General features: G+C 36.7%; 6 protein-coding genes across 8 annotated transcripts; 2 read left to right on the forward strand and 4 right to left on the reverse strand.

Annotated features, from left to right (window-relative positions):
• The first annotated feature begins 13881 nt into the window (after positions 1-13881).
• Positions 13882-25789, forward strand: LOC140158697 (polycomb complex protein BMI-1-like). Its single transcript, XM_072181881.1, has 9 exons — positions 13882-14079; positions 17463-17576; positions 18281-18380; positions 18889-18944; positions 19237-19284; positions 19976-20166; positions 20554-20652; positions 21693-21782; positions 22221-25789. Exons 2-9 carry the CDS (start codon positions 17465-17467, stop codon positions 22788-22790), a joined length of 1266 nt encoding a protein of 421 aa, XP_072037982.1. The 5' UTR covers positions 13882-14079; positions 17463-17464; the 3' UTR covers positions 22791-25789.
• A 4176-nt stretch (positions 25790-29965) lies between these two features.
• Positions 29966-36115, forward strand: LOC140158698 (COMM domain-containing protein 3-like). The gene is made up of 5 exons (XM_072181882.1): positions 29966-30173; positions 32314-32425; positions 33005-33164; positions 33694-33810; positions 34560-36115. Exons 1-5 carry the CDS (start codon positions 30035-30037, stop codon positions 34620-34622), a joined length of 591 nt encoding a protein of 196 aa, XP_072037983.1. The 5' UTR covers positions 29966-30034; the 3' UTR covers positions 34623-36115.
• Positions 36116-48922: 12807 nt separating this feature from the next.
• On the reverse strand, positions 48923-66126 carry LOC140158700 (low-density lipoprotein receptor-related protein 6-like). Its single transcript, XM_072181884.1, has 13 exons — positions 65532-66126; positions 62472-62720; positions 61658-61808; positions 60711-60854; positions 59833-59950; positions 58842-59031; positions 58175-58297; positions 57368-57616; positions 56930-57092; positions 55221-55348; positions 54409-54684; positions 50761-50941; positions 48923-49902 (listed from the first exon to the last, which is right to left on the reverse strand). Exons 1-13 carry the CDS (start codon positions 65626-65628, stop codon positions 49176-49178), a joined length of 2796 nt encoding a protein of 931 aa, XP_072037985.1. The 5' UTR covers positions 65629-66126; the 3' UTR covers positions 48923-49175.
• A 2080-nt stretch (positions 66127-68206) lies between these two features.
• Positions 68207-108235, reverse strand: LOC140158702 (uncharacterized). 3 transcript variants are annotated; one of them, XM_072181886.1, is made up of 8 exons: positions 108158-108235; positions 107643-107934; positions 106883-106939; positions 103361-103510; positions 101121-101249; positions 99409-99466; positions 72502-72564; positions 68207-69673 (listed from the first exon to the last, which is right to left on the reverse strand). In XM_072181886.1, the coding sequence occupies exons 2-8, from the start codon at positions 107880-107882 to the stop codon at positions 69606-69608; spliced, it is 765 nt and encodes a 254-aa protein (XP_072037987.1). In that variant the 5' UTR covers positions 107883-107934; positions 108158-108235; the 3' UTR covers positions 68207-69605. The 3 variants fall into 3 exon arrangements, with proteins under 3 accessions (XP_072037987.1, XP_072037989.1, XP_072037988.1); XM_072181888.1 differs by lacking the exons at positions 68207-69673; positions 72502-72564 and adding exons at positions 96738-96791; positions 98185-98226; XM_072181887.1 differs by lacking the exons at positions 68207-69673; positions 72502-72564 and adding exons at positions 96738-96791; positions 98167-98226.
• On the reverse strand, positions 79163-91709 carry LOC140158703 (uncharacterized). Its single transcript, XM_072181889.1, has 4 exons — positions 91460-91709; positions 84373-84663; positions 84078-84134; positions 79163-79433 (listed from the first exon to the last, which is right to left on the reverse strand). Exons 2-4 carry the CDS (start codon positions 84661-84663, stop codon positions 79242-79244), a joined length of 540 nt encoding a protein of 179 aa, XP_072037990.1. The 5' UTR covers positions 91460-91709; the 3' UTR covers positions 79163-79241.
• Positions 108236-121951: 13716 nt separating the features above from the next.
• LOC140158701 (membrane-spanning 4-domains subfamily A member 4A-like) lies at positions 121952-131241 on the reverse strand. Its single transcript, XM_072181885.1, has 7 exons — positions 131113-131241; positions 127091-127369; positions 126565-126621; positions 125500-125637; positions 124041-124169; positions 123585-123705; positions 121952-122877 (listed from the first exon to the last, which is right to left on the reverse strand). Exons 2-7 carry the CDS (start codon positions 127367-127369, stop codon positions 122798-122800), a joined length of 804 nt encoding a protein of 267 aa, XP_072037986.1. The 5' UTR covers positions 131113-131241; the 3' UTR covers positions 121952-122797.
• Between the last annotated feature and the right edge of the window lie 12938 nt (positions 131242-144179).

Raw genomic sequence — 144179 nt, forward strand, 5'->3', positions numbered from 1 at the left:
TTTTTTGAAATTCGCAATGTAATACACATTTTATGGCAAATGATTAAAAATTGATATTTTTGATATTTAACAGTAGAAAACTCGAAGTAAATTTTATAAATCTGATGATTTATATTTAAGGTGTATGTAGGTGGGATGAAAAACTGATGATCAATTGAAAATTTTGACCTTTCGTATTAAAGATATGGATTTTTTCCCAAAACACCAAAAAAATTAGGTCTTTTTGGGAAAAAAATCCATATCTTCAATATGAAAGGTCAAAATGTTCAATTGATCGTCGGCTTTTCCTCCCAGCTACATACACTTTAAGAATATGTCATTAGATTTATAAAATTTACTTCGAGGACTGTTATATATCAAAAATGTGAACAATATCAAATTTTAATAATTTGTCATAAAATTTGTATTATATCGTGAATTTCAAAAAATGAAAATTATTTGATACCAGAAAGACATTCTTCGTATTCAGAATGCAATTCGATATGTCTGATGTGCTCTCGTGTCCCACAAAAAATACTGTCGAAACGCTCAAAACGCTCATTCCAGATCCCTTAATCATGCATGAAAATGTCAAGAGAGCTCATGCATCATGCAAACAATTTTATTATTCTATTCAGAACGCCGTTTTGCAAGCTAATATCCGCAATAAAAAACTACTGATCTTACATTACAAATTAACAAACAAACAAAGCAGCATGAAACACGAGGGAAAAATTAGTCTGGGAATAAATGAGTTTTTGTTTGGCTCTTGAAAGAAGCAACTGTGGTCATGGTGGTATAGAGTTTCTAATAACAACTGATAAAGTGTTCCATATCATTGGGGCAGCATTTGTGAAGGCACGATCCCTTGAGCAGTGAAGGTTCGGTTGACGAGACGAGGTGGATCGTGTCCGGAACGCAGGTTGACAGACGGAATGTAAATTATGAAGGTGTTCAGTAAGGTAAGTGGGGCTAAATTGTTCTGGCACTTGTAAACAAACAGGATGATCTTAAACATGATTCGCTGTTTGACCGGCAAACAGTGCAACTCTTGAGTGTTCTCACGTCTGCTTGCCCGGAAGATGAGACGTTTTGAACGCATGTCTTTGGCTGTGATGTTAACAACGCCATGCAGTTTAAAACTGAAACAGGATTTCGCATCCATGTAATTCCCCGCGGAATTATTTTTGGAGTAAATTGCATTCTGAAAATCACTGTGACAATCATGATTGATTTTACGAAGTCGATGTACAACTAATTTTTGAATACAGCAGGCAAATGGTATAATAGAACTTTCATATTATTTACCCAAACAATGTGATAATGTTGTATTTCAGTTACTTGCATTATCGCTATGGGGTTTTCCCATCCCATGCCTAACCTATTGATTTATTATGTTTATTGTCACTCTTATAAATGGTGAGTTGTTACCATAGTGATAGTCTTTCACTGTCGTCTTCTTTTCCTCTCCTTTGTTCTCTGTTTTTATTCCAATTGGTATTCTGGCTCTACTTCCCCTTTCTTGTCGTCTTTCTTCTTCTTCACGGTATTCTTCTACCTTTGTTCTTGTCAGGCCCGTCGGAACCGCTACGGCCGGTACGGCCATGGCCGTACCACTTTTCAGCCTAAAAAAAGAAAATTAAATTTTTTCGGCTTTTTCAAACTAAAATTTTACACAATAATAGCGACAAAATGGTCCACCAAATGCCTTCAATTAGGTCTTCATTTTGCAAAAGTTTCTCACTTCCCCCCCTTTATAATTAATAATAAAAGTCAAAACCTGTCCACGAATGGCTTCAACTGGGCCGTTTTTGGCAAATTTTAGGCTTTTCCAAACTAAAATTATACACAATACTGGTGACCATGGTGACAAAATGGTCCACCAAATGGCTTCAGTTGGGTCTTCATTTTCCAAAAGTTTATAACTTCTAAGGGGGCACATCACCCCTCAGACACCCCCTGCGAGACGCAACTTTATAGTTATTATAAAGCAATAATTAATAGCCTACAATAAAAGTCAAAACCTGTCTACGAATGGCTTCAACTGGGCTGTTTTTTTCGCAAATTTTTACACAATAATAGTGACAAAATGGTCCACCATATGGCTTCAATTGGGTCTTTTATTTCCAAAAGTTTCTAACTTCAACCCCTGCGTCGCGCAAGCAAGCACGACAGAATGGCCGCTATTTTTTTTCTTTTTATATTTTTCTAAAATTGCCCCCCCCCCCCTTCTGACTGCTCTGGATCCGCTACTGGTTTTATGGTTGATCATTTATTTTGAATGTCTAGTTTTGAAGTTTAATCATATTAACTTACCGTTGAAATTGTACTTTTCATTTTCAAAAGTGCTTGGGCTTCCAGGGGGCTTCGCCCCCTTGAACCCCCATGAGGGGCTCTTCCCCTTCAAACCCCGCCAGACCCCCAATGTAGGCCGTACCACTTTTAATTTGCTTCCGACGGGCCTGGTTCTTGTACACTATGTCTCACTTTAACAAGTTGTGAACTTGACTTTCACAGGGGTACTTGCAGAGGGTACATAGATTATTTCATGAAAAGGACATTTACATTTGTTAACATTAACTTAGATTATTTTCAAAAAATCTACATGTAACCTTTTTTTTGGGGGGGGGGCACCTGGTATTATTGTATGTGCAATTCTATGTTGTCTCTATATTTTAATTTTAATGTGCTTGTTTTAAAAGAATTTTGATGACCCCTGGGCACCCCAGAGAAACAGTGCTAGCACTGATGGAGTTTCCCCGGCCAAAATAAGGACTATAAAGAATACAATAAAAATAAAAATAATGCATAAATGTTCAGGGTACTTTTATTTTGCATGTTTTGCCTTGAAACTTGGTCAAAGTGTTTCTCACGATGTTCTAATGTATTATATTGTCTAGCCGCTCTCTTATTTGAATAATTGGTATGATTCATGAGCGAATAACGGGCTAATTAAGTACAAATTAGGTAATATATTACTAACATAAAAACACCTTGACCCAGTTTGAAGACAAAATTATACAAAATAAAAGTACCTTGAATATTTATGCATGAGTTTTTAGCAATATTTTGGTAAAAAAAAGACATATTAATGAGCTTTTCCAGTCATTTGAGCTCATTAACTATCTTGATTATTGATAAAAACAATGAGATACAAAGAAAATGTAAATTGATACATTTTGAAATTATGATTTCTTGATATTGCATGTTTTGATAAATTATTTAGTACGTGTACACAAATTAGTGTAGTTAGATTGTAGAAATCTCCATTATGCGTAACACTAACATAATCTTAACAAAGACATAATGTGTGATTTCGTATAATAATAATACAAACATGTTAAACTGGAAAGGAAAAGAATCTGTCGGCGTAATAGAATCGGTTCAGTCTTTTCTTTTCCTTTCCAGTTTAACATGTTTATATTATTATTATACGAAATCCATGACAAAAGAACACAGAGATATGAAATGAAATTCATTTTTGAAGCACCCATTTACACAAGCTGGAGGTGCACCATTACTAAACTCATCAGTGAGGAGGAAACGATAGGAAGTTAACAGAAAATTGCTGCTTGAGTTTATAGGGTCACTTTAAAAAAATACAGCGTAAAACACCCGAGGTAGGTGGGTTTCAATATGGACTTTATTTCAAGCACATATCCATTGTTTCAAGATGATGCGATTCCAGATTCCTCATACAGGTGACGACATCAAAGATACTATATCTTTGGTACTGGTGAGATGAGATAAGGTTCCGAGATTTATAACACAAAGATGAGCAGCGCATAATTGATCAACATGATTTGCCAAGTACGATTATGTATCACATCATGCAGGCAGGTAGATTAATAATAGATAGCATTTCATTAGGATGAGTTATGGCATTTTCATATTTTGTAATAAGTAAATGAGTATAATAGTCCAGTAAAATTTAGAGGGGTCGAACATATTTTGTTCCGGTTTTTCTGATATTTCAGCCTATTTAAGCCCAAAATGAAGGCTCGATTTGCTATTCATGGGTCAGTGCGCAAGACACATGTCTAAAGGTGTTTTTTAAACTTTGTGTAGCGTATGAAAGATTTTTAACAATAGTGTGAAAGATTAATCATTAGAGCGCTTATATTCTCGATGCAAGCATTACATGGTTTATGATTTGGAAATATAAATAGGCAGGAAATGTACAAGTACATTATGATAAAGGATAATGCCGAACTGAGTGCAATGCATTAGTCAAGATAATCGCACGCGCCGTGGAGTTATTGCATTTAGCTCGAGAGCCGATAGGCTCGAGAGCTAAATGCAATAACTCCACCTTCGAAAAGTCGCTATAATCACCTTCGAAAAGTCGCTATAATCACCTTCGAAAAGTCGCTATAATCACGGTCTCTGCTATATTGAAAATTTTAATAAATTCCATTGTATTTAGTTCTAACTTCTACATAATACATTATAGCTTTTGCCACCTCTTCCACTTTATCGGAGATTACTCATTATCCTTTGTCATAGATGTCATGGATGTGTAAAATAGTAAGTTTAATAACGATTTGCATCGAGTTTGTAGAAAGGGTACGAGAAACTACATTCAATAGTATTGAAATAATTTCTTATGGCGGCAGACACCTTGTAATAAGCTTGTAGTTCGACCATATCTTTTAAACCTTCATATAATTTGCTCTAAGACTACATTATTAGTATTATTTTGAGGACAGCTATACATGAAAGACATACCGCAAACAATTTGCTGCGGAAGATGGGGTACATGTGTACTCCTGTTGAATTGCGTACTTTTGCGTTCAAGAATCGAATCTTCAAATGAAGATTATATAGCCGTATTTTTCGACGCATTTTCAAGTGCCAGGAGGTTTTGATAATCTATGGTTCAATCCTGAAAAGTTAAGATGCAAAAGCGATGTATCAAATTTTTTGATTTGAGATATAGGCAAATAGAACCCGTCAAATATAACATAAATCCCTTCACATTAAGGGGGTAGTGTAATACCATGATTTTCATCAGTACCCCTGTTCATTTTTTTCTTGCAAATTTATGAAGTACATAAATATGTTCATCACCTCATGTCCTGAACTTATAAAATACCCCTACCAACAAAGTGTTTTAAAACCGTTTTAGTATATCATTTTTGCCCTATATCATGATGCGTCTACTCTGGTTGTACACATGTTTCTGTTTTATCTGTGCGGTATCGCAATGAGCTGGTATTATAGTTTCAGTTGGGTAACCGATTATAAAAGAAACGCAAGGTAACATTGGTATGTGGGCCTTTGTTCACGAAATGAGACAATACTCTGCTTATTGTTAACCAGCATTCTTGAAAATGAGCAACATAATGATTGTTGACTTAACACGGTTTGGAAATAATTTCTTCATATTTTTTGGTGTTATCTGTCGTTTACATATCCTTCCTAAAACACAAAAGTGCGAATACTTCCAAACACCTAGTTTGGCATCCTTCAGAAGTGAGCGGTCCGTTACCAATATTTTCGGTCAAACCTCCATTCAATTAACACGGGGAGTTGGCTAGCTATGCCTTGCCCTCACTCATATTTTACCAAAGTGCGACTATTTCTGAACATCTAACCTAGCTGTAATTTTAGGTCATGTTAGAGAAATATATTTGCTAGAAGTTTGGAGAATACTTTAAATATTGGCCGGTTATTTTTCACACAGTGATGTTAACTAGGCAAATGCCTATACTTCTAACATACACTATAATGGTAAAGGTCGCGCGTCAATGGTGAGAGCACTGTGTATTGTGTATAGGAAAACGGTCAGTAACTGCAGTATGTACTTTTTTGTTTACCTGTTACCATGGGATTATAGTAACTCAGATGTGTGCCTCATATTCATAACAAAACATAATTTATTCTATTTTTTAATAGGGATGTAAGGGGGATGTGTAGTTTTTCTAATTATTCTCCTTTATCATGTTTATGTAATTTTACTTCAGTAGGCTTACATGTGTAGAACTATGTAATTTTGTTGCTTTGTGTGTGAACGCACCGCCGGGTAGGCGTGTGCCGCTGATTTAAAAGCGTAGGCCTATGTTGGAATAAATAAATAAAATAAAATATTCAAGGAGAGTATTTGAATAGAATAAATTATATCTTTTGTTACCGGTATACCATCTTCAGACTGTGCTCAACCAGGCATGCTAAAATATTTCTTCCACAATGATAGCAAATTAAATACTATGTAGCCTCTATCATGTGTTGTTTGGAAAAGAGATTTCTATAAGGCTATAGGTCATCATAGGTCAGGTTATAGGTCACCTGGTTGAGGTCAAATTTAGGCATCCATTTTGAACAACATGTGCATGTGATATATCAACATAGCATTAATGAAGCATCAATTTTGATATTTTATCTAGTTTGTCTTTTACTGGATATATAATGCTATATATGATGGATAGAATAACATTTCTTGGGAATGGATGGTGAGTACAATTTAGATTGTCTAGTTGAAATGGATTGGACAAACAAAAGTAAAAGTGGTACCAAAAAAAAAAAAGCTTATGAAAAACTACCTAATCTGATGGTATGAAAGAGAAATGTAATTTTTTTCAACATAACTGTAGTTTGGTTGTGGAAACATTTTTCCTATGGCTTAATTAGGTTTCAGTGAAATAATGTCGCTAGTTAAAAATACAAAATATAGCTCAACTCAATTGAAAATAGAAGCATTTTAACCAGTTCGTTTGTTGATCACCAAGTTCATGAAGTCATCAAGAACCATGCACTTATTCCCATTTTACATATCAACATTATTTCTCTAATGCCGTCCCAGCAAACACAAAAACGTTTTTTAAAACGTTTTAAATAAGTTATATTTTGGGTTTTGGTTTAGGTAAAAACGTTTTAATAACATCAAAATGTCGGGTTATATAAAGGTCATGAAATCGTTAAACGTTTTGTATGAAAACACACTACAACAATATTTTTAAAATGTTTTCGAAATGTCATTGTAAACTATTTTTGCAAACATTTTTGGCCAAATATTTTGTCAACACTTAAATAACATTATGTTAAAATAATTTGCACCCAGCAAACACAGAAATGTTCTTAAAATATTTTTTACAAAACATTTTAATAACATTTAAATGTCGGGTTATATAAAGGTCGTGAAAACATTTTTAAAACGTTATTGTAAATATTTTGGGAAAACATTTTTCGCAAAATATTTTTTCAACCCCAAAATAACATTCTGTTTAGAATGAATTGTACAAAGTTTTCAAAAATGTTTTTGGAATGTTATTAAAACGTTTTACCCGACATTTAAATGTTTTCTGTAAAACATTTGTGTTGGCTGTGCAGTAAATTACCAACAAATGTTATTTAATGTTATGAAAACGTTTTATACCATTAATATACCCTTTATATAACCCGACATTTAAACGTTTTCTGACAACCTTTTATAACCTTTTGCGAATGATGTCGAAAACGTTTTGTGTTTGCTGGGGTTAGCAACACATTATGTTAACGAAATCCGTTGATAGAAAAGATTTTCAAAATGAAGTGAATTTAAAACATAAGTGATGTACCACCTTTTGGCTTCTACCTTTAACATGTTTAAAAGTATGTAAGCTACATTGATACCGATGCCATCAATAGAACGAGAAGATTTGACCCTTCATTTTTTTTTTCTCATTTCTTCACAAAATGCAAAAAAACCCCACAAAACCCAAAACACACACACAAACAATGCAATGGGTGTATAGTACCCCCTAAGGTTAGCAACTATTTCAAACTGTTGCGATTTGGTCGTTTACAGCATCTTGCGAATGGTAGTGAGCTTTGGCAAAATTGCATTGATCATTTCATAGCAATTAGTGTTGTGAAGTGTAGAATTCAAATTATCAATACAATATAATACAATACAATACAATACAATAAACGGAATTTATATAGCGCCTTAGCATAAGTATGAACAAAGCGCTTTACAATGATCTTAAAAGTACAACTTACACTACATCTTAGGCTACAGTAAAATGTACAACTTAATTAAAAATAAAAAAACTTAGTTTGGAAACAAATAGATTGTCAGATTAGATTTAAAAGTGGCCAGACTATGTGAAGTTATGCAGTGGGCGGGCAGTGGTGTCATGTTCACTCACACAGCTGTGCTAACTGCAAGACTTGCTGGGAAGTGCTTAAATCATCCTCTGGTGAAGTACGAAGTTTTACAGGTAATTTGTTCCATAGAGCTGGCACAGAATTGCAGAAGGCATTATTCCCATATGTTGTGTGAGTTCTTTTCCATTCAAGCAGACTGCCATCAGCATGTGATCGTAGGAACATACCATCAGAAAATGTGTGAGATTTTAGGAGATTTTGTATGTACAGTGGTGTTGTTTCATGTCTACTTTTATAAGCGAATGTGAGTAGTTTGTAGGTAATACGCTCATTTACTGGAAGCCAGTGAAGCTCTTTCAGCAGAGGAGTGGTGTGTTCCATACGGTTTGCCTTGAAAAGAAGTCTGGCAGCTCTGTTTTGTATCTTTTGTAGTTTTTGTGGTTTTTTTTACAGTTGTTCCATATAATAAAGAGTTACAATAATCAATTCGAGAAATAACAAGTGAGCGGACAGCATGGTTGCAAGTATCTTTATCAATATAACAGCGAATGCGTCCTATATTACGAAGATGATAATTTAAAGAGCGAGAGACAGCAGATATTTGAGATGACATAGACATGGTTGAATCAAAAAGAACTCCAAGGTTGCGTACAGAATCAGATGGTTTGATAATTGCTCCACACACGTTAAGAGTTGGTTCATATATATATTTCAAATTATATGCAGAGCTAGCAACAAAGAATTCGGTTTTATCTTCATTCAGTTTAAGCTTATTTAAAATTCATCCAATTCTTGATTTCAGCAATACATGATTCCAATTTGAAAAGAGCAGTTACACTATCTCACAGATATACCACAGATATACTTTTGTATATCACAGATTTACTTTTGTAGGTCCGGTTAGTTCTTGAGTTAAATGTTGTAAAGAGGGCTGAAACAACATCACCTTTGTGAAACGTACATAACTCATTAACAACAATAACTCAAGCAAGTTTTCAAAGTATATAATTTGTAGAATGAACTTCTGCAAAACACCAATGTGTTATAATGATTTAGATTTTTGGCTGCTTCGACCAACAATACCTTGTTAACCCTAAAGTGTCATTATTGTTAGTCAATCAATGTGATATTTCTGTTAATCCCTTACACCCAAATAATGCGCGGTATAGTAAATAATGGGTGAGGCGCTTTTTCTGTGGACCGGCATATATTGAATGTTGAAATTTAAATCTTTTATGATCAAAATTATGTATGATATGGCTCGAGAGTTCATGCATCCTGTTAACAAATTTTTATATGCCTACTTTCTAGAACGCCGTTTTGCAAGCTAATACGTGATGTAGTAAAAATATCTTACTAACATGTATCATACTGACCGTCTTTTCTGCATTATCATGATTATATTGTCCATCTCACCTTGGTCAAGTGAATGCCATCCTGAGTTGAATAATAACTCAATTATACACTTGCTTAATAACGTCTTTCATTTATTTTTACATTATCACTGATTAAAATGATCAACGTTCCTGTTTTCTGTATTCAGTTGTTGAGAAAACATTATATCTGACGCGAGACAGATAGTATTTGTCTTTCAATGACATCTCATATATCATGCATTGCAAACATTACTCTGCTACATCTTTTCTCTTAGTTGAATAATGCTGATTTATTGTAAATAATTAATTGAAATATCGGTATTAAATTGTTATCATTGATTTCTTTTGGTCTTTCAAGCTGACATAATCGAGATTATCAGATAATTATTTTGCATTCAATATTTTATAATCCTCGTTGAATTGCTTAAATGAAGAGCGCCTCGCTCTATTTTTAAACCTTATATTACAACTACGAGGTTGTTTAGTATAATATCTTTATAAAATTGGTGAAGTCTTTTGCCATGATTATTACACTTAACATGCTTAACCATGCGCGAGTCATTTAATTGTCTATTTATGGTTTTAAAAAACTTGAAAGATATTTCTTGATATACCCCTATTGTATTAAATGTGAATGGCTTTTAATAACTTGTAAATTTGAGATATAGGCTATAAGGTATAAAAACAAAGGAAGATGAAGAAGAAGAAAGAAGAAAGGAAAGGAGAAAGTGAAAGAAGAAGTAAATGAAGAATATCAATTAGAATATACACAAAGGAGAGGAAAAGAAGATGACAGTGAAAGAGTAACAATTCACCATATAAAAGTGACAATAAACATAATAAATCAAACATTCAAGATATAGGTTTATATAAGGGGGTACTACACCCCTGTGGTAAATTTGTGACTATTTTTGCATTTTTCTCAAAAAATAATAACACACTGGTAATAAAAATTATGTACATTATTGGGGCAAGGAATCCAATTACTACACTGAAATTTCATTGACTCAAGACAAGCGGTTCAGTATATATGATGGGAAACGAGGTACATGCTAGCGGTATACCTTATCTGTTATCATAAATAATAAACCACTTGTCTTGGGTCACTGAAATTCCAGTGTAGTAATTGGATTCCTTGCCCATACATAACTTTTGTTACCATTGTGTTATTGGTTTTTGAGAAAAATGCAAAAATAGACACACATTTATCGAGGGGTGTACACTCTCAGAACATTGGATAAAAAATGAATGGGCAGAAAACAGTTGGTTAAAAAATGCCCAACAATGGTTAAGATTCTTGAAGTTGGTCAAAATACAGTTTAATACATGGTTGGTCAAACCTGTCAATATGGTATTTACACAATGTTGGTTAAAAGTTAACCAACCTTGGTAAAAAACATCCTTTTCCCGCCAATAAAGTTGGGCAAAGTATGGTTTTGCCCAACCATGGTCACATGGTGTTCCTTTGCGAACTGTGATTGGTCATTGTGTTGGGCAAAAATGCATTTCAGAAAACAAGATGGCCGATATGAGTGGCTTGCTGCAAAGCTGTGGATCGGGGTCTTCAAGATCTGTTGGAGACATTTGAAGGTAGGAAATTATATTATAAAGTATATCATTTCATCGGGTATAACACTTAGTTTAAGTGTGTGCGAGGCCGAGACTGTGAGTAAGACTTACGATGCTTTATCGACGACAACTACCACAACAACCGGTAAGCTTAAGCTTACCGGTTGTGGTGGTAGCTGTCGTTGATAAAGCATCGTAAGTCTTGCTCACAGTCTGGCCTCGCACACACTTAAACTAAGTGTTATACCCGATAAAATGTTTATAATATAATTTTCTACCTTCAAATGTCTCCAATTGGTTAAAATATGAACAATGAAATGAACTTCCCATGCATAGTGTTTAACCAACTATTGGTTATATTTTGCCCAACATGCTTTGCCCAACTGGTTGGTTACCGTAATGTTAACCAGTAGTTGGTCAATGTTTTTAACCAACCTGTGGTTATATTGTTAACCAACCCAGGTTGGTTAACAATATAACCAACTGTTGGGCTGTTCACCTGTAAATACATGGTTGGTTAAAATTTTAACCAAGTTGGTTAAAATTTTTAACCAATGTTCTGAGAGTGTAGTACCCCTTAAGGGCTGGGGTATGAACGTTTGGACAGTATTTATTTTGGGACATCAGAGCACATCAGACATATCGAATTGCATTCTGAATACGAAGAATGTCATTCTGATATCAAATAATTTTGATTTTTGAAATTCGCAATTTAATACACATTTTATGGCAAATCATTAAAAATTGATATTTTTGATATTTAACAGTACTTGAAGTAAACTTGATAAATCTGATGATTTATACTTAAAGTGTATGTAGGTGGGATGAAAAGCCGACGATCAATTGAAAATTTTGACCTTTCGTATTGAAGATATGGATTTTTTTTCCCCAAAACACCAAAAAAAATTAGGTCTTTTGGGGAAAAACATCTATATCTTCAATATGAAAGGTCAAAATGTTCAATTGACCGTCGGCTTTTCCTCCTGCTACATACACTTTAAGAATATATCATTAGATTTATATAATTTACTTCGAGGACTGTTATATATCAAAAATTTGAAAAATATCAAATTTTTATATTTGTATTATATTGTGATTTTCAAAAATGAAAATTATTTGATATCAGAAAGACATGCTTCGTATTCAGAATGCAATTCGATAGGTCCGAGGTGCTCTCATGTCCCACAAAAAATACTGTCGAAACACAATAAACGCTCATTTTAGATCCCTTAAAGCAAAGGAAAAACCCATAGCGATATAATGCCGCTATTCCCAATTGTAAAATAGGCCTACAACATTATCACGTTTATGTATTATTGTTTGGGTAAATATATAAAAGTTCTAATATATCTGCTGTATCTGCTGTATTCAAAAATAAATTGCACATCGACTTCGGAAAATCAATACCATGAAATTTATTCCGAAAATAAGTCCGCTTGGAATTACAGGGATCGAGAAATTATATAAAGCAACACTGAGTAGCTTGTTGATGATGTAGCATAAACGGTATCAACATGATTTCGCATGTTCTATGTTTAAAATGTGCAACACTTTTTCCCTCATACTACCGTATAATATAGGCCCTCAAAGCTTATTGCCAACCTAAATTTCATTTGAAAACAGCTTAACTACATATAGTCGTATCCTTTGTTTCTGTAAATATATAGGCCTACTCTTGATACTGACTTCCCAGAATTGTCTGTCTTTCTTTTCTTCTTTCTTTCTTTACTTCTTTCTTTCTTTCTTTCTCACTACTGAATAACTAGTATTAGGCCAAAAAAAAAAAAAAGGTTTTGTCTCAAAGCTCACGCGATCACGAGTGGTTTGAAAACAAATGCGAAATGCGATATTTTTTCATTCCCGACTCGGTATTTTTATGGTATTTTGAGAAAACAAATCTGATTTTCGTCAAATTTTCCGGAAAAAAACTAAACTAAAAAAAAAAGTTTTTCAAATCGCACGATTTTACAAATGCGGGCGCAAGCTTTGAGGCAAACCTTTTTTTTTTTTTGGCCTTAATTTCATTTTTTCGAAGCCCGTAGTATTTTAGGCCTGGTATCTACATGATGACCAATAATTTTATTTTACTTCCATTGTACTTATTGGCCATGACAAATAGGTCTCATGAACAGCGTGACTTTTACTATGACTGGAAAGTGTGACTTTTATTATGACATTTTTACTATCAAATTAGGCCTATATAGCCTAACTCTCTTCTTTTCTGCTCCTTTCCCCTGCCAAACATAAACTCATCTTTTTGTACAGGCCCCGCACTAACAAACGATACGCCATTTCCATGCATCACTTAGCATGCTTAGTGAAATATGACAGAACCAAATCAATGAAATCATCAGATATTTAGGGCCTAAAGGTGGTCAGGTTTATCAAATTCAATATCAAATTTGAGGTAAATGGCACTAGACGTTTTGCTTTCTTCTGATGCTAAAATTTCCCGGAATAAAGTGGGGGGGGATGATGCTGTCGATCAGGTCACCCATCTTTAATTTTTTTTTCTTCAGATTTTCCTCGCTAGTGACAGTCTTTAGCTCTTTAGGCCTATATTTTTTTAATGTATACCTGCTATAGTTATTTTCTTTTTCCCTATTCTACCAAAAAAGATCATTTCTCTTTAGGCCTAATAAAAAAAACCATAGGCCTAGTTAAGAAAATTTGAATCGCTGTAAACAAAAAAGGAGCGATACCACCAGGAGTCCAGGATCTACCACATATTCACATCAGAACATCACAAAGCTGGCCTATAAAACTGTGAGCTATCATGCATTGTCATCCTGTCAACTCCACAACCCGGACTCCAAACAACGGGAAAGCCCATCACGTGACCTATATAAGCCATACGCCATCATCGCCCGCCACATCAACAACCCCACAACAACAACACACGTACACATTTAGCACACACACAACGGGCAGACACGGCTGCATTGAATGCACATGCTACGCTGATATAAACGCTATACGTAACCCGACATTAACTTATGTCGAGTAAAAGTGGCTCCGTTTTTCGCTCCTGTGTTGAAATTAAACCAATTTCGTGCCTTATAAACAGGTAAATTCGAATCTTTATATATTCTAGTGCTTGATTTCGTAAGATTGTAGTGGCAGTAAGCTTGAAAATATCGAAATTTACGGTGATTTTTGTGGTGTCATGATCTTGAATATGGCATGTTGTTTCAAAATGGCTACGTGCAGTTCTTGCATAGTTGCTGGGCAGAACGGTCGTAAAAGTGCTCCAGGTTTCTCGATTTTCTCGTTATTTTCAGAGCTTTCGTCAAAGAAACTTGTACTGAAACAAGTTATGGATTTTAAACTTTGCTTCTATTACGTTCAATTTGCTTAAGAAGCAAAGATAATTTGTGTTTTTCGTGTGACTTGGAAAAATGAGTTTCTAAAATAAAGGTGATCTATCTTGTGTTGTGTTCTGTTGGCCTGGGTTGGCCTATAGGGGAAATGCTATGAAATGTAGTAATGTCGCAAAATTCGTACCCCGCAATTTCGGTACAAGGCTAAAATTCGGGGTTTTTCTCGTTATTTTCCCCAAACACCGTGATCTGTGTTTTGTTTAGTGTGTTGTGATCTTTGGTGTGAATAGGTAAAGGGGCATATAATAGTTCTAAATTCAATTATTTATTGAAGGTTTCCAGTTTTGACCCCCGTTCTGCATGCCCTTGATAAAAAATCAGGGCAGCCATCGAGGTGGTCAAAAGTTCGCGATGAAATAGGCCTATAGTACGTTTATCAAATTATTGGCAGTGGTTTTTTTTGGTAATATCGAACATTATCCCTGTTGAATATAGGCCTACCTAAAACATAGAATCCGAACTTAGTCTTGCTCGGCCAGTCGGCTTCCAGGACTTTCTGCGCTAAGTCAAGTGCTGTTTTAGAATTGGATAATTTTTCGACGGATATGCCTACCCATTTCTACTGAAGGGTAATTTTACCAAAAATATCATGTATAGGACTCTATACGAAACTTCATAATAAAAACAATGAATTTATGATTATATTTTTTTATATGCCCAAAGAAGTTGGGCGAAATAAAAAGTCAATTCGTTTCGCTGGGATTAGTCCATATATTTTTATTTGTCAATTTTCATATTTTGAAATAGGCCGTAGTTTTTAAAATGTTAAAAATGTTAATGCTGATAAACAAGTTTAGTCAGCGTAAATCACTTGCAAGTGATTTTGTGGGACTGAGGTAATCTAACCCTGCCCTCATAATTGTAACCCCCTGAGCACTACCTGCCGATCTAATATTGCCTCTGATTGGTCAATTACGTGATATCTTCACTTTAATCACCAATCAGAATGGAGCTTCTCAAATAATTCACCCCATTTTATTTGCGTGGTGAAATTATTCTGACAATGTTGCTGATTGGTCCAATTGATAATGAAAACTTCTTTTTGACGAATAGGCAGGTAGTTCTCATAGGGATGAAAAAGGGCTTCATTGTTTTCCTGGCGGATGCTGAAAAGTTCTGTCAATTGTCTTGCTATATTTTGTCAATTTAGCAACAAAAAAAACAAACAAAAATTAAACCTCCCTCCTTCCTCACTTTTCCAAACAAGTGGTGACGTGAAACGAATTTTTAATTTACTTTTAATACGCACATCGGTACACAGCAAACAACATAATTTGTGTATAAAGATGTACAAGTATAGGATATCGATTTAGGCCTACTTACCATCCTTCAATAATGTGAACCTAGAGGTACAGGCCTACGTGTATAGCCTACAAGATTTTTCCATCTGATCTACCAAAGGAAGTGCCTAGATTCTCTATAGATCCGTTCGAATTTGTTTACCTCCTCACTACAAGCATGGCAAGCGGACAATCGTACAGCTGGATTCTTTTTTATAGGCCTACTCATCATCATACATGGCAGCTTGTTTGATCCTTAGTCATGTTCATGCCTCGGCATTCAAAGTATAGTATCGTAAAGACGTGTCCACTCAGGTCAACCTAAACGAGCGAAAATATGATATACAGGGTGTATCAAAATGATTGGTACCGGGCTATGTGACATTTTCAAAAATATATCAAAAATATAAAATTGCTAATTAATATAGTTTTTGTACTATAAATAGAAAGGGGCATATGTTAACTTATTGATCTAATAATCTGGAGATGATAGGTTGATGCATCTGGGAGCTATTGTCATTTAAACGAAGATTGACGTAATTATGGTTTTACTTACACAACACAAGATGAATCGGTTCACTGTTTGAACTATTTATTGCATACATGCTCTTCAATATCTCACCTCAGTCTACATAACAAAAATTGCTTTACACATGCTTTTAGAAAGAAAGATCCCGAAGTCCCTGCCTTACCACCCTGGCAGTGTGAGGTGAAGCCCTATTTTAAATGAACTTAACACCTGGGATGAATCCGTTCTGCAACGGGCCATATCAAATTGTGAAACAATAGTTATAGCATGTTTCCATGAGATACTCCTTGCGCTTGGAAACTGTCTTCAAAATCTTCTCTGCACTTCTCCATAGCTTCGCGTTAACCAGCGATTCTTTACTATGAATGCATGCTGAAGTGTGGAATACTGTGGAATACTTTTACCAGGTCTAACCTAACCTACACTGCCAACAGTCTGTAGCCATTCTGCCACACCATCTACTTAATAGTAATCTCAATACTACAATATAAATTACCGCACTGGAAGGTGTTGATACACAAACCTATTCCACCCCACCTAAATTATTCAAGTCAATAATATTACTCTCAACCAATAAATATTGATTAGAACATTTATATCATTATGAATGAAGAAATAGGCAAGGAAAAATTAAACATTTCCATGATTTTCAACATATCATTCTCACAAGGTATTTGTAGTAAAATAGAGCTTTGAAAACGTTGCGCTACTGATCCAGCGTTACGATGAAAAGTGTAAAACACCTACTTTCCTTTAGAATCATGTAACTTCTGAACAGAAAATGCTATCTTTATGATCTAAAATTTTTAGAGAAGATAAAACTACTATAATTACAAATATGTAAATGATTTACCCCAAACTGGTACAAAAAATAGTAAAAGAAATCGGTAAAAAATGAAAAGTCGTCGGTACCAATCATTTTGATACACCCTGTAGTTCCTGCACTGTGTTCGGGTTCCTGCAATAGTTCACGGCAAACGTCAGGGAAACTTGTTAAATAAAGGTTTACATGGAAGGTGATGATATAGGTATGCCATTCAATTTCAGGCCTCATGTATAGTGAGGAATAGCATATCTGCATGCTAAATCCTGTCACCTATGCCTTCATATTATTCACATGAACAATCTGTACGAATTTCCTCAAGTAAGCAATATTGTATCGTATAAGTACACTTCTCATCAGCATGATCAGTGCAAGTTACATAGTTGTCCGAATCGGCCGCTTGAAATTAACCAATGGTTTTAATGTTTTTCCCGACAGCAATGCATCGAGCTACACGATTGAAACTGACGGAGTTAAATCCGCATTTAACATGTGGCCTCTGCAGCGGTTATCTGGTCGAAGCGTCTACACTCATGGAATGCCTTCACTCATGTAAGAACTTCCAAAAGTATTGTAAAGCCAATTAAATTAACTCCAGAATTAAAGCTCTCAGTGTTATAAAAATTCTCGATAAAACAAATGTATTCAAAATATGTAATAATTGTTTACTTTTCAAATTTAGTCATCGATTTTGTTCATATATAAAGCAAAGCAAATATGTGACGTGTCATGTCAAAAGGAGACACTTTTGGGCATGTTATTAATTTTAGGTTTTTACATATCTTAGAGATACTTTGCTCCACAACGCCGTTTTTCCCAATGAAATATTGGACATTCCTAAGCGAAGATATTGAGTTCGTAAGTTATGGTATTATAAAATTGGAAATTGAGAAATATTATTGACAATGTTGAGAGTAGGAATTACCTTGAAAAATGTCTCAAAAATGCAAGATGCCACATGCCAGTTATATTCCGGTCTGAAACTATCAGACAATATTTTTAACATTAATAACATCACAAATTCGCAACAAACCCAAATTGTGAAAAAATCACCCGGGACAGATTTTTGGCTATTTCTCCATTTACGATCCTGCCCAAAAGTGTCTCCTTATGACATGACACGTCACATATGTTACTGGTTTACACCCCCCAGTTTTGTTTGAAGTAGCGGGGTAACGTTTATATTTTATTATTACTGCTGTTGCTTATTTGAAAAATGTTGTAATTGGTGTTGTAACTGTTGTTGTTTTCCACAGTTTGCCGAACGTGCATCCTTCGTTACGTGGAGCAGAGAAACCAAAAATGCCCTGTGTGTGATATACCGATTCACAAAACCAAGCCATTGAACAATATCAGGTAATATTAATTACATATGTTTTAATCAACGTGTCACTTGATTTTAAGTAAAATCATAAAGTAAGGAAAACAAAAAGTGTATAGAAAGTGTATCATATCGGTGCTCGGCAAAAAAATGATACGTATTAAGTAATTTAAGTTACTCATATATAGGAGGGAAATGTAGGTGTTATTAAGAATGTTTTAAGAATAATTTTCTGAAAATTAGCCTTCCAAATGTTTTAATGCAAAAATTAACTGTATAATATGCATGCCACATGTAATGTATTATGTATGGTGCTTATTATTTTGTTCATGTATGTTATTACATGTAGGACATAAGTGGATCGTTATACTTCTCAATGTTTCAGTGAAAACTTCGAAATCATACATGTATTGCACCATTCCGAGGTGTTTTCTTTCATATTTTCATCTGACAATAGTTGATGAATGCAAAGTTGTATTTTAGCGCTAATAAGATTCCAATGTCTATTATATCATTTATGTATGTGTTCTTATTTTTTTTCAGACCGGACAAAACCAAGCAAAACCTCGTATATAAGTTGGTTCCCAACCTTTTTAAAGGTAAATGATCGAATATGGGGTTCTTTATTGAATATGAACATATCGGAAAACAAAAATGACGAAATCGAACAAAAAAGTGATTTTCATAAATTTTCACTGTTTAAAATCTCTGTTTATCATGATTTTCATAAAATTTACATAATGGCAGTTGTAAAAACTAGTTATTTCCATTATATGCGTTCATAATTACCTATTAATTCTGTACGGTACCGTGTAGCGACGTAGTCTGAATAGCTGATTATGTTTTTAATTCATTAAATCTAGTTTAACTACGTTATTATTTTCAATTCAGATGAAATGAAACGAAGGAGAGACTTTTATGCAAAATACCCAGAAGAAGGTAAGATCACCGAGATGTTTAATTGCTAATAGTTGTTTAGTTGTGACATAATAGTCCGGCCATAATAGGTATATCGTGATTAGGTATACACGCGAGAGGCAACTCCTAGATGTGTCCTTATGTTTTTACTATTACGCAAGCATAAAACATATTCAGTTGCATTTCCAATGTATACTTATCACAATTGTTTGAGATTTGTAAGTATAGGACAGAGAAGATAACCATGATTTAAACGTAAATGAAACCGATCCTATATTTGCATGATTTGCGATCTGTGCATTTGCGATCTGTGCACTAGGGTATTAAGGAAGAAAGAAGAAAGCTTGTGGAAGATACAAACGCACTTACCTGAAAACTGATCTTTCATTGTCCATGGTAATGAAGAATCTGTGATGCGAACAAAATACTGATTCACTAAATATGGTATAAAATGAAACGTAATAGTGAATGTTACAATGAAATATGAATTGAAGTACGTGTGAAAATTAGGCAACGTAAATGGTTTTATTTTACAATTGTAGTGCAGCAATATCAGAAAACACTGAAAAGAAACTTATAATGATGTAAACGCAATAAACTCGCATTCATATCGAATAAAGTTGCTATCAATGAAAGGAAATGCGAATTCGTAGTGTGTTCTTCAAAAGTATACTGGTAAGCGAACGTGTGAATTTCATTATTCTATTTTCAGGTAAAAATTTAACTGGACCAAACGCCAATGAAATGCGCGGGGAAGTCGGTGATCTTCCAATCCTGAGTAACGATGAACACATCAGTCTATCGCTAGAGTACTACTTACCTGTAGAGGACATTGATCAACCGAGCACAAGTAGTGAGGATGCTTCCAAGAAAAGATTGAATGGCGGAACGATACCGGCGGAGGTGAGAGATGGTTTGCTTATAGAGCTAGAAAAAGGCAGATATGGAAGCGATTTAAATTGATAATTCGAGCTAGGTTTGATGGAGGCTCATTGATTTCTTTGATCATTTAATGATCATCAGATACTGATTCATCATCATCATCATCATCATCATCATCATCATCATCATCATCATCATCATCATCATCATCATCATCATCTTCTTCTTTTCTATTTCTCTTCTACTACTTCTTCTTCATCATTATTTTAACCACAAGAGTTGTATGCTAAGCAGTGCTTCAACAATACGATGTGTGTATGAAGAAAGTGTTTTTCATGTTTAGAGTAAATGTCGAATACGAATAATGTGTGATGTTAAATTTGTTGTTTTTAATATTTAATTTACAAGATAATTGACAGAAGATACTTGCGTTGTCCTGCGGCAGTGTGCATCGTCCACATCAAGAAGTTCATCAGATACAAGTTTGGTCTTCCAACAACATACAGGGTATGAGAATCCATTTTCATAGTATGCCTCGGTATATTTAAAACACATACATGTGTACAAACCATAATTTTGTTTTTCAATTCTACTGACTTTCCAGCAAACACAATAAAAACAATATAAGCGTGTTATAAACTTGATTTTGGTTCAAACGTTTTATGTTTAATGCAGTGCGGCGTATCTGTAGACCCAGGCTTTCCAAACTTCGTTTGGCGGGGACCCGGGCGGGGACAACACTTATAGTTTTTAATGTCACATGCAGTGGGGTGTATATCTATGAACGATCAAAATTAACTTATATTTTTGTATCAAAATGATCGTATGTAATGATTGTCAGTGATATACTTACTGGTGTTTCATACTTACGACTAGTAGTAGTACAATGGCATTAAACACTGACAGTTTTGTCCTTTGACGAGATACAATTAAAGAGTTGTAGAAACAAGAACATAAATGAAGAAATCATTATCAATAAACACACTACAACTTACAAAAAACACAATAATAGGTAAATCAAATTGTCTCAATTGAATATAGTCGCATGAATGATTAACGTAACATAAACACATATTTTACATGTGCTTTCATTCATACATATTACAGTGAAATTAACGTGAAAGGCACTGACATTGGCAAATCATAAGTGCTGACTTTTTTCAAGCAATCGGCTATATGGACGAAAATGTTAAACTTGGGTTCAATTTTTAACAGGTAAATTCGGGTGTCCCCTAGGGTATACGTGTATTACACCTAAGTTGACTCGCTACTAAAGTGCACATGTTCAGAGTGACGAAATATCATGGAGAGTCCTTACAGAAAATTCATTGATCTGTGCGTGTGAAAGCTAACATACCCACCTCGTAGTCAGGTACTGGCCATTGACCGGTCATCACGACCAAAGGCATCTTGCGGATCGAAATGCACAAGTTTTGAAAGCGCAAGTTTTAGATGTTATGAAATGAATGTTAACAGCTAGGCGTAACACATCATTGATAGCAGTATAAGTTGTGACTAATGTGAAGGCATCGTTAATGTTTCTGCAGATAGAGGTGATGCACAGAGATGACGAGGAAGAGGCGTTGTATGACCATTACTCACTCATGGATGTAGCCTACATATTTAACTGGAGAAGGGTACGTGTGTAGCTTTGTTTTCTTTGTAACTGCAATTTATTTTAAATCAAGCAAATTTTGCGGTATGAGATGTCTGAGGAAGGAGACGAGATAATTAAAACGACTGTTTACGTGTGCTGGTGGTACAGTACATGTAGCATTGTTTATGAAATAAAATACATACAAGGAAAAACAAAATTACTTGTAACTTGTACTTCGCATATGGTATGGTACACTTTCTTCAGTGATAATGAGTTGATCTCTCATATCGATCTTCCGGTCATTTTCCGTTGAAGAGTTTCCTTGGTAGTAAGTAAAAGTAAATTTCTTGGAATTGTGAGTAGGCTTCTTACAAAGATTAACAAGGAGATTTGTGTAAAATTCTACTGTAAAGGTGGCATTTTTTAGTGAAAATGTTCATACTTATCACTTTATATGTATTTTAAAAATATTTTTCAGAGGAAACCACTTCCACTGACATACAGAGTGTACGAACCAAACAAAAAGCAGAAGGTAGAAGGTACAAAAGCTGCAGCTATTGCAGACTCGAAACCTGGACCATCTGGAGATGTTTATAAACCAAAGTCACCCGAACAATGTGTGAAAACAAATGGTCATGATCACCAGTTAAAGAAAGGGTTAGGTCTAATTAATGGACCATCAAATGGGATTGGTATCAATGGTCAGTCCAAGGAATTGGTTGCAACAAATAGACCACTGAAAGAAAATAGAGTAAATGCCCCCTCTAAGGAACGTGTGTCTACTGCATCACCTAACAAGATGGCTTCAAATGGACGTGGGAAGAAATTGTCAAAAGGACCCTCTAACAAATTGTCGAATGGATCATCAAAGAAGATTGTTAGTAATGGAGCATCAAAGAAGGTATTTACAAACGGATTGTCCAAAGACTATAACGGAGAATCTAACGGGACTGCTTCATCAAACGGCACATCGAAGGACATAGTAACCAAACCTGTGGTTTTGACAAACGGAAGTTCACCCACAGCAACAGATATTGCGAAAACTTAATTTTGTCCTCGACATCGAAAGCTTTAGTTGTTTTTTTTGTTTTGTTTCATATGTTACAACAAAATGTTGTAAAAACTAATCCTGCCCGTGCCAAATGTTTCTAAGATGGCCAAAAGTATTTTGTATAAAACCATGGATAGCCAGTGATGTATATTTTGCAGTACATGTGCGTAGTGCATGCCTTGTTGTGTTGGTGAAAATGTTGCTACTGTATATGCACAGTGGTTTGTGTACGTGATGTATAAATAATTGTTGCAGTATCAGTCAGAAGCCTGGCTGAAGAGTGGAACTTGAGTGATCAGTTCGGTCTGGTGTCTATGTCTGCGTGTGCTCTCTGTTCGTGATCTGATAATGTCTATACATGTATGATACCTTGAGACGTTTGGCTTCCATAAAAATGAACATTCCATTTTGAACAAATTTAGAAGATCTATCAATATGATCAAGATCAACCGTTCTATGCTTCAACATTATGTGTTTGGTCAATTATAGTTCGCGTAGCTTTTCAGATATAGATTTGATGCTCGGAGGTTATGTTATCTTCCTTCTTTGACTTGGTAACATGTCACTGAAAGCCTTCAATATATATATGACGCTGCTGCATATCAATATATAGTGTCTTATTAAATGTATCACATGTTCGACGTTCGTGATACATTGTATGCCTATAACAATGGATTTGCATCCTCCATAAAACAAGCAATATACTGCCAAACTAAATTTTATACCATAATTTGTATAGACTATAAATTTTGTTTCAATCAACAGGTGAAATCAATTATGTGGCAACTTACAATAATTTCGTCATTGCAAATTTGATATGTTACGGATAATCGGATTTGTTGCAGAAGTCACAATCCAAAAATAGGTTACCGTACATCTTGTCGTAAATAATCTCGTATTCTCTAAAGGCCTCTTTAAAATTGTGTTGAATCAATATTAACGGCATGCATGTAACTCACTTTAAAAAAAATTGTTTGTACCATTTGTGCAACATTAACATGCAATGTTTTAACAAAATCAATTTTTGATACATGCACCGACAAACTTTAGAATTGACTGTCGTGGCAATAATTGAGTCTTCCAATTGTGTATGTGTACTAACTATCAATGATCAAGGAAATTATGCAGGATTGGCTTAGATTCCGATTAACTTTCGTATTTTTTTCTACAACTGATATTTTTTACCAATTTGCAAATAATGTTTCACATAAACTTTATATTTGAAATCACAGAGGCCTACCTCTGTAATGTATACATTTCAAGACTTGGAATAAATCCCGCAAAAGAGTGGTTAGTGAACAATTCAATATTGGATTTAAACTTTAATATAAAAATTGTTAATCTTTAATCTTCAAATATTTGAAATGAAATCTTTTTTCGCAATCCTTTATAGGCTGTAGGCCTATAGTTGAAATGAGTTACAGAATCATTCTGACAAGAAAATAACAAGATTTCATCTACTAGTATTCTATGAAAGTATTTTTAAATAACAAGTATGCTAAAACAACCGAGTTCCTTTTCCATTTGAACACGAAAGTCGGTTCTGCTCCCGATTCCAGAAAATAAATACGGCACTAATTTTGTATGTTTTTTGATTAAAGGTATCTTGTTTTGTCAAATATATAGCTTAATACTAATCCTTTGTAAGTGGCAATGAAACCCAATTTTTTTAACTGTTGGAAATCATAAGAGCCAACAACCATGGCAACATGCGCTTTTCGTATGATGTAACAATCAAGCCTAAAGACATGTACAAAGACTAATTTCAGGTTATGCATTCTAATTTTTGGAAAGCACATTTTCAAATCTCGTTTACACTCAATTATAATTTTGAACAAATTCTTTGCCCATTGTCCTACTCAAGCTTTTGAGTGCTTAGACTTGCAAGTTTTGAATTCCGAGAATGCAGTTGTAAGAAAACATGCACAATTGCATGTTTTTGGCCCACTTCCCCTCAAAAAGACTTTTATTGCCAGTTAGTGCCAACTAAAGGATTAGATTGAACTATATTTCATTTGGCAAAACAAAATGATATTTTTTCAATCAAAAAAAAAAGTGCGGAACAGTATTTTCCTTGAATGGGGAGTAGTTAAGCATATCTATTGTAATACAGACTAGTAAATAATATATGCATGCATACACATGGTATACATGCCGTCCATTATACGAAAAAATATAATGTATTGTATTTTTTGTAGGCTTATTTACCAATGTATTTCTTAACCACCGTATAATTATTAGTTCGAAATTGAAAGTATAGTCGTTTCCAGCTTCGTATAATACCAAATAATGACATATGTATAAGATATTCTTACTATTCTTTTTTTATATTTTATGTGGACTGTAATGATCATGATGAGCTATTGATGCTACATCTTATTATTGTCATGGAAAATCCATACGCATATGGGTCTTAAGGGGGGTACTACACCCCTGGCCAATTTTGTGCCTATTTTTGCATTTTTCTCAAAAATTATAGCGCATTGGTGACAAGTAAGATATTTATATTATAGGGGCAAGGACTACAACTACTGCACTGAAAATTTAGCAACTCAAGGCAAGTAGTTATTGATTTATTGATCAAATATTGGTTTTCCCATATTTTTGACTGTAACTCCACAACTGTTGTCTGTGCTAAAATACATTTCCAGTGCAGTAGTTGTAGTCCTTGCCCCTATAATATACATATCTTACTTGTCACCAATACGCTATAATTTTTGAGAAAAATGCAAAAATAGGCACAAAATTGGGCAGGGGTGTAGTACCCCCTTAAAAGGACCCACACAATCATATATTGGGTCAACTGATATGATGTGCATGCATGACCGAACATTTTAAAGGGATATTTTGACCCTTGTCAAGCACCATCTTCTCTGGTCATCAGGTTCGATTCATGACATCATATTGGCCAAGTTGTGTATCGTTTGGTATCAAAATGGACCCTTAGGCTGCGATCACATAGAAATATACGAAATACGCTCATTCGATCAAGCTGAGTTCACACAGGGTATACTATGTGAACTCAGCCTGATCGAATGAGCGTATTCATATAGCGTATACCGTATACTTCTATGTGATCGCAGCCTTATGAATAAGTCATGATCGCGGCATAGAGTCCAATAGAACCCGGGTATAAACCTTTCACTGCTAAAAATTCATAACGTCCCTCTCTGTTGGCAGAATTAAAGAGAATGAAAGCTTTATCGCTACTCGCGGTAAATGTGTTAAATAGGGACGGTTTATAGCCAACTGTTATTCGGCAGTGTTCATAATAGTGAATTAGAAATTGAAACTCTAACATTATAATGTATATTGCCAAAGTCAATAATAGTGAATTACAAGTTCAAAGATTATAATATGATAATCATAATGTATTACCACTTTTGACTCTTGATATTAAGAGTGATATATCTTCAAACATGTTATAATTCATGCTATTTTTCGACAAAATTGATCTTTTATAATATTAGTTATATCTTAAATATATTTGATAATTTTTTACAACGCATGATACCAAATTTCAAGTGTATTGTTTTTGATGTTCTAATATACAAAATTGCTATGAACAATAATTGTTTTCAATCGAGGTGTTTTTGTAACTTTCATATTAATTCTATAAGTCTTCCGTGACAAGTATTTTCAACAAACCTTGACATTTTCATCGACTGTTTTGTAATTATACACAAAACCGACTTTCATATTTTTCATTTTATGATATAAAAGCTGTTACGCTTTTACATTGTTCATAACCTTACACGTGTACTGTGTGTTTAATTTTGTGTGAAAACAATCGAAATATTTTGATTAAATATCTGTAATATCCTTCCCTCAAGTCCCACCCAACATTAAAAATACTAAGGGACCTAGGGTAATTTGCGCTGAATTTCATTAAATAGTCCCGTGGAAATTAAATATTTGACAATGACAAAAGTATAGTACATGTCCCTTGTATATTGGGTATTTGGAGCCATGCTCTCATACCTCACTTTACACACGTGACTGGACTTACCCCATCACATACAGGGCGCCTGATCACATCCATCATACATCAATATCAGCCACTATGAATAATTTTTTTGAAAGAAATGATCCAGCAAAATCATCAAGAAATCGAAAAACAATTGAAAAATCATTCAGTAAAACAAAACCGCATCCTAGACGGGAGCTAACCTTTGCACCCTTAAACCAGCACACAATTAGCAACTTTTGAGGTTCCTTAGATGATCCTAAAACACATTCAAGTTACTAAGTCCCAAAGTTAAAAAGTGGCCGTATACTGTATAGATCAACACAGGCGTGAAATTTTAAACTTGCTCAAATGCAGGTTTGATAACGTTAATGATATGCCTACCAAGTATTCCTCTCACCTCAACGATTTATAAAAAGTATAGTTTGACCTATCTGCGACATGCCGTTTTTGAGTTACTAAGCGATGTTTTTTTTCACACAAGCATGACAGAGCAGGGGTCCGAAAACTAAAATTGCTCTGATTGCAATGAAATCGGGCTCAAAATGTTTGTCAAAAAACCCACAACAACAACAAAAGGTAACATACAACGACAAACAAATACAAAACGAAACAACAACAAAACTGCTTATAACTCAAGAGAGTAATCATGCGCAGATAGGTCAAACTATACCTTTTCTTCGCCTTGAGTCTTCCAGACCATAAGAATTTCGGTTGTATGTGTGTCTCTGTTAAGATCTTTAATTACAGGGGCAGCTCCCTTAGGCTAATGAAGTTGCTCTCATTTGAAAGCTTGTTCCTTCATATTTTGCATTACTGTATATGGACAGGACACGACACCCTGCAGATCAAAAAAGCGAACACATGGTCATCGTGGAATGTGTTCCCATATCCTTTGGGGAACTAAGATTTTCGGAGCTGTATCACGCTTGAACTCCTATGGAAACACGGCCTAAAATCGGTTTATTTTTTTATTTTTACATCTATTGCCACCAAAACGTAATTTGTAGTGATATAACTTACATACGCTAGGTAAATGGAGCGAATACTGTGATCTTTTAATATTTACAAAAATAAATATCCTCCGAGCTATAAGATTATACTTAATCACTGGAATTAATAAGTCCGTCATCAGTAAAACACATGGATCTCCTACCCCTAAGAATATTTGTCACTCGGTCACCCTATAGTGCAAGGTCTTCACCACTGTTTTCTGAGATTTAAGGATAGTCTTGAATAAGAGCAGAGCATTTGCCAAATGAAAGTATATACAATAATAATATAGGCATAATATCATACTCAATTTTGATAGCAAAATTGAGGAAAACCACCTAGTGAAGAAGGTTGGTGGCAGGAGTGGGACTGTTATGTCCTGCATGCTCAGTTTGTCAAGCTGCCATAACATAATTATTGTGGTCCAGGTAGGCTCCAGTTAGTGTGAAACCTGTTTTAGAATTTAAAGTCCTACCTTCATTAGTGAGTCTTCACCGAAGAGTGGTCGACGAGCACCGAGGACGAGCAATGGTACTAGCTAATACTTCCATTTTGTTGAGGTTTTTTGGGTTTTATTGAGACAGGTGCATACTTATGCAGTGATATCAGGCTAGAACTCTTGAGAATTTGGCTGGTACGGTATGCTGCCTAGGCTACTCAAGCCATAATGTATCTTTGAATGAATGAAAAGTTAAACCAGATTCATATCCCTGGTGAAACTAATTTCTCACGACTACTGTTTCTAGCTGTGGTGGCCTATACGGCCGACATCCGTCGACCTTCGGTGCCAATTGATGTTACTGGGATGTTGGAGGGTCACGCGTCACGTGTATCAATGTATCTTGTTCTACATTGCGGACGGTGCCCCTCGTATTGTTGCCCCTAGTTGTGACTCCCATATACCAATAAAACTTAAAAAGTATTATTGCAAAATTGAAAATTCAGTACTTGATTATGAGGTCCATTTTGGCTACATCGCCGTTTCGGGGACCATTAATACTAAAATTGATACTTTCTAGTAATTTATCTTTAAGGGAACGTTCATAAATAGTTGGGGGGGAGGCTGGAAAATTTTGATTTCATGTCAACATTTTTGACCCCCCCTGTCTGTTTGTTAAACTTTTAGAATTCCCCTCTTTATGGACTCAAAAACTTTTTGACCCCCCCTTCGTATACACCCAAACTTTTTGCCCCCCCGCACATATTATTTTACTAGTGGATTAAACTTATTTACAAGGCTGCAGTTTCAACCTTGTTACAAATTCAAAAAACTCCCATTCTGCAATATACACTTATGACATCATAGAATATATTGGCCTACACTGTTCCCATACAATGACACATGTGGAATTTCAATATAAAGCAGTTTTAGCTTGCATTTTACATTATACATAATAAGATTGTGATTTATCATACAAAATATAATTATTATTGGCAAAGGATGAAATGAGAAATCTACATCCTGCTTCTTACTGACACTATAGGCCTATACCAAGTCCTTCCAATGATTGAAATCTATGGCACACAGATAGGCCAACTGAAATGTCTGACAACAGGATTACATAAAGAAATGTTTCGTTATTATTATTACACAAAGGCATTACATTTAAGACAACAATTACAGTAGGGGCCTACACATTAATCATCATGTACCCGGAAGAATGTCGTAATTGAGATTTTTGTCAAAATTTACTCAGTCTCTATAGGCCTACTGAAAATCTGAGACGAAAATTTAGGTATTTTCGTCTCAGCTGAAAATAGAAATAAAAACACAATTTCAGCTATCATTCAAGTCAAAGAGCTTCATTATGTTTTATGTGAAATAAATGATCTGTTTGAGCATAAAAACCAAATGAAATTTGAGCACTTAAAAATAGCATCTCCTGCAAAATGTCTATTGATATTGAACTTTCCTGCATAATTAAACATGATGATTTAAATCACTCATAGTGCCTCGCCGTCTGACTTTCTTGACCCCCCCCCGGCACCTTTTGCTACGTCAAAACCTTTTTTGACCCCCTTCAATTATTTTGGAAGGTCAAAACTTTTTTGACCCCCTTGAATTTTCCAGCCCTTCCCACCCCACCAAGATATAATTTATGAACATTTTTTTAAAAGATATTTGAGTTACCATGGTTTTCGGGGGGGGTTGTCAGTCCTGTTTTTGAAAACGGGATGGCAATCCAGTCTGCACGGTCAAAGTTCACATCACCACAGGAAGAAAACCGGAAGAAAACAGACTCCACAGCTAGCTCGACGAAGTACTAGTATTAAAATTGAAATGGAATTGAGTACGGAAGTACAAGAAGGGTTGCAGTTAGCAGGAGATGCGGCCCATGTACCAGATAAGATATACCCTGTTTTACTAAAGAAAGTATTCCGTGATGTATTTGTGAGACCGGATGCACAGATTACTGAAGGTAAGCTTACGTTTCTACACTAAATAAATTGATCGAGAAATCTATCTACTATCCACGACGACACGATGGTTAATGTGTGGATAGAAGATAGAGATTGCTGGTATACCACGGCCAGTCGGCGTAGCGTCTTCAGTTTAAAACGCATCAAAACAATTTTTTAGATTGTCCAATTTGGCTTCAATTTAGCTTGGCTAACATTTATGTATCTTAGCTGAAGTGTATGCTTACTTTTAACCGGAAACACAGGCGCCGAAGTATAAATTCCGACCATATAATGAGTCCGTTTAATTCGGCAACCTTGCTTGATCATAGTTGTTTTGACAACTGCCAACTGCGTCGGTGATTAAAGATTTGAGAAAAGCCAGTGCTGGGCAAATCAATCCATCTCCCGATTTGCAAAGGTTGGCTTGTCATTGCAAACTGATGGTGATACCCTTCCCCGGTACCCTTCCGGTTCTTGAACATGTGAGCCCAGCACTACATGTGTTGATCACCTATTTACAATGGGGACTGTGTGATGTCTGGCGATCACTCGAGAAAAATTGACACAGAATGACGTTTTTCGTGAGTAACGTCAAGGTGAATTGATGAAGGAATATAGCACATGTGTCACTAATATTTCAATAACAATATCCTCATATTTTTGAGACAATAATTAACTTGAGGAAGAAGTTTTTATTCATATGCATGATATTGGGCCCTGGATGGCAACCGTGTACATGTGCCAAACAAGGTACGTTACATGAGCACGTATACTTCCACGTTCTAACATTCGTATCACAAGCTATCGGTTGTTCATACGAAAGTTAGAAATTTTCGAACAATAAATAAAAGCCTACTCGACTCTTCCGAATTCCACACCCATGATATCGCGGACCGGACATGATCAATGACAATGATTATGATGATTGATGCCCGGGATCGATGACTATGTATGTATGTACATACACGATTCATAGTTTGATCGAGAAATTTATACTATCCACGATAAACCATTCCGTCGATTAAAATCATCATTAATTTTCAAACCAATTTAGCCATGAATACTTGTTCTTAGACATGTTAGATCGCCATAGCTCGAGATATTCTAGCTAAAATACAGGTTACATTTTACTACCTTACATTATCTTGCTGTATTTCAGCTAGAGCACCATAGGTAGAAATCCCTTTCTTTTCTGAGAACACTGTACAAACATATTTCTTTTCATAACTTCAGTGATGCAACCTCGATATCGATGACCATCATTTTTATTCACCATGTCCATATTGTTCATTTTGAAGTGAGAGAGAATTGAATAGATGCTTGTTCGTCACAACAGAAATTAACACAATAGAAATTAGCATCTCATGAATGCACTACCAATCTTTAGAAATAAGAAAATCCGGGGGTGAGTCAGTCCCATTGTGGCCTGTACACCATCCGCGATAATGAAAACACGTAAATAGGGTAGTTTTTTGTGGGTAGTCTCGATACGCGCGTATCGTGTTTAGGGTATCAAAAACATGAAAAAACAGAAAAAAGGGTACCAAATTGCAATGGCTGCTACACGGAAATGAAATTTAGGGTATGAAATTTGATGCAAGGAAATAATAGGAACAAAATCCCTGTTTAGGGTATCATTTTAACCTTGTTTAGGGTGCTTTTCAAAAGTTGATTATCGCGGATGATGTACAGGCCACAATGGGAGTGACCCCGCGGGAAGAAAATCCACTTTTTAGATGGGATGAACTTGTATCTGGAGCGCCACAAGTTTGCTCACTGATAACTTCACATTTGAGCCTGAGGCTAGAGACCATTGAATTCGAAATCTAATCAAAATCGCTGTCAAATACCGACATGACCGATCCTTCATTTTGGCAGTTTCATGTATTTCTGCTATTGAGAATCACACATTTCACAAAGTTACATCCGATACGGTTCAGTAATTAGGCCTACATGTAGGCACAATGGCGCATGACTCTGACCTGGGAGTACATCAGCAGACCACTGAAGAACCTTGTCGAAAACTCATACTCACAGTGCATTGAAACAGTTGGGTTACACAACGAAGCAACCTTTTATTGTGATAGCACTTGGGAATAATGAGTATTTGATGCATATTCTGGAAAATTATATTTCTTGATTTTTCTTTTCCTGTAGGTTATCAAGAGCTAAAAGCTGTTGACCCTGCTGCACTGAAACAAACATATGCAGCATTGTGCACACTGATCCTAGAGGCAGCTAAACATGATGCTGAAAATTCATCCATAAGGTAGGTTCTGCCTCTGGACTATATATTGACTATGGCAATTGGCAATCTGGCTTGAAGATGAGCCTTTAAAAGTGCACTACGGTTCTTGTCGATGACCATGACACCATAAAATCTAGGTTATCGTTACTTCAAACTTGCCTCTGGTGCACAAGGGCCCTGGTTCCGAAAGTGGAAAAATTTGTGCAATAAATCAATTCTGTTGAGTGTTTTAATGTACATGTATATTGAACTTGAAGTTATATAAATTTCCATACTTGTATTACCATATTTGTTCCATTAACCGGCCATACTCATAGCACCCACCCAGCGACTTTACAACAAGCAAACTGTAAAGCATAACTACCCATATGCAAATCTGGATCATGGTGATGGATGAATATTTTAGGCCATTTTTTATGTACAAATGCAGTTATGTAAACAATGTAAAAAATAAGCACCTATCCAAAATGACATTGTTAAGCACCCTGGGGAGTAAATGGAACAAATATGGTACATATAAAACTATTAAAGCCAAGGATAGATTTGCATTATATGTTGATTCAATTAATTTTTGTGTTGTAATATTTATGTTTTTGACAGTTCCACATTAGAAGACTGTAAGTTCAGTGCTGATAGAATAGAAACTTTTGCCAATGCCTTTCTGGACAAGAAAGAAGAACTCAGAGCATTACTTAGCAACATTGGTTATACACATCCGCATGTTGTTGATGTGGATTGGCGATTGGACTACTATATGAAGGTAAAGGTTAACTGCGTATATGATGTTCTTAAAAATATTGAGTGTAAAACATCAGAATTATCAGAATATGATGAGCCAGATACTGAATATTTGATTGATGATAGTATCTTTATAGCCACAGTATCATATAATACATTCCAGATAGTTTCAACTTTCATTGGTTGTAACTTGATACCTTATTACACACATTCTGCTTCACAATTGAATTGAATTACATAAGCCACCAGTTAATGTTTTTCCATTGTTCCACACAATAACAATGGCCTGTGACCACACCAGGAATTTTTGGGGAGGGCAATGGGGGTCAGGAATTTTTTTCTTAAAAATGGGCAATTTTGGTACAAAATGCCCTCTCACTTTTGCTCAACATTAGTAGGGGGTGGGGTCAAAAAATTGTTTGGAGAAAATCTGCCCCACCCTGCGCCACCACTGACTGCGTTTTAATTGAATTGTCATTCAAAGACTCATACTCAGTTGTAGTCACTTAGTATCAGTATCAATGTTCCTTTTTATATGTTCATGTTTGCAGAATAATCACATAGACAAAATTAATGAGCCAACATATTTGATCACATTGAAAACCGAAGTAGGTAGCAGGGAAGGAACTAAAGATGTTCAGTTTTGCTGCTCACAAGAACAACTCCAGGTAAGCCAATAATAATGTGACCAAGATTGCCATTGTCATGTTTTTGCTACAATACTCAGACATACCCAACACTTGCATACATTTGTACTCAACCCTACACCACTGAAAGTACTCTGAAGTGGTGCAAGATGTACCAATGTCTTGCAGTTGCAGTGTAACAACAACCTGTTGGTACCAACAATAAATAAGTATCAAATTTTCTGTGTATTTAACCAGACATGACAGTTTTGATGTTTCTTTACAAAATCAATACCGTACGGTACTTAAAATAAGAACTGCAGAAATATTAAACTGGACCTATTTTGTCACAAATACTCAAGTTTCATTAGGAATTTGGTTGAAGCTGGAATAACTTCAAACGTGATAACAGCCAGGTTCAAATGTTGGTTTAGTAATTTCATGTATTCATGTATTTGCTTCTTTTCATGTTCATGATCTCATACCAGCAAACCACTAACTATAAAAAGAATTTGTGCTGAGACATCATCTATAAAACTAGACATGATATAAATGGTTTTGTGTAACTGCTAATAATACATTGAGGTTGAATTTGACCAGGGCCCACTTGGTTTTGATGATCAAAAGTTTTTCACTCATACTCAGTAATGTAGTACCCATTCTGGATTAGGCCAAATAACTTCTTATTCTGTTACTTTTATCCTTGTTGTCATCAAAATGTAAAGTGAAGTACCCATTCATAAATGAATGTATAATAATTGCGTATATTTCCGTTTTCCATATCTTTGCAGGATTTGGTTGGAAAATTGAAGGATGCTACCAAAAGTTTAGAAAAGGCTAGTCAAGCAGTATGACCACAGAGAGATTCTCAACATATTTTTATATATTAATGTACAGTACTGTTAATATCATTATATATTGAAGAAAGGACAATATAACTTTATGTATGTTTTTTTTGCAAATTTTATATCTGTCATGAAATGTACATTCAATTATTTTATTTGTGATTTATACTGAAGACAAGAGTTTCATCCATTCGTGCAAAACTAACGAATGCTACACGATGTTGTAACTGCTGTATTATATTGCATCTGCTATCATGGTTGCCTGTAACAGGACTGTCAAACAGTGGCTCCAGCTCTGTTCAACTTTTTTACATTGTATAAGAATAGTATCAGGAAGATCATGGATGTCCTTTTAAAGAGCCTGAGTGTGATTGTCAGGTTAAATGCTAATATGGAATAAATTATGCCCATGCATCAATTATTTTAGTGTTACAAGTTTGAATGACAAGGAAACAAAATAATAACTTGCAATTTAAAATGCCTGAATGGAATTTAAATTTGCTGTATTATAAAATTAACCAAAAATCATAGAAATATGTCAGAAAATATATTTTAGAACCTGTATGGGAAATTTTTTGCAACAATTTTGCTTCCTTACAGACTTAATATGCAACCTCCTTTACAAATTGAAACCCCATAAGAACTCCAGGGATTCGGTGTTATCAAGTAGCTTTGAACTATTTGGTTTTATTAAATAAAATAATAAATATATCCATATTGTTTTAAATGGCATTAAAGTTGTGGCAATATATTTTGTTTATAAAACAGGTTAAACAAATTAATGTTGACATCAGCATTTAAAAATGTTGATGTCGAACTTTTTCACCTGTTTTATAAAAGTACCTCAAAGTACCATTCTTGGCATCATCATTATTTGAAAAAAAATTTCATTTATAGTTTTTTAATGTTGATTGAATTATGATAATTAGTGTTTAAAGCCATAATGTATGTTTTCGGTAATATTTTTGTTATTTTTGCCAAAAATAAATAAATAAATGTAGATATTTATATAGCACGTTATGCCGTAAACAGCCTCAAAGCGCTTTACATTCATTCCCCCGTCATTAGAATATGTCGGAAGTTCCTCGGAACCATGTTTGCAGCCTACAATTGGCGCAGGGTTCATCAGTACAACGACTGTGACAACCCCTAACAGCTTCCCATTGCACCTGGGTGGGGTGAGGCAAGCGAGTCAAAGCGCCTTGCCCCCAGCGCCTTGCCCAAGGGCGCAACACGGTGGTGGGACGGGGACTCGAACCCATGCACATCAAGCAAGCGCTCAGATTATAAGTCCAAGGCCGTAACCACTGAGCCACCGTGCCCTTCTAAATAACTACATTAATATTAGTAACAACTGTCAAGGAGGTTTCTGATCATTTTAAGCCGAAATAATGAGATAAAATAAAGAAAGCCACTTGTCTGCTTAAGGTTATTAATTATTTTAAACTGTTGTGATTTGGTAGTTCACAGCATCTTACGAATGGTAGTGAGCTTTGGCAAAAACTGCATTGTTCAATTCATAGCGGCGTGTAGAAGAATTAAAATATCACAGATACACTTTTATAGGTGCTGCGGTTCTTGAGTTACGTTGTAAAGAGGGCTGAAACAACAACACTTTTGTAAAACGTACATAACTCATTAACAACAATAAATTAAGCAAGCTTGCAAAGTATATGATTTGTAGAATGAACTTTTGCAAAACATCAAGGTGTTAATTTTCAATAATATATTGATATAGATAATGAAAATTGATTTTTAGGTTGCTTCGACCAACAATACCTCGTCTACCCTTAACTATGGGGGAATTGGCAAATAAAACTTGTAAATTTTACTGTAATTAAAGCATTTCATACTAGAAATTCTAGAAAAATTGAGGGTGTCGCTGTGGAGCATATCACACATGGCATTTATCTTTCCAATATCAGAGGGTTAAGCTTTTAAATCTAGTCTATAATATGTTCTACATTCGTTTGGTGTAAGCTTTATTTTTGTACAGGTATTATTATCAATTGAGGAGCCCATTAGTCTTTTCGAGATATGGCGGACACAATAGGATGGCGCTGCATGAAGTAGATTTTTAAACTTAAAAGTAGGTTTTTAGACTTAAAAGTCTTTTGAATTTGCTGGGTTTTACCCAGATTGAAGACTGCCCTCCGTTTGTGTAGCTTGAATGAAATTAATAATCTGTACTTTATTTTGGACAATTTGGAGGTCCAATGCTCTTTAACCTTTTCGCAACGCTTTAATATACATTTGTAATATGGAATCTATTATAACTGGTGTCATCTTCTTGGCTGTAAAGATGACATTTTTGGGTATAAGAAGCTCAGGCCTTACTTGTATTTTACTCTTCACCAACTCTCCCAACAAAGAGAATTAATGTTTGTATTGTATTGTTGAAGCTGATATTGTCAATAAAGAAAACATTCCATTCAAGTTGCCTCCAAATTGGTAAGAAGGCCATTTTCGTCATTTCCTTTGCTGTGTGTGTGTTTGAGGGTGAGAGGTGCGGGTGGGGTGACTTTGTGGGTAGGGTGAGTAGGCAAGACCTGTCAAACATGGACTTTTTCGTGTGACATTTTGAGAAACTGGACACAACCAACCGTGGATGTCAAATGAAGCGTTTAACAGCGAGTCCTCTTAACATAAGGTTGGTATGTGGGTAGTCCACGGTTGGGTATATACCGTTGAGAGTCCATGGCTTGATATTAAATTCCATATTTTCCCATTTATTTGTATTTGGGTTTGGTTTTTTGGTCCCCTGGTTGAAAGGACATACCAGTAGAGTGCGAGTGTATTTGTAAATACTAGCAAATGAGGACACATGAAGCATCTCTTTTTTACCACAATGCATTTCTATAATGTCCCTAGAATGACATATGTGACCATCCACCACAACAGAGCCCGGATGTCGCCAGTGCCACTATTGAGATATGATCCATTGAACTTAACAATAAACAATAGGAAACAAAGGATTTATTGACTGTTTTATTGATTTTTACTACTTAAATGTCACATGATAATACATCATTTTAAAGCTAATTTCAAGCAGAATATTTTGGTTGAATACCTCAAAAATGATGATTGGCGACTTCAGGGCTCAGTTGTGCTGGCTGGTCACATATTATAAGTCCCAAATATCCAAGTGGTGAAATATGCCTAATTTGCACAAATCCAAAATGGCTGCCAATTTGAGCACTTTTCACTTTGATTTGGTCATAACTGTGACCGTACTTAACATTTGTTAGGTACTTGAAAGGTCTAAAATGGACATTTAAGAATAAATCATCTTTCACAAGTTTGGTACATGCTTTAATGTGATTACTCTGTACACTTTAATTAGCATAAATTCAAAATGGCCACCTAAGGGTAATTTACAATATACAATATCAGATGAATATATGGCTGTGTTCTGTACAGGTAATTTATACAGGGGTAGGTGATTATGTTGTTCAGGTAGTTTTATCAATTATTCTATCAGGGGTAGATGGCTGTGTGTTGTAGAGGTTGTTCTACCAATTACTGTATCAGTGGTAGATGGTGGTGTGTTGTATAATGTAGTTTATTAATTAATATATTAGGAGTAGGTGGAGGTGTTTATCAATTTATTAATTACTTTATCAACCAGGGGTAGGTAGCTGTTCATTGTACCACAGGTAGTTTATCAATATATGTATCAGGTGTATGTGGCTGTGTATTGTACATGGTTTATCAAATAGAGCTTTGCGTTGTACAGGTAGTTTATCAATTACTATATCAGGGATAGGTGGCTGTGTGTTATACAGGTAGTTTATCAATTACTCTATCAGGGGTAGGTGTTATACGGGTAGTTTATCAATTGCTATATCAGGGGTAGATGGATGTGTGTTGTACAGGTAGTTTATCAATTACTATATCAGGGGTAGGTGGCTGTGTGTTATACAGGTAGTTTATCAATTACTCTATCAGGGGTATGTGACTGTGTGTTATACGGGTAGTTTATCAATTACTATATCAGGGATAGGTGGCTGTGTGTTATACAGGTAGTTTATCAATTACTCTATCAGGGGTAGGTGTTATACGGGTAGTTTATCAATTGCTATATCAGGGGTAGATGGATGTGTGTTGTACAGGTAGTTTATCAATTACTATATCAGGGGTAGGTGGCTGTGTGTTATACAGGTAGTTTATCAATTACTCTATCAGGGGTATGTGACTGTGTGTTATACGGGTAGTTTATCAATTACTATATCAGGGGTAGATGGATGTGTGTTGTACAGGTAGTTTATCAATTACTATATCAGGGGTAGATGGATGTGTGTTGTACAGGTGGTTTATCAATTACTCTATCAGGGGTAGATGGCTGTGTGTTGTACAGGTAGTTTATCAATTACTATATCAGGGGTAGATGGCTGTGTGTTGTACAGGTAGTTTATCAATTACTCTATCAGGAGTAGATGGATGTGTGTTGTACAGGTAGTTTATCAATACTCTATCAGGGGTAGATGGCCGTGTATTGTACAGGTAGTTTATCAATTACTCTATCAGGGGTAGATGGATGTGTGTTGTACAGGTAGTTTATCAATACTCTATCAGGGGTAGACGGCTGTGTTGTACAAGTAGTTTATCAAGTACTCTATCAGGGGTAGGTGGCTGTGTGTTGTACATGTAGTTTATCAATTACTCTATCAGGAGTAGATGTCTGTGTGTTGTGCAGGGAGTTTATCAATTACTCTATCAGGGGTAGATGGCTGTGTGTTGTACAGGTAGTTTATCAATTACTATATCAGGGGTAGATGACTGTGTTGTACAGGTAGTTTATCAATTACTATATCAGGGGTAGATGGCTGTGTGTTGTATAGGTAGTTTATCAATTACTCTATCAGGGGTAGATGGCTGTGTGTTGTACAGGTAGTTTATCAATTACTATATCAGGGGTAGATGGCTGTGTGTTGTATAGGTAGTTTATCAATTACTATATCAGGGGTAGATGACTGTGTTGTACAGGTAGTTTATCAATTACTATATCAGGGGTAGATGGATGTGTGTTGTATAGGTAGTTTATCAATTACTCTATCAGGGGTAGATGGCTGTGTGTTGTGCAGGGAGTTTATCAATTACTATATCAGGGGTAGATGACTGTGTTGTACAGGTAGTTTACCAATTACTATATCAGGGGTAGATGGCTGTGTGTTGTATAGGTAGTTTATCAATTACTCTATCAGGGGTAGATGGCTGTGTGTTGTACAGGTAGTTCATCAATACTCTATCAGGGGTAGATGGCTGTGTGTTGTACAGGTAGTTCATCAATACTCTATCAGGGGTAGATGGCTGTGTGTTGTATATGTAGTTTATCAATTACTATATCAGGGGTAGATGACTGTGTTGTACAGGTAGTTTATCAATTACTATATCAGGGGTAGATGGATGTGTGTTGTATAGGTAGTTTATCAATTACTATATCAGGGGTAGGTGGGTGTGTGTTGTACAGGTGGTTTATCAATTACTCTATCAGGGGTAGATGGTTGTGTATTGTACAGGTAGTTTATCAATTGCTATATCAGGGGTAGATGGCTGTGTGTTGTGCAGGTAGTTTATCAATACTCTATAAGGGGTAGATGGCTGTGTGTTGTACAGGTAGTTCATCAATACTCTATCAGGGGTAGATGGCTGTGTATTGTACAGGTAGTTCATCAATTACTATATCAGGGGTAGATGGCTGTGTATTGTACAGGTAGTTTATCAATTACTATATCAGGGGTAGATGGCTGTGTATTGTACAGGTGGTTTATCAATTACTTTATCAGGGGTAGATGGTTGTGTATTGTACAGGTAGTTTATCAATTACTATATCAGGGGTAGATGGCTGTGTGTTGTACAGGTGGTTTATCAATTGCTATATCAGGGGTAGATGGCTGTGTGTTGTACAGGTAGTTTATCAATTACTATATCAGGGGTAGATGGCTGTGTGTTTTACAGGTGGTTTATCAATTACTCTATCAGGGGTAGATGGCTGTGTGTTGTATAGGTAGTTTATCAATTACTCTATCAGGGGTAGATGGCTGTGTATTGTACAGGTAGTTTATCAATTACTATATCAGGGGTAGATGGTTGTGTATTGTACAGGTAGTTTATCAATTGCTATATCAGGGGTAGATGGCTGTGTGTTGTGCAGGTAGTTTATCAATTACTATATCAGGGGTAGATGGCTGTGTGTTGTATAGGTAGTTTATCAATTACTATATCAGGGGTAGATGGCTGTGTGTTGTACAGGTAGTTCATCAATACTCTATCAGGGTAGATGGCTGTGTATTGTACAGGTAGTTCATCAATACTCTATCAGGGGTAGATGGCTGTGTATTGTACAGGTAGTTTATCAATTGCTATATCAGGGGTAGATGGTTGTGTGTTGTGCAGGTAGTTTATCAATACTCTATAAGGGGTAGATGGCTGCGTGTTGTGCAGGGAGTTTATCATTATTACTCTATCAGGGGTAGATGGCTGTGTGTTGTACAGGTAGTTTATTATTATTATTATTATTACAAGGATTTATTGAGCGCATTTCCACAAAGTCCAATGCGCTTTACATGATAAAAATACATACAAAGTACAACTACAAGCTACAAAAATACATATCAAAAGCCTTATATAAAAATGGCAATATTACCAACTTCAACAACAAAAATATACATAAACATATCTGCATGGAAATTCAAAAAAATAAATTATTATAATATTAAAACCATTGTATTTATATGAAACATCATTAAAAAACCAACATACATGAAAGTAGCCAAAATTAAAACAAATGACTACGGCTTAAACCTTTGGGAAAAGAAACGTTTTTAAAAACTTTTTAAACATTGCACATTCTGAGCGGCGCGTACGTGCACAGGCAAGTTGTTCCATAGTCTGGGCCCTAAAACAGAAAATGACTTGTCCCCAAAGGAACGTTTAGTACGGGGTATGGCAAGACGAGTATGATCTTGGTTAGATCTGAGCCCTTGACGGCCTGAGTTGTATTTAGTTAAGACATCTTGTAAATAAGTAGGTGCAGAACCATAAACACAATTGTACACATGCACTAAGATCTTGAATTCAATTCTCTGCTGGACCGGCAACCAATGCAATTCACGAATGAGTGGGGTCGCGCTGGTGCGTTTGCTGACCTGATAAATAAGACGTGCCGCACGATTTTGCAGCTTTTGCAGACGCTGAACATCAGAAACAGACAAACCCCCAAGCAAAGAGTTGCCATAGTCCAGCCGAGAAAGAATCAAAGATCTCACTGCATGTGCACAAGTAGAACGATCAATATAACGACGAATCCTATTTGAATTTCTCAAATGAAAGTTTACACTTCTACACAAAGAGCTAACATGATTTTTCATTGCAAGGCTATTATCAAAAACAATGCCAAGATTTTTAATGGAAGCAGATGGGGCAATCACAGATCCACCGATTTTCAAATCAAGGTGAGATACAGCATTTGCATGCCTAGCAGATGCAATCAAGAAAAGCTCTGTCTTCGAATCGTTTAACTTTAGCTTGTTTGCAAGCATCCACGATCGTATTTCAGCGATGCAATTGGTAAGCCTACAACGTGCAGCAGCTGTATCTTCCTCAGACTTAGGATTGAAACTAATGTAGAGCTGCGTATCATCAGCATAAATGTGATAAGCCACCTGAAAACGCCTGATAATATTAGCGACCGGTTGCGCATACGCTGTGAAAATCGATGGACCTGCGACTGACCCTTGTGGAACACCATACTTTAACGGATGATTTTCAGAATAGTCTCCAAGAACACAAACCCTGTTACTACGATCCCTAAGGTAACTATTAAACCAATTCTTGGCAGAGCCTGTTATACCAAACTCCCTCTGCATTCGATCAACAAGAATATCATGATCTATTGTATCGAATGCAGAGGAAAGGTCAAAAGGACCAACATTATTGCTTTACCTTTGTCAAGTTCATTCAACATGTCGTTTTTCACCCTAAGGAGAGCAGTTTCTGTACTATGGGAAGCTTTGTATGCTGACTGATATGTTTCAGTGAGATTGTTATCCTGGAGATGATTATTGAATCTAGAAACAGCCGGATACTCTATGATTTTACCTAGAGTAGGGAGGTTGGAGACAGGGCGGTAATTTTTAAATAAATCAGGATTGAGAGTGGATTTTTAATCAAAGGTGTGACAACTGCTTGACGAAGAAAAAGAGGGAATGAACCAACTCTGAAAGAATTATTGATAATGGACGTGATGATTGGCAACAATGTATCAACGCAACGTTTCAATAACCAGGTGGTTATCAATTACTCTATCAGGGGTAGATGGCTGTGTGTTTTACAGGTAGTTTATCAATACTCTATCAGGGGTAGATGGCTGTGTGTTGTACAGGTAGTTCATCAATACTCTATCAGGGGTAGATGGCTGTGTATTGTACAGGTAGTTCATCAATACTCTATCAGGGGTAGATGGCTGTGTATTGTAATGTACAGGTAGTTTATCAATTGCTATATCAGGGGTAGATGGTTGTGTGTTGTGCAGGTAGTTTATCAATACTCTATAAGGGGTAGATGGCTGTGTGTTGTGCAGGGAGTTTATCAATTACTCTATCAGGGGTAGATGGCTGTGTGTTGTACAGGTAGTTTATCAATTACTCTATCAGGGGTAGATGGCTGTGTGTTTTACAGGTAGTTTATCAATACTCTATCAGGGGTAGATGGCTATGTATTGTACAGGTAGTTTATCAATTGCTCTATCGGGGGTAGATGGTTGTGTGTTGTGCAGGTAGTTTATCAATACTCTATAAGGGGTAGATGGCTGTGTGTTGTGCAGGAAGTTTATCAATTACTCTATCAGGGGTAGATGGCTGTGTGTTGTACAGGTAGTTTATCAATTACTCTATCAGGGGTAGATGGCTGTGTGTTGTACAGGTAGTTTATCAATTACTATAACAGGGGCGGATAGCTGTGTGTTGTACAGGTAGTTTATCAATTACTCTATCAGGGGTAGATGGCTGTGTGTTGTACAGGTAGTTTATCAATTACTCTATCAGGGGTAGATGGCCGTGTATTGTACAGGTAGTTTATCAATTACTCTATCAGGGGTAGATGGCTGTGTGTTGTACAGGTAGTTTATCAATTACTCTATCAGGGGTAGATGGCTGTGTGTTGTACAGGTAGTTTATCAATTACTATAACAGTGCAGATGGCTGTGTGTTGTACAGGTAGTTGATCAATTACTCTATCAGGGGTAGATGGCTGTGTGTTGTACAGGTAGTTTATCAATTACTATAACAGGGCAGATGGCTGTGTGTTGTACAGGTAGTTGATCAATTACTCTATCAGGGGTAGATGGCTGTGTGTTGTACAGGTAGTTTATCAATACCCTATCAGGGGTAGATGGCTGTATGTTGTACAGGTAGTTTATCAATTACTCTATCAGGGGTAGATGGCTGTGTGTTGTACAGGTAGTTTATCAATTACTATATCAGGGTAGATGGCCGTGTATTGTACAGGTAGTTTATCAATTACTCTATCAGGGGTAGATGGCTGTGTGTTGTACAGGTAGTTTATCAATTACTCTATCAGGGGTAGCTGGCTGTGTGTTTTACAGGTAGTTTATCAATACTCTATCAGGGGTAGATGGCTGTGTATTGTACAGGTAGTTTATCAATTGCTCTATCGGGGGTAGATGGTTGTGTGTTGTGCAGGTAGTTTATCAATACTCTATAAGGGGTAGATGGCTGTGTGTTGTGCAGGAAGTTTATCAATTACTCTATCAGGGGTAGATGGCTGTGTGTTGTACAGGTAGTTTATCAATTACTCTATCAGGGGTAGATGGCTGTGTGTTGTACAGGTAGTTTATCAATTACTATAACAGGGGCGGATAGCTGTGTGTTGTACAGGTAGTTTATCAATTACTCTATCAGGGGTAGATGGCTGTGTGTTGTACAGGTAGTTTATCAATTACTCTATCAGGGGTAGATGGCCGTGTATTGTACAGGTAGTTTATCAATTACTCTATCAGGGGTAGATGGCTGTGTGTTGTACAGGTAGTTTATCAATTACTCTATCAGGGTAGATGGCCGTGTATTGTACAGGTAGTTTATCAATTACTCTATCAGGGGTAGATGGCTGTGTGTTGTACAGGTAGTTTATCAATTACTATAACAGGGCAGATGGCTGTGTGTTGTACAGGTAGTTGATCAATTACTCTATCAGGGGTAGATGGCTGTGTGTTGTACAGGTAGTTTACCAATTACTATAACAGGGCAGATGGCTGTGTGTTGTACAGGTAGTTGATCAATAAATCTATCAGGGGTAGATGGCTGTGTGTTGTACAGGTAGTTTATCAATACCCTATCAGGGGTAGATGGCTGTATGTTGTACAATTTATCAATACTCTAGGGGTAGATGGCTGTGTGTTGTACAGGTAGTTTATCAATTACTATATCAGGGGTAGATGGCCGTGTATTGTACAGGTAGTTTATCAATTACTCTATCAGGGGTAGATGGCTGTGTGTTGTACAGGTAGTTTATCAATTACTCTATCAGGGGTAGATGGCTGTGTGTTTTACAGGTAGTTTATCAATACTCTATCAGGGGTAGATGGCTGTGTATTGTACAGGTAGTTTATCAATTGCTCTATCGGGGGTAGATGGTTGTGTGTTGTGCAGGTAGTTTATCAATACTCTATAAGGGGTAGATGGCTGTGTGTTGTGCAGGAAGTTTATCAATTACTCTATCAGGGGTAGATGGCTGTGTGTTGTACAGGTAGTTTATCAATTACTCTATCAGGGGTAGATGGCTGTGTGTTGTACAGGTAGTTTATCAATTACTATAACAGGGGCGGATAGCTGTGTGTTGTACAGGTAGTTTATCAATTACTCTATCAGGGGTAGATGGCTGTGTGTTGTACAGGTAGTTTATCAATTACTCTATCAGGGGTAGATGGGGGTAGATGGCTGTGTGTTGTACAGGTAGTTTATCAATTACTCTATCAGGGGTAGATGGCCGTGTATTGTACAGGTAGTTTATCAATTACTCTATCAGGGGTAGATGGCTGTGTGTTGTACAGGTAGTTTATCAATTACTATAACAGGGCAGATGGCTGTGTGTTGTACAGGTAGTTGATCAATTACTCTATCAGGGTAGATGGCTGTGTGTTGTACAGGTAGTTTATCAATTACTATAACAGGGCAGATGGCTGTGTGTTGTACAGGTAGTTGATCAATTACTCTATCAGGGGTAGATGGCTGTGTGTTGTACAGGTAGTTTATCAATACCCTATCAGGGGTAGATGGCTGTATGTTGTACAGGTAGTTTATCAATTACTCTATCAGGGGTAGATGGCTGTGTGTTGTACAGGTAGTTTATCAATTACTATATCAGGGGTAGATGGCCGTGTATTGTACAGGTAGTTTATCAATTACTCTATCAGGGGTAGATGGCTGTGTGTTGTACAGGTAGTTTATCAATTACTCTATCAGGGGTAGATGGCTGTGTGTTGTACAGGTAGTTTATCAATTACTATAACAGGGCAGATGGCTGTGTGTTGTACAGGTAGTTGATCAATTACTCTATCAGGGGTAGATGGCTGTGTGTTGTACAGGTAGTTTATCAATTACTATAACAGGGCAGATGGCTGTGTGTTGTACAGGTAGTTGATCAATTACTCTATCAGGGGTAGATGGCTGTGTGTTGTACAGGTAGTTTATCAATACCCTATCAGGGGTAGATGGCTGTATGTTGTACAGGTAGTTTATCAATTACTGTTTCAGGGGTAGATTGCGGTGTGCTATATAACCGTTAGAAAAATACGTGGAATGCATAAATATTGTATATATAATTCTGTACTACCTGTTGTGAATTCGCTTGTTGCAGGATTTAATCATTTTTCATGAAGGTGGGCATGGTCATGATGGTGTGTGTATTGATATTAGTCAAATCTTCAACGTTTTTTGTATTTTGCTTGTTATAAAAAAATTGCAGGAATTACAGAAGTTCTTTGTTGTGTATATGAAATAGTTTAATAAATGCAGAATCCCTTGTTGCTCAAGAGATTGGACATAATAATGCACTTGATCTGAATAATGATGCATCTACATGTCTAACGCCGTACTCCTGTGGGTCTCGTGTATTGGACGCATCAACATTGTGTTGATAGTGTTGATAGTATTGCGTTGTTCATGACTATATTATCAGTTACTTGCAGGTGAAGACATATGGTTGACAAGGAATTTATCAATCGCGGTATAAAATAACGGATCAACTCACTAATCGGTACACTCGAAAACGGTATATTTAGATAGCTATTTAATAAAAATTACATTATATTCACAGTATAAAAACGAACAGATATTAATACATAAACGAGATTTGGAGAAATTAGAGAATTACGGACGCCATTCATCACCTGTTATCCTTATCGTAACTTTAACCCTTATCTCAACATGAAAATCTTTAGAGCTTGGCTCATTTTTCTATTCCATATCCAACCCAAAAATCTAACCTCCTTCGATCCCAAAACCTCATTCTAAAAATAACAGTTCTATCTCTTTAGGCGATGTCCTTATTTAAAAGTCTGACCAGGGATTTTTGATAGTGGGATGGGCGACTGAAATCACGTGATGATTCAAGTGTGTGTATACTAGGTCTAGACCATTGGCGCCATATTGCAGTAGATTAGGTCACCCAGGCACTCTCACTAATATAACTCACGAGTTGGTAGGTACCCAGCAAACACAAAAACGTTTTTAAAACGTTTTAAATATAAGTTATATTTTGGGTTTTGGTTTAGGTAAAAACGTTATAATAACATTAAAATGTCGGGTTTAAAACGTTTTGTATGAAAACACACTACAACAATATTTTTTAAAATGTTTTCGAAATGTCATTGTAAACTATTTTTTCTTTTTTTTTTGGCCAAATATTTTGTCAACACTTAAATAACATTATGTTAAAATATTTGCACCCAGCAAACAAAGAAATGTTCTTAAAATGCTTTATACAAAACATTGATTTGTTAAGTGTTCCCGATTCCCGATGACTAAATATAAGTATAGTACTTTACGAAATATACGGTAAATCTATCAAATAGGCCTATGAGTGATTTTTCAGTAAGATATTTACGCATCACATTTAAACATCTTCCTGATTTAGCTAGACCGATATCTGTCAATTATTCTTTGTGCATGGTGAAAGGTGCTCTTAGACTAGCCACAGCCTATCCGGTGGAAACCTTACCATGGAAACAAACAAGGACTATGCGTTAATAATTAGAAAATGGCGGGGGTGTGTATCCCAGGTCGAACAGTGGTGTGATTTGGGGGCCCGACATTGCCCTTATGAACTCTCACCCTCCTGGTCTGACCAAACACTATTGAAAGGTATTATGTACAAGATTGATCATGTAGTGTTAATATGAACGCTATAGAGGGAATTATGCCATAAAGGAATAAAGTTGAACAAATCAAGTAAAGTAATTTAAATTAATATTTACAATATTAAGCAGAAAATTCAATAAACTGTTATTTGGAAGTAAATACGGAATACTTCCTTAAATTAATTACTTACTTATTTAGTAGGTATTAAAACAAAAACAAACAAACAACAACAACTTAATACCACCATTTAAATAATCTGTTACATGGCAACACTATATATTCACATGTATTCATAATGTCGCATACGTTACCGAATGATGCATGGTAAAATATACTGTGCTCTGCACATTACACTAAATGCAGAACAAATCGTTTGTATTCCGATACATGGATTCGTGTTGTTGTCCAAATTAGTGCGCTTCAATTTATTTCCAACGCATGTTTGTTTTTTATCTATTCGGCCAATTTCACGGTGTTTGTGGGATTGTCTTCCTAATTTTAGATTATAGAGTTGTTTATATAGTACGAGCGTATCTGTCAGTTGTTATTATGCTTATATTCAGCATTGTTATCTTTTTGCCTGAAAGTGTGTTTTCAAATGTCTTTCGTCCATGGCTTGATAGACGTCACAGTTTTGATAAAGCTTTTTATACGTGATCATGGAAGTGCCATTTCTAACTTTGAGTCTGACCATGTTCACATGTCATGACGTTACTTGTGCTGATTTATTCCCAAAGAGAAGTGATTATAATGATCGTGAATGGTCATTTTCAAAGATATAAAGTTTGGTTAACACATTTTTGATTTGAATTCAACCACCAATCACTTGAAAAAGATGAACCGTAGCCGAAGTGCTTCAACGTATTTTTTAAAGCCATCAATTCCTTTTTCAAGTTCCAATATCCATGATAATGATCTAACGAGAGACGACTCTGTCAATATACTGCTGTCAGTACCCTTCACCTGCGCACCGTTTGAAAGGTTACAAGCAAGAGACAGGTACTTGAAAATCTGTCGCAAACAGATGAGCGATTGACCGTTGGATATAGGTTGCTACTTTTTGCCTAAAATAGTACTAATCCAATTGGTAATAGCTTTGAGCATCTTGAGGCAAATACGCAGGTCAACGTTTGTGCTATAAATCGGCCTAATTCCAATAACACAGGCTTCTCGGAGAGTTGCATTTCTATCGCATGCTCATTGATACCTCATAAAGACCTGGTGCAGCAGGGGCAGGTCCAAGACTCGCCATATAATTACTTTCAGATGATGATGGTCTATGCATAGGAGGTGGCTGCGTAGCCGACATCCTTTGGGAAGGTGGTGGCCCTGTAGCTGAGAATCTTGGTGAAGGCGGAGGTCTTGTGGCTGATATCCTTGGGGATCGTGATTGGTCTATTACAACATTTGCAGGAGGCCAGTTGTGTATCTGTGATGGCCGCGGAGATGACGGAGGTTTTGGGGCTGACTGTGAATTAGACCGAAGATCTGTGTATGAACCCATCGAGTCAGTTCTTGATTGCCTATTCAGATCAAGGTAATACGCGGATTGTTCCGATTGGTACTTAGGACTCAGTGTAGGCGAAGGGGTCTCATAAGTATCACGGATAGCAGCCGAGGGTCTATTGGTTTTCAGTCCTGTGTATTCCGATTGCTCCTTTACAAATGCTGGATTTAAGTATGCATCAGAGTCAAAGCTTAATCCTGACCGATAACCGTCCAAATCTTCGTAGATATGATCTCCTCGCGAGTTACGCTTGAGGCTCTCTTCAGGTCTAAGTTTAGACTGCGATGGTAAAGCAGGTGGAACATTAACAGTGGCGATGTTTTTACCAGGATACGTTTCATATGGAGGAGGAAGGTCCTTCATGGCATGATTCTCTGTTGCACGATGTGCTTCAAGACTACTGGGTCTGGAAAACAATGCATAATAAAAAACTGAATAAAAAACTGAATCCGTTTCAAACAAGATTTATGGCTTGCTCTAATAGCTCTTTTATATTAATTATCTTTGCTTTGTATGTTTCTTTAGTAAGACATTTACAGAGCAGTTCAGTATGACTTGCTGTTTCTGTGATTAGAAAAATATCTTCATTTGGCCTGAACTTGTGTCAATCTTTGTATAAGATCACCTGTCATTCACATCCAAAGGTAACGCTTAATGGTATTAACCCCTGACAAAAATGAAAGAAAAAAGTGCCCCTCTGACCAAAGGGCAAAGGAAAAGAAAAAGGGCAAGGAGCCCCTTTTCCATCAAAATTCACCCCGATTATGGGCCAAAATAGTGTAAAATACAAAACATTTTCGCGCTACGCGCGCAAATTGTCACAATAAATCCATTTTTATCTCGCAAATCGTCCCAATACAGCCTTTTTGGGAAGCTCGAAGACATGTACAGTCTCTCTAAAAACAAAAATTGCATATTGCAACTGCAAATTTTTTCAGATGTGCCCCTGAAATTTTATTTTGCCCCCCTGACCAAGAAAGCTGGCTACGCCCCTGTGTATAACTCTATTTTGCATAATTCAAATAATGTACTTCCAGCTTAAAAGGTTTTACAAAATATGAGTCAAAATATGGAAAACTAATTTCGACTCTTTTCGATTTCTTACAATTTCAATAAGATCCATGGTTCCCATTATTATTATCAAAATTTTTGGTAAAACAACGACTGTTCTTTGATAATGACTGCCGTCAAGTTGGCTAACAACTTGCATTTTGCGGAGCAATAACATTGTAACATATACCGGTAGTATAGACTGCACTCTCACCTCTTTTTGCTACATTTGCAGACAACCAACGTTGCTATGATGATAATAGCAAGAAATCCAAGTCCTCCACCAACTGCAGCAGCAATGATAATCACGAGGTTGTCAGATGTTAATGAATCATTGTCGCTGGGCACGGGACTTCTGGTAGTAGTGGGTTCAGGTGCAGCTGTTGACAATGTTGCTATAATGGAGATAAAATAATGATTCTATATGTGAATATTAGCTCAGATACATCTATCTGTGTAATGGTTCCAAATTATAAGACTCTTTTTACATCCTATTGCATGCATTATACATGACACGCTTGATACAAGAAACACACCGCATCGTAAGCGTAATACAGATAGTCTTGTACCAAACTAGTTTATAAAAGCATCCGAATCTGTTGCGTATACATTATTATTTTGGACAGCTCGACAGCTTTTTCATTATGTAGCCTACGTAACCATTTTAAATAGGCGATATACTTATGACTTGGCAAAAGTGGTATATTTGAGACTGAGATGTGGATATCGACTACATGTACTAGTTGATAGTGTCATGCATCGGTGAGTAAAAACCATATCATTGGAAAGCTTGGACTGTATACTTAATTTATGCAAATAATAGGCAAATGAGCGCATGAATAATTTAAAAATAGCTAAAAATAGGCAAAACAATATTTTGATTGACATTTTTGAAATGTACGAGTCCAAATTTTGTATTTTATGTTGTTTTGAATAAAGAAATAGAAATTACGAAATATATAGTTGATTTGGAATATTTACAAAATCTTATTGACAATTTTGTGTCATTTTTTTGGTAAAATATGCCCTAAAATGATTGAAAAGACCAGTTTCTAACCAAAACATTTTTATTATACATTTTTGCTGGCATAACGACCAACGTAATGCCAGACAATTGTGTATTTTGATAGAAAATTGATACAGCCATTTCGTGCAATACCGTAGAAACCCGTCTATAAGGAATAGAAGCGACTGTGATGATAGCATATTTCACGCTAGCGCCCTCCACAATATTATATCATTATGGAATTTGAGCAAATCATTTACCGACACAAGCAGGTATACAATGTATTATTTTATCTTTATTTCGCATCTCACGAGCATAGCTCACTTGGCAAGGCATAAGACTTTGGTTCTTTAGATCGGAAGATGGTGAGTTCGAGCCTCATCACGGTCACACAAACTTTTATAAACAAAATATTGTTCAAACTTTTCATTTATATTTTCTTGCATTTTCTAAAGACTCCTTTCGTGATCATTTTTTTTTCATATTTAGTTTAATTTATTCTATTGTTTTTCTTTTATTGTTTCTTTTCTTTGTCTTTTTTTCTTGTTTAATTTTATTTTTCTTTATTTTTCTTTGATTCATATAATATTGGCAGGATAAGGAGAGGAGGGAACTAAAGACCCATTCAGTGATTTGCTCATCCGGACGATCGTAAAAATCATCAAAATTCACCTTTGTCATTGTCATAGATGTGGTAACATAGCCTGCTAGTGGTTCAGCAGAAAACCGTGTGACACATAATATACATTTGGCTACATTTTATTATACGATAAATACGAATTTATTAAACATGGTAACAAATATTCTCTAGCAGATCGGTTATACGATGGAACTGGTAGGCATAGGCCTATTATAAATTCGGGATATTAAATATCTTCCTGACGAGACAGATCTGCGCATGTGGTCAAAGACGATTCCTTACTAGCCACAGACCGTCCGCTGGAATTAGTTGAACATGAACCATTCGCTATGGCGGTTGGTCGGACCTCTCATCTCTCCACATCGATTGTGACCTATAATCCCCGACATTGCCCTTATGAACTCACATCCTCCTGTTTTATTCCAATACGTTGGCGAAGTTACGTAATAATCGGATTAACTACCATAGCAATAGGTGAAAACAATTTTTGAATATACCGCGTTATACTATGAGCGTGTTTATAGTAGGACAATCTTTCCGTTATTTAGCTAAACTACCGCGTAGTCTAGATTTGCAATGGTTAGTAAAACATAAACAAATATAGACTGCGTGGCAGTCCAGCTAAATACCGCATAATCTGGCTCACTATAAACACGCTCACTGATACGTTCAGGCGGTACCTCTTCATTGAACCATATCATGCTGCACCTGTAAGATCTTTGAAAAGACCAGTATTGTATTCAATCTATGATTGCAGACATACACAGTACAGGTGATGAGTGTAACCTGCTTGTAGCGCAGCGCGATATGTTCAAAATTGTTTTCACCTATTGCTATGGTAATTAATCCGATTAATTACGCAACTTCACCAGCGTATAATGGCCGAATAAATTCTGACCATCACTTGGCTTGTTGGATTCGTCTATACTACAATTCGCTGTCGAAGTGACGTAATAATCGCAATAACTACCATCAAGCAGATTGCACTAATCACCCGCGTATGTCACCAAACATAGATTGAATACCACTCTTTTCATAAATACTAATCTTACATGGCGAGTGATTAGCATTTCTTTGACAACTATGGTTTAATGCATAGGTGCCACGTGAACGATGAAGTGCAGGGCTATATATTCGAAATTGTATTCATCAATTGCTATGGTAGTTAATCCGATTAATTACGTCACATCGACAGCGAATAGCCTATAGTATGTATTCAAGTGGAACAAAAAATAGTGTATGTCCATTGCTAGCTATGGTAATTAATCATGTTAGTGTTTACATCACTACTTCGGTGAAGACAAGAGAAGTGTGCCTTCTCTACCAACGCCTGTGATATAACAGGTGCAAGCGAAACAAAATTGAATGACCAGAATAGTTTCCTTTGTCAGATGAATTGATTGAAGTTTTTGAAGACACTCTATTCTTGATGGGACAATAGATTCAAATATGGAATAATTATTATTCCTCATCTATTTTTTTTTTTTGAAAAAACTGCAATTGTGGCAACAGAACAATATTTATTTTGATTTCATTTCAAGCCAAAAACGCACCCTACCTACCATTCCTCAAGAATTGGGATGGCACAAAGGTGCAACATAGGTTTTTATTGCAAAGACGAGGACAGACAAGTAGTTACAACACATCTGTCTAACCGTGGGTTTCGCTATTATTTAGAATAAATGCTTTTACTAGTTTCTATAAAACCACAAAATTACTAAAAAAACTATAAAAAAATTAAAAAATAAAAAAAACACAAAAAAACACACCTAAAATTAAAAGTAGAAAGGTAGATTTGAAGAAAGATAAAAAGAACATGTCAAAAGTTAAAATTAAACGAGAATGAAAAACGGAACCGGTGCCCGGACCATGCTCTCTTCAGTTCCAAAGTCTGACGCTCTATCAATTGAGCTATACGATCCTGACATACGAAACAGTCGTTATTATGTCAATACAATTGATTGGTGTTACAACATACTTAGATGGAATGCATAGCCACCCAGTGCCAGTATATATTTGCTCAAACTCCAAATACAACAAGCAACCAATTTTATTGAGGGCGTTTCTTAGGTATATCCTTGTAGACGGGGTTTTACGGTATTGCACGAAATTTCAGAGGGTCGTGAACTAGGGATTAAATGGAATTCAATTGCTTTTCAGTTTATGATGTGTGTTCGGCGTAACGTTTTTCTTTTCAGTATCAATTACACACATACCATTCAGAGGATACGAAACTGTTCCCAAAGTCATTCCTTGTAGCCGCAGGAACACATCCTCATTTTCTGTTATTTTAATGTTATCGCCATTACTCCTGTCGATGCTATAGACAGCCCGTGTGGTCCAGTCGGACCAATAGATGTAACGTCCTTCGATTGCTAAACCAAAGGGATGAGCGGTATCATCAAGGTATGCCGCAACTCGACGATTGTTACCGTCCAAGTCACAAGTTTCGATAAGATCATACTGAGCGTCGCACCAGAAGATTTTTCCAGCTGAAAAATGAGAACACAATTGAATACCCGGTTCAATAAAAGATTTTATCTTATTTGGTTAAGGAAATTGTACGTTATACATACGTGGCAGCAAAGAATCCTTCTTCAACTTTTTTTGAGGTGCTCCGAACAAAGTGACCAAAAGTGCGTATAAATGATATGGGATAAGTGCTGCACGTGTGGACGGAATAGAGAGGAATACAGTAGGCATGCGATTCGCTGTCATAGTGTAACGTCAAAATCTGCTTCACGCTATATCTATATTCGGAACCACGATCAAAATGATCACAACACAAAGTCAATACGTTGCTAACAGGTGTTCAAATCAAGCGCGAACCCGTTCCTATTAGTATGACACCTTCACTACGACGGCGAATAGTGGGATAAAAATGAGGTAGGCCTATACCGTAACCTATATAGAAGTCTGATTACCTAATAATGCGTAGGGCAGGGTAGGGTCACCTCAGAACTGACATGATATTAAGGATCGTCAAATATTAGAATGCAACTATAAATCTTTAACTGCTACATTATACCTGAGACGTCGATAGCGATCCCATTGGGCCAGCCCACATCAGATGAGACAATGGTCTGCCTGTTACTTCCATCTAAATTAGCTTTCTCAATCTTAGCTCTTTGGCCCCAATCTGACCAGAATATTTCTCTACAAAACAAGGAGACGACAAAATAATCAATTTTAAATAATTAACCTAAACATTAGTATAGGCTTTACTACAAGACGAAATCGTGGATATTATGTATCCCGTTTTTAATAGGAAGAACTAATCACGGATATTATGTATCCCGTTTTTAATAGGAAGAACTAAACTAAAAGATTTTGATTGAGCTGGAGACTGGATATAATTCTCTTTACCTATACATGCAGCTAATACGGTCGTTCAACTTCAGGCAAAACATCATGAACCAAATGGCAAGACAAAGTAACCCACGTCACCCATCCATGCCGATATCTTAGGTCAAGAACATCAAAGCCAGTACTTTGTCTTTGCTTTGTTATGTTATTAATCAATATGTTGATATTGCCTTAAAATAGGACATCGCAGTTGTGATACATGGAAATTCAAATGCTTATCAGTACCCCAATGGTACGTATACGTTGTACACGATAGTCAATGTTTTAAGAACTGGTTGATAACATAAGTTTTCAAAAACAACCGAATTACACTTTGTCCATGTTGGCCCTACGCTGATATTGTGATGGTTCATCTGCACTTACCCAGTCAACGGATTCACAGTGAGGGCTCTGGGTTCGTCTAAACCACCATCAATGACTACTTACCCAGACAACGGATTCACAGTGAGGGCTCTGGGTTCGTCTAAACCACCTTCAATGACTACTTACCCAGACAACGGATTCACAGTGAGGGCTCTGGGTTCGTCTAAACCACCTTCAATGACTACTTACCCAGACAACGGATTCACAGTGAGGGCTCTGGGTTCGTCTAAACCACCATCAATGACTACTTACCCAGACAACGGATTTACAGTGAGGGCTCTGGGTTCGTCTAAACCGCCTTCAATGACTACTTACCCAGTCAACGGATTCACAGTGAGGGATCTGGGTTCGTCTAAACCACCATCAATGACTACTTACCCAGACAACGGATTCACAGTGAGGGCTCTGGGTTCGTCTAAACCACCATCAATGACTACTTACCCAGACAACGGATTCACAGTGAGGGCCCTGGGTTCGTCTAAACCACCATCAATGACTACTTACCCAGACAACGGATTCACAGTGAGGGCTCTAGGTTCGTCTAAACCACCATCAATGACTACTTACCCAGACAACGGATTTACAGTGAGGGCTCTGGGTTCGTCTAAACCGCCTTCAATGACTACTTACCCAGTCAACGGATTCACAGTGAGGGATCTGGGTTCGTCTAAACCACCTTCAATGACTACTTACCCAGTCAACGGATTCACAGTGAGGGCTCTGGGTTCGTCTAAACCGCCTTCAATGACTACTTACCCAGTCAACGGATTCACAGTGAGGGATCTGGGTTCGTCTAAACCACCATCAATGACTACTTGCCCAGACAACGGATTCACAGTGAGGGCTCTGGGTTCGTCTAAACCACCTTCAATGACTACTTACCCAGTCAACGGATTCACAGTGAGGGCTCTGGGTTCGTCTAAACCACCTTCAATGACTACTTACCCAGTCAATGGATTCACAGTGAGGGCTCTGGGTTCGTCTAAATCACCTTCAATGACTACTTACCCAGTCAACGGATTCACAGTGAGGGCTCTGGGTTCGTCTAAACCACCTTCAATGACTACTTTCTGCCCGGTTAGATCCATATTGATGACATTGATAGTCTTCGTGTCTTCATCCACCCAATAGACCTGACGACGTAACACATCCAAGTCTATACCTGATGGATCTGGAACAGAACAATAGACGACATTTTAGTCAAGAATCGTTTGCACCAGTAAGGTCTACACTCTACAGTATGTTTCGTTTATGGCGATGCAAAATAGCTCAATGTCCATTGAATCCTAACGTGGTTTTGTATTTAGTTTTATTTGTCTGCTTTTGAATGAGATTTTTATATTTTCACTTTGGAGGAGTTTTCTCCAATTTGCACACCATACGTGACCTATTAATTGTGCAAATTTGATCATGTTCCATAGAATATAATCGGCAAGAATGACCAACCTTCAACATTACGAGCTGCAACAATCTGGTACTCCGAGCCATCAAGACGTGACCGACTGACCGATTTGGTTGACCTATCTGTCCAGTAAACTTTGGCTTCAACGGGGTCATAGGCCAGGTCAACCGGATATTGTACTTCGTCCAGGTCAACTGCTGACAGAATTGTCATACCACTGGTGTTTAAATGTCCTTGGAAGATGGTTGAGAGCGAAGAATCGATGAATAGAAGAAAGTCTTTATCTGTAATGTCTGTTCTCATGAAAAGTTACGAGAAAAATACAATAAAATGTTCTTAATACCTTTTCAAAATACACATTTACCTAATTTCGTACACACACTGATCTGAATGTACTTAATTACATTCAACGAGTCATACAGGCAGCGAATCATAGATTTATACAAGTTACAATTTAGCTTGTATTGATAGAATACCTGTTTTACAGCTAACTCCATTCAACGAGTCATACAGACAGCGAGTCATACAGCTCTTTACAAATTACATTGTAGCTTGTATTTGATAGAATACCTGTTTACAGCTAACTCCATTCAGCGAGTCATACAAACAGCGAGTCATACAAATTTATACAAATTACATTGTAGCTTGTATTTGATAGAATACCTGTTTTACTGCTAACTCCATTCGACGAGTCATACAGACAGCGAGTCATACAGATTTATACAAATTACATTTTAGCTTGTATTTGATAGAATACCTGTTTTACAGCTAACTCCATTCAACGAGTCATACAAACAGCGAGTCATACAGATTTATACAAATTACATTTTAGCTTGTATTTGATAGAATACCTGTTTTACAACTGACTCCATCATCTGCTAATGTGAATCCAGTAGCACATCCACATTCGTGGTTAGAATTAGTTAATGGCAGGCAAAGATGATCACATCCACCGTTGTAGTCTCCACACTGACCTATTGTTATTAATGAAAAAAAATTATTATATGGATAATTGGTGACATATTAAAGCTGCCTGGGAACATCTTGCATGTTAAATTGTCTATGATCCATTTTAAAACTGGGATGAATGGAAATGTCTCAACAGACTGAGAGCCTGGTAGTGACTCTCAAGAAGTGGGGTTTATCTAAACACCGAATATGCATTACCTGCCCGGTGACCTGCGAATGTGTGGAACTGACCAGTGACCACAAACCGTAGAGCACCATAGAACGATGTCTTCTATGTTGGAGCAAGAATGCAAAGCCGAGGACCTTTGATATTGCTAAGAGTCATGTCCAGCTTTGGCATGGCTGAAACACACTATCTAGTGTGTGTGGACACGATAAGAAGAGCTGAAGATTCTATTTTTAAAAGTTTTCAACAACAAAAAATAATTGTAATGTGCATCGAACGCGACGCTTTATAATAACATTTAGTCTTAAATTTTGGGAACTGCAGTAAACTAAACAAAAAGTATAATTTTGATCATAGCGTGGATGAAATTCACAAATGCCTACCTTGGTTATTAGGACCATGAAGTGGTTGCCTTGATTCGTCAAATGTTGTAATACCCAGTGCTTTACCACTGTGTTGTTCTATTTCGATAACTGTTGGAACAAAGTCTGTTTGGTCCCCCTCAGGATACTCAACTGCTGTTATATATCCGTTTGGATCACTGCCACTCCATCTAGTTGTGTACAGAAAACCCTGTGAACATAGAATAATGACAGAAAAGAAACAATGAGTGTGCGTCAAGGTGACAGATGTGTAGGTAGGTGTGGGGTTGGTGTGTGTTTATGCGTCGAAGATGTGAGATGTGGGCAGTTGCGTTGCCAGGACATTTTCAGGTGGGGCAAACGGGGGAAAGGCTATACTTTCAATGGGGGAAAATTTGACAAAAATGGGTTTAGATGGGAAAATCCAACAATATGAGCTAATATGACTATCCACCAATGTCGATTTACCTGCACTCCGAGTAGCATCGCAAAATATCATGAATATTCAGGACCGGATTTACCTTTCTGGGGCCCTGGGCCAGGCCAAAATTTGGAGGCCCCCAAAGTCACCGTGAGGAAGGCATGTGCAGATTGTGCACTCAAGTGACCAAGTTTTGGTTTACATGTACGTATACTATCGACAGTGGCGGCGGAAGCATTAAATTGTATGATATGAGGTGAAGACGAGCATATATTGTTCAGATTTTACAATATTTCAGACTATTTTAACCAAAAATCAACATAGAAATTGCTATATAAAGGGCTAGTGCGCGCGAAGCGCAATTTATTTTTGCAATTTTACCATATTTTGGCCCAAAACATAGGTGTTTTTTCGGATGCGCAGGGCAAGTTTGGGGGCCACCAAATTTTGGGGGCCCTGTGTCTCTGTTTTTGCATACGCAAGTCTATGCTACATGTATATGCCCTTCCATGACTCCCAAAATGTGAAATAATAAAACATTAACAATCAATCGAACAAACAAACATAAACAAATGTTAAAATGAAACTTACTTCAAGTATTGTCATGTCAAAGAAGTCTGCATTGGGAGCTTCATAAAGTTCCACTCGATCATTCCCGTTAAATCGAACACTTGCGATCTTTTCTGTTCCCCTGTCAGCAAAGTACAACCTGCATTGGGCGATATTAGCGAGATAAGTATTAACTACAAATTACGTTACTTACATTTTGAATTTGTCATTTGGTAACAAAGGAGTTTCATTTTGTTAAATTTAATCCTACAAATTTGAAGTGCATCAAGACAACCAAACAAAATACAGATTAATAAACAAACAAAACAAGTGGAAAACGAAAGCAGTGGATTCCTTCATTTTGGATATATTTTTGTTGGATGGATGTGAAATGGTTTCTGCTGCAATAAGTGGTCGGTCATTTCATAGATTATGTTGACTAATTAATTTAGTAGCAAGACACTAATAATGTTTTTCGTCTTGTCTCTTCGCCGAATCGTTAATTTATTTGTTTATTGAGGTGTTAGCTATAACCACACCTCCATCCGTCATTTTGGAGGGGTAGTTTGCTCCTGGGACAGGCAAAATTAATGGCCGTGACATATGATAACTCTTTGAATACGTTTTGTGAACTCAAAATAAGGTCATACTAATAAATGGAGGCTCAGTATTAGCTATAGCTATTTGAACTGACTGAACTCCGAGAAGGGGCAGAGGTCTGGTTTATGTTTTCAGAGTCAAATTTTGGACAGGCAGTTTTGGTGAAAATGATGGACACTTGTCAAATCCTAGCTAAGATCAATAAATAAAATAAAGCACAGCTTATCTTGTATATTTGGTGACGTAAGTAAAATTATTGTACCAAACATAACTTATTTTACAACTGTCGGTGAAATGTAATTTGAGCCTGAAACCCTTACCTGCTGCCCGAGAAATCGATGGCCAAGCCGTTGGGTGAAGACAATCCAGATTCCACAATGACCCTGACATTGTTACCTGCGAGATCAGCACGCATGATACTCCCTGCCGTCAATGTGTCACCAATATTTGTCCAAAACAGTTGACTGTATCAAATATCAAATAAAAGAGTTATTTCCGTCAACAAATTTTACGTAATACCGTAAAACCTCGCCTACAAGCACATAGAGTGGTTTTGATGATATGGCCATTGAGGACGTGTGTAATTTCAGCTTTCGTTGTTCAAACTTTTCCTAAACTACGCGTAGGTAGAGACAATCTATATTAAAATTTATGAATTGAATTGAACTTGCGACTGTTTGGTTTACTATTAATTAAACCCTAATCTGATGCTCAGCTGCATTTATGGAAGGCCTACGGTATTATACCAATTGTTAATGTCAATTTTGACATTCTCAAAAATTTCCTACGTGTATGAGAAACACGTGTCACTTTTTACAAATAGGATTTGATTTTTGAGAAAAATGAGAGAAATTGAGCCACGACCGAACGGACGAACGTAAATCTCCAAAAACTGAAAAATTAATCGTGCATTCACATTTTAAACTGTTTTATCAAAATAATGAGCTCTGTTTTTCTACACATTTTACATAAACAATGTGGTTTTCACATCTGAAAACACTGAATGATGGTTGAAAACAGATTTTAAAACATCATCACATTTCTCGCAACCCTCTTTTTATAAGCTGTACGTAACTTTAGAACTAAAATGACCTCTTTTTGCATCGGGATCTGTCTTCTCTCAAAAAGTAAAAGTTAAGAAAGAAAAAAAAAATCAGATAAAAAAATATCATTGTTATGACAAGTCCAAGAAAAAATGAATAGAATTGTGCAAGATATTTTTGTTTTTAAACTACGATTTAATACAAATCCATGAAAACGCTCTTACGCATTTCTGGGGTTGATAGCGATACTTCGAGGTCCATGCTGCTCGGGAATCAAGATGGCTCGATGACTCCCATCATACCTCGAGACACAAATGTGTCCTAATTGATAATCTGTCCAATATAGATTATTAGCAACCCAGTCCACCGCGATATCTGTAATAATGAAAAACAAACAAATATATAACAAACGAACGAAATCTATTTATACTTCAGTCTTCTTATATACCAAAACTTTAAAAATAATGTTTATAGCGTTAAGTATGAATTACATTGTACAACTCCACCTCCCAACCATCCCGATACAACCTACATGTAAGGTTATGTGGTGGATCGTGTAAGATACGAGTTTTCTTCATAGGCCTAATCCCCGAGCCTAATCATGGAACTAGTACTAGTAGCCATGGCCTAATTCAGGCCCGGAATTCAGGCTGGACAAAGTTCATGATTTCAAGAACATCAAGTTGACAAAGAGGTAAATAACAAGTGAAATTCTTTTCATCTAGGTGTGCAGCTCCATTGTTTGTTGCCCACGCAGTTGAAAAGATCTCATATTTTTCTTGCCTGCAAGAACAAGAAGACGTCGATGGAAGAGGATGGGTCGTTACAATAACGAGCTATGGTGAATATTTAAAGTAGAAAAGAACATATATAGCCAACAATAATTACACGCAACAGCAAACGCAGCGTAACTAACACAACATAAACACGCAAATACATTGTGTATGCCGCAGGGTTCAAATGTTGGTCCATCACTATTTCCTCACATATAGGGTCAATTATAAAAGCAAACAAACGTGACGTGTAATATATACCAACCTTCCACACTCCCCAAACCATGGAATATCTGTTCGACTTCTTGCATCCCATCAGCGATGTCAACTCTCCTGAGTGTGCCCTCATTAATATCAGAAAAGAAGAGCAGGCGATCCTCAACATCGACTTGCACGCCTACGGTAAAGCTGAGGTTTTCTAGAAAGCACGATGCATCACCTATGCTTCCCGTCTCGCTCATCTCGTAACTGCAGAGTTGGGTCTCTCGTGCCTCGAAAAGTATGTCACCGGATACTAAAGATAAAGAAAATAAAGTATAGAAGTGAGCAAATTGTATTGTTTGTGAAAGCAGTGAACTGAATGAACTTATTCCAAGATGCAGCTGAACAAATACCGAAATTGATGATAAGTCATGCTTTCATGGAAGTTTTTGTTTCTAAAGATGTGTGACCAGTCGACAACTTAAGCCTTAATTTTTCCTCATCAAAAGCTTCAAAAATGAGATTTTGGTAACAGAAGAAAAATTTGTGCATGTGTTAGTAATACCATAGTCACTAGAATGGACTTATGTTACATTACAAGCTAGTAATACTATTACTACAGTAGTAGTATAATAGGCTGGGAATAATAGCCATGGTGGTAAGAAATAAATACATGTTGTACAATGTTTATCTTTCAGTGACGATTAAACATAATATTAGTAAAGGAAAGTTTTAGCATATTTGGTACAAATTGAAACTTTAACAATTGTTTAAAAACCGACTTTCCGACCCTACCCAAGGTCATCACATATATAATACAATAACAATATTATGTGATGACTTCGTTTGGTTTGAAGGATACCAACACCCATATTGATAGCCATACAAATGTACTTTTTTTTTAAATTTGAGTTTCTTAAGGGACGCACCATTTGATATTCAGGGGGCATGGGATTTGGGTTTTCAATGAGGTTCTTTGTAGAACCAAAGAAAGTTCTGTAGCCAAGAAAAAGATTATGTGTACACATTATTTTGTAGAACCTTAAGCTTGCAGAAACTTTAAGGAACCATTAAGAAAGAACCCTCAAAGGGTTCTAAGTAGAACCGAAAAAAACGTTTGTTATCCAAGAAAATAATTTTGTTGAAGTAATTGAAGTACCAAATAGGGTTAACACTACTTTTGATTTTTTTGACTTTGTTATGAGTCCCGGAATTGATTAGAACGTCCCTAGGCTTATTTAAACCTTTAAGGTTCTAGAACTTTTAAAGGTTCTTTATAGAAACCTTATCACTGCTTAGGGTTCTGCATGCATACAGGACAAAAAAAGGTTCTAAGTTGCACCTTTTTTTCTAAGAGTGAAACATTCAGAAAACATTGTTACAAATTTGATGCAAAACATACTAAGTATGTTATTTACTGTTGACAAAATATTTTGCAAAAATGTTTGGCAAAATATTTTGCAATAACATTTTGACAACATTTTAAAATAGTGTTTTTCTTAATGAAACGTTTAAAATGTTTTCATGGTCTTAATATGTTTCTAAACGTTTATAACACCTTTATAACGTTTTTAAATTATATTTGTGTTAATCATTTAATTAGTAAGTTTTTAGCGGGTTCGCCGTCGGACAAGTTTAGAACTGTCAAGCTTTCGTAGGAGCCCGCGTAGGAGCAGCTCTGACTTCTTCAGGACAAAGTACCTAAGAATGAAACATTTGTTTTAGGCCGCCCCTTGCCTACTGGTGCTTCTGAAAAGAGCCGTTCACCGAAGACTGCCCCTTGTCAACAGAGAACAAGCAGACCTCGCCTATCTGCTAATGTAAAAGGTTTGGTGGCTCTGAAAAGAGCTGTTCACTGAAGACTGCCCCTTGTCAACAGAGAACAAGCAGACCTCGCCTATCTGCTAATGTAAAAGGTTCGGTGGCTCTGAAAAACCCACCAATTTTTGTGTTTGCTGGGATGCTAAAATACAACATCAAGGACTTTGAATTCATATTAATTTATCATGTGTTGTTCCGGTTCCTCATGCCTCGATTAATTATAAGCTAATGATTGAACCAGAAACTGTTTTACTGCTAAAACTGCCTAGTGCTAGTGGTGCATTACAAAGTTTTTAAAAAGCTCAAATGACAACTGAACTTGAGCTTTGTATTTTTGTGGTAACTTTTGTTAGCATGTGCATTATATGTTCAATTTATTGGAAAAGACTTCCGGGCTATTGTTATTGTGAAGTTTTTTACTACTTCACACCTTAACATTTTAACACAGGAATTGCATTTGTCTTTCGGCCTATACTGTTATCATTGATTTATTTTAATGAATGACGCTGATATTATAGTGATACATCATTATTCCCTTGCCTATAATATTAACTTGAAAAATTGTGAGACTTTTTTCAATTTCTATTGTTCTTGAATCTTCTTTTGGTACATAATTTTCTATAAACTGACCATGAATTTACGGCCCAATACCATATCAACCTTTAATTGTATGCATTGTAATTTGAAATAATTATTCACGCTAGGCTTTAAGTCCAAGGCTATTTAATATTATGATCAATCTGAAAACAAAGTTCTGTATTCTAATTATGATACTACTATATACAGGTATTGCAAGTTAAAGTCGTATTTTTAGTTCAAAATTAGTGATGTATGTTTTTGCAATGACTCATGTATACGATGACAATGTATCGAGTTATTCCAAGCTTTTATGGTGGGATATCATAATTGGGGTGTAAGTATGACGTATAAGCTCTAGAATAAAAATAATAATCTAGGCCCACTCGGGTGTACCATGCCATGATCACGTTTATAACTTTCTCTATCAAACTCCTTAATTCGTGTTTTAACGAAAAACACCATCTCCAAAGAATGTTAATTGGCAAGTAATAGGCCTATAATTAAACAACAGTGATACGAACCAATTCAATTACTAACACCAAAAGAGCATAATTTTTAAAAAAAATGCATATTTCTATGATGTTCTGATCTGAAGCTACAGTAATAAAATGAGAATATGCTAATAGTCTAGTAATATGCTATACTTAGTGTATTCCGGAGAAAACTTCACGCCTATTTTCAAAATTACAACATAAGTACATAATAATGAACACACATAACTTACCTGGTATTATTGTAGTTTGCAACCAAAATTGGCAAACAGATGAAATGAAAAGAATTGTCCAACTCGAGGCATGCCATGTTTTCAAGGCAGTCTCCATTTTGTTGTTGTCCAGTATGTGAGCCCACTTTGTTTCCGACTTTCCGCAAATTGGTAAGACTCTTCTGATGTTACAATTTCACTTCAAATTCGACTATGATATAATGGTGAATTACATTAAACACCAATTTCGTGAACATTAGCGGTATCTGTAATTTGATATGTTTTTTTTCCTGATGAGATGGTTTGCCGTAAGTTTTCCGTGTATACTTAAACTTGAGTTATAAGACGAGACGCGACACAGTGATTCAAAAGTTAATAGCAAATAAGATGTAATGTTCTCTGTAAATATCCAGTATTCTCAAAACTAAATATAATCTAAACTTTTCAAATAACTCTGAATGTATTCCGCTCAGACAAAAAATTCCATCTTCTTGAGCCTCGAAGCACGCATGCAGTTATGATACAGAATCTATTTCCTTGTTTGTGATTCTTACAAAATGTACTTCCTCATTCTTGCCTGAAGTGTTTGGCTCGTCCTCAGACTACACAATTGAGTGAGCAAATAAAATTGCAAAGGATTACAAATATTAACATCTCTTTTACATGGTCAATAGCGTCTGTTCGATTTCGAATCGATTTACTGACATGTAGGCGTATAATACGGTAACCGGATTTGTGGCAGAGACGTATTTCAGTTCAATGATTATACATCTTCAGAACTGTCGATCATCATACGTCATTTATTAATGATGGTATTATATGCAGAACTGAATTCGGCACCTGACGACCTGAAATATATTTCAACCACTAAGCATGCTAAGTTTGCACAACTTGCATATTAGGCATATGTGACTTTAAATAATCTCCTTCTGTTTGTTGTGAATTTGGTTTATGAATATCTCATGCAGACGGATGACGGCATTGTTTCTTTGTATTTGTTTGGACATTCAGAAAGAAAAGAGAAGAGACAAAAACAAACAAAAACAAAACAACAACAACAACAAAAAACAAAAAACAAGAAACAACAAACAAAAAAACAAAATACAAAAAACAACAAAACAAAAAACAAAAAACAAAAAAACAAAATACAAAAAACAAAAATCAAGAAACAAAAAACAAAAATAAAACAAACAAACAAACAAACAGACGGAGACGGATACCTATAACCAACAGACACAGACAGATATGCAGATTTGACTTTAATTTTGTTTTTGCATTTTACAGTAATATACTAAATGTAATGCCAAGTGAGCATGCATGGTACATGCCTATTGATTTTGATTAGTTTTGTTTTTGTTTAAATTGACGGAAATATATTATCACGATGCTTTATAATAGAGGATACAATCATACAGTTTTATGACCTATGATAAATTAAAACTTGTCCTTGAGGTCGAAGATATTAAAATTTGGTCTCAAATCACACTTCCAATTATGGTATGATTTACTTGAAATCATTGAGCACGGACAATGAAATGGGTGGTGCCTATGAAATGGCCTTGTTCTGCGTTAAACAATGACCAAGATGGTAGGTAAACGTAACAATGACGTCACTCCGGGATGACAGTATTAAAGCCACGATCGATGAAACAGATATAACGGTTAATTCAGATAACCGACCCATTATGGAGGAATGATTGTCACGTGTCAATTATAATAATCTTTGAAATTGACATTGCATTCTTAAGACAGGAAATACAGGTAATTTCCATTTTATTGGTTATTTATTCATTAATCTATTTTACGGGTAGCCCTATTCAACCAAATGCTGGTCTACACAGTTCATTTACAAATCTTTAAAAACAATCATGTACTTGGTGATATTATTATATAACTGTTTATGAACAATATTTTCCAGTACTTTGGAGCAAACGGGTAAAAAGAAATTGGCTTGGAAAAGCATGCAGTTGCATGTCAGATTGACGGGAATTATATAAATTGGCTAAATGAAAAGAGCAGATAAACAATATTTGTCGTAAAGTTTATACTTTGCAGTCACGAGAAGACTTGAAGTCAAGGGCTATGAGGGTTTGGACAGTATTTTTTGTGGGACATGAGATCACATCAGACATATCGAATTGCATTCTGAATACGAAGAATGTTCTTCTGATATCAAATAATTTTGATTTTTTGAAATTCGCGATATGATACAAATTTTATGGCAAACTTTATAAATCTAAGGATATGCACTTAAAGTGTATGAGATGAAAAACCGACGATCAATTGAAAATTTGACCTTTCGTATTGAAGATATGGATTTTGTTCCCCAAAACACACAAAAAAATAATTAGATCTTTTTGGGAAAAAATGTAGGATAGGCCTATATCTTCAATATGAAAGGTCAAACTTTTCAATTGATCGTCGGCTTTTCATCCCAGCTACACACACTTTAAATACATATTAGATTTATAAAGTTTAATTCGAGGACTGTTATATATCAAAAATGTCAAAAATATTAAATTTTAATAATTTGTCATAAAATTTGCAGGATAAGTTTTAGAATACCCTATCACATTTTCTCGTCGCCGAAGCTACACCGACGGCTCGAAAGATACGATTACATTGAATAATGTTTGTATTAATTCAGTGCAATACATAAATCAACTTCAGCAAATTAAATAAACGAACGACAGAGATGCAAAACAACATCGTAGTAATTTAATCAATAATACCGCTAATATAATAAAGAAAAGTTAAATTATAAATTTAATTAATATTCATAATTATTGCTTTGCTTTCAATAATCAGCCATTAGTCATAAGTCTCCATAATTATCGGTTTCTATTAATTCTCTTATTTCAAAAGGAGAGAAATAATTAATTAACTTATGGACATTTATTCAAAATATTCAATGACCTTTTTCAATAATCAGTCATTAATTTTAATAATTATTATGCAAATAATTTGATGCCAATAAGGAAGGTTACCGTTGTTGCAGGGCTACACCGACTTCGCCGTTTGATAATTAATAATGAGCCATTAATCATAAATCTGCATAATGATCGGTTTCCATTGTTTGCTACTGCTCTGAAAACAAACGTCAACACTTTTTAAACACTTTTACGCGTTTAATATGTTAAAATTCTCATTTTTACCCTTGTGATCCCAAATGACCTTTGACCCGATCATTATTACGTGGCATGTGTTGGGCTTGATTGGTGATTATTGTAGCAAGAGCTACATTATCAAAACAATAATGGTATTAAGATATTGATAAACACTTCAACGCGTTGAAGTGTTTATAAAGGAGTATTTCGTGATCGTAGCATCCTCAATTTTATGACATTTTTCAGTAGATATCCACGAAAAAAGCTTATTCCCAAAATTTCAGTTGATTCCGATTTTGCGTTTGCGAGTTATGCATGATTATGTGTATTACACTGCTCCATAGACAATGTGTTGTAATTTCGTTCTGGTATACCAGAACGAAATTAAAATTTCACGATATCTTTGCTAAACGAATTAATCTGCAAGAAATTTTTTGTATATAAATATTATGTAGCCAGAGGTTTCCAGTGATATAAAAATCTACACCTTTTTTTGAGAAAAGTGGGGGATGATGGTGTGGATCATGAAATGCCTTTTTAATTGTTATCAACAACACGTTTATGTTGCCGATTATAAACACGCCAACATGTTTAGTAGGTTACCCTGTTTAAATATGGTTGAAAATAGATGAATAGACTCTATTATAGTTTACTGTTAGTAATGATATAAAAACAGGGAAATTATGTTCCAACTGACCAGCATGGAACCCAAATGATACAACTGGGTCACACTATAGCAAAAAATAAAATTAAAAACAGGGAAAATATGACACAACATCCAAACAAAGTTAAAAACCTGACGTTTCGAAAAGAAAAAACTTTTCTTTACTTCAATTTTACTGTTAGTCGTCGGTTTTTTTTTAATATATTCAATTATCATTGTCTCCTTTTTGTCTCATCTATGATATATATATATAAAAGGTAGCTACTTAAAATATGGTTGTTAAAATACGTAATTGCACTTCGGAAGCGTTCGTATCCACGGAGTTCATTTCCCTGGCAGTTCCGCATCCGTGGAAGTATGATTCGGCGCAGCAGCGTTGGTAGAATATTGACCTATATTAGTGAAAAGGCAAATCAAATAATTTCAATATATATCACGCTTGTTTGATGGCATGTAAACTTGTCATTTTAAAGAAAAGTTGAACAATGAGGGCGCTATTTATCTTAAATCTTGTTTGCATCTTTACAAGGGGTAGACACTTGTATAATGGTATTAGATCATCAGCAAAAAGACCAACAAATGACAAGGTAATTTTCACAAAACCTTTTTTCATGAAATGTAAGGTATAACTCATATTATTTGGTTAATTTAAATTTAAGATATATGTTTGCCCACAAATGTACAGTTTATAGAATAAAAATTACCATAAAAACCAAGAAAAAGATGAATAATTTGATATAGAAACGAAAATCTATGTTAAAAATTGCAAAATATATGTGTGCGATAGCTGTTGGTATTATTCAGGTCTAGAATTGAACATTTATATAATATTTTGTTAGAAAAAATAAAAAAATGATCAAACAACTGATTATCCTTTAAAACACTAGATTAACGCCAAGGAAAAGGTTTGTTTGCCCTTTCAAGGCTTATGTAAAAAGAGGTTCAGTCGGTCGATTTTGTTTGTTTTTGCAATATACATGACAGAGGACGAAGAAAAATATACAATTATATACTTCGCTCGTCATAATCATTATAATGTTCTTGTACGTGTATATAACACAATACTGCCAAACATATTATTTTCTGTGCTAGCTGGCTCAAATAGGAGTACTTCAACATAATGTTCAAGTAATTTCTTTCTCATATCAGCAACACCGATCTTCTTTAGGTTTTCTTTCTCTGTGACAACACACAATAAGTTTAAAGTTAGATCAAGTCTAGCCTAAATATCTAATTGTGTAAATATTCAATTGCAAAATTTATTCAAATTAACGATTTAGACAATTTTATAGCTTGGAATCTAAATTATATAGGCTAGTGATCATGGTGATGCTGCCGTGTGGAAAAATAATCACGGACTTTTGACCACTGAGGAAAAGAACGCCGGGACGAAATTTGGCACAAATGTCTGATATGATAAACAATAATTTTGATAAATGTTTCAATATAGTTAGGTCAAAAACTTCAATTTGGTGACCACTCTCTGGGTAGTAAGGTTTGACGATTGATTCGACTTCTATGGACCATTAGAAAAAAAATAGCCCCATATCCCTCGCGAAAATCCCGGCATTTTTCGCTAGAGGCCAAAATCCAAAATGGCCGCCCCCACCATTTTGAAAATTTAAGTTTTGAACCAGAGCACCTATAATCATGCACAAAGACACTTTTTCGGATATGTCGAGTACAAGGATTCCGATTCTGACATTAATTTAACATTACGGCATCATTTTCACCCAGAAATCCAAGATGGTAGCCAGCACCATCTTGAAAAATTCAGTTTTGAACAAGAGGACCTAAAATCGTGTACAAAGACACTTTTTTTGGATAAGTCGACCACAAGGATTTCAAATTTGACATTACTTTGACATTACGACCTCATTGTTACCTTCTTGGGGTCGACTTACCGTAAAAAGTGTCTTTGTACACGATGGTTCAAAACTTATTTTTTCAAGATGGCGCCGGCGGCCACCATCTTGGATTTCTGGGTAAAAATGAGGTCGTAATGTCAAAGTAATGTCATGTCAAATTTGAAATCCTTGTGGTCGACTTATCCAAAAAAGTGTAAAGTGTCTTTGTACACGATTTTAGGTCCTCTGGTTCAAAACTAAATTTTTCAAGATGGTGCCGCAATGTCAAACTAATGTCAGAATCGGAATCCTTGTACTCGACATATCCGAAAAAGTGTCTTTGTGCATGATTATAGGTGCTCTGGTTCAAAACTTAAATTTTTAAAATGGTGGCGGCGGCCATTTTGGATTTTGGCCTCTAGCGAAAAATGCCGGGATTTTCGCGAGGGACATGGGGCTATATTTTTTTCTAAATGGTCCATAGAAGTCGAATCAATCGTCAAACCTTACTAGCCAGAGAGTGGTCACCAAATTGAAGTTTTTGACATAACTAATAGGAGTTTGAAAATACCTTTTTTGGGATCCCCATCTTTGCCCAAGTATCAATATTTAAATATTTGTATTTTGAAAAATAAATTTAGTACAAACGTTAAATTTTTAAATAAGAATGACTATTCAATATAGGTATTAATAACAAGATTCACTATACTATCGCCATCATATTGGATTGTTTGGGATAAAATGCCATATTTGGGTGATTTGGTCAAATTTGTAGTTTTTGACCCAAAAAGATGATTTTTGTATTTTTTTTCAAAAGTATTTTATAATGTCCAGCCTTTGATATTTGCATCAAAAAGTCAACGGTGATATGTCTTTCTGAGGGCAACGGTGACATCTATGAAGGTTTTTTTCCTTGCGGACCCAATTTACATTCAGTTACAGGGTCAATTAATTTGGTCCGTAAACCACTTCGTTTACCGTAATTATTCCTAACCCCCGTTACCGTAACCATAAACATCACTATAGCCCAATAAGCTAAGCCCAAATACTAACCCTAAACATAAAATTTACCCTAACCTTAACCATATAACCTACCCTATCCCTAACACTGACCCTAATACTAACCCTAACCCTATCATAGCATACAATCCTAACCTAAAATGCACCAATCCCTAATACTTTTAACCCTTTCGGACCAACGATTCTTCGAACAACTGACTATTCCCACGGGTAAGTGCGTATGCGCATGTATCTGAACGAAAAAGCAATTGTGCGCTTCAAGGGATGATGTCATAAGGCTATGTTTAGGGATATCTTTAAAATAATAATAAAAAATAATAAAGAACCCGTCAATTTTTTCAGGGGGTGCCTACCTGGAGGTGCATACTCAGCTGGCATCGTGGGGTATATTGCTCCGGGTTGCTGCACTTGCGGATACGGGGTCTGAACCATCATGGCATTCTGTGGGTACTGGTGATACTGAACTTGATGCACCTAGTGAGATACAAACAAAAATTGTATACGATAGATATTTGAAACCAAACAGTTGATAAACATGAATCAAGAAAACAAACAAACAAACAAACAAACAAACAAACGCGACCCACAGGCCGCATGCACGTGAGCGTCATGAAGTAGATGGAGGACACGTGCCAATGATTCTGTTCTCGCTGACTCACTTTGCATAACATAACGTAATGATTCAAAGTCACTGCACCCTTAGAAATATATTTTGTCAAAGTTTGTTTGATAAGGTTGAGAAGCTTATAATTCAACATTGTTCTTGTATTTACATATAAATATCATGAATATTAAACATGACTTTCTTGTTGCTTTGTTTTTAAATAAAACTCAATGTTCATTCAAACACTTTTGATATTGTTTTTAAACCCATTTATGTGTGCCATTTTACCCGTCAGGTACTTTAGGAAAGTGGGACGTGCACAATGGCATTTAGAATTGCATGCAACCAATGGGTAAAATGTGCCTACAAAGCAGGGTTTTGGTGAAATATAGCCTAATAGCCTAAATATTTGGATAGGCAACAAGATGACACAACGGCATTTGTACTCAATTTTTTTTAACACGCTATGCTATTGAAATACATCTTCGTCCCCTGCGACCAGGAATGCTTATTGGACATGTTCAACAACGTTTCTTGCGATAAGGAATGCACATTCAATATTTTTACTACGCATAGCAATTTGCCGACGAGTGTACATTAATTTGCCGACAAGAATAACTATTTGCCGACCAAATCTATGAGTGGGGGGTCACATATTCCCCTCTAGCGACGGCCCCTCATGAGGGACCGACAACTTAACGTGAGGTTTGAAATTGACAATTATGTTCATCGCTACACAGCCCCACCAGAGAATTTCCAACCTGAAGATAATCATAATGTAGGAATGGTATAGTGACACCGGCAAAGCCAACTTCACCATGTTTACCATGTTCACCTGGAATGTCATGAAAAATGGTTGCATCCGAATCTTTTAGGCCAGTTCGTGCGACAGATATAAAATATAATTCAGCACACTATTATGACGGTAGGTATATTAACGACCTTGGTCCAGGAAGACTTTACAGCTAGGCCTATTTAGAACATGATTGAGAGTCTCTTTGTTGCAGCAATGTAAACATTGGTTGGAAACAGATTTACCCCACCTAGCAAGGTTGACCCTTGTGTTCAGAGAGTCGCCAAGGGCATTAACCAAAAATTTGGTGACTCTCGAAGGAAGATTGAAAATGATGCTACGCCAGAGAGTGTAGGAAGACTCCTTGGAAAGGAGATCATAAAAACGTCCTTGTACTGCAAGAGAACGAACATGACTATGCCAAATGATTCTGAAATTAAATCGGTCAACGTTTTCTTGGGGAAGTTTTCTGAATGATAACCTTGTTTGACTTTTACCCAACTGTTTTAAATATTTCTTCACTCCTGACAGTCACTGATATCTTCCGTGTCCATTTCCGCTCTCTATCCAATTTGGAATCAATTCTATTTCTAATGGAAATATGAGTCATCACATGACTCTCAAGATAGAGATCAGAAATGGATCGAATATTGAGCCCATTAGGCGTGAAAATAAAGGCAAGGGGACCGGGTTTTGGAATACCAAACCATTTTTTCAAATGACCATTGCAATTTGCACAAAGCGTCCAGCGCTTGGCGATGAGAAAAGCAGAGATCATTGACTGTCAAATGGTAGCGTAAAGTTGTAAGAAGCGTTGAATGAGAATTATGAAAAAACTCAATGCCCCAATGCATTATATTTTTCAGTGATCTGGCGATGCATCATTACTTACCACCGTCGGTGAACCCTTCTCTGAACAACAGACTCCGTGGCAGCAGAAAGCTGAGCCGCATATGGCTGCAATAAGTTCCACAACAGCCGCAAGAACAGAGCCAATATGCATCCCATAGCTAACGAGAGGGCTGTAAGCATACAGGAAATATTATTCATCAGGTTTGTAGGTAAACAGACTCAATAAATTCCCTTCACTAGTTTCACTAATGTGATGCACCCTGAGTAATTTACATTATTTAACTTTGAGAGTATGCTGCAAAGGTATACTCGATGTAATTGCAACTTAAATCTTGCGGCTCAGGTTCCACCCAAACTGGTCAAAAAATGTGCGTATGAGTTAAGTATGCCTCCTACCGATATTTTGAATAATTTATATAGTGAGGGTTGTATTTCTGGGCAGTGGAAGAAAGCAATTGTCATCCCTACTCCTAAACAGTATCCTCCAACATGTCCAAAGCTATTCTTAATTGCTTTTTTTTAAAAAACAATGCACACAGTCTTTCTATCATGTGCACCTCATCAATATTTTGGTCACTAATTTCATTAATTTACTTAGATTTTGATATGTGCATTTTGTTTCTTTGTTTTTCCTTAAATGTTAACATAGGATATGTCATTGATGGACATGACAGCTGGTTGGTTGGACTCGGCACTTTTTGTTGTCTACCAACCTGCTGCCATGTCATATAAATGCCATATGCCTGTATCAAGGGGTAACAGAGCTACAGGCCTCTTGGCCTCAACTGTAATTCCTTCACTCATCGTTGTATTATACATTTCCATAGTATATTATATAGGCCTATGTATTATTCTTTATATCTTTATAATGTATTATTCTTATGTATTATTCTTGTATCATGTAATGAGTGAAAAGATAATAACAAATCTATCTATCCGGTTTCGCTCACATCAATTTTTGCCAAACTAGCTGAAGGTTTCATTACTGATTGGGTCCTAAATGATATTCAAAATGATATTGACATTCGCCAATATGGTAATGTTAAAGGAGTGTCAACGTCTCATTTTTTTAGTTTCTCTTGTTCATTATTTTCTTTTCCATGGAGCGGAGAGGAGTCGCAACATAGGGACTTCTTCTCGAAGGCGTTCGGCCTTGTTGACCATGCGCTTCTTATTGTTAAGATCATCGATATGGGAGTCCGTAGGTCCATTGTTCCTTGGATTTACGATTTCTTCCGCAACCATCAACAGTGTGTCAGATACAACAGTGTGCTTTCAGATTATACAACTCGTCATGGTGGTGTACCCTAGGGTACAAAATTTGGCCCAATCGGGTTTCAAATTCTTAACAATAAAGCTGCCCAAGACGATAGTAGGCGGTGTTGGAAATATGTTGATGACTTGACATTGCTGAGAATTTTTCCGGTTGTTGTGCTAGTTCACTTCAGGATGATCTTGATCAGTTCTCAGAGTGAGCCAGTGACAGCCACCTGAAATTGAATCCCTGCAAGTGTCAAGCCATGCAGATTGCTTTTTCTAATCCATAGCCACCGCATCGTGAGTTAAGAACTGGGACTGAACCGTTATCATACGTCACTGAAGCCAAGGTATTATTACTTATAATCTTTATTCAGGGTAGGCCCGAATCAGCTAACCGCTGGTCGTACCCGGGGCCCTGCAATAATACATATATACAAATTTAAAACAACATATCATAAAATATTTAACTTCAACCACCATATCAACATAACATATCAACTCATATAATAACAACAATAATAAACTCAATATATTGAGACCACCTGCATAAGCACCACTCAAAATACAAATTAGTGCTGTTTAAAGTGATGTCTCTTATACATCTCCTTAAAAGAATGCAAATTTAGAGAATTTCTAACACATAGATCAATATGGTTCCATACTTTAACACCACTATAACTAAAAGAATGTTTAAAACAGTCGATATCATAACCATTATTGAGTGGTGGAAGAGCTAGCTGACCAGAAGTAGCTTGTCTTGTATTACGATCATGGTTATCACTTACAAAATTGAACTTCGTAGATAAGTACTGCGGTGCTAGATTATGCAGAGATTTATATACCATAAGTGGTTTAAAATACTGATTGCGGACTGAAAGCCGCTCCCATCTAATGTAATCCGAAGGAGTGAAAAAGTCAACACCTAAAATAATTCGCGCACACCGTTTCTGTAATATATCAAGTTTAGCAGTGTCATTTTTAAAGCGACCATACCAAGCTATGCTACAGTAATCAAAATGTGGCTGGACTAAAGCTTTGTAAAGAACATTAAGAGTGTTTACATCCAAGTAAGGTTTTACACGACGTAAAAGAGCAATCTTACAAAATACCTTTTGGATAACATTCTTTACTTGCTTATGCCAATTTAATTCATTGTCAATTAAAACACCCAAACATTTCATATTATGCACACTTTCAAGTTCACAACCATTAATCATTATAACAGAAAGGTCACTTCTTTGCACATTCTTAAGTTTAGCACCTGTACCGAGTAACATAATCTTAGATTTGTCAGTGTTGAGAATTAACTTATTATTGTGCAACCACACCATAAGGGCATCAATATCAGAACTTAATTTGTTAGAAATGTCACTGACATTATCACCATCAACAGACAAAGTGGTGTCATCAGCGTACATGGAAATGCTACCATGCTTAATTACATCCACACATATTATTGATAAAAATTATGAACAACAAAGGACCGAGTATACTGCCCTGAGGAACACCAGTATTTACAGCGAGTGACTCAGAAATGGACCCTTTAAAAGAAACTTGTTGCGTCCTATCCGTTAAATAGGACCTAAACCACTTAACAGTGTTCTCGGTAGAACCAATGCCGTGCAATTCATTTAACAAAATATCGTGATTGACCGTGTCAAAAGCCTTACGAAGATCTATAAAGGCGACTCCAGACAGTTTACCTGAGTTCATATTACCAAGCCAACCATCAACCCAATAATACTGGGTTTATGGCTGCAGAACAACCTTATATGGAATTTTATAACCCATAGGAACACATAGGAAAGGGTTAGTGTTAGTGTTAGGGTTAGGGTTAGTGTTAGGGTTAGGCTAAGTGTTAGGGTTAGGGTTAGAATTTAATACAATTTTGCGTCCCGTTATGGTTGCAGAAAAACTTGCGCTTGCGGCACGCTATGTCGGAGCCTCCTCTTTCTGCTGATTTCGCCGATGGATGTTTTAAGAATGAATGAGCACTCTTGAACTAGCGACATAATGAACTTGACAATCTTGACATCTGTCTGAGATGGTCTTGAGGAGCTTGAAGTACAAGCCACGGGTGGCTCAATGGCCAAATACAATGATCTTCATACTCATTAGTTGGCCGACCATTCCAATGACACACATAGCTCTATTTTGGATGGAGTCAAGCTGAGCTAATGAGATGGGGTTGCACCAATCCAAGCACGGCTGGCATATTCCATTTTTGATCGTATCATGGCCTTGTAGATGATGGCTCTCTGGGCCGGTAGAATATAAGGCGAAGCTCATCTGAGATGTCCCAGTCGCTGACCGGCTGTCATAGACATTTTGGTGACTACTTGGTTCCAGGACAAGTTGTTATTCAATGTAAGACCTATATAAAAGGTCTACACTGTCAGCTTCTTCAAGAGTAACACCGAAAAAGTGAAGTGGTGGATGGTTGCCATCCGGTTGGAGATAATAGTGATTTTACATTTGTCAGCACCAAACAGGACATTCCATGCCTTAGCCCATGTCTCTATCTTTGGCTAAATCCCAATTGAGAGATGCAGCAGCAGGAAGTCTATCCTCACTGGATTTGACAAAGGGTGGCATCATCTGCATACAAGATGAACTGGTTCTTCAGATCTTGTGAGATGTCGTCAATGTCGATGATAAATTGCCCCCTTTAAACAATGGCAATTGTTCGTCAAATTTGGAATATGCAGTCGACAGAATTGATTTCTGCGCATTATGACACCTCAATGGTCCCAATATTAATATCGCAGCGACATTTAAATGAATGTAACCCATAATTTGAAAGTTGCAGCAAGTCCTATTGCCTTTGTATTCAGTATCCATGGAAGATAATGTTTTTGGCGCTCATTGGATTATTCTTCTTGTTTCATGAATATTTTGGAGGAGGTCAAAACATATAATAATCAATACGAAGATGTCATTATTCATTGCCATTGTTTACTGATTCCCATATTACAACATTACAAGTTCAATGTTTCCTGTGATCAATAAGGTCACAAGAAGTGGATGACCAAGGGTTACATCTATTGCGAACACCTCCCAATCAGTACATTTGAACTTGAGCACTGATAGGACAACTTGCAATTGTAGGCCACTTAGGACCTTGTTAGGCAGAAAACAATATTGAAATCTTCATGTTTCAATTTGACATTACGTGAATAATGATCATGCCTCATAATGACAATTGTAATTGATTATCACATGTTTTGATCCTCTCCAAATGCATGAAACAAAAAGAATAATCCAATGAGAGCTGAACAGATTTCCTTCAATGGATACTGAATACAACAAGGCAATAGGATTTTGCTGCAACTTTCAAATCTTGGGTTACTTTCATTAAAATATAAGCTGTGACATCAATATTAAGACCATTGCAACAAACGAGGTGCCATAATGCGCAGAAAAACTTTTTCTTCGACGGCATATTCCAAATTGGCATACAATCAACCGTTTGGGTAAAATGGCCATTATTTAAAGGGGCAATTACTTTTTGGTAGATGTTTATAATGTTTCGCTTCAGGCTATTTAGGTATAGGGAAAAATAATAAATTTATTCGCGTTTAAAGTCACGCATTAGAGTATAACTGTACCTTTTCACACCCGGAGGTTACGAGTGTAAAATTGCTCCCGAACTGCGGATTATGCTCAAGATGCTGCACGTATTCACATTTGGTAACCGCTGCCGCCAAACTTTCCCATATTAACTGTCCTGATGCCATTGATGCCGCTATTATCGACATCACCATGTAGCCCGTAATCTAAACGGGGCAAAACATTGATTCAAGAAAGTCTATCAATAAAACCTATTTAGATCTACACACTGTTAGAAATAATAACATCATTCACATAATTGAGGTAAGGCAAAAAAAGAAAAAAGAAGAAAAAGAAGAAGAAGAAAGAAAGAAAGTCTATATCAGACACCCACGTGTATTGCTATATGATTTCCAATTTAGTGCTTTAAGACCTAATTTTTTTTTGGTGTTTTGGGAAATAAATCCATATCTTCAATACGAAAGGTCAAAATTTTCAATTGATCGTCGGCTTTTCATCCCACCTACATACACTTTAGGTAGAAATCATCAGATTTATAAAGTTTACTTCGAGTACTGTTAAATATCAAAAATATCAATTTTTAATGATTTGCCATAAAATGTGTATTACATTGCGAATTTCAAAATTTATTTGATATCAGAAGGCCATTCTTCGTATTCAGAATGCAATTCGATATCTCTGATGTGCTCTAATGTCCCACAATAAATACTGTCCAAACGTTCATACCCCTTCCCATAACATGATCTTTAAATTTTAACAATTTGGGCGAGCTTGATTGGTTGGAATTGACCATAGGCCCCTGAAAGAATAAGTGCAAAGAAAGGAAAAGAAAGGAGTGAATAAATAAAACTAAACACTTAAGGGCTGGGGTATGAACGTTTGGACAGTATTTATTGTTGATATGACATTAGACATCAGACATATCGAATTGCATTCTGAATACGAAGAATGTCATTTGATATCAAATAATTTTGATTTTTGAAATTCGCAATTTAATACACATTTTATGGCAAATCATTAAAATTGATATTTTTGATATTTAACAGTACTTGAAGTAAACTTGATAAACTTGATAAATCTGATGATTTATGCTTAAAGTGTATGTAGGTGGATGAAAAGTTGACGATCAATTGAAAATTTTGACTTTCGTATTGAAGATATGGATTTTTTTCCCAAAACACCAAAAAAATTAGGTCTTTTTGGGAAAAAAATCCATATCTTCAATATGAAAGGTCAACATTTTCAATTGACCGTCGGTTTTTCCTCCCTGCTACATACACTTTAAGAATATGTCATTAGATTTATATAATTTACTTCGAGGACTGTTATATATCAAAAATTTGAAAAATATCAAATTTTTATAATTTGTCATAAAATTTGCATTATATTGTGATTTTCAAAAAATGAAAATTATTTGATATCAGAAAGACATGCTTCGTATTCAGAATGCAATTCGATAGGTCTGAGGTGCTCTCATTTCCCACAAAAAAATACTGTCGAAACGCAATAAACGCTCATTTTAGATCCCTTAAAGCCCCATAAATAAATTCATCAGGTTTGCAGAAATTCAGAATACAAAGTTCGTTTTTCAAAACCAATAAAATACTGTTTTTCACTGACCCATTCTGTGATCACAGCGAAAGGGCAAAATAATTAAGATTTGGCAATTAGAAAATACCGTTATGTCATGATGCTTACATCAACGTCAAGGGCGTAGTCTTAGCCCTCAGATGCCGTTTGTTCTGTTCAATTTGCTTGTTTTAATCTCGAGATATATTTAGTTGAGGAAAAGGTAAAATCACAATTGTGCCACTTTTACTAGGGAAGAGGACTGTACACGTAAATCAATGATAGCATCAAGTTTATCAAGAGTCATCATCATCAGTCGGCTGCGGAGCAGGCGACTACAAGCTTTCTCCAACTAATGCGATCTTGGGCAAGCGAAACAATTTTGTTTGGCTGCAGCATCCCTTCAGTATCTCCCAGGAGGTGCTGGACATACTGTAAGTACAGTGTGCGCGGCCGTCCCGGTTTCCCCTTCCCATGTGGTGGAACATAAAGCGCATATTCTTTCACAGGCTCGCCATCTTCAAGACGCAGTATATGGCCGAGAAATTTGAGTTGGTGAATCTTGACTCTGGCAACCAGTGGAGTGGTATTGGTCAGGTTGTAGATGGTTCTATTTGGAATCCGATCCACACGCTTGATGTTCAACATGACTCTGTAGCAAGATGTTGCCAATACATTGATCTTGTTTTCCATGTCCTTGGTAATTACCCATGACTCGCACCCGTACAGAAAGACAGTAACACACGTTGTCTGAAACAGCTTGATTTTTGTTTCGATTGGCAGGGACGGGCTTCTCCAAAGGCGTTCAAGTTTCCAGAAAGCTGCCCAGTCTAGTGCTTTTCTTCTTTTTAGGTCTCCAACACTAGAGCCCATCTTGGAACCCAAATATTTGAAGTCTGTGACATGGTTGATGGTACTACAATAGACTTCAAGTGCTGGTTGGGCGTTACACTTTGCAGTCATATATTCTGTCTTTTGTGCGCTGATGACAAGGCCTAGGTCTGCTGCTATCAAGAGTTCTTTCGTGAAATCAAAAGATTGCATCAATTACACAACAATGCAAAATTGTTTTTACTGTTTTATCTTGATACAGGTATAATTAATATCCTTTTTCCATTTAAAACAGATTCAAAGATTCAAAGATAAATAAATATTTCACATTCTGCTGTCAAATTAAATACATGTGCATGATAATGATTTTATAATGGTACATGTATAATAGGCCTACTGTTCTCTTTGTCACTCAAGACATGTTAACAGACAACAAGAAATGTCTTTAAAAGACAACACCATGGATGAAATTCATGTTTCATAATTTTACATTGACAAGTACTTGGAATGCTAGTAATTTTGTGTGTAGCACATGCACAACTAACCGGGTTGGAAATGTTGTTACCACGAATACCACCAATGACATACTATAAGCTAAATTGAAAAATGTGTGTTAAATAGGTCTACATTGAATTTATACTTAATTTATACTTGTACAAACAAAGGGAACAATGGAAATCACATCCACCGAGTTTCGCATAAATCCAAAAATCTATATTCAGACGACTTTGTGATTACGTTTTATGACATGACTTTGAACATTCTGACAATCCAACAATATTTATTCCACCTCAGGCTCAGATGACCTTTTTAAAGAAGTATATAACAAAAGCAGTATATAACAAAAGCAGTGATAGATGACCATGAAGACTCGCTGCTGTTCAATATAAGGGTCTTTGGGTGACCGAGTATGTGATCATAACAAATATGGGGTCTTCAACTTCACTTAATAGCTCGTTTTCCTAATGAATTGGGGCTGTTCATATCCCACATCCATTCAAATTCATCAGTCTGCTTGTGGCTTACTCGCAATCGCAAACATACACGACAGAAACCGGCTGTGAAGGAGCATACTGCAGTTACTGTCCGTTTTCCTATACACAATACACAGTGCTCTTTCCCATTGACGAGTGACCTCTACAAATAGCCCTACGTTAACAGTATGGGGATATGACTAGTTAACGTCGCTGTGTGAAAAATAACCGGCCAATATTAAAAGTACTCTTCTAAAGTTCTAGAAAATATAGTTTTTAACATGTCCTAAATTTTTAGCTAATTTAGATGTTTGGAAATATTCGTACTTTGGTGTTTTAGTTAATGTTATAGGTAATAGTACATTGCCTAGTTAACGTCGCTGTGTGAAAAATAACCGGCCAATATTAAAAGTACTCTTCTAAAATTCTAGACAATATAGTTTTGTAACATGTCCTAAATTTTTAGCTAATTTAGGTGTTTGGAGAGGGTCGTACTTTTGTGTTTTAGGAAGGACATGTAAACGACAGATAACACCAAAAATATGAAGAAATTATTTCCAAACCGTGTTAAGTCAAAAATCATTATGTTGCTCATTTTCAAGAATGCTGGTTTACAAAAAGCACGCCATTGTCTGATTTCGTGAACAAAGCCACACATAACATTGTTTCCTTTCGTTTCCTTTATAATCGGTTACCCAACTGAAGCTATGAATACCAGCTTTATTGCGATATCGCACATGAAAACAGTCACTTGTGCACAACCAGAGAAGATCCGATTTAATCAGTTGAGCTGTTTCAATGAGTGTTATCTTGGTTTAATAGCTTTTAATGGGGTTAAGTCCTGCAAAGGTCGAGATGAATTCTACTGTAGACATGACTGCATCATGATGCACGTAAACAACTTCCTTATAAAATGAAAAAAAAAAAAAAAGTATCGCACACTTACAGGTTAATGAACGTGTATTACTTGTTGGGAGAGAAATTAGACAAAACAATGCACGCGCGCCGATGTTGATGCGTCTATGAGTATTAGACGCACCAACATCAGCTATAATTGATTTACATGTACAGCCCTCTTCCCTAGTAAAAGTGGCACAATTGTGACTTTACCATTTCGTTGTTAACTTAACATATCTCAAGATTGAAACAAGCAAATTGAATAGAATAAACGGCATTTGAGAGCTACGACGGTGCCCTTGACGTTGATGTACGCATCTTGTCACAACGGTATTTTCTAATTGCCAAAGAGGGCGCTTTTCACTTCCACAATTTTTTTGGAGACAGGCTGTATATTATAAATTCGCATGAATATTGATTTGGCAACATTTTCCAACGTCAGCGCTCAAATCGGACACAATCGATGAATAGACACTGCAGTTCGTTGTACAATCTTATGAACTTCCAATGAATGAATAATTTATGAAGCTGTTCTTACTCTCAAGATGAACTTACGATAGTCGTAAAAAGCAGACTTACCAAGCACCTGTTTGTCTCCTTTGCAGAAGCACCAAGACTACCAGAAATAAGGAATATCTGAAACGAGTATTTTGTGAAAACTTTAATAAAGTAATTTGTGTTTTCATTCTGACTTTGCTCAATCATAATTACATAACATGCTACTATGCAGCGTGTATGAAACAGAAATAGTAGCTATTTTGATAGTTCATGTTAAGGTCAAACCAAACTAATAGGAGAAGATAAAGATGAAAAAGGAGGAGAAGGAGCTGAAGAATATTATACGTTACAATATTGACGTGGCTTCTGGTCTTACTATTCCACTCCAAACAGGCCAGCACACAAGGGAAAATACAGGAATACGGTGCCACATTGGATCATGTACGATGCCAAGTAGCGCGAGCAATGTGACGACACCAAATATAATTGAAGCTACTCCGCAGAAAATTTGTATGTAACCAGTGATTCGCCCAGCAGTTTCTTTGTAGCGGTTTCTTGGAGGTTCGTTAGCTGGCATCTGGTATGAAGCCACTGGTGGTGTCATGGTAACGACTGCTCCTTGCTGATGCTGTTGCTGCGGCTGCTGATGCTGTTGTTGTGATGCCATCTGTATGATAAATGGCCAATTTAAGTATGGTATTAGACGAAAAAATAAGTATGATAATTACAAGTTACTATATTGAATTGAAAAAGGAAGATAATTCATTAGTCTATTATGGGTTAATATGGTTAACATCAAGGAGGTTAGAGAAAGAAAGGATAGGAAATTGATTACGTAATGCTTTGTTCCTTTGATGCCTATTTGATTTTCCGGTAGGCTATTCATAAAAGTGGTACCATTTTTTGGAACAAAGTGGTTCCGCCACTGATCCGGCATCATATTATCAATAAGTGACCACAATACAGTCATGTGTAAAGTGGTACCATTGTTCTCACGTATCCCAAATGTGCGCTTGTGTGGGTCTGAACTCTGAAGTCTATAAAGGAAGTTTTAGTTGTCGATGTAATCTTTTTTATCACTCAACTGACTTTAGGCGCTTCATTTAAATAAATCGAATGCCCCTGCTGATCGATTACACATCAGAATGTATTAAGGCTGGCATCGCATGTCCACATTTCTATAGTACTCTATAATGGTAATAAGCCTTTTTGAAATATGGCGGACACAAAAGGAGAGGGTGTACTTTGAAGTGAGTAATCTTTTGTCCGGCTGAGAAGCATACAAAAGATTACTCACTTCAAATACGCCCTCTCCTTTTGTGCCTGCCATATTTCAAAAAGGCTTATCGCTGCGTATATGCATGTAAATATAAGTACGTATAGGCCAATAATGTTCCACAAATGGCCATTTAATTTTATTTTAAGAAGGAGATTGGCATAGAAATAGCGGCGTACACAAGGGGGGGGGGGGCAGATTCACCCCTGTGAGAAGTCTTGAGAGGGGACGAGGGAAGAAGAGGGGAGGAGGGGATATGGAGAATAAGAGGGGCCTACATCAGAAGGGAGAAAGAGGGAAAATGAAGAGAAATAAATAATGAGAAGTAAATAAAATAATAGAAAGATAAGGACATACCGTATTATTGGAATGACAGGGAGAGTGACAGAGGACAAAAAAAAAGAAAGAAATAGGGGGGAAGAAGGGAAGGAGAGCGGGGGAGCGATAAAGGCCTAGGAAAGATTTTGTACAGAGAAAGAAAAGAAAGGAAAATAAACGTAATAATAATTATTATAGAAACTAAAAACGCCCAGTCAGATGTATTTCGCACCTGCCAAGCACAAGTCACCCAATTTCGGGAACTGGACGTTGAATGTACACTCTCATGAATATTGATTGGCAACATTTTCCAATATGTCAGCGCTCTAATCAGACACAATAGAACCATGAACGTTGCAGCCCGCTGGTTAACATAATATGCACAATGTATGCTTATATTAGAGTCACGCGGTAGCTTGACCAGCAAGTTTAAAAAAAAACGACTGATAAAGAAGAATAAACAGATGCACCGCGAGACTATATTTACACGGAACAAAACGCTATTGTTCTATGATATTTTTCGCTGGGTACAAAATATATCTAAAACCATGCTTAATCGTATTTACTGTCCAAAGTGTCATATTTTAATAACTCTTTATTTCAAAAAGTTACACGAATCTTACAGTCAATCCGATTGTTTGATAATAAACAAACATTCTTGCTTTATTTTACGCGGTATTTCATAGCCAAAATTAGTGGAAAATCATAGCTAATCATACTGATATCCACAATCTTTCGACACTGCTACAGCCATACATGGCTGTCACTGTCGCACTAATTTTTCAGATTCACTTTCAAATATACCCAGGCATTTTCCTGGATACCCTACATACAAATTCTGGACCCCATTCGCCAAAAAATCAAGTTTTTCACAATTCTTTTATTCTTTCCGGACCACAGCATATATTCATATTAATAAATACTCCACTTTCACACATTGTAATAACGGGACGTCCCCGTGGCGAAGTGGTTAAGGCCATGGACTTCTAATTCATTTATGAATTTTTGCTCAAGTTCGAAACTTCCCACCACTTTTTTTAAAATGTTTTATTAATCAATTTATTGTCGTAAATCAATAATATCACCATTTCGAACATCCATTGCTAGTGTGATATTATTTTTTTTTCATCAAACAAACATGTTTGATTTTTTATTCACATTTAGGCCTAGGCCTTGGGCCTACTTTCACCATCCAGATGCTATCACCATGCCTGACTATCATGGCATCTTCGTCATTTAAAACACCGAAATTTATTTATTATTTATTTATCAGTGGCTCTGTTCACAGCTCAGACTGAAATTATATTTGATATAAATATTATAAATGAAAATCACAAACCGCGAAAGATCGCCAACAACTGCCGCTGAATATTGATATCCAACTAGATTTCCCCACAGGGCTAAAGGGCAGGACTTCATGAGGTGAATTAAAATCACAAACCGCGAAAGATCGCCGACAACCGCCGCTTAATAGGGGTATCCAACTAGATTGCCCCGCAAGGCTACAAAGAACTACACAAACCGCGAAATTTGGATATCCAACCAGATTGCCCGCAGGCATATCGATTATATGGATATCCAACAAATTAAGACCACAAACCGCGAAAGATCGCCAACAACTGCCGCTCAATATTGATATCCAAGTAGATTGCCCCGCAGGGCTATAAAGAACCACAAACCGCGAAATTTGGATATGGAACTATTGCCCCACAGGGCTTCAAAGAACCACAAACCACGAAATATGGATATCCAACAAGCTTAAACTACAAATTAGCTCCCGATAGAGAGAAGGACTTGATGAGGGAAATTAAAACCACAAAACACGAAAGATTACAAAGAACCACAAACCGCGAAAGACTAGATTGTCCGCAGGCCTACCGTAAAATGGGGTAACTTCGGTCAGCGGGGTAACTTTGGTCCGTCAAATATATTTTTTTAAATGGTCATATTTTCGTACAGCAATATTGTTTTTAGTCATATTTGGTGTCAATTTGTTAAGAAATATGTTTGGAAGAAATAATAGTCGCTCATGTGTAATTTCCTTGAAATTTACGAAAAAGCGGATTTTTGACCAAAAATCAGCATTTTTTACATTTTTTCAGAAAAATAAAAATCGATATTTGTGAGCAAGGATGTGTGTTTGATTAATTTTGCAAGGTGTCAAATGTCACAAAAACAACAACTTGCCCATATTCAGCGAAGATCAATTTTTTGATTTTTTTCCTTCATGGAATGTAATACTGTGACCAAAGTTGCCCCAAAGGCGGGGTAACTTTGGTCAGGTCATTTTGTACCCCTAGGGCACCCTTACAAAATTATTAAAAATCTTTTTCAACTTCAAGGTGTAGAAGGGAACCCTAATGTCACAAAAAAGAGTTAATTAGAAATATAATTGGTTTTGTTTGGAAGCAGTGGTTTAAAAACTCTGAAAAGTGCCCAAAGTTACCCCATTTTACGGTATCGATTATAAAGAATCACAAACCACGAAATACGGATATCCAACAAGCTTAGACTATAAACTAGCTCCCAATAGAGGGCAGGGCTTGATGAGGGAAATTAAAACCACAAACCACGATATTCAACTATATTGCCCCGCTGGGCTACAAAGAGCCACAAACCCCGAAATTGGGATACCCAATTAGATTGCCCGCAGGCCTATCGATTATTCGATTATAAACAACCGCAAACCGCGAAAGATCAACAAAAACTGCCGCTTAATATTGATACCAACTAGATTGCCCCGCAGGGCTATAAAGAACCACAAACCGCGAAATTTGGATATGCAACTAGATTGCCCCACAGGGCTACAAAGATCCACAAACCACGAAATATGGATATTCAACAAGCTTAAACTATAAATTAGCTCCCGATAGAGTGCAGGGCTTGATGAAAACCACAAACCACGAAAGATCGCCGACAACCGCCGCTTAATAGGAATATTCAACTAGGTTGCCCCGAAGGGCTACAAAGAACCACAAACCGCGAAATTCGGATAGCCAAGTAGATTGCCCCGCAGGGCTACAAAGAACCACCAACATTAAAACACGATTATCTGGGGCATTTAGACGCTTCCGTAGTATAGGCTTAAATATATGCGCATTTACCAGTTCCGACATGAAGTAGGCCTAAATCGGATTTACTCTATGTGTGTCTCTCTGGCATTGTCAACATTGGGTGTGTGTTGTTCATATTTACATTTTATTTACATATTTACGTAGCCTTGAATAATTAAAGTATATTAAAATGTTTATTGATCATTGTGTACGCCTCTGAACATTACAGTCACGCGTGACGAGCAAGTTTTAAAAATTAACGACTGATAAAGTTTTGTTTAATTATTTATTGTCATGAATCAAGAATGGCAACTTCAAACATCCATTTTTCGTTTTATTCGTTTTATGGTGCACTTCATAACCTGACTTTCCAAGCTTGGAGCTGCTTGGCTACATTCATAAAAAGAAAAGAAATCTACCAAAAAACGTTGACAACGTAAAGAAATCAGCAAGTTTAAAAAACCCACCTCGGCTCACTTTTTGAAACTTGGTCCCATTTGAACACCAACAGCAAATCAGTGTTTTTATTTTATTTCAACAGAATACAGCGTTTCCAACAAGATTACAAACAAGCCTACTTGTTATTCGTTTAATTCAATCATTAATCATGATATTATAAAACAAAACACAAAAAGATATTGGATTATCATGCAAGAACAAGATAATAACCGTTCAGGTCGTTCCAGAAAGCTTACAAATTAATATCGCATCTGCACATTAAAGATACATAACACTTCTGGAAATGTTTTAAATTGATGTAAATATGATAAAGTTTAAATCAGTACCTTTTACAAATGGGACCAAGTTTCAAAAAGTGAGCCGAGGTGGGTTTTTTAAACTTGCTGATTTCTTTACGTTGTCAACGTTTTTTGGTAGATTTTGTATAAACAACGTACCGCGACCCTTTGCGAACATGATTATTCCCATAAAAATATGCAAGTTTGGTAAAAATCTAAATGTCAGTCACATTTTTTATAGTACTCAGCATGTCAATCATCCTATCAAACATGAATACTGAAGGTGTGTTTGTGCGGGTCTCAAGCTTTTAAAGCAGACTTTAGACGTTGATGTTCACTTTTCTATCACCCACCCGACTTTAGGCGCTTCATTTAAATAAACTGAATGCCCTTGCGGATCGATTACACATCAGAATGATTCAGGCTGCCAGGCCCATATGTCTATAGTACTGTATAATGATAATCGCTATTATGTAGGGCTAAGTTTGCATGTAACATGTACGACGTATAGGCCTATAAGTTAGTAGAACAGTTTTTGTCACATATTTCCATTTAAGCAGATTGACAGTACGGGAGTATCTTCGTACATACGCCACGAGATATTCGCAAGTTGTAGCCGGCGCCTGGGCCACAAAGATCTGGTGGCCAACGTATGTACTCGATAGTAACATCGCTGCTACTCTCATGAGAATCTGTTTATACTGAGTAAACCGGTTTACTAGTCTCAGGTTTATAAAGACATACATGTACACTGCATGTACAATTGTGAAATTTATAAGTATTTCCAATGAACATCATGCGACATACACAACAAAATATTAGCAAATTTTAATTGATCATATCTCTATCCTATTTAAGGATCTGTTTATATCAAATACCTGGCAGTAGCATTATAATATAAACAAAACCTATATATAGAGTATAGTACATGTAGACTTAATATTGAATCGGTGTTCTGCTGTCTACTGAAGATAGCATTGTGAAAAGAGAGAAAATACCATGTGTTTATTTGGTTCAGTTGAATGTTATTGTTAGCGATATTTATAGTTGTTCTACTACAACGATGCATACAACATGAGCTTATTTTTTTCATGGTGTTATTGCTTGCTATTTAATATGACATGTATTTATAAAATCATAATTGACTTCAGTTTGTATCCACCCAGTAACGTTGATGACGAGTGCATACAATTAATTGCTATGGAGCTCAGTGGTAGACATGACCTTGTAAATTGACTACCACAAGAATGAAACACAAGCTATATAGGCCAACAATGCATTTTAATTTTGGTGTAGTTTTCATAGTGTCTTGCGCACGAAAATTACACTTATTAATTTAATTTATTGTTAAGCTTAATTATTGATAGAATTAATGTTATTGTTAAGGGGGTACTACACCCTTCGATAAATGTGTGACTATTTTTGCACTTTTCTCAAAAACTAATAACACACTGGTAACAAAAGTTATGTATATTATAGGGGCAAGGAATCCAATAACTACACTGGAATTTCAGTGACCCAAGACAAGCGGTTTGTTATTTATGACAAGAAATAAGGTACCGCTAGGATGTACCTCATTTCCTATCATATATACTGAACCGTTTGTCTTGAGTCACTGAAATTTCAGTGTAGTAATTGGATTCCTTGCCCCAACAATATACATAACTTTGGTTACCAGTGTGTTTTTAGTTTTTGAGAAAAATACAAAAAATATCACAAATTTACCACAGGGGTGTAGTACCCCTTAATGTCCACACAGACTCTGAATATTTGACGTAGAATAGTCGTTATTCAATCTATTTCAATAATATTTATTTTTATCTTCTAACGAATGTATGTTCACAAACAATTAACATGCATCGCCTCATACCCCGACCAGATGGTTTTGAAATTTTGTATTACATTTGACATGTTTGAGTACTATAAGCTCAGTCGATGTTGATGAAGTACAGTTGGCTTTATTCGTATTAAATTATGTAAGAACGGAATTAAACAAATTTATATTTAATATTTTATGTTACGAAAAATCTAGTATATGACCGGTCTCATACCTGATATACAAAATAAAGAAATACATACCGTGAATCTCAATCGACCAGTTCAATCTGAAGCAGCGTTTTAATAGCAAACAGATTTACACAGTTGGTTTCCAAATATTTAACGCCGCATTTATAGTTACAATGGCAACCATGACTTGTATTTACATCAGGCAGTACATGTATAAAAGAATGAGAAAAATATTAATACCACTACATGTACATGGACTTGAAATCGCGTTGGCATGGAAACGGTTGAGCTTAATGGAATGTAAATAATTAGACTGTAAACAGTCGAAGCCATTTTTACGGTCGTGGAGGGGAGGGGGGGGGGGGCTTCATTTAAGATTGGGTGGGAATGTGCGACTGAGATTCCGCAAGCAGACCGCAAAATATATTTGACCAAAATGAGACCCAAACATATACTAATTTTTTCTCTTTAAAATTACGGGGAATTTGTCACGTTCCAGAAAATTTCCACAAATTTTGGTAAAAACTAATCTGCATTTTATTTTAGTTATTATGAGTATGAGGTGTATAATTTATCAAAATTAAAGCCATATTATAACATTTGCTGAGGAAGACGCCCTTTTTAAATTGTTAAAATTCCTTTTTTTACACGATTAAATTGTATTTTATTAAACCAATATACCCTGCAAAAATCAAGACTCTATGTGCTGTAGTTTTGTCAAAATCCAAGATTTTGAATAAAACGCCGGATTCGGCGCTTTATTATTACGATGGAATTATTAGTCGAACGCATACACGATGTTCATAACACACAGTACGTACACGGCGTGCGGGACGGTGATATACACAACAAAGGGTCGTACCACAACATGACCGAAGGAGTGGTACGTATTGGCGACATGTGCGCTGGTAGTAAATTCCAATTTTCTTTGCTTTGCCGTAGTTGTTCGGCTCAAAAATAAAAGGGATATATCTGACAGTAAAAGCTAACATTTTATGGCAAATAAATGCTGATCTATTTTGTTTGAAAATGTTATAATATGGCTTTAATGAAAGCTTATAATAAGATCTTCCACATGATGGTGTGATGTGCAATGAGTAATTTAATTTTTTCAAACGAGATATGAGATATGATAACCCCCTTGCTAACGTTACCCAGCAAACACAAAAACGTTTTAAAAACGTTTTAAATAAGTTATATTTTGGCTTTTGGTTTAGGTAAAAACGTTTTATTAACATTAAAATGTCGGGTTATATAAGGATCATGATAACGTTTTAAAACGTTTTGTATGAAAACACGCTACAACAATATTTTTAATGTTTTCAAAAATGTTATTGTAAACTATTTTTGCAAACATTTTTGCCAAATATTGTGTCAATACTTAAATAACATTATGTTAAAATATTTGAACCCAGCAAACACAGAAATGTTCTTAAAATGTTTTTTTCAAAACCTTTTAATAACATTTAAATGTCGGTTATATAAAGGTCATGAAAACGTTTTAAAACGTTATTGAAAATATTTTGGGCAAACATTTTTCGCAAAATATTTTTCAACCCCAAAATAACATTATGTTTAGAATGTTTTGTATTAAGTTTTCAAGAATGTTTTTGGAATGTTATTAAAACGTTTTTATACCCTTTATATAACCCGACATTTAACGTTTTCTGTAAAACATTTTTGTTTGCTGAGCAGTAGATTATCAACAAATGTTTTTTAAGGTTATGAAAACGTTTTATACTCTTAATATACCCTTTATATAACCCGACATTTAAACGTTTTTTGACAACCTTTTATAACCTTTTGCGAATGATGTCGAAAACGTTTTGTGTTTGCTGGGTAGTGTGTAATGACATTTTGGGAATCCCCTCTCATGCAATCAAGTTAATTCAATAGCAACTTCAATCATGTCTTTTTCTTTTATCTATGGAAATCTCAGTTCTCCAGAATGTAGGGAAAACCATAGCTGAGAATTTCCAGTTTACAACATTAGTATAAGAGAAGAAGGGGGGCATTTCTCTTGGAAGAACTGAGTTCGAAAGTGGACTTAGGCTTTCTAATTGTCTTGTATAGTCATGTGAGCTAGTCAATTTGGATATCCAATAAAGTGCTCTTTTCTTCCCAAACGGGAATAATTCTTTTGTCGACTTGCTGAAGTCAGGTTTACGAAACAACACATCTGTCAATAAAGTGGATTCGTGCATAAAAGGTCTGTTTCCTCGAGAAAGAGAGCGATTGGTGAGAGCAGCACCATTTTTAGAAATTGTCATCCGTGCAAGGATTTTATACGCAAAGGATATATAAATTTAAGTCAACAGTTGAAATAAATTTCGTAGTTTGTACCCTGAGTCCCCGATAAGAGTTGCATTCGGCTACGCCTGAGGATGCGGCTATCGTGATTACTCCCAGTACGTGCTGTCACTTGCGCTGTTGATACGCATACTCGCTTCAACTTCAAATATTTGGCAAGAAAGTTATATTTTAAAGAATAAAAATAAAGAGTACTCCCTTATCCATTGCACCCAAAATATGTGTCCTCGGCAGTAAAAAGTTTAAATAATGGGTCCGGCTGTGCATCACCCATTATTAAAAAAAAAAAAAAGAAAAAAAAAAACCCGCAGTGATTTATAGTGCAGGCACAGGCACAGGCACAGGCACAGGCACAACGCCTAGACGTTGATCCACAAGCCTCAGCACACTGATTCATATTTAATCCTCATTTAGGCCTGGGAAATAGACTGTCTGTGAAAAATGAGCAGGATCTGACTTGTTATGACAATTTGGCTAAACTTTCAAAATGTGTTACATTTCAGAAACACCAAGCTATTCGTTAGGTGGCGTAAGCTGTGTGGGCTATAGGGTGATCTAGTCGGCATATTTTTGCGAACAAATGCTGGACTCCGTATATAATTTCTACAATGGATGTCTTCATCTGACCTTCGACTTGCAGAAAGGGTGAGTTTTGAAGAACTGAGTCGCTCTGGAGTCAAGAAAATGACGTTTTCCCAGACCCTGTTTGTAAACAAAGTCAATGGGGGCTATTTACTGGTGTGCACCCTGTACAGGTTGTCGCTGTCCACTTAGGCCCCGCATTTACGTTTTTACTGCCGAGGACACATTATTTGGGTTTAACTATATGTGACGTGTCATGTCAAAAGGAGACACTTTTGGGCAGGTTATGAATTTTGAGGTTTTTACATATCTTAAATATAGAGATATTTTGCTCCACAACGCCGTTTTCCAAAATGAATTTGGACATTCCTAAGCAAAGATATTGAGTTCGGAAGTTATGGTATTATAAAATTGGAAATTGAGATATCGGCCTTTTAAAATATTATTGACAATGTTGAGAGTGGGAATTAACTTGAAAAATGTCTCAAAAAATACAAGATGCCAGTTACATTCCGGTCTGAAACTATCAGACAATATTTTTAACATTAATAACATCACAAATTAGCAACAAACCCAAATTGTGAAAAAATCACCCACCAGCAGATTTTTGGCTATTTCTCCATTTACGATCCTGCCCAAAAGTGTCTCCTTTTGACATGACACGTCACATTATGTAGAACTATTTTGTACTACGAAAGGGGGGAGGGGGTTGTTACAACCCCTCTAATTTTCAATTATAAACGTGATATTTGGAACTAATGTGAATAGTTATGTGTCTCCTCTATCCAGTGATATTAAAATAAGTACAAACATTCCCCACATAATGTCACTATGACGTCATAGAGGGCCCCATGCAAATTTGGGGAATTCTGGCTATGTACAAAAGTATAGGCACAATTGATTTTCGGCTAAAAATTCTACAAAAAATGCGATTTTCACCAATTTTCTCCTAAATATGAGGAAATGACTATTTTCACCCCACGAGTAAAATATCAGTAGCTCTTGGAATAATTTCACAAGAGGGAAATGAACCCCCCCTCTCCATGGCCATCTTTGATGGCTGGGGTAAATATTTTATCACTAAAATGATCACAAAGGATGGCCCTATGATTAGCTTAGGTCGTTTGGTCGTAGTTCTAGGGTTAAAGGATGTGGCATTACACTTCATTTCTTAATTAAATTCAGGGCGAAGTTCATTAATAAACCGATACCGATCGTGAGTCATTTTAGTGAAACGGATTTTACGATGTGTCGTAAGTTACGATTAACTTACGATTGAGACTTACTTCATAAACTGCCATTCAATCAGGGTGGAAATCCCATGGTGGAATGTAAGGAGTAGGTCAGTACAATATTCTTAAGTTATTAAAATAGACTCGTCGTTTTATTATATCATATTCAATTTATATCATTGTTTTTTTCGTCTATTATATAGGAAAAGCTACTTAAACTAATTGTTAAAATTCGTCATTGTTCTTTAGAAGCGTTCGTAAGTATGCATGGTGTTCATTTTCCTGGCAGTTCCGCATCCATGGAAGTTTGATTCTGCGCAGATGCAACTTAGGCCGGCCAAATTAAGAAAAGTAAGGTGTTAACCCACCACTAATTTGCATCAGAATCCATTTAATCACCATTCATTTCAGAAAAGCATATTAAATAACACATCAAAAGTCCCCCCAAAATCCATGTGGTGGAGCAGTGCCTAATTTGCATCAATGCAAAATGTCCGTTTATGCATGGGATGAAATTTCAAAGTTGGTCAAATCTTGTTAAAAACCATACCAATGTATTGCACTCACCATTCAGAAAAAGTATAGTTTGACCAGTCTCTGACATATAGTTCTTGAGTTATAGGCAAAAGGTCAAAGGTCAAATTTTTGGAACCCACAGGCGTTTACAATTGAGTTATGCTCCAATTTTAATCCAACTGGTCTCAAATTATTATTCCTTTGGCAAAAAATAAATCAAAATGAGGTTTCATTGTTTTGGATATTTTGTTAAATAGGTAACATCACAAAATAGGTCAAGGTCAACACGGCTCAATGGAATTTGATCTTCTTTGCCATGGTACCAAGGTAACAAACCACCTGAGATATAGCAAACTATTCTTTTTTTTAAATATAAATGTTTAACAAGCGAAATAACATGGACCATTTTTTATCACTAAATCAGAGGAGAATTTTTAAATATTTGTCCCTTGTGGAATTTAAATTTTGACATTTTACCTGTTCCTCCTATAACTCAAGAAAATGTACATCGGAGATAGGTCAAACTATACTTTTTCTGAATCACTAAAACAAGATTTGACCAAATTTGAAATTTCACCCCCTGCATAAGCCGCCATTGTGGATTTATACAAATTAGGCACTGTTCCCTTGCTTGGCTCTTTGATATTATTTTTGTGTGAGCTTTTGGGAGATGGACGCGTGCGAAATGGATTCTGTTGCAATTAGGGGTGTGTGATTTTTTAATTTGACTGGCCTAAATGGATATTCGGCGTTGGTAGAATAACCTAGTGAAAAGAGAAATAAAATAATTACAATCCTATTTTCAAAACACTACAAAACGCCAAGAAAAAAGTCCGTTTGCCCTTTCAAGGCTTAAAACATGTATAAAACTTATAAAAGAGGTTCAGTCGGTCAATTTTGTTTGTTTTTGTAATAGACATGTCAGAGAACGAAGAAAAACACCACTTAGTTTGTCATAATCATAGTCTTTACCATAATACTGGCAAACATATTTTCTATATTGGCTGAAATAGTAATAGCCTGAGCTTTCTTTCTCATCAGCAACACTGCACAAAATAAGGCACAACGTCTTATTAGGTCCTATAGAGGCCTTGCATGTGACGTATCATACCGTAAATATGGCGGACTACTCAAATGCATTCAACAAAAGCATGATTGCAATCTACCGTGACAGTTCGTCTCACACATAACCCTGCACTACGATCAAATAGGTTGATGACAACATTTGATTGAATGGACTGCACTCCGCCATAACTACGGTGAAGGACACCGGCTCAAATCCTTTGTTTGGAGCCAATCGATAATTTCATGCAGGGCCTCTATAGCGCAACCGGTAACCAGATAGGTACCGATGGCTTCTTCTATCACACCCTGAGCATTTATAATGTGCTTTAGTTTTTATTCAAATGAAAAATGATAATACTATGCAAATGGTAATTATTATACTCGATACAATGTATTGCATCACCAGGGCATGATAGAAAGAGTTATCGGTAACTAACCAGACCGATAGCGCTATAGGGCCAAATTCGATGTGATGCCTAACATGGACGTTTGAATACTGATCTTCTTTCTCTGTGACAGCAAAAAAATGAGTTGAAAATTAGATCAAGTCTAAATACCTAATTTTATAAGTATTAAATTCCAACAATTAACGATTTAGATAATTTTATAGCTTGGAATCTAAATTATATATAGGCTAGTCCTGCCATACATACCGTTGAATAGTACGAAGGGTCATTAGTCTGAAAACCCAGTAGCTTAGTTATAAACCCGTATCCTTACCCTAACCGTAAACATCACCCTAACCCAACTCTATAGTAAACTAAGCTCTAAACATAACACTTAGGCCTACCATAACCCTTTCTCAAACACTGACCTAATAGGGACTACTAACTCTTACCCTTACCTTATACCTTATCCCCAACCCTAATCCTACCCTAAAATGCACAAAACCTAACTTTAACCATTTTAGGACTAATAGCCCTTCGGACAATAGGCTGTTCACACACATTGCGTAAGTACGTACGGCATTTGTCTGAACTGAAAAGCAATGTGCGTTTCTAAGGACTCATGCTATAATGATGTCATAAGGCTGCGTTTAGGAATAACCCGCCAATTTCTTCAGGGGGTGCCTACCTGGAGGTGCATACTCACGAGGGGCAGGCTATATTGCTCCAGGTTGCTGCACTTGCGGATACGGGGTCCCCGGGGGGGGCACTCACATTTCCCAGCTATACGGGTATGTGCCGCGGCGACGACCCCCTTTTTCAGAGCCACTGGCCGTTCCTTAGACCCTCTGAATTCATTGTTTGCCCGCTCTGAAGCCCCAAAATTTTTCTAGCCGTTCCACAGACCCTCAGATCATCGATTTCCGCTCTCATCGGCATCTTGAGAGGCGTGTTTTCTGTCCTACTATTTCAAGCCCAAAAGCAGACCCAAATGCTACTTTTGCGAGCCCAAAAACTTCAAAGGGAATTTTCCATTAATTTCTTCCCCATTGAAACACATTGTAAGGAATAAGGTGAACTTTGGGTGGGATTTTGGGCTCCTTTAGTAGTGGCAACACTGGTTGACTGGTTATAAACATTGCAGCAATGCCGATCGCGAGAGTCCAGCTGGTGAACATTTAGCTAGAAATAAATGATTTTGAGATCTCTTTTGGGAATAAAATTGCCAAATATGAGGAAAAGTACCTTAAATAATTATGTACACATCCTTGCAGCTCTCCATAAACAATGAATTAAAAGGTAATTTACGATCTACTGGTCTAGTGAAATCAGGAGTGGAATGGCTGTCAAATTCTGCACACTTCACTCAATCATCTCATGTATAAGCATGACAGTTCAATGTAGTCTAAATGTTTTTCTATTCGGCACTGAAAAAAATAATTCTTGTGGGTTTGCTTTTATGGTGGGCTTTTGTAATGCTGCTATAATTATCAGTAGGCTAATAGCATAGATTGTAGGTCTACAGAGTCTAGTAATTTTGATTTGAATGCTGTTTTGCTTTGTTGAGGTTTCCATCGTAATGGGCCAAACCAGACCTATTTTGCATTAATGATTTTCCTGATTAATAATTTAATGCACAATTCAAAGTGAAATCGATTCCTTCAAAAATCTGTGGCAAAAACGCAACAAAATTGAACCCTGGTTTGGCCTGCGGGTTTAGTTTCCGAGATTTTTCAGATTTTGGCGGCCGATCAGTTCCCAAGACCCCCCTTTTGGCCGGTCAATCAGTTCCCAAGACCCCCCTTTTTGACCGGCCAATCAGTTCCCTAGACCCTCCTTTTCGGCTGCCCGATCAGTTCCTTAGACCTCAAGTTCGAAACTGGCGGTGGCACACCCCTACCAAAAAAAAATTCGAGTGCCCCCCCCCGGGACGGGGTCATCCCGGCATTCTGTGGGTACTGCTGGTACTGAATTTGCTGTAGCTGTACCTAGTGAGATACAAACAAAGACAATATTCGATATTTGAAACAGTTGATAAACATGAATTAAGAAACAAACAAACACGGCCCACATGGACGTGAACGTCTTGAAGTGGACGACGGACGGGCGTCAATAATTCTGTTCTAATAGTATTAGAACTAAATTAGTGCCATCTTTCGATCTACCATCGATGCATGGTCGATCCTCATAGAAATTAATTGATTTGACTATTGTTAATTGTGATCAGGTATAAATGTTTGCATGGAATGATATTGACCAATACAAATTTACCATTATTTCTGATTAATGACACTCGCTACCAATGCAACGGCTCCCATTGTTCCCAAAGATCGTTGCATGAATTATGAAAGTGTTGAGTACGGAAGGATCAATGATAGAAGGGACCAAGGATTTTGCAGTTAAAGAAGTACTGTGATTCAAGAATATTTGTAAATGACATTCATTAACAATTGACTTTGGAATTCATAGCAGCAGCCATGAAAATTGAATAAAGAAACAAGATAGACAACGGATAAGACTTTTATATAATGATGTTTTGAATATTGCATTTGTCTGTACATTACTTTCTTGTTACTGTTACTTTATTTAAATAAAACTCAATGTTCATTCAAATACTCTTGATATTGTTTTCTTTTGTTCTGCAGCGTGAATTAATTAATTAATTAATTAATTAATTAACAGATGACAAAACGGCATTTCTCCAAATGGTCTCAAATTGTTCGTCGCGCAAAAAGAATTGAAATTAAGAATAGCTTGCATGATCTAGGATGTATCGCCATATAGGTCATGGTCAATACGGTTCAATGGGTATTTTGGTCAAATCTCGTTTACACGATAATAATGTACCAACTAGGTCAAGATTACGGTTCATTGTGTATTTTGGTCAAAGTCACACAAAGCTATTCCTTTGGTAATAAAGATTCAGAAAAGAGTATAGTTTGGACTATCTGCGGCGTATAGTTCTCGAGCTTATAAGCGTCAAATGTAATACCCTTTCATCCGGTTACCTATTTTAAAAAATCCTAGATGGTGTTAAAATCAATAGTAAAAGTATTCCTCTGGTAATACGGATTCAGAAAATATATAGTTTCCTATCTACGACGTATTTATTATTGGTGAAAAGGTCGAAGTTTAACATCATTTGGGCTCCACATGGGTCAAAGCAGAACATTTCCTCTAAATTTGATGATTGATAGCAATCCAAAAAGAATAGTTTGCACTACGTAATACATTTTATTACCAAGGAAACACAGTAACATAGATCACAGTCAATAGGACTGAATGGGTACTTTTTAATGTTTACGGAGGTAACAAAATATCCTACATAGCACAAACTATTCTTTTGTGGATTGTTATAACACAAACAATTTAAGACCCTTTTTTTATGTTTAACCCGTGTGAATCCGAAATTTTGACCTTCGAACCTTTCGCTAATAACTACAGACTGAAAAGTTGTAGATAATCCTCGTGACCAGGAATATTTTAGAATATGTTGGTTTTAACCAAATCAGCACAACTTTGACCACTGTGTAAACTTTGACCTTGCCTGGACATCTCGGAATGTCCAAGGGTACCCACTGAGCACCTGTTAGATTCTTATTATTATACGTACTTAGATATCAACATTGCATCATTACTTACCACCGTTGCTGTACCCTTCTCTGAACAACAGACACCGTGGCAACAGAAAGCTGAGCCGCATATGGCTGCAATAAGTTCCACAAGAGCCGCAAGAACAGAGCCAATATGCATCCCAAAGCTGACGTAAGGCTGTAAGCATGTTAAAGATAGAACCCGACAAATGGTAATAGAAAAACCATATTGTTACATTTCCATAAAAATAGATCAGTATTTCTTTTCCATAAAATGTTAGCTTTAAGGTTAGCAACAATTTTAAACTGTTGCGATTTGGTAGTTCACAACATCTTGCGAATGGTAGTGAGCTTTGGCAAAAATTGTATTGATCATTTCATAGCGAGTGTTTAGAAGAATTCAAATAATTATTACAGATATACTTTTGTAGGAAAAAAATCACGTCTTTTAATGGTGTTACTTGTTATTTTTTTGTATGAACGGTCCCTTGGGCATAAATTAGGGGTTCATTCATATATTTTCATGACTAAATGGTTGTTTAAGCCTTAGGGGCCGCTTCGGTCCGAGGGCATAAACAACAGTTTAGTCATGAAAATATATGAATGAACCCCGTTCATACATACCAGAATATTTTGTGAATCCTATTTCATCAAAACAATAACAACAAAGTACAAGTAACATTATTTAAAAACATGATTTTCCTGCATTTTCCATACCCGATGATCTCACATCCGGGACACCGTGCATAAACGCTGTTTAAGCCCGGCTCTCGACCAATCACGCGAGCATAAAATATAATGAATGAACCCCTAAATGATACCGTGTCTGCGTGCTACATTAATTATTATGATGTTGAACTGATAGTGAATAGATGGGCCCTAAAGTTGATCCTTGTGGAACTCTTTCACAACGTGCCAAACGATCATCAGTTAAAGCACTAACTAGTTGACAACGCCGGTGGCACTAGCATTCACGCATGTACGTTTGCAGTAAGAAATTTATGATACCAGGATGATACTGTTTCTGTACTATGAAATTGAGACAAGCTGACGACTGTAAACCTAATAATAATACAGTCATGGACAAAAGTTTGGAATATTTTTATTTTTGTATCAAATGCAATTTTCAATCATATTAGGAACAGATTTTATTGTTCTGGAGTACTGCTCAGTTGAATTTAATTGAAAGATATGAATGTCTTTTGATGTTTACATCACACAGTTTGTTAATTAAGCTAAGAATTATCTGAGGAAGCGCATTACAATGAAATGATCACACAATCGCAGCACGTTTTGGTGGTCTCTTTGTATCACAAATTGAGATTGTTTAAACAAAAACTTAAACTCTCACAGTGATATGTTCAGATAAGTCTCTTGCTTGAGAAAACACATCTCAATATTTGGTGTGTCCACCCCTCTCCAGCTCAAGGTCATTTACGCGACGTGACATTCCCTCGCCTAGGTTTGCCAAGGTCCCTTGTGGAATATCTCGCCAGCAAGCGATGAAGGCGTGTTTAAGTTCCTGCAGGGTGATTGATTGGTTGTCCATGTTACCTATCCCATGGATGCCCATAAATTCTATATAGGGTTCATATCCGTTCTCAAAGCCGATCAGTCCAGGTGTTCTACATTCTCATTTTCAAGAAATTCCCTCACGCGTAGGGATCTGTGGGCCGTGGTGTTGTCATCTTTGATCACGAAATTCTTCCCGAAGTCTATTCTTGCAAACGGAAGCATAACTGTATCAAGAACATATAGGTATTGGTCCTGGTTCGTGTGTCCTTCTATCATGTAGAGGTGTGATTTTGACCTACTGTGAAATGCTCCCCATACTGTGATTCCACTACCATTTTCCTGGACTCTAGGAAGGATACAATCCTCAAGTAGGGCTTGGCCAACCTGTCTTCGGACCTTGAATCGGTCATCTTGTCTGTATAGGAGGAACCGGGCCTCTTCACTGAAGATCACATTACGCCAGTAGCCTACTGTCAAATCCTTACGTCTCTGTAGAATTTTAACCGCAAGTCAAAGTCAGTAGTCCACTTGGGAAGCTAACAAACAGAGGGAGTACGGTGACTGAAAAGATCAGTTGTGAAAATCTATCAATTGTGCACACATTAATTAAATCAGAGTTTTAAGCTTAAATACAATATCCAGAGTATGCACAATGGGCAAGTGGACTACAGGAGTAGTCTATTTAGCAACAGAGATTGGTCGATAATTCTTGAGTAAAGTGGACAAAATCAGATTTGTAACGAAAACAGATGAGATCTTTTGTTTATTACATACCCCTACACACGTATCGCGAATGTCACGGTTATAGTCATAGTAGTAGTCGTCACGACATGGTGTAGTAAGCGCTGCTCCCAGACTTTCCCATATTAACTGTCCTGTTGCCATATTTGCCGCTATTATCGACATCACCATGTAAGCAATAATCTATAAACAAAATTAATTCGGAATTTGAAAATGTATCTCCAGATTTCATTGAGAGTTAAAATTACTGGTTTAGCTGGTCACTGGCTCAATATAAAAACGGTTTATCCCAAATTTGCAAATTTTCAATATAAGAAATAACAATTTCACCTCTTAAAACGTTGATTTGACAACTTTAGTAAGTTACATTCATGATGGTTTGTCTCAAAGCTGAAGAGTGGTTTGAAAACAAATGCGAAATGTGATTTTTAAAATTTTTTTATTGCCGACATGGTATTTTTATGGTATTTTGAGAAAAGAAACCTGATTTTCGCCAATTTTTCCGGAAAAAAAAAAAAAAAAAAAGGACTCCACATTTCAAATCACGCGATTTTACAAATGCCGCGCGCGAGCTTTGAGATGACCCTATTTTTGGCCTAATGACCTTTGGTGACTTTACATATTTCATTAGCGCTCTCTGTTTTCACTCGTAACCATGGTAACATAAATGCATGGCATCACTGACCATGCTGACTGACTTGACTATCTCACTGACCAACCTCAATTGACTCAATTTGATCTTAGCTCACTCACTGTTTATGGACTTATTGACTATCTGAGTGCTCCAGGACTTAAAGTTAGGATTAGTCCTTATGTTGATCTCATATATAAAAATAGAAATGCTGCAGACTTGCTGTGGAGGAGGTGTGGCAATCCATCACAGCAACAACTTATAAGTTCCCCCTACATACTTTTAAAAAAAAATTGAAAAATATTTGACAAAATGCAAACATGTAAACAGGCATGGGTAGCCGTATTTGTTTTACACGTATGGACCACATTATAGCTAGCGTCACATGTAATTGCGTTCAGTCACAATGGTTCATTATGTAAAAAAGAGACCATTTTAAAAAGTGTTAAAAGTTGCATCTGAGTCATAGGAGTCAGCTCTCAAACAATACAGTAGGCCAGGTCTATTCATGTGTGTGTTAAAGAAAACCTGAATGCTATGGACTCAGGTGCAACTTTCTTCTTACACAATTAACCAATGTGATTGACAGCAATAACGTGTGACGCTATAAATTGGTCCACATGAGTAAAACAAATAGGGCTATACATATCTTTTTACATTTTTACATTTCATAAAATATTTTTTGACTTATTATAAAAAGTATTAGGGGGAACTTAAAAGTTGTGGACCGTATATGGTCAATTTCAGCGAAAGCGGGGCAAAATTCTCTCTATGTTAACTTTCCACTTTAAAATGTCATTAATAAAGGAAATCACGTTATTGATGGGGCATATCATGTCACGTCCAATGTGCCCTCTTTGAGCATATAGGGCTTTACTAGCAAGTTATACCGGGGGACAATGATGGCTTAAATGAATTGGGATTACCCACGAATTCAAAGATAAAGCATCATATATGCCATTGAATGTCCTTCAATCAAAATGAAATTATTACAGTTAGAAAGAGGTTTGCATGATCTCTCATAATATGTAAAACGATTGAATTCCACCAAAGATTGTGGACTCTAGAGACCATTAAGTCAATTTGGCTAATAATTGCGTTACCCGCGTATCAAAAATAAAATGATCGTTCTGAAAAATGTTAAGAGAATATGCCATTAACGACTATATCATGAAACGAAGTTTCGTACTATAATTCTGAGGTCCAAGTGATTATTTGATACAAATACATTTTACCCATAAAATTCCACAAAATCAAATTTGACGTTACCCACGTATCAAATGTTATCCAAGAGTCCAGCAAATATAATTGGCTTAACTTAAATTAACGTTTAATAACCTTGGACACTGAATTACGTTTGACAAGCGCTTAAATTTGTAAATCGTATACGTTCACCGCTTTAAAAAAAAATCTACGACGGTTCAAAATTTTGATACCCACGAATCCCGAATAGATGCTACCCTTGCAAAACAAGGAGAATATTTATTTTAAATCTAAATCAGCAAATATTCAAGCCATGGGTATGCTATAATTTTTACAGTACTTACAATTTATGCACCTAAGAAACGCAAACCCGAAACGGTACTATAGTGCTTATAGCCTTACCCACGAATTCGGCTTTACCCACGAATCCAAGGATTTACTCGTAAATTAGATGTTTCTTATTCTTCTTAACATTTTGAAAACATGCGAAATAGGTTCCAAAACAGTCCTGTTTAATAGCGTCATCTTCAAGGTATACCGAAGCTGTATCACGAGGTTTTGATTGATTATCCATTTTTTGGGTGAATGCAATTGGTTAGAGAAACACAATGGAGGAATAACCAAATGATGATTTCCAATCTTCTGTAATATTTTCTATTTTGCCGCTTACCAATACATACCTTCAAATATGTGTTACCCACGAAAATTTTGGTTACCCACGAATCCCTACTTAAATTATAGTTAACAATGTCTTGATAGTGTTTTAGTTCATAGGAACCATCAAACACGATTTAATTATTGCTGCATGAAAATATGGAATGATTTTACTAAACATAATAATATAAAACTGTTTGCTATGTCTATTTGAATTTGGCGATTTCATTATTCTTAAAATTTGTATGTCCAAAATGCCATAATGATGAATTCTAAATATTCCATGTAGTTGTATTTTGATTAAAATTCATTTTAGTGCCATTGTAGCCTGAATTATTGACATACGTGAATGTTATTTTTATTTTTATTAAAAAATTAATAGGAAGTTGCTCATTTTCAGACGCTGTTACCCCACGAATCCAGCCGAGGTCCAAATCCTGCGACGAGATACAAAATGTAACTTTATATCTCTATAAAGCATTGATTCTAATCTTTCGAACTAATGCAGTAATGTTAAATGACAGCCACTTTGGAAAGAGCTCGAAGAATTGACTCAATCTTACCTGTACACCAAGTTCTTTCTTAAAATTTGTAATAACCAAAATATTTTTTTTTATAGATATATGTAATAAAATTCTATTTTACGTTCAAAGTCTTCACCGATTTCTAGTGTATATGGGTCACGCGTAAAATATTGAACGATATTAAAGAAAGTGAAATTTTATGGCGTGCAACAGGTGAAAAAGTATTAAATTCGTGGGTAACATGCATATGCGCATTTAACACTTTATTTGGTCTAGCAAGAAAAGTTATTTTTCAATCCGATGGCACTTCCACCTGATGATTCACTAAATATGATCTTCTCATTTGATAAGTCTAGAATTGAAAAGGAAAACATTTTTAAAATGGCCCCCAGAGAGAATTCTGTCCCGCTTTGGCTGGAATTGACCATATATAGTATATTCAAAAAGTGTATTCATCTAATTGCTATGGTAGTTAATCATGTTACTTCATCACTTCTATGGCGAATAAATAAAAAAAAAAGCAAACCCGGGAAGCAAACTTACCAAGCACTTTCTTCCTTTCCTTGTGGAAGCACCAAGACTACCAGAAATAATGTAAATCTGTAAAATAATATATTGTTAAAACGATGAAACATTCAGTAATTAATTTCACGGTTTTGCTCATTTTTACTCTTTATTTGCTCATTTTTACCCTTTACAAGGGGCTGTGGTGTGCAATAAATATCTGCCCCGGGCAAAGTGGGGGCACGTCGAGGTGGAGGGGAGTTGCAAACATTTTTGGCAGACCATTTAGAAATTTGCCTCCCAGGGTACAGATAATTATTACACAGCCCTAAAAGGAATTGCAAATGTTGTAAATGCTTGAAGTTCATACGTTGCCTTCAAATGTCCATCCATATTGTAAATATTTGACATTTTAAACAGACATGTTTACTTTTTAAAATGTGGAAGAGAAGAAGAGGAAGTAGGTGAAGAAGGGAAAAAAGGCTTATCACAAATTTAACATGACCAGCTTCAAGCTTGGATCAAAGAATGGTACGATGAAGTTACATAGTGTATGCATGTGCATACGAGCCGTAGTATAAAATGTTTCAAGTAAAAACGTTTTCATGACATTTATATAACCCGACATGTTAAAATGTTTTAAACAAACCCCAAATACCATGGTCATATAAATGAAAGTAGTAAGTAAATAACCAAATATTTTTAGCATTCTTTAACACATAATATGTAACATTTATTTGGTAAGTTTGCCTTTATTTTTTCATTCCTTAATTTCATCATGTTTATGGTATATTCTTACTGTTCCACTCCAAATAGGCCAGCTTACAACGCCAAATATGACATGGTTGTAGGTCACCTGTGGATCGCGTACGACACCAAATAGTACTAGCAATGCGACGACACCAAATATAAGTGAAGCTACTCCGCAGAAAATCTGCATGTATCCAGTGATTTGCCCAGCAACCTCTTTGTATCGGCTTCTTGGAGGCTCATAATTAGCTGGTATCTGGTATGAAGCCACTGGTACTGGCGATGACATGGTAATGTCTGCTCCTTGTTGCTGCTGTTGCTGTTGTTGTGATGCTATCTTTCTGTATGAAGTATAATAGTGATAATGAATATAAACCGTTGTTTAATAGTTTAATGCCGCATTCTTGAACCTCGTAATTAAACAATAATTATGCCGGTTCAAAGAATGATGATTTAATGCAATTACTCCGAAGAAAGACTACTACATGTATTAGCATAACAGTCGCTATTTATTATTGTACATTACAAAAATCAAACACTTGGTAATTTCCTGTCGATACCCACCATTAGTTTGCTGTTTATGTTCACTGGATCGTATGCTCGTGTTGCATGTCGCTAACAGATTGTCCGCGTAAAAAAAATCTACCAAAAAACGTTGACAACGTAAAGAAATCAGCAAGTTTAAAAAACCCACCTCGGCTCACTTTTTGAAACTTGGTCCCATTTGTAAAAGGTACTGATTTAAACTTTATCATATTTATATAAATTTAAAACATTTCCAGTCCAGAAGTGTTATGTATCTTTAATGTGCAGATGCGATATTAATTTGTAAGCTTTATGGAACGACCTGAAAGGTATCTTGTTCTTGCACGGTAAGCCAATATCCTATTGTGTTTTGTTTTATAATAATCATGATTAATGATTGAATTAAACAAATAACACGTAGGCTTGTAATCTTGTTGGAAACGCTGTGTTCTGTTGAAATAAAATAAAAACACTGATTTGCTGTTGGTGTTTAAAATGGGACCAAGTTTCAAAAAGTGAGCCGAGGTGGGTTTTTTAAACTTGCTGATTTCTTTACGTTGTCAACGTTTTTTGGTAGATTTCTTTTCTTTTTATGAATGTAGCCAAGCAGCTCCAAGCTTGGAAAGTCATCAGGTTAGGATGTGCTCCATAAAACAAATAAAATGAAAAATAGATGTTTGAAGTTGCAATTCTGGATTCATGACAATAAATAATTAAACAAAACTTTATCAGTCGTTTATTTTTAAAACTTGCTTGTCACACGTGACTGTAATGTTAAGAGGCGTACACAATGATCAATATACATTTTAATATATTTTAGTTATTCAAGGCAACGTAAATATGTAAAGAAAATGTAAATATGAACAACACACACCCAATGTTGACAATGCCAGAGACACAGAGAGTAAGTCCGATTTAGGCCTACTTCAAGTCGGAACTGGTAAATGCGCATTATATTTAAGCCTATACTACGGAAGCGTCTAAATGCCCCGAGTAGGCAATATAATCGTGTTTTAATGTTTGTGGTTCTTTGTAGCCCTGCGGGGCAACCTAGTTCGATATTCCTATTAAGCGGCGGTTGTCGGCGATCTTTCGTGGTTTGTGGTTTCATCAAGCCCTGCCCTCTATCGGGAGCTAATTTATAGTTTAAACTTGTTGGATATCCATATTTCGTGGTTTCTGGTTCTTTGTAGCCATGTGGGGCAATCTAGTTGCATATCCAAATTTCGCTGATTGTGGTTCTTTATAGCCCTGCGGGGCAATCTAGTTGGATATCAATATTGAGCTGCAGTTGTTGTTGATCTTTCGCGGTTTGTGGTCTTAATTTGTTGAATATCCATATTTCGCGGTTTGTGGTTCTTTATAATCTGGCTTGTTGGATATCCATATTTCGTGGCTTGTGGTTCTTTGAAGCCCTGTGGGGCAATAGTTGCATATCGAAATTCCGCGGTTTGTGGTTCTTTATAGCCCTGCGGGCAATCTAGTTGGATATCAATATTGAGCGGCAGTTGTTGTTGATCTTTCGCGGTTTGTGGTCTTAATTTGTTGGATATCCATATTTCGCGGTTTGTGGTTCTTTATAATCGATTGCGCGGTTTGTGCTTCTTTGTAGCCCTGCGGGGCAATATAGTTGGATATCCCTATTAAGCGGCGGTTGTCGGCGATCTTTCGCGGTTTGTGATTTTAATTTCCCTTATCAAGCCCTGCCCTCTATCGGGAGCTAATTTATAGTTTAAGCTTGTTGGATATCCATATTTCGTGGTGTGTGATTCTTTATAGACCTGCAGGGCAATCTAGTATATATCCAAATTTCGCGGTTTGTGGTTCTTTATAGCCCTGTGGGGAAATCTAGTTGGATAACAATATTCAGCGGCAGTTGTTGGCGATCTTTCGCTGTTTGTGATTTTAATTTGTGACAATTTATAATATTTATTCCAAATATAATTTCAGTCTGAGCTGTGAACAGAGCCACTGATAAATGTGTTTTAAATGACGAAGATATCATGATAGTCAGGCATGGTGAAAGCATCTGGATGGTGAAAGTAGGCCCTAGGCCTAGGCCTAAATGTGAATAAAAAACCAAACATGTTTGTTTGATGAAAAAAATATAATATCACAATAGCATGGATGTTCGAAATGGTGTTATTCTTGATTTATGACAATAAATTGGTTAATAAAACTTTTAAAAAAAAGGTGGTGGGAAGTTTCGAACTTGGGCAAAACTTCACAAGTGGATTAGAAGTCCATGGCCTTAACCACTTCGCCACGGGGACGTCCCGATATAACGACGTGTGAAAGTGGAGTATTTATTAATATGAATGTATGCTGTGATCCGGAAAGAATAAAAGAATTGTGTAAAAACTTGATTTTTTGGCGAATGGGATCCAGAATTTGTATGTAGGGTATCCAGGAAATTGCTAGGGTATATTTTGAAAGTGAATCTCAAAAAGTAGTGCGACAGTGACAGCCATGTATGGCTGTAGCAGTGACGAAAGATTCTGGATATCAGTATGATTTGCTATGATTTTACATTAATTTTGGCTATGAAATACAGCGTGAAATAATACAAGAATGTTTGTTTATTATCAAACAATCGGATTGACTGTAAGATTTGTGTAACTTTTTGAATCAATGAGTTATTAAAATATTACACTTTGGACAGTAAATAAGATTTAGCATGGTTTTAGATATATTTTGTACCCAGCGAAAAATATCACAGAACAATAGCGTTTTGTTTCGTGTAAATATAGTCCGCGGTGCATCTGTTTATTCTTCTTTATCAGTCGTTTTTTTTAAAACTTGCTGGTCATGCTACCGCTTGACTCTAATGCACTGGATCGGGAAGTTCACAGCCTGAAATTAACAATACAATCGGATTAACGATCCGAATCGCTTGCATATTTTATGTAGGAAGCAGTTAGCAACCTGGACAACCGATTCTTTTGTTCTGCAAGGCTCACTCAGTCATTTAATGAGGCAATACAAACGATCGAATTTGGTGTTGAAATGAGCTAAATTTTGAGTTACACCTTTTCAATGTAAAATTAATTTTCTCGGCCAAATAAAACGCAATCATTTTCATTTTTTCAGTAAATGTCAGGTCAAATTGTAGCGCTTGATACTGTATTTTTTTTTCAAATCCTAGTGTTAAACATAGGCGTGAAATTCAGTCATTTCGTGTAAGATTTTCGATTTTGATAGGCTTAAACTCTGCCCGCGAGCCTTTTTTTGGATCAACCTTTTAGCTTTTCAAAGTAATATAGTTCGCTAATGAAGGATTTTTCCCAACTTTCTAACGCACATCACCGTGAGCGATATATCATAGTTTTGTCAGAATATCCGTTTTGATTTCACCACTTTTGACTCCCGCCTGAAATTTTTTTCAAAATCAACGCGTGAAATCTAAGGCTGATACTAGCATTGTGGATCGATATCCCTGGGTTTAATAGGAATACCGGCATGGGTACAGTGTTGCCAGAACTTCAGTATAGCAACGAAATTCCCTGGCCTAATAGCGCTCCAACTGATCACAGCGGCGTAGCTGGGATTTTTCCAAGGGGGGCAAGCCTGTATGGGCGGTGGCCCAAATCCACCAAATTTTCCTGCACTTGGGGGGAGAGGGGCGGGGCCCCAAATAGACAATTTTGCCAGGCTTATTGAATATAATCGTATGGTATTGCATATCGTATGGATTCTCTATCTCTCTGCCCCTCTTCTCCCTCTCTTCCCATCTCTTTTTTCTTCTTTCTCCCTCCTTTTTCCTCTTTTTTCCTTGCACTAGGGGGGCGGGGCCCAAATAGGCAAATTTTGCCAGGGGGCAATTGCCCCCCTGCCCCCCGGCAGCTACGCCACTAACTGATCATGTTTATAGCACGATGAGGATCTTTCATCACGTGAGTGATTAATTATTTGATTTGATCATCGGACCAATGTGTTGAAATTTGTTTCTCCTCAAAACAACTTTGCCCGACAATCTTACATGCAATTGGGCAATATTTTTAACAAAACTTTCTTTTACAAAACATAATATTATGTTTTATGATCAAGCAAACTGTAAATTTGGAACACACTTCCAAATAACTTCGTAACGCCCCCAGACTTTCGTTGTTTAAACGCCAGCTTAAAACCAATCTTTAAAAATTGATTGTTTTTATGTTTGTTTGTAAATTTCGTGCTTTACGCGCTTTGAGTTCCTCATCAGAGATTGTGCCTTATAAGAACCATTCATTATCATTGTTAACTTAAACAGGTTTTTGTTTTTAACAAAAACCTGTTCAAGCTAATTATTTAAAATTGCTTGTCTAAAAACAGAATAACTTGGATGTTAATACTTGACGTAGTGTTTCAATTGTCACGAAGATGACTGGGTATGGTGCCTTTTGTTTGTGTTTGTTTGAAACTGCTTTTGGAAACCCACCGAAAGTCATAGGCCCTAATGAAGCAGCTAAAACAATACCAGGTTAAACATGGAAGTTTATAAAAACCTATTAAATAACCTTAAGGGAAAAAAAACTTTTGTGGCAACAATAAGCCTTGCATTGGAAGTCATGGTTAAAGTGTGTTGAGTACCACCCCAAAATTTCCCTACATACACCCCACTACCCACCTCACACACCTCTGCACCCACCCTACCCCATAGGTCTACATGTACATGATATTACATAATAATATATAGCATAGCTATACATTTAGGTATACGCCTACATGTCAAATTAAAAACAAACCCGAACACAAGTCTGAAGGGTGTAATGAAAATGGCAACCCGCGATGGGGGCGGGGGGGGGGGTAGGTCATACAAAATTCACCTGGCGATAGGAGGGACAGAAGATTAAAATCCCGTATAATAACACGCTAATTTTTCTAGGTTTGGACCGTGGATTTTCCCATGGACCTCAAGCGTGCGTCTCTTTTAAGAGAAAATACGGACTAACCTAGGTAAACAAACAAACAGACAGACAAAATGGTTTTCATAATCATGGAATCCATATAAATTGAAATTGCAGGCTATCACGGGAGCAAATTATTAAAATTCACCTCATTTACCAGAAAACCCAATTGGGGATTTGGGCTACTAAATCACTGGTCGGGCAATATTTGCTTTTCAATGGAAAATTGCCCTGGATGACAACAATGAAAATATCGACTATTTCTGCTGGTTGCTCACGAGATAAAAAGTACTGGTTTGACATTTTCGGAGCATGAAGGGAAAAAGGTAAAATTAAAACGGAAATTCTGACAAAATTATAATATATAGACCCACACGATGTGCGTTACAGAGGTGGGAAATATCTTTCTTTAGCAAACTATATTAGTTTGAGACGCTAAATAAAAATACCCTTTAAAAGGAAAGCCAGCCTCAATGTAGAAGAGGTCTTGTAATTAGTTTTGGTCAATGTGAAAGGCATTTTTAGGATCACGCTTACATCTACATGACAGTCCACCAAACCATCAACGATGAGAACATGCACACTGAAACAGCAGAAAACATTAATTCCTAATCTCATGTCAACTCTTTTAATTCATTACATGTACTCCAAATTGTTCTGGTCTGTTTGTTTTGTTGTTGTTGTTGTTGTTGTTGTCGTTGGTTTTTTTTGTCTTTTCAGCTTTTTACCCACGATATCTCAATTTCCAATTTTGTAATACCAGAACTTACGAACTCAATATCTTCGCTTAGGAATGTCCGATTTCACTGCTTTCGATATATACACTGCCGGTTTGAGTTAACTTACATGTACATTTTATTTTAAAATAACTTAATTAATTCGCAATGTATAGTTTAAGCCTACTATATTATAATAGATAGTGGCCAGCACATTTATAAAGGACTGGTTACTCACTACAATCTTCACTCTTAAACTGTGTTTTTCTGAATGTGCTGATCATGTTGATATGTTGTTGTCAAGCTATGGACATGGCATCTTACATACTCCATTCTATAACAGTCTGCCTAGTGCCTTGTGTGTTTTCTCTTCAATCATTTTGTTGAATGTAATCTTATGAATCAAATAGTTATGTGTCATTTTATTTATAATAAAGAAGTTATTAAATTAATAAAGTAAGACAATTTATTTATCTATAAGTGCATGTCAAATGGGGTACATTGTTCAATACTATATGCATAAATTATGCCCATATTATAGCTAGGCCCTAAAAACTTTATTTTGCATCGGATTTTTCCCGTTGAAAAGACAAAACTGATGTTTATGATAGCAACCATTTCATCAATAACATTTTGAGTCATTTTTATCCATAAAACGACACAGGATATGATAGATAACTACTTTCACATCAATATGGTCCATATGATCACAGATTGTTGAGAATCTGTGATATGATCCGGGGATATGATGAAGATTTTGATTCTATAGATCTGTTATCAACATGATATCACGCTGTTCAGTGGTCAAGGAGTAAGGACCCCGGTCAAGGACACTGATATGACATCATAGGTGATGTCAGATTTTCTTCTGCTGACCATATGATGCTATATATATTAACTATTATTGTTACATTTAGGCCTTTAAACTTTTAAAGTCATAATTAATTAGTTCAAACATAACTTTGGTAATACTCACTCGTTTTCGTTCGTTGAAACGGCAAAACATACTTACTTTTCCTAACAAATCGAATTAAAATATTTTTAAAAAATTTAACCACAAAAGTAAAAAAAAAAAAATCATTCCAATACCACTAAAATATAATCTCTTGAGTAAACTGACCCCAAACCTGAAACAGGTACCAGCCCCGAATGGGCTGGCGAAAACCAATTCCGTAAAAAGCTCGCAGGCGAACTCAAGCCCTATAAAAATCAAAAATATCACACTAAAAGACACAATTTGATGCTTAATTTTAATACCAGGATTTAAAAAAAAAATATATATCCAAGCACCAAGTTTTTAACTGACATTACTGAAGAAAAAAAAAATATTGCTTTATATTTGACCGAGAAAATTAATTTCATAGCAAAAGGTGTATCTCTGAATTGTGCTGATTTTAACATGTATCGATCGACTTTTAGCGCGACTAAGCATTTCTAAAGAATCGGTTGTGCAGGTGGCTGACTGGAAGGGCAATCATAACAAACTCCAGAGCTGACATACCAAAGTATTGCATATCATGACCCTAATGTACTGTATTTAGGAAATAACAAGGACATGACACTCGCTAATTGATGTGACACATTGATGTTTTCAGCGACCCCAAGAATCTCTTATACTCATCTCGTAGGCATACATGCATGAGCACCCACACACCCATCCCACTCTATCACATCCTACGCACCCACACATCCCACCCCTAGTAGCACAAGTTTCTCTCACACACAAATCACACAAGATACACCCTCCACACCCACCCCACCCAACCCTCACACGTACACACAAACACACCCCACCCACCCACACACTTAAAACCAAGCCAAAGGGGCCAAAAATTAGTCTACAAATTGGTCATGATGCAGTCATGTCTACAGTAGAATTCACCACGACCTTTGCAGGACTTAAACCCCATTAAAAGCTGTTAAACCAAGATAACACTAATTGAAAACAGCTCAACTGATTAAATCAGATCTTCTCTGGTTGTACACATGTGTCTGTTTTACCTGTGCGGTATCGCAATGAGCTGGTAGGCCCCCTATTATAGTTTCAGTTGGGTAACCGATTATAAAGGAAACGCAAGGTAACAATGGTGGGCCTTTGTTCACGAAATGAGACAATACTCTGCTTATTGTTAACCATCATTCTTGAAAATTAGCAACATAATGATTGTTGACTTAACACGGTTTGGAAATAATTTCTTCATATTTTTTGGTGTTATCTGTCGTTTACATATCCTTCCTAAAACACAAAAGTGCGAATAGTTCCAAACACCTAAATTAGCTAAGAATTTAGGACATGTTACAAAACTATATTTTCTAGAATTTCAGAGAATACATTAAATGTAGCTTGTATCGTTTTCTTTGTAGCATCCTTCAGAAGTTAGCGGTCCGTTACCAATATTTTCGGTCAAATCTCCATTCAATTAACACGGGGAGTTGGCTAGCTATGCCTTGCCCTCACTCACATTTTACCAAAGTGCGACTATTTCTGAACATCTAATCTAGCTGTAATTTTAGGTCATGTTAGAGAAATATATTTGTTAGAAGTTTGGAGAATACTTGTATTGTATATTTGTAAAGGTCGCGCGTCAATGGTGAGAGCACTGTGTATTGTGTATAGGAAAACGGACAGTAACTGCAGTATGTATTCTCACCTTGATTTCTTTCGACCTAATAAGAGTGATGTAAGTGATGAGCATGTTGAAAGGTTCCATCAAGACATTTCAGTGATGGAAACTTTAGGTATCAAGGATGGTTTAACCCAAACATGATGGCGGATATATTTTATAATGTCTTTGCTATAGCATTCTTAGTAAAAAAACTAACTTGAAAGTGTGACGCGGTGGGTAAATTCTGACTTCATATTTCAAATCAGCGGCCCTGATTTAGTCAAGAATACATGGATTTTCCTCAGTAACATATAAAAAGTTTTCATTTGTTGTCCAGTGTAATGTTAGTGGGCTTCACTATCGAACCCCTGACGGTTGTAGATTATAATAATTTTGTGGGCGTTTTAAAGTTTCAAACAAATTTCATTCAATTACACGGCCAACCAAGGAATATCCTGAATTTAGCAAATTCGTTACGGACATCAACTGGTATCAATTCATCCGGGCAATTCATAAAAGCAATATAGGGCGAGTTTCTCGACAGGAGTCTTAGTAAGCCTTAGTCTTAAGGTGGCCTTGAGGCTACAAAGCCTAGCGAAGCCCGAGTCTTAACTCTAGCCGGATTTCTTAAACACAAATTCAATCTAGTCTTTAGTGGCCTTGCAGGCTTAACGCTTGACAACCTTGTCCATTTCTACCAGTGACTAAATTGTAAAGGTAGTTTGAGGTAGATGTGCATAAGCTGTTGTCCTTCACGGTTTACCGTACTAACAAGGTTGCCGTCTCATTATCGCAATATTACCAGCGCAAAAACTAGCCTAGACCCGCGGTCTTAACTTGAGCTTATACCGTACACAACTTGATGCAAGACTATTTTTTCTGCTTAAACTGCTAAGCCACCCGTCGAGAATTTCACCATAATAGCCTTTTTAGCCTGCCTTGAGCATTTTTTCAGCCTGGTCCAATCAGGAGCGACCGTTTAAACTTTAGTTCAGGGCGAAGTTCATTAAACTGCCGGGACAACTATTGCAAGTACCTAACTATCATCGCAAACTTTCACTCGCAAACCATCGGAATTTGTCAAACTACTAACGCAATCCTACTGTCATAGGATTGCGTTAGTAATAGAAACACCGTGAATTTTATTACCTTAGCTCGATAAGCACTATTGTACGCTCTACATGCTCTATGGTAAAAATAATGCAACAGGTGCAATGTAAATAGTGTTGTGATTTTGGTTAATAGGATGTGAAAATATGTTGTTTGTTTGACGTATATCTGGTTGATGTTATTCGTTAAATTGTTATTGAAAGAAATGTATACTATACATGTAATGATAGTGGTTTTAGTGTTTTAGCACAGTTTCAGTGTGACACCTTGGTCTGGGGCGGACATTTTAAAAATGAATTTAGAAGAGCAGCAATGATACTACTTGCATTACATTCTAGATGTTAAATCTACATCATATGCAAAATTTGAGGAAAAATTAACGAGTCCGTTTTATTTTCGGACCATTTGTCTATAACTGGTCTTTACATGTAGTCCTATGGAGAGGGCGCTATAACCCCCATTTTAGGAACAAAAATGTGATTTTTAAAAAATGGACTCGTGCGAATTTTCTAAAATTTTCAAAGTTTGTAGTATGAACATGTAGAAATATAATCAAGTAGTTACCCTACCTATACCTCAATGATAATGAAACCTAGGTGTGACAAGACACAACCAGGGACGGAGGACGTTATATATCGAAACTCTGATAACATTGACAAAACTATATGGGCGGGTTTCTCGATGGGTGGCTTTAATAGCAGTTGGCTTGTCTAGCCTCAAGGCTTAAGAGGTCGTAATAGACCAGACTTAACTGAAAACACTTTTCCCGAAACACGGCTACCATAGCCTGTTAGCCTGTGGGCCAGGCTTGTAGGATTAGCCCCAGGCTTTGGTAAAATTTGCATTTCTCGTAATTAGTCTTCTGTAGCCATAGTCTACGCAAGCCTGTTAGGCCAGGCTTACAGTGGCTTTTCTTGGCCTTGCTTAAGATCTATAAGCCTTGGTCCATTTCAATCTCTAGATAGCACTATGGTTGTCAAATAATGTTTGGTTATATTTTTGCACACTTTTGACAAACATTCGAATGATTTGTTTGAAGCGTGAAACAATTTTTACTTCTTACAGCTTTACCTTTTGGGATGCAAAGAAAACATAATGAGTAAAAAGCATAGAAGTATCAATCATACAAGCAGGACTCATAAACATTGGTCATAAACATTGTGATAATGAGATGGCAACCTTGTTAGTACGGTAAACCGTCAACTGCCTATACAATTAAGTCGCTGGTAGAAAGGGACGCGGGTGTCAATCGTTAAGCCTGCAAGGCCACTAGTAGCACACCGTACCCTTTTCCAGCAGTGCTATAATTTCTAATGCACAGAAGCGAAATTTTCACAATGCATCGATTCAATCGAAATTTGTCTTAAATTACTCCTCTCGATAAACCAAATAAGAAAACAATTTATAACTCCAGAATCGGAAAAAATTATGGATCAAATGTCATGCTTGTATATTTCTATTGGACTATGGCTGCATGAACTCTGAAGGGGGACCTGACAATACAAAAGTGCACTTGAATTGTAAATTAAGTATAGATTTCTTGTGGTAAGGGGAGTACTTGAGACCAGTTTCGATGAAATCGGACCATTTTTTAATTTTGACCTCTGTGTACATGAAACGTTTGACATTTGACCTATTCGACCTTATAAATCCTGAACTAAACACCGTAGAAAAATATGACAATTGACTTTTTTATTCCCTGTGATAAGAGGACCAATTTGAGATACATTACCACATGATGGGACTATTTTTAAGTTTTTCCCACAGAGGAGAGAGAAAACAGAGAGCGTATCACCAGTCAAAGTCCCCGTGTATTGTATAGACCTTTTTCTCAGACGTCATCAATCAATCGATATTGGGGTCCAGCATTCGAGTCATCAGCACCCAAACGCAAATACCGCGCCGGCGCGCGCGATCAACTTTGCGCCACTCTAGGCGTCCTGCGCGGAATTGCCAGCTCGCAGTACGCGTTTAGTTCTTCACCGTGTAAAAAGTAAACAAAATTGTGAAACAAAACAAAGATTGAATTTTAAATAGCATCGCTGTTTTTCCGTATCTTTTGTATTTTATGGCATCAAAACAAACTGGAACAAAGGTAACTAGTATACAGTTCCCGTTTAAACAATTATTGTATGGAAGCTAAAGTGAATTATGACAAAACAGAGGAGAAAATACGCAGTATTTGGTGTTTTACACCGTGGACACGTGAGAAACGCACGTGTTGTTTGTTTACATCTCAGACCCCAATATCGATTAGGTGACGTCATCAGAAAAAGGTCTATACGGTGAGTTCTCGCATATTCATGAGGGCCGATTGTTCGATCGTGCCGTGTCAAACAATCACGCCAGCGCTGCGTGCCTTCGCGTATACGCGATAGAGCGTTGCGTGCTTTCGCGATTACGCGATAGACCATGAAAATACGCGGTAATTGCGTAGCAGTCTCGCCTGTCGCATTTCATGGAACAATCGGCCCTCATTATCGGATGATGCGGAGACTTTGACTGGTGGTACGGGCTCTGTTTTCTCTCTCCTCTGTGGTTTTTCCCCACTGTGACCTTCGACCCTCCTGGGAACCACAGGGGCATAGAAAAATGGAACCAATCAAATTCTTATCATTTCAGGTTTAAAGATGCAAAAAACATTGGTTCCACTAATGTATGAATATAAAATCCCAAACCATAGCGCCCTGTACTATATAGCGCCCTGTAACCTCAAGGCCACCTTATATGGCTTAAGTATTTTCCAAAATTAGAATCATTACACCTATATACATGGCTACTGTAATCTTGTCCTCCTCCTTGACCCTCCCCCTCGGGGATGGATATTAGACCTTTTTGGACCATTTTTGTCAATATTTTCCCTCGAAAGTCGCCTCCCCATGCCCTCCAAAAAGAAAAACCCTGACAACGCCACTGGGGAGTGGAAATTAGAATGTGTGAGTGGGGTGTTATAGGAGAGGGTGAAGTTTGAGGGAGTGAGAATAGATGGAGGGGAGAGGAAGGATAGAATATGGAGAAAGGAGAGGAGGGGAAACAGGAGGGAAAAGGAAGAGAGAGATTGAGGATGGGAAATAGGCCTAAATAAATAATTGGTGTTTCATTTTGCTTTGTGTTGTAAAATGGAAACACATGTATGAAATTTACATTAACTTTAATAGTTGAACCTCTATTAAATATTATATGCCTACTACAGGGTGTCCCAAACATAGAGGCCCCTCATTGCGCCCTCTTTTTCTCCTATTTCAGAAAAGTTGATCAAGCTAAACCGAAACAATATTTCAATCGGCTCATAACTTTTGAAGATATGCCCTTGTAAAGAAATGTATCCGTTTTTCACTCTGTCCACGGAGGAGGTTTGGCTACTTTCTCGATGATAACTTTATCAAATAACCTGTGTAAAATAACAAATGGAATGGGCTTTACCGGTGGGCTTAGAGGTTATGGATTGTTAAGTGTCATTAATTTGGGCAAAATTGATGTGGGATGGGACTTCTTTTGCTATACTTGCAATTACTTATGTTTTTCTCGGTTATTTTATGCCTTTTTGTTTTATTATGTTTCTTACTTTCTTACTTTATTGTTTCTTGCTTTCTTTTTATTGACAACATAAGTCATTTCTCTTTTTGGAATAAAAGGTAGCCCTGAAAAGGGCTGTTTAGTTTGTCTTTGGTTCTTTTGAAGTGAGTTTACTGTGTTGCTCGCTCTGCCCTCTACCTGGTTGCCTCCTTGACGAATACAGGTTTCAGCCCTAGTCCTCATTGCATCAATTGCGCCGGATACTTGCGAATATAGCAGTAATACGTTTACAGAGATCTTGGATTTTGCCACAAATGAAGAAATGGTGTGAGGTCTGGAGATCATGCAGGCCACTCCACAGCATGACCCATCCCAACCACTCTGTTTGCTATCCGTGGATCACAGAGTGAAAAACGGGTACTTGTCTTTAAAAGGGCATATCTTCAAAAGTTGCAAGCCGATTGAAATAATTGTTTTGGTTTATTCAAGCTAACAATTAAAGGTTTCTTTAAATACCAAAATATATTTGATCAACTTTTCAGAAATGGGCGAAAAAGAGGGCGCAATGAGGGACATCCTGTATCATAAGAATGTTCGCGGTCACTGTTTTTCGCGGTCACTGCAATACGTGGTTAGTTAATGGAACTGATATTTTGGTTCTGTAAATGCTCTACTTGTTGTGATTTTCGTGATATGAGATCATTTACAAATAGAAAACCAAGGTGGATTTAAAAGTACACATCATACAGCAGATGTACACAACTTTAATTTACTGACATTTCGTAGTGGATACCGGCTGCGTCGGCATCCACTACTCAAAATATTGGACCTGTCTATCACACGGTAGAAGATAGTAAAAACAAACATTCCTATCGTTTATTCTCTCAAATTAATATAGGATGTGCTTAAATTGGTTGTGTTGTTCACTCGGGATAGAAGCTGGAGAGTTCCAAATAATGTCGAATAATTTTTTTAACCAATCAATGAACAAACAATATATACAAATATACTTAGCCTTTATTCGAGATTCTGGTTAAAACTATAGTCTCTCGTTGAGATTAATTAATATTATTTTGTTAAAATAGTATTAAGCTCACCTCGCGCGGGCCCATTTTTAACCAGAACCTAGCCCAGCTAAAGGTTGGGAAAGGTGACCAGAAAACGCTTAAATGTCGGGTTATATAAATTACATATAAAGGGTATAAAACGTTTTCATAACATTCAAAAACATTTGTTGATAACCTACTGCAAATAATCTAACATAATGTTATTCAAGTGTTGACAAAATATTTGGCAAAAACGTTTGCAGAAAATATTTAACATAACATTTTGAAAACATTTTAAAAATATTGTTGTAGTGTTTTCCATACAAAACGTTTTAAAACGTTTTAAAAACATTTTTGTGTTTGCTGGGATGGCAGTATATATTTGTATACTATATTAGACGTAAACTTTACGAAGGGTCCCTGTATACATAGTATAATAAATCTCTAGTACCGATCGTAAGTCATTTTAGTGAAATGGATTTTACGATGTGTCGTAAGTTACGATTAATTCTGAGACTTACGAAGCTTCATAAACTGCCATTCAATCAAGGTGGAAATTCCATGGTAGCTCATGGTGGAATGTACTGAGTAGGCGTTAATGTAAGGAGTAGGTCACTATATCCTTAAATTTAATTTTAAAATAGACTCTACTATGGTATACTGTTAGTCGTCGTTTTATTATATCATATTCAATTGTCACGTTTTCATTTTGTTTCATCTATTATAAAAGCTAGCTACTTAAAATATGGTTATTAAAATAAACGTCATTGCACTTCAAAAGCGTTCGTATCCACGGGGTTCATTTTCCTGGCAGTTCCGCATCCATGTAAGTTTGTTTCGGTGCAGATGCAACTGGAAACTCAGCGTTGGCAGAATAACCTACAGTACAGTAAAAAGGTAAACCAAAGAATTTCAATCCCAGATTAACTTTCAAAACACTAAATTAAGGGATGGGGTATGAACTTTTGGTCAGTATTTATTGTGGGACATTAAAGCACATCAGACATATCGAATTGCATTCTGAATACGAAGAATTTCCTTCTGATATCAAACAATTTTGATTCCCAATGTAATACACATTTTATGGCAAATCATTAAAAAGTGATATTTTGATATTTAACAGTACTAGAAGTAAACTTTATAAATCTGATGATTTATACTTAAAGTGTATGTAGGTGGGATGAAAAGCCGACGATCAATTGAATATTTTGACCTTTCGTATTGAAGATATGGATTTTTTTCCAAAACACCAAAAACAATTAGGTCTTTTTGGAAAAAAAATCCATATCTTCAATATGAAAGGTCAAAATTTTCAATTGATCGTCGGATTTTCCTCCCAGCTACATACACTTTAAGAATATGTCATTAGATTTATCAAATTAACTTCGAGGACTGCTATATATCAAAAATGTGAAAAATATCAAATTTTAATAATTTGTATTACATCGTGAATTTCAAACTGGCTGTTCCCATTCACATACGCGTGCGCGTAAGTACGTACGGCGTGTGTCCGAACGGAAAAGAAATGATTATTGCTATACCGATGATGTCATAAGGCTGTGCTTATTTCTTCAGCGGGTGCCTACCTGGAGGTGCATACTCAGCTGGCATTAAGGGGTATATTGCTCCGGGTTGCTGCACTTGCGGATACGGGGTCTGAATCATCACGGCATTCTGTGGGTGCTGGTGATACTGAACTTGATGTACCTAGTGAGATACATTGGTATACGATTGATATTTGAAAACAGTTGATAAACATGAATCAAGAAAACAAACAAACAAACACGACCCACATGGACGTGAACGTCATGACGTAGATGGAGGACGCGTGGCAATGATTCTGTTCTTTCTGACTCACTTTGCATAACATGACTTAATGATGCAAAGTCATTGTACCCTTAGAAATAGATTTTGTCAAATTTTGTTCGGTAAAAAGGTTGGGTATATAGTTTATAATGCAACATTGTGTCAAAAACTGCCTGCCCCAATGCCTAGTTTGCAACATAACAATCTCAGTGATCTAGCGATGCATCATTACTTACCACCGTTGGTGTACCCTTCTCTGAACAACAGACTCCATGGCAGCAGAAAGCTGAGCCGCATATGGCTGCAATAAGTTCCACAACAGCCGCAAGAACAGAGCCAATATGCATCCCATAGCTAACGAAAGGCTGTAAGCATGGTAAAGATTGAGATTGAGATAGGAAAAAGAACTATATTAAATGGAGAGGGTGTTTCCCTGTTTTTTCTCTCGGAGAATGACCCTGTATATGACGTGTTTACACTTGCATTTGGACCCATTCCATATCCTCAATGTCAGCACACTCCTAATTAAATAATAAATAATCGCTCCAACATTAATTGACATGAAGCAGTTTTATGTGGCGGGACAAATGTATTATTTTGTTTGATCTTACGTTGTATATACTTGTAAAAGTAAATTGCTTGGGCAAATCTCACACTAATGTGTCATGGAGGCAATGAGATGGGGCCCTTACTTATATATAAGTCGGATAACTGTAAAGTAGGGCACACAATTAAGAATCAAGAGCTGTCAAACTTCAGTATGATTAGTGATAGAGTACTTGAAGAAAATCGGACATAAAAAGAACTAGAAACGCCGAGGTCTACGACCGCGAACACAGAAAACAGTGATCCTTGCCCGGGATCCTTGACCGTTGACCGTTGACCCCAAAGCTGTGAGCATCACATAGATACTGGCTAATTTACATGCGGTCACTCCTTTATGTTAGTTGTGGCAGAAGAGGCATTTTGACGGTATTTGTCTCGCACCGGAAGTGCCCTTTAATGAAATTTGACGCCAAAGCTGTGAACACAACACAGAAAATGCATATTTATGCATCTGTGCAAGTGGCGTAATAGCTCGTAATTTTGCTATATGTTATTTGTGGCAGAAAAGGTATTTTACAGGCATTTCGTCTCGGCCTAAAGATGACCCTTTAATAACGACATACACCATTTTTGTACACAGTGGCTATATATAGGCAATGCACGTGTGCGAGTGGCGACACCCCGCTATATTATGTGGCAGAAGAGCCAGGGTTTGTCTCAGACCAAAAAGTTACCCCTCGACCCCAAATCTGTGAACACTCCATGAGATACTGGCTAATGTCAATGCATGCGTGCGAGTGGCGTTTTAAAAATTTTCATAAAATTACCTCTAATATCCCCTATAATTATGACCTTTCAACCCTATCCGTGCAGAACTTAGAAGGAGCTTGGGTCAGTACTTCTTGTGGTCAAGTTTAGTCGAGATTAGCACCCTGCTTCTAGCACTTTAAAAATATTTAGTAGCATTTAAAAGAGGGCTTAATGATAGCATCGGAACAAGCAGAAGATAGCTCAACAGTATAGTAAATGTCGCCTGAAAGAAGAAGAAGAACCTGTGGGGAAAACAAAAACGCAACAATATCTATGTCATAGCTGTGTAAAATGTTGTATAGCAAACAAACTGGAGATGCGATCTTTGGTTTACTGTACCTTTTCACACCCGTAGTATCCTATTCCATAATAGTAGTTTTCGTGACATTTCGTAACCGCTGCTGCCAAACTTTCCCATATTAACTGTCCTGATGCCATTATTGCCGCTATTATCGACATCACCATGTAGCCCGTGATCTAAACGTGCAAAAAAAGTATATTTTAAAAAACGAACTCGTAAATAAAATCTATTCAGGTCTACATGTATCTCCATCAATCAACACACGTTTGCTTCTTTTAGACTCACTCACACACTCACCCCCTCACACCCCCACACACCCCACACTCACCCCCTCATGGCCCAAAACATGGTATTTTTGAGCTATTTTTTCAGTAATGTCAGATAAAACCATAGGGCTTTGATATACATTAAACAGCGAGTGACATGCGTTCTGACTGATAACACTTAACAAGAAAATATCTTCGAAACCTGTGTAACCAAATGTATTAATGACCGTATTATTTTAAGGTTAGCAACTATTTTAAACTGTTGCGATTTGGTAGTTCACAGCATTTTGTGAATGATAGTGAGCTGTGGCAAAAATTGCATTAATCATTTCATAGCGAGTGTGTAAAAGAATTCAAATGTCACAGACATACTTTTGTAGGTCATGTGATTCTTGAGTTATGTTGTAAATCGGGCTGAAACAACAACTCTTTTTTTGAAAAACGTATACATAACTCATTAACAAAAATAAATCAAGCAAGTTTTCATAGTATATGATTTGTAGAATGACGATTTGCAAACCTTCCAAGTGTTAGTTTTCAATAATATGTTGATTTAGATAATGAAAATCTATTTTTTTGGGTGCTTCGACCAACAATACCGCGTCTACCCTTAACGCACCTTTCCAATGAATAGAGTGGCTGTGATCACGGTGAGCAAGTAACACTATTTTATGTAATTTTCATGAGTAGCGTACAAAGAAAAAGAAAGGATGAATCGAATTATGATTACATATTTTAGTACCTCTATGGTTGCACACTGTTATGAACTTCTAAAAAATTAACACTTTATGAGACTCACTTTCAAGATGAGTAGAGTCGTAAAACAAGCAAACTTACCAAGCACCTGCTTTTTGCCTTTGCAGAAGCACCAAGACTACCAGAAATAAGAAATATCTGAAACAAGTAATTTATGGAAACGTTAATAAATATATTTGCGTTTTCATTCTGATTTTGCTCAATCATAATTACATAACATGCTACTATGTGTACGATAGTAGAAATACTCTACAGAAAAAGAAATAATAACTGCTTTAATGTAGGGCCCAATGTATAGATGAGTTTACTTCTGACGTCAATGCCTGGCAGTATGCGCGCGCATCATATTTTGTTCAGGGCTCGTGTTTTTAAAACTCCCGCCACATCACAATAAAGCTATTGAACAGTGTAGTGGTTGCATAGGGTTCATTCAAGCATATCGATATACCAGTCCCTTGGCTTTGTTGATAAACATTGAGGTCAACTCATCTATAAACATGGTTCATGTTTAGGTCAAACCAAACCAAAAAGAGAAGATGAAGAATTAGAATGAAGAGGAGGAGAAGGCATATGTATGTCACAATATTAACATGGCTTGTGGTCTTACTATTCCACTCCAAATAGGCCAGCATACAATTCCAAATATCACATGGCCCAAATGCAGCTGTGGATCATGTACGATGCCAAATAGCGCTAGCAATGTGACGACACCAAATATAATTGAAGCTACTCCGCAGAAAATCTGCATGTATCCAGTGATTCGCCCAGCAGCTTCTTTGTATCGGTTTCTTGGAAGTTCGTTAACTGGCATCTGGTATGAAGCCACTGGTGGTGTCATGGTAACAACTGGTCCAAGTTGCTGCTGTTGCTGCTGTTGTGATGCCATCTGTATAACGTAATGATAACTGGTCAATATTTGTGACGTGTCATGTCAAAAGGAGACACTTTTGGGCGGGATCGTAAATGGAGAAATAAATCTGCCCGGGGTGATTTTGTCACAATTTGTGTCGGGGTGCATAAACAACGTACTAATTCGCAATTTCGCGTACATGTCGCGATCAGTTTCGAACGTGATTATTTTCAGTCAATTTGAGTAAAAGTCTAAATGTGCAGATTTTGTTGTTTTGCAGTATTCCGCTTAACATATTTTCACAAAATCGAATTAGCAATTAGTAATGAGTAGATCATAATAGATAGACTTAATGCGTGTTTCGCTTCGAAGCTTTTCGAAGCAGAAGTATGTTTTCATTGGTTTTGTTTAAGGGGGTACTACACCCCTCAATGAATTTGTAACTATTTTTGCATTTTTCTCAAAAACTAATAACACACTGGTAACAAACGTTATGTATATTATAGGGGCAAGGAATCCAATTACTGAACTGGAATTTCAGTGACCCAAGACAAGCGGTTTGATACTTATGATAGAAAATGAGGTACCGCTAGGATGTACCTCATTTCCTATCATATTTACTGAACCGCTTGTCTTGAGTCACTGAAATTTCAGTGCAGTAATTGGAGTCTTTGCCCCAATAATATACATAACTTTTGTTACCAGTGTGTTATTAATTTTTGAGAAAAATGCAAAAATAGTCATAAATTTACCACAGGGGTGTAGTACCCCCTTAAAGCCATGATGTACGATTTCCGTCAATATTTTTAGTCTTTACTCAAAATGCTGAAATAATATTAGTAATAACTATACGGTATATCATGTATAAACTAAAGGGAAGGGTTTCTGTCCATTTCAAGCTGAAATAACAAAAACCGTTAAGGTTAGCAACTATTTTAAACTGTTGCGATTTGGTAGTTCACATCATCTTACGATTGGTAGTGAGCTTTAACAAAAATTACATTAATCATTACATAGCGAGTAAGCGAGCATCACAGATATACTTTTGTAGGTCCTGTGGTTCTTGAGTTATGTTGTAAAGAGGGCTGAAACAACAAAACTTCTGTAAAACCTACATAACTCATTACAACAATAAATCAAGCAAGTTTTCAAAGTGTCTGATTTTTAAAATGAACTTTTGCAAAACATTATTTTTCACCATTTTGATAAAATAGGCCTAAGGACAATGGTGAAATAAAGTAAAAATTGATTCAATGTTGGCAACAAAATGATTTTTAATCATTCATTACTTAGGAATACTATATGTTGATTTTGGTATCAAAATGTTCATTAGTTAATGCATATTCATTGCCAACAAACATACCTCAATTTCCCACAATGCGTATCATTTACTCATATTGGGTCACATAATTATAGTCGGAAAATAATAAATAATAGTGAAAAAATGGTCCACCAAATGGCTTCATTTTTTTGAAAAGAATTCCACTCACAACTTTATTAGGGACACAACCCCCTTTGCCGCATTTCAGCAACATTATTTTGAGGGGCCTTCTTTGAGGGTCCTTCACTGTCACGCCCCCCTCCCCAACTTCAATTCCTGGATCCGCTCCCGTACATAATTATATTAAAACATAGGCCTACACCCATGCATTGATGCATTATTTGAGTTGTTGACAAAGCTTTTAAGCATTGCTTTTAAAAAAGCATCTCCATGGAACATTCGTTCAGGCGACACAAAATATATTATTAGATTTCATTGATCACTTTCCTGCTCTGTTTATCCTATGTGTGGCAGCAACATTGCGATATAAACAGAGTCTGCTGCACACTTCAGGAAATGAAACAAATTTATTTTATTCCATAAGATTGAGTGTAAATCTAGACATTATAGAATTGCGTTCTGCTGTCTACTGAAGATGGCATTGTGAAAAGAGCGAAAATGTCAGTTCTTATTTGTCTCAGTTGAATGTTATTGTTAGCGATATTTTCAGTTGTTCTGCTTCAACGATGAATGCAGCATTTGAGCTTATTTTGGCACATTCTTTATGGTGTTATTGATTGCTGTATATTAAAATGACATAATATTTGAAGAGCTTTGTTGCAAAACCCCTTACATCCATTTTTTGGCTTTTTGAGAAAAACGCTTTTTTAATTGTGCAAGTAGGCCCCTATCACTTGTTCGATTTGATTCAATTTTAGTTTGGATGAAGTGTTGATGAACATAATCTAAAATAATAGGTTTGGTACCATTTTCAAGCCTTCCTATTTATTTTATTATTTATTTTATATCGCGCCTTTTGTGGATGTAGGCCTAAGGGCTTTTGCAACAAAATAAATTTCCCCCTTTTCTAGAAACCACTTTTGCAATCAAATTTGAGCCCATTTGTTTGCACAGCTTTATGTAACTTGACTAATGCTTTCAAAATCAAAAACAAAAAGTGAAATATCACATTTACTTTTTTAATTATGAATTTTTAATTAATTCCGACAAAATGCCATTTTTGAGCATTTCCGAAGCTACAACATTTGTTAATTACAATGATTTTTTTCATACATCTGTACATTTCCTTTGGGTTTTAATAGTTAAAGAACATTCAAGGCTACTATTGTACATCAAAAAATTATTTTCCTAAAATGTTACATTCATCTTAAGTTCATATTTCCGGAAATTCCCTAAGATTTCCCAAACGGGAAATATACGATATGTCCGGAAGGGAAGGCGGTATGAAGGTCAAACAACCTCCAACATGTGTATCTTTACCCACACTATAATGTCATGACAAATTAATTTCAGCCAGAAGTGGATGTAAGGGCTTTTGCAGCAGAGCTCTTCATTTATAAAATCTTAATTTGCTTCCGTTTGTGTCCACCTAGCAACCACGGTAACGTTAAAGTAAAATTAACTGATTTCAAGAATGAGTCACAAGCGACGATAGCACATTATAATATTTGACATAGCATATCTGTTTAATATTCAATTTGTTTTCACATTTTTCGTCTTGTGCACGACAATCAAAATTATATGAAATGATTAGTGATATGTGTATTCTTAATTTTCATTAGTTATTAATAATTATTATCGTAATGGTCGCGGTCGAATTTGTAGTTCGTTTAAATTGAATTCAATATCATAGTGCCAGGCTACTGGTGAAGTGCATAGTGATAATTAACACAGTGTATATTATTATCGGCATCGTCTAGAAGTCAAGGGCGGGACTATAACAATTGCATAAGAATTAAATTCTACTACGCAATACGAGTAATAATACAAATCTTTGATGACAAAATACATCATACTTTCAAGCATGGCAGAATATTATGAAAGATAAACGTTGGTGACCGTGAAACGATGCTGCTTTGATAACCATTGATAACCTTCACATCCTTATTTGTATTTCAAACAATACAATTGATAATTCAAGCGAATCATGGGTAGAAATAACATGTCGAGTTATATTAAAAACGATTCAATTTCAAATTATACAAAACCAATTTTCATGTTAATCGTATAAAGATTTACAGATTAATGAAAAGCTTAATCATATAATGATTTACAGATTTTATGAAAAACAAAAACGTAAAAATTCACAGAATATGATTTCGATATCGCGAACCGCGGTATTCAAATAATGAAGAAAATAATTATCATTATACACATCGTGAACAATGTAATACATTTGAGAACAATCAGTTGATTTTGATTTAAAAAAAAATGTTAACAGTAGATTTGGCATTATTTCGTGTCAAATTATGTAAAAATGGAATAAGTAAATACATACCGTGGTTTCAATCGACCAGTTCAATCTGACCAGCTATAGAGTCCGAATTTTTACACCATACGTGGAGATACGACAACCATTATTTGCATTTACACGCAGTGCACTACAAGTATATAAATGCACGAGAACAGATTTACCACAACGATGAACTTGAAATCACGTTTCCATGGAAACGGTCTAGCTTATTGGAATGCTTCTATATTTATAATAAAATTATATTGTAAAATGCAAAAGCCATTAGGGTTATGTAACAAAAACCGTGATCCATGATGGATGATTTGATTATTACCGCGTCCTATATATAAATGAGCCAATTTTTGTGACTACGAGGTTGGGGATTGCAGCACCCCAATTCTCGGTATTTAAATGTCAAAATCATTATACAGCTATGAGTCTCCTTCCTGTGATAGAAATTAAGTACAGACATCCCCACATCATGTCACTATGACGTCATATTGTGAGCTTATCCTCGCAAAACTAGGAAAATGTGGCTTTGTATAATAGGCCTATAGATTGATTTTGGCTACAAAAATTTACGAACAAGCACTTTTCACCCCGGCTTTTCACTGGAATTTCTCCTAAATATGAAAGGAAATGACTATTTCAACCTAACTACAAAGTAAAAAGTTAATGTCTTTTGGAAATCAATAATGTTACAAGAGCAAATGAAACTAATGGGTAGAAACCTATATGGTGAGTCTCAACCCCCTCTATGGTCATTTTTGATGGGTGGCCCTACCCACACCGGTAAGGTGCTGGGGTAAAATTGTGTCACTAAAATAAAAGGAAAGGTCTGCAATTCATTCAAGCAGGGATATGAGACAACTTTGTCACATACAGGGTGATTTAAAATGAACTGCACCCAAATTCAAAAATTAAAATAAAGTACTTACCGACATTTAAATAATTTATGTTTGTAAGCGGTAACAGGATAGTATGTTTTCTATTATTGGTGAAACAAATCATGTCTTTACCTCAAATGGTTTTGAAGAAAAGTACATTTTTACAAAACACCAATTCGCGGTAGAGAACACGGATAAACTTAGTTCCATGTGTTGGTCTAATCTAAAGATAGGATGGTAAATTGAAAATGTGATATCTTCTGACTAAAACCACTTATTATCAAAATTCAAAATTTCTACTACAGAACACTTATCACTGCTTTCTATGATAGTTTTTGATATGTACAATCTCCGCGAATATATATAAAAAATCGGTTAAGTTGGGTACAGTTCATTTTAAATCACCCTGTAGCCATTGTTCAAGTCGTTTTTCGTAAATACGCGCATTTTTTTAAATGGCGGATGAAAACCTGGGGGTTAATACAACCCACTCCTTCGTACTAAGGTTTTGAAGGATTTAAAACATACATTAAAAGCCTATTATATGCCTACACGATCATGATCTACGGAGTCTATGCAAATACATGACCAAATTAACCTCATTGGGTATTTTGGCTTTAGACCCGGTTTAACATCATTATTTGACCATTTCAGTTCAAAATGGCAAATGTTCGCAAGCATTTTGTTCTAGGAAATTTATTCTGGGAGCAAAAGACACTATAATCACTCTGCCTCACGGGTTTTTCAACAACATCTAAATTTATATAGTCCCAATGTCAATGTGTGCAGTGCAAATGTGGCGAACTGGAACACGACTTGCACACGATGCACAATATGAAGAAAAGTCAGAGGATGATTTTAGGAAGCCCCATCATGCACTGTAAAAGTGTTATCACTAGAGTTTCAACTACCACTTTACTTTTCAAATCCATTTGAATTCTGTGCAAAAGATGTTGTTAGAATTGTGTGTGTGTCATTATTACTTGGTCGATTTCAGAACAAAAGTGATGTATGCATGAAGGATAAATCACACCTTCTGTATACATAAAATGTGAAATCGACCAACATTTTGAATGTGTTTTTATTGTAAATTAAATATATCTGTCCAAATTCAAATTTAACCATGCACGTCAATGCATTGGCGAGCATTGGCGTCATGTTCACTCACACAGCTATGCTAACTAAGTTAACCCGGTGGGGTGTTTGGTAGTACTTAAATCATCCTCTGAAGAAAAGTCTACTCCTGAAGGAAGATGATTCCACAGGCAGAAAGCGCACTGAATGTATAGTATTAGTAAGCTAAGATACTAGTATCATGCAGTGCTGTTGCTTGTATTGCCTGGGTGACCTCTGGTCGACTCAGTCATGTCGGTAGATGAAATGAGGCATACTACAGTTACTGTCCGATCCTATACACAATACACAGTGCTCTCACCATTGACGTGTGACCTCTACAAACAGTGTATGTTAGAGGTATAGGGCATTGCCTAGTTACTGTGTAAAAAATTACCGGCCAATATTTGTTGTACTCTCTGAAATTCTAGAAAATATAGTTTTGTAACATGTCCTACATTTTTAAGCTAATTTAGATGTTTGGAAATATTCGCACTTTTGTGTTTTAGTAAGGAAGGGCACGGCATGGCCTGCAAAATTCCCTGTGTAAATCAAATGCAACCTTTAATAACTATCACTCATTTTGTGGACCGCTCTCTACCAAAGTGCATTAAAACTAAACCACTTTACGGATAATTTTGTACTTGCTGTCAATCAAGAATAATGTATACATTACACGTAGGCTAAAAACGGGGGCATCTGCAAATGGTCGTACTTCCCTGATATGTAAAACAACACAACTCCCAAATATGTCCATAACTTCAGTCAGTGGAGAGAGGCAGGGGATTTCAAGTGGGTGACAAGTTTAATATTTGGGCATAAGTGCAGCCAACCATTCAATGTGGAGGATGGACTAGACTTAATCGATTGATTTTGCTGGAGTAATTTCCTGTCAACCAGGTTTAAGTACTGCAAAGGTCGAATCGTGTTTGCTGTGCAGCATAATAACTGCATTACGGTGGGCCAGATGGAATGGCTACAAGCCCATACGAAACGATCAAACTTGATCACTTTGTTATGGGCTCGTCTTTAATGGAGTGGTGTCCATTGTAGATCTTTTAGCATTTCGGTAGTCAGATTTGACGAACCGGGCATCTCTTCCAGGACCGGATTTACCTTTATGGGGGCGCCAAATTTGCAGGTCCCCAAGTCTCAAGTGAAGAAAGCACTAGGAGCCCAGACAATTTATTCAGCTCATTAGACACAAAAGGTTTGATGGCCTGGTTATGTTAGTATAGGGCCAAGATTCAATATTCCATATTGCTGCCGGGTCACAGCCTGTACGTTCAGCCTGGGGTTACAAAATAGGGGCCAAAAAAGCATTTATTCAGCTCAAGAGACACATGGACAAAACTTGTTGGATATCACTCCCAGAAGGATACGTTTCATGCCTATAGCAATGACAGCAGTTTGGGCCTGTACGGGGGCCCAGACAGTAGCCCCAAAGGGCCCGCCCATACGGTGTTATTCAGCTGAAGAGACACATGGATAAATCTTTTTGCATTGGAACTATTACCCATTGGGGTTTACAAAAATACCAATGACAGCAACTTTTTCCTGTACGGGGCCCAGACAGTAGCCTCAAAGGGCCCATGTCACACAACTGATTTATTCAGCTGAAGAGACACATGGATGAATCTTTTTGCAATGGAACTATTACCCATTGGGGTTTACAAAAATACCAATGACAGCAACTTTTTCCTGTACGGGGGCCCAGACAGTAGCCTCAAAAGGCCCGATGTCCTATCACTGGTTATTCAGCCAAACAGACACATCGATGGATCTTTTTGAATTGGAACTATTGCATATTGGGGTTTACAACAATACCAATGACAGCAACTTTTTCCTGTACCGGGGCCCAGACAGTAGCCTCAAAGGGCCCGATGTCCCATAACTTGTTATTCAGCCAGCTGTACTTAAAAATGCAGTGGGAATGGCCCTGAAGGGAAAAAATATCCCGAATGTGTCAATTTTGAAATGGTCTCTTTTTCCGTTCAAATTGGTATAACATGCGGGAATAAAGTCGCATTGTGCCGAATGAGGCGTTAAAATACGCCACGAAGGAGCTATCTATTGCTGATATTGGTATTGGTGAAGTAGCTATCTATACTACTGCTGATATTGGTATTGATGAAGTAATAATAATAATAAATTTCGGTATTTATATAGCGCCTTACCACAGATCTCGGATCCCCGGAGTGTTCAAAGCGCTTTAATTTCGCTGCCATGGTGAATCATCACAATCAGATCGCATCAACTAGGCATTGTGCAGCCAGAATAGCGCAAACCTATCCGCACTTAGATTGTAACATCCACCATTTATCTGTGCAGCTCCCCAAATTCCATTGGGTGAAGGACGTTTTTGATAACCAAACAACTAATCACCGATTTTTTTAAAGCAGGAGGAAACCGGAGATACCGGAGAAAACCTGCGAGAGCGAGCATGGAATCGGGATAAACCAAGTGCACATGAGTTCTTGGGCCGCGCCAGGGCTTGAACCCGGGACCTCAGTGGTGCAAAGCGAGGGACTATACCGCTGCGCTAACTCGCCCTCCCTAGTTACCTACTTCTGATATTGTTATTGATGAAGTAGCTATCTACTGCTGATATTGGTATTGATGAAGTAGCTGTCTACTGCTGACATTGGTATTGATAAATGTCTATTTTCTTAGCTCTTAACCGGCACGCTTATAAAAAGTAAACAAAAGAGAGTAGCGGGCCTGTAACAAAAATTCCACAATCTTTGACCCGCAACTGTCATACTTTCTAATTAATGTTTCACTTGAATTATATTACTTGTTAAGTCTGCTTTCGCCACAATGATCATCCTCGAGATAATGAGAACTTCGATAAACCAGGGAGTGCTTAATCGCGGGAACACACTTTTAAATGGGAGATAAATTAGCGGCTTACAATGTTATGATGAGATTAGCAAAAGCGTTTCCCCACGAATACGCCCACACCCGGACCCAAACCCTTTAAACTATCTTCCTTGATTATGGCTACTAAGTGTATAAATGTTCGCCCTTCTATCGGGCACAGTTGCTCCATGGAAACTCAGTTGAGAAATCAAGAACTTGTCAATCTAGTGTAAATCCTGGGGTAGTCCATGTCATCCCCCCACACATGCCCAATAGTATTTGAGCGCATGGTCCCCTTCAATGTTCATATTTGTTCATTTTAGCTTGAAATTGGCAATTTTTCCGTGCTTCGCGAGCAAATATCGCTACTTTTATCATGTTTATAATTCTCGCACATTTGTCCCATTCAATGTGCATACTTGTACTTGATTATTATCTTGAAATTAGCATTGAAATTTTCTGCGCTTCACGCGGAAGTAATTAATCTGGGAGCAAAATAACATATTTGTGCGTGCTTTACGTGCATTTGTCCCCTTCAATGTTCATATTTTGATTATATGAGCTTGAAATTGTAAAATCACGGAATTCTTTTAAGAAACTTAAGATCATGTGGCATATAAACATACTACTTTCACTCCGCTTCAACATGTTTTCAAGGATTTTACACCAACCTCCATCCCCATGTTATTAACATGCCCCCTCCTCCCCCACACACACTTATGAAGTCCTAAATGTCATCGCTCATCAAAGGGGGCCTGTGCGTTCATTTTAACCCCGGGCCTGTAATTCCCCCCTCCCTGCCTATGGGTAGCTCTTCTGACTATGGCTTTGGTAGCAGTGCCTTCAGATCTGGTGGGCACAAGCTGTTGTAGATGACTGTTGCTGCAGCCACTTGACGTCTTTGATGGAGAGATGTGATGTTCAGCTCTGTACTTGATTAACTCACGTCTATGATTCGAAGGGCCTTCCTCTGGATAGTCTAGTAATCCTAGAGTGGTGGCGCTGGCACTCATCCAAGACAGTGAGGCGTATTCCATCACACTGCGAACTTGAGAGCCTTGTAAATAGTTGCCCTGCCGCGCCTCTGACATCAAGTTTGTTTGCAACTCTCCTCATCGCGCCCAGCTTCTGTGCTGCTCTGGATGAGATGTTAGAAATTTGCTTTGTCCAGGTCAGCTTGTTTAGACTGTGACTCCCTCCCAGGATCTTCAGCTCCTCCTTCTTAGCCAGTTTGGCGGTACCAAACAGAAAGATATCTAGCTTAAAGGTCACATTCCATCTGTCTGCCCAGCCAGATCCTCATTTTCTCCAGGTCTCTGTTCAGGCTAGCAGTAACGACCTCATGGTTGCGTTACAATGCTTGCACTCACCTGATTGGAAAACATCTTTGTGCAAATGGTGTCTGCTTTCACATTTACGCCGACGACATGCACATTTACATAAGCTTTGATCAGAGAGTAGACGGATCGTGCCAACTTGCCTTGAATAAACTACAATCCTGCGTTTCTGAAATCAAGCAGTGGATGAATTTAAACAAATTGCAGTTAAACGAGGCTAAAACCGAATTCTTCATTGCTGTTTCTTCAGGGAAGCTGGTTCACTCCATCTTTTCAAAGAAAATTTGAAAACATACCTGTTCAAGTAGTTTTTTCATGCTTTTATCAAATTTTCATGACATATATTATGCTTTGTATTGTTCTTATTAGTTTATATCTCTGGTTCATGTACCTGTATATATTCTCTTGTAAATAAAAGCGCTCCGTTCTTTGTGGGGCGCTCAGTAAATGCCTATTATGTAATATGTTATGTTTTGTTGTCTCTAGATGTAATCTCACAAAACAAGGTGGAATCATCTGCGTAGAGGTCCAGTTGGTTTTCATACTCATCGCCCAGGTCATCAATGAAGACAGAGAACAAGAGAACAAAAGTGGGCCGAATATTAACCCCTGGTGAACTGATGCATTGATAGATAAGACAACTTTGATGGAACGATCTGTCAGGTAGCTCCTAATCCAGATTAGCAGCTTGCCAGATACTCATTTTGCTGTGAGTTTAGAGCAAAGGCCATTATTCCAGACATTGTCGAATGCTCCTTTGATATCCAGGGCAACCAGACGCAGGTTGTTACCTCGGTCCAGGGAGTTGGACCACTCTTGGGTCAGAATGTGTGCTGTGCTGTGCTGTGGTCTAAATCGAAACTGTCTACCTGATATCAGTTGGTTTCCAATAAGATACTTCTGAAGAGGGTTCTGTACAACAGCCTCCACGATCTTGCTGATGATGCAGAGCAGAGATGGGGCGGTACATAGATAGATTAGACTTCAAACCTCTCTTGTGAATAGGAATGACAGGTGCAGTCTTCCATTGGCTTGGGAAAACTCACTTGAAGAAGCAAAGCTCAAACAGCAGGCTGAGTGATCCCGGGGAGTGATCATGCAAGTTCTGCAAGATAATGAGCGCTTGCAAAAAATATGCGCATGTATCTGGTTGTAGATTCGCAAGAAGCTTCCTAAAATTTGATGTAGTGTGGACTTGACGCCGATCCTTCTGCACTGGTACATCAATTTAACTCTGGTTGAGTTACCAAACAAGGTGTTAACATATGGGACATCGGGCCCTTTGAGGCTACTGTCTGAGCCCCCGTACAGGAAAACGTTGCTGTCATTGGTATTTTTTGTAAACCCCAATGGGTAATAGTTCCACTGCAAAAAGTTTCATCCATGTGTCTCTTCAGCTGAATAAATTAGTTTTGGGACATGGGCCCATTGAGGCTACTGTCTGGGCCCCCGTACAGCAAAAAGTTGCTGTCATTGGTATTTTTGTAAACCCCAATGGGTAATAGTTCCACTGCAAAGAGTTTCATCCATGTGTCTCTTCAGCTGAATAAATCAGTTATGGGACATGGGCCCTTTGAGGCTACTGTCTGGGGCCCTGTACAGGAAAAAGTTGCTGTCATTGGTATTTTTGTAAACCCCAATGGGTAATAGTTCCACTGCAAAACGTTTCATCCATGTGTCTCTTCAGTTGAATAAATTAGTTATGGGACATGGGCCCATTGAGGCTACTGTCTGGGCCCCCGTACAGCAAAAAGTTGCTGTCATTGGTATTTTTGTAAACCCCAATGGGTAATAATTCCACTGCAAAAAGTTTCATCCATGTGTCTCTTCAGCTGAATAAACCAGTTATGGGACATGGGCCCTTTGAGGCTACTGTCTGGGGCCCCGTACAGGAAAAAGTTGCTGTAATTGGTATTTTTGTAAACCCCAATGGGTAATAGTTCAACTGCAAAAAGATTCATCCATGTGTCTCTTCAGCTGAATAAATCAGTTATGGGACATGGGCCCTTTGAGGCTACTGTCTGGGCCCCCGTACAGGACAAATTTGCTGTCATTGGTATTTTTGAGCACCCCAATGGGTGATAGTTCCAATGCAAAAAGTTTTATCCATGTGTCTCTTCAGCTGAATAACACCATATGGGCGGGCCCCTTTGGGGCTACTGTCTGGGCCCCATGCAGGGCCCAAATTGGTGTCATTGCTATAGGCATGAAAAGTATCCTCCTGGGAGTGATATCCAACAAGTTTTGTCCATGTGTCTCTTGAGCTGAATAAATGCATTTTTGGCCCCCTATGTTGTGACCCCCAGGCTAAACGTACAGGCTGTGACCCGGCAGCAATATGGAATTTTGAATCTTGGCCCTATACTAACATAACCAGGCCATCAAACCTTTTGTGTCTGATGAGCTGAATAAATTGTCTGGGCTCCTAGTAGTATCAAGTGGCCAAGTTTTGGTTTACAAATAGGGGGCCTGCTATACGATCGACAGTGGCGGCAAAAGCATTACAATTTAGAGGTTAAAGAGCATATTTTCTTCCGATTTTACCAGATCATTTTAACAGAACAATTTCAATTTCAGACAAATTTAGGTAATTTTAAGAGCCATTGCGAGCGAAGTGCGCAAAATTGTGCAATTACCATTTGATCCAAAAAAATGGTCTTTCCGGGCTTCAAAGGAACATGCACATGATAATTTTTGGGGGCCCTGGGCCCGGGCTCATCTGCCAGATGCTCTGACCCAATGGTAAATCCTGAGCTACTCGTTGGACCATGTATAACCGTGTTAAAATGGATAAGTTGTCAGGAAATCCAACATCGACGAATCAGTGGTGCTAGCCAGCTTTTCTCGACCAGGACAAAAAAGTACCGACGGCCTAAAGATTTCGACACTTTTTTAAAAGGATGTCCAACACAACAACAAAGAAACATAACAAACAATCAGATATTCACCTCTTCCAACCAAGGCTTTCACTTCGAAGGCTTTTATATATCCGTTTGAGATTCGCTGAAATGATCCTCGTTTCGTACCTTTACAGAGTGTGTCAGATTCAGGAAATATCAGCTGAATAAATTATGACAGTATAAAATTCATTTCGCCCCAGAAAAAGTGACAACAATAATTTAGCCTACTGTTTGACGCGTATCTGTGGTAGCGCGTCATCCCCAGTGACGTAACCAGGTAGGGACACGCGTAGACAGATGGGGGAAGGGTGGCAGAGTGCCCCCTCCAAGAGGGCGCACCACCAAATTCGTTCCAGACATGAACGCTTATTTCTCCGCGTCCGACCACCCGACCAAAATCACCTTGGATACGTGGCTTCACCTACTGCCATGGTTAGGGATGGGCAGTTACAGGTCTAGGTGGTATGTCTATGATCACTCCACGATTTATGTACCAGTGAAATTCGGTTAAAATAGTCCACCGCTTATTTGAGCTTGTTGCGGCTTTATTTTCAAAACGTATAGTCAAAATTTGCCCATTTTCAGCTCATTTGCTTCCGACAAGTGTCTACATGACAAAATATGAGAAAAAAGTCCCAATGTTTTATTTCAGAGATGGAGTTTTGGCGCGAATTTGGACAATGTCCGGTTTCGAAAATTGAGTGATTTTTAAGGTTAAATTTGCATACTTTTTCTTTGCGGCAAAATAGCGAAAAAAGTCGACGGTTAGCAATATGTTCCGTTGAAAGAATAATATTCTATACATGATTAGCTTTAATTTGATACCAAACTTGATAGCTGAAATACGTTTTTGAACTGCTGAGCGCGATCCAAAAGTGCGTCTTTCCCTGTGTATTTCAATGGCGCATTTAATGGTGGTGCGCTCTCTTATAAGAGGCTTTCAATGTTTGTTGGGCTGTACGCGTTTCTGTACAAAAAGCGCATTAAAAACGGGCGGAAATGTTAATAAATCATTTTATTTCATTCGCAAACGCTTTAAATGACTTTTGTGATTAATTTTAGGAACATATTTTTTTAGATTTTTCCAAAAATACAAGTCTGTGACGTTAAGAAAAGCATGAAAAATCACTTTCGTGAGTGTTTTTGCTGTAGATTTATTCCAGATCAGAATAACGCATAAAAACTTGTATTTTTGCTTCAAATGCCAATATCAGTAGGCCTTGTTTTTAAGACAGAGAAAGAGAAGGGGGGGGGTGGTACTTTGACATAATTATGTAAATAGGCCTATATCGAAGATATTCAAAACATGAATACACACATTTTGTACTTTTCACAACTAAAAATTCAAATTAGAAAGTATCTTTTAGCATCAAACATTCAATTTTCTGTCCAACATCTGCAAAACTCTGCGTGTTGAAGAACATGTTGAAATTTGGGTCTTTTGGTGACTCCGAGCTGATTTTTAGAACATCATTTCTTCCGAACGGAATGTCGCAGAGGGATGAAATCTTGCAAAATGACTAGAAACTGTCTCTAGTTTACCTTAAAAAGTAAAAAATTGGATTTTGATAACTAGTGACGTTTATAAGAGGGCGCACCACCAAATCACTCCACGATTTATGTACCAGTGAAATTCGGTTAAAATAGTCCACCGCTTATTTGAGCTTGTTGCGGCTTTATTTTCAAAACGTATAGTCAAAATTTGCCCATTTTCAGCTCATTTGCTTCCGACAAGTGTCTACATGACAAAATATGAGAAAAAGTCCCAATGTTTTATTTCAGAGATGGAGTTTTGGCGCGAATTTGGACAATGTCCGGTTTCGAAAATTGAGTGATTTTTAAGGTTAAATTTGCATACTTTTTCTTTGCGGCAAAATAGCGAAAAAAGTCGACGGTTAGCAATATGTTCCGTTGAAAGAATAATATTCTATACATGATTAGCTTTAATTTGATACCAAACTTGATAGCTGAAATACGTTTTTGAACTGCTGCTGAGCGCGATCCAAAAGTGCGTCTTTCCCTGTGTATTTCAATGGCGCATTTAATGGTGGTGCGCTCTCTCCAAGATATTTTCATGGATAAAATATGGACGGCAAAATAAACTACCACTTAGCCTATTATACTCAGTAATTGTTTTTACTAGCGGTCACCCGTCTTTCGCGGTTCGTAAATACAATTTTACAAATGCATCACCACCCTCCAAGTTTTAATTTTATTGCGAACAATTTTACCAACTCCATAATTTATTACCGATTGATCAGTTGTTTTATTTAATTCATTTTAATCAACTTCTTCTTTGTTAACCCCCCGTGTTGTCCCCTATCCTCCCGTTCTTTCCACTGTCTCCCCGCCCCCCTTTAGCTCACATCATCCCTCTTCTCCCTCTTATCCGCTCTGCCTCTTATCTGTCCGTAGTATCATGCTTTTAGTACTTCTTCCTAATCGCCAACCCATGGCACCCACGTGCACTTTCCTCACTCATTTTGATTTTCCCGTGTTTATTATTCCCACTTGCTTCAGAGGCAGCGTGTTGATACGCGATGTCGCGAGATGACGCTAAGTAAATGATACGCGTTTTTGTTTGTTTGACGCGGCGTGTTGATACGCGAAGCCTGACGCAAGATTTTTTTGTTTGACGCGATCATCATGCAGTTCTCTAACTACATGTATGCACACTTGTTTGTCTGGGTATGCACACACATAGACATATCATATACTTGTTTGTCTGGGTGCACACAACACAGGGGCACTCACAATAGGCAACTGACCCGTACTGGTAGCGCTGTGTTGTAGATATAGGAGATGAACTAGTTAGCGTCATAACTTGGTACCTTAATTCTTTTGCTGTATGTAAAATAAGGATCAGGGAAAGATGAAAGGTGGGCAAATGTATGAAGATAACAGCAACGTTATTTAATTCATTATCTTTTATTGGTCAATGTTGTTTACAAAATCCTAAACATTATTAATACAAAAATACAATACAAAACAAGGAAGCAACAAACCCTGGTGATATTCCCTAGTTAATCAATTAGGTATGAGAACACAAACCGACCTCAATCTAGTGGGGCCGCCCACTCTGACTCCACTGGTAGATATTTACAAAACAGGTGGTGAATATTTACCAAACAAATTATGCAATATAGTATTTACTGAAGTGGAATAATAGTTCCACACAGGGTGAGGGCAAACTAGGAACTGCTGCGGCCAGAGTGGGCCATTGGTGTTGAGGCATATGTATTAATTTCACTTGAGTAAAATACTGTCATTCTGTCAATCACATGACGTCATCAGTGAGGAATATCCCGATTGTAGACAAGATATCATCACAGCAGCACCATTTGCTGAAGACACTAGACGGACTAGTGAATACGTTCCAGGTGAGCGAAAAATAGTGTAGTGTTGAAGTTAAAACTTTAATTAACTGTGTAATTTGTTTGGTAAATATCTATACCAGTGGGGCCAGAGTGGGCGGCCCAATAGATTGAGGTCGGCGTTTTCTCTCATACCTGAACAAGCATATTACTAGTACTTTGGGAACTGATTCAAAAGCTTTCAAAATATCTGCCTCTAATATATATATTTTTTTCTTTACTTGCTGATATATAAAAATACAGTATGCTATTTACAGATTTACAAAATACTGCATTTCTATTTGGGGCGGATGTTACATTACAATTCTGTATTACATTCTTACATTATTTCCTCTAAAGAGATTGCACGTGCGACTAAAAGGTACCGTGTCCTAAGTTCCCTGCAGAAGGAATTGCTATTCGCGATCTGTTAAGCTCATGATTGCACGTGCGACTAAAAGGTACTGTGTGCCAAGCTCCATGCAGAAGGAATTGCTATTCGCGATCTGCTAAGCTCATGATTGCACGTGCGACTAAAAGGTACTGTGTGCCAAGCTCCCTGCAGAAGGAATTGCTATTCGCGATCTGCTAAGCTCATGATTGCACGTGCGACTAAAATGTACTGTGTGCCAAGTTCCCTGCAGAAGGGATTGCTGTTCG

This window comes from Amphiura filiformis, chromosome 8, assembly GCF_039555335.1.
Source record: "Amphiura filiformis chromosome 8, Afil_fr2py, whole genome shotgun sequence".
Lineage (NCBI taxonomy): Eukaryota > Metazoa > Echinodermata > Ophiuroidea > Amphilepidida > Amphiuridae > Amphiura > Amphiura filiformis.

Bases quoted from the DNA above. Each gene is read 5' to 3' on its own strand.
- LOC140158700 (XM_072181884.1), bottom strand. From the start codon at position 65,628: ATGGAGACTGCCTTGAAAACATGGCATGCCTCGAGTTGGACAATTCTT. The intron at 60,855-61,657 runs GTAAGAGCGTTT...TATTTGATACAG, and splicing joins GCTATCAACCCCAGAAATGC to TCAACTGTTTTGGACAAATA. The intron at 49,903-50,760 runs GTGAGAGTGCAG...ATTGTTTTCCAG, and splicing joins TGCAAATGTAGCAAAAAGAG to ACCCAGTAGTCTTGAAGCAC.
- LOC140158697 (XM_072181881.1), top strand. From the start codon at position 17,465: ATGCATCGAGCTACACGATTGAAACTGACGGAGTTAAATCCGCATTTA. The intron at 18,945-19,236 runs GTAAATGATCGA...TTTTCAATTCAG, and splicing joins GGTTCCCAACCTTTTTAAAG to ATGAAATGAAACGAAGGAGA. The intron at 21,783-22,220 runs GTACGTGTGTAG...AATATTTTTCAG, and splicing joins ACATATTTAACTGGAGAAGG to AGGAAACCACTTCCACTGAC.
- LOC140158702 (XM_072181886.1), bottom strand. From the start codon at position 107,882: ATGTCATCGCCAGTACCAGTGGCTTCATACCAGATACCAGCTAATTAT. The intron at 103,511-106,882 runs GTAAGTTTGCTT...TTTTGTTTATAG, and splicing joins GGAAAGGAAGAAAGTGCTTG to ATTATTGCTTACATGGTGAT. The intron at 99,467-101,120 runs GTAAGTAATGAT...GTATCTCACTAG, and splicing joins AGAAGGGTACAGCAACGGTG to GTACAGCTACAGCAAATTCA.
- LOC140158701 (XM_072181885.1), bottom strand. From the start codon at position 127,369: ATGGCATCACAACAGCAGCAACAGCAGCAACTTGGACCAGTTGTTACC. The intron at 125,638-126,564 runs GTAAGTTTGCTT...TTGCACGTTTAG, and splicing joins AGGCAAAAAGCAGGTGCTTG to ATCACGGGCTACATGGTGAT. The intron at 123,706-124,040 runs GTAAGTAATGAT...GTATCTCACTAG, and splicing joins AGAAGGGTACACCAACGGTG to GTACATCAAGTTCAGTATCA.
- LOC140158703 (XM_072181889.1), bottom strand. From the start codon at position 84,663: ATGGCATCACAACAACAGCATCAGCAGCCGCAGCAACAGCATCAGCAA. The intron at 84,135-84,372 runs GTAAGACCAGAA...TACTCGTTTCAG, and splicing joins GGCCTGTTTGGAGTGGAATA to ATATTCCTTATTTCTGGTAG. The intron at 79,434-84,077 runs GTAAGTCTGCTT...TGCCCCGTTTAG, and splicing joins AGGAGACAAACAGGTGCTTG to ATTACGGGCTACATGGTGAT.
- LOC140158698 (XM_072181882.1), top strand. From the start codon at position 30,035: ATGGAATTGAGTACGGAAGTACAAGAAGGGTTGCAGTTAGCAGGAGAT. The intron at 30,174-32,313 runs GTAAGCTTACGT...CTTTTCCTGTAG, and splicing joins GGATGCACAGATTACTGAAG to GTTATCAAGAGCTAAAAGCT. The intron at 33,165-33,693 runs GTAAAGGTTAAC...TCATGTTTGCAG, and splicing joins GATTGGACTACTATATGAAG to AATAATCACATAGACAAAAT.